Source organism: Schistocerca serialis, chromosome 3 (assembly GCF_023864345.2).
Source record: "Schistocerca serialis cubense isolate TAMUIC-IGC-003099 chromosome 3, iqSchSeri2.2, whole genome shotgun sequence".
NCBI lineage: Eukaryota > Metazoa > Arthropoda > Insecta > Orthoptera > Acrididae > Schistocerca > Schistocerca serialis.
In genome coordinates this window covers 207,563,592-207,707,770 of record NC_064640.1, presented here as the reverse complement: position 1 = coordinate 207,707,770, position 144,179 = coordinate 207,563,592, and the positions used below count along the sequence as shown (strand labels likewise).

Sequence of the window (144,179 nt, the reverse complement as noted above, 5' to 3'; positions counted from 1 at the left end):
CAAACTTTCAGGAAACATTCCTCACACACAAAGAAAGAAAATATGTTATGTGGACATGTGTCCGGAAACGCTTACTTTCCATGCTAGAGCTCATTTTATTACTTCTCTTCAAATCACATTAATCATGGAATAGAAACACACAACAACAGAACGTACCAGCGTGACCTCAAATACTTTGTTACAGGAAATGTTCAAAATGTCTTCCGTTAGTGAGGATACATGCATCCACCCTCCGTCGCATGGAATCCCTGATGCGCTGATGCAGCCCTCGAGAATGGCGTATTGTATCACAGCCGTCCACAATACGAGCACGAAGAGTCTCTACATTTGGTACCGGGGTTGCGTAGACAAGAGCTTTCAAATGCCAGCACAAGTCAAGAGGGTTGAGGTCAGGAGAGCGTGGAGGTCATCGAATTGGTCCGCCTCTACCAATCCATCGGTCACCTAATCTGTTGTTGAGAAGCGTACGAACACTTCGACTGAAATGTGCAGGAGCTCCATCGTGCATGAACCACATGTTGTGTCGTACTTGTAAAGGTAGAGTATCCCGTATGAAATCATGTTAACGTGCTCCATTGAGCGTAGGTGGAAGAACATGGGGCCCAATCAAGACATCGCCAACAATGCCTGCCCAAACGTTCACAGAAAATCTGTGTTGATGACGTGATTGCACAATTGCGTGCTGACTCTCGTCAGCCCACACATGTTGATTGTGCAAATTTACAATTTGATCACGTTGGAATGAAGCCTCATCCGTAAAGAGAACATTCGCACTGAAATGAGGATTGACACATTGTTGGATGAACCATTCGCAGAAGTGTACCCGTGGAGGCCAATCAGCTGCTGATATTGCCTGCACACGCCGTACATGGTACGGAAACAACTGGTTCTCCCGCAGCACTCTCCATACAGTGACGTGGTCAACGTTACCTTGTGCAGCAGCAACTTCCCTGACGCTGACATTAGGGTTATCGTCAACTGCAAGAAGAATTGCCTCGTCCATTGCTGGTTTCCTCGTCGTTCTAGGTCTTCCCCAGTCGCGAGTCATAGGCTGGAATGTTCCGTGCTCCCTAAGACGCCGATCAGTTGCTTCGAACGTCTTCCTGTCGGGACACCTTCGTTCTGGAAATCTGTCTCGATACAAACGTACCGCGCCACGGCTATTGCCCCGTGCTAATCCATACATCAAATGGGCATCTGCCAACTCCGCATTTGTAAACATTGCACTGACTGCAAAACCACGTTCGTGATGAACACTAACCTGTTGATGCTACAGCCGGCCGAAGTGGCCGTGCGGTTAAAGGCGCTGCAGTCTGGAACCGCAAGACCGCTACGGTCGCAGGTTCGAATCCTGCCTCGGGCATGGATGTTTGTGATGTCCTTAGGTTAGTTAGGTTTAACTAGTTCTAAGTTCTAGGGGACTAATGATCTCAGCAGTTGAGTCCCATAGTGCTCAGAGCCATTTGAACCATATTTTGTTGATGCTACGTACTGATGTGCTTGATGCTAGTACTGTAGAGCAATGAGTCGCATGTCAACACAAGCACCGAAGTCAACATTACCTTCCTTCAATTGGGCCAACTGGCGGTGAATCGAGGAAGTACAGTACATACTGCCGAAACTAAAATGAGTTCTTACATGGAAATTAAGCGTTTCCGGACACATGTCCACATAACATCTTTTCTTTATTTGTGTGTGAGGAATGTTTCCTGAAAGTTTGGCCGTACCTTTTTGTAACACCTGTATATGGGATCCCTATCAGGTAGAAATGATAGAGGAGATAGAGAAGATCCAACGAAGAGCGGCGCGTTTCTCACGGGATCTTTTAGCTGGCAAGAGAGCTTTGCGGAGATGATGAACAAACTCCACTGGCAGACGTTACAAGAAAACGTTGTGCATCATGGAGAGATTTACTATTGAAATTTCGGGACAGCACTTTTCCGGGGGAGTCAGACAACATATTACTTCCCCCCCACATACACCTCGCGCATTGACCACGAGGAGAAAATTCGAGAAATTAGAGAAATACAGAGGCTTACCGACAATCATTCTCCCCAAGCACTATTCACGAGTGGAACAGGGTTGGAGGAATCAGGTAGTGGTACCGAAGGTACTCTCCGCCACACACCATTAATTGGCTTGCGGAGTATGATGTAGACGTAGATGTAACCATTCCCAAGGAAAAGACGAGCAATCTGATGTTCTGGCATTACGTCAGTACGAAAACAAATAGCAATAAATGGTATGTTTTCTTAAGATGTTATTTCAAATTAATTATTTTCTCGTTTTCTCGTGTATCGCTGCTGCTACACCTCGTCTCGTGCAAACTATTTCAGTCCTAGGTCAACTGCAATGAACTTAATACGGTCAATAAATAGTTTTGGATAACTAAAACATGAGCCGTAATATGGCGTACTTGTCGATTGCATTAACTTATAAGCTTCTGTTTTGAACAGAACGAAGACTCCAGGTACCTGAGTACGTGAAATAAATTTCCACGCAATAAATGTAACAATTTGTTACTTTTCGTGTTTTCTCGTGTGACGTTGCTGCTACACCTCGTCTTGTGGCAAATGTTACCGTCCTACGTACGAGGTAACATCCCAAAGATGTTAGGGCTCACATGCAGTTCCTCTTCGTCGAAATGTCTTGTCTCAAAATCGTGTAGGGGTTGAGCCGTCGTGTCGCATTACACGCCCTAAATTAGAAACTTGTGACCCTTTGCTTAAATTGTCTGTCAGAAAAGAAATTTGCGAAATACAAAAGTTAATATAACATATAATAACAGTAACAATAATATTGGGAACTAAATGAACGACCTATAAATGATGTAGACCACACAGTTGCGATTTGCTTAGAATAATGTTTATCCAGAAAGAAAACTAATGGCGAAAGAGGTCGTATTTAGTATTACTATTACACTCAAGCGCATCTCAATTTGACACAGTTCCATCATTCACAATCTCATCGCGAAGCGTTAATACAATACTCCACCTCGAGATTTACAAGAAAAGTGAGTTCACACCAGGCGCGCGGCTGCTCAGCACTCAGAGACCAAGTCCCGCGATACCACACAACGCGAAATTATCTAAGTCGTTTCACTTACTAGCTACCTAAAGAACTACTTTCCATTTTCGCGTCTCAATCCGAACTGTACCCTTTCGTGTCCCCAGTCGAACTGTCCGCTTTCACGTCTGCGCCTGCACACTCCCTCTGTCCGTCCCCGCTCGCGTTTCCCGCACGCCGAATATCCTCGGTCAACTCACTAGGTTAGTTCCGTTCCTGAAGCCGTCCATTTGATTGGCTACAGCTTATTCTACATTTTAACATATTTAAATAATCGAAGCTTGACAACTTTCACATTCTAAATAAAGTAACAATAATATCCATTACATAATAACCGTTAAATTCTTTTACATAAAACCAATACAATTTCCTTCTTAGCTTTGAATGTAACGGCCAGTAGCCTAGCACCAATGTGCTTTCTGATAAATAAATAAATAAATAAAGAACAAAAGTAACTATCATGCACTAAACTTTACAACAAATATTCTATTACCTAATGATTCAATTAGGTGTCACGCTGTCATCGTTCAATGTGTTTTGTGTGGAGGAAATGGTGATCTGATGCTTAACTGAAAATACTGATAATTTAAATTTGCTATATCTTTTAAACAAATAAAGTTACAGAGTTGATATTTACAACGTTTGTCATTTTAATGATGTTCTTCTATATGAAATATCGATCGTTAAGATCGACCAAAACGTTCAGATTTTACCATTCAGATCTTTGTAAAAGAACTTGTTAATTTCACTTTAACAGTAAATCGTAAACTATTATAGACAGGAACAATGTTGAAGTTTTATTGGGATTACCATGAAAATTTATGAAGGATGGTAGATTAAAATTACTGTGGCTTCATTCCCTTTATTGCTACAGAATTAAATAGTTTTCATAAATGTTTCCGTTTATGGCCGATCATAGGTCCACCATATTCAACACTGCTACGTCTCCCTGGCCACAAACGCCTTCTACTAGTGTTTCCCTATGACGTACGTTCTCGTCTGTGTCGCTCGCACATAATAGCGCTCAGGCCTCAATAGACATTTGACGCCTGTGTGTTTCCCCATCTCATGGTAAATCTGCGCCCTTTGTGGGACACGGTCCTTGACCACAGGGTTCGTTTTACAATGCCTGTTGACTGACACTTTCGGCCATATTCTTAAATGAGAGCGTATAGCTCGTTAACTCACATAGGTCAACTGCAAGGCACTTAAACAGGTCAATGAGATTTCGTTAACAAAAACATAAGCCATAATATAGGGCACTAATCGATTGCATTAACTTAGAAGCTCCGATTGTGGACAGAACGAAGAGTTCGGATACCTTAGCAGGTGATCCGATTTCCACTCGATACCAATAACCATTCCCGAGAGAAAGGCGAGCAATGTGATGTTCTGGTTTTACGACAGGACAAAAACAAATGACAAAAACGGAAAGTTTTCTTAAGCTTTTATTACAAATTAATACTTTTCGTGTTTTCTTGTGTGACGTTGCTGCTACACCTCATCTCGTGCCAAATATTACCGTCCTACGTCAACCGCAAGGCACTTAAATCAGGCCATAAGTGAGTTTCCGATAACCAACACATGAGCCGTAATATGGCGTACATGTCGATTGCATTAACTTACAAGCTTCTGTTTTGTACAGAACGAAGACATGTCATAAGTTTCCTTCCGATAAATGTAACCATTCCCGCGAGGAATGTGAGCTATGTGATGATCTGGCATTACGACAGTAAGTTTGGACGGTTGGTTTAAAAGGAGTGAAAGGGACCAAACTATTTGGTCATCGGTCCCTTGTTCCTGTTATAATAAACATACAGCGGGAACAAGAAAAGAAAGGAGACATAGAGTGCAATACCGAAATGAAGGAAATACGACAAGAACGACACAAAGCAACAAACACTATAAAGAACAAAAGAGGACTAGAAGACCACAGGGAGACGCAAGAAAGAAGTAGAAAAGATTAAAAAAACAAGAAAACAGATTTCCATGGCTGGCTGACCATGAAAATAAAAAGGAGAAGCCACCCACTCTGGAACACTTTAAGACCTCCACCCTAGAAGCACTAGCGTGGAGGGCACAGAGGGACAAAGGATATGCGTGAAAACTTAGATCAAATGACAAAACACACCCTCACGTAAATCTAGACCTGCTGTTGATGCATTGTTGCCCATCACCGAAGGCAGGGTGCTGGGAAAGTTAGAAGACCGCCACAGAGCGGCTGAAAGTGAGCAGTCCAGCAAGAGGTGGACGACAGTCATTTGTGAGCCACAGCGACACTGAGTTGGGTCCTCGTGACGAAGGAAGTAACTATGTGTTATTCACGTATGGCCAATGCGAAGCCGAAAAAAGACAGCTGATTCCCTGCGAATAGACTTCCACACATTCGCAGTCACCTTAATGACACGCAGATTGTTGTGCATACTGTTATGCCACTCCATCTGCAAAAGCCGAAAAACCTTGAGGCGTAAGACAGAACGCAAGTCAGTTTCAGAGATGCTCATCTCCAGAAGTGGTTTCCGCATAGCCTTTTTGGCTAGGCTGTCAGCAAGTTCGTTGCCTGGGATTTCGACATGTCCTGGGGTCCACACAAACACCATTTAACAACTCGACCGTTCCAGGGCAAAGATGGACTCCTGAATGGTCTCTACCAAATGATGGCGAGGGTAGCACTGGTCGATGGCTTGGAAGCTGCTCAGGGAGTCAAAACAGGGAAGAAACGACTCACCAGAGCTGGAACGGATGTATTGAAGCGCACCAGATATGGCCACAAACTCTGCAGTGAATTCACTGCAGTCGGTGGGCAAGGAATGTTGTTCAATATGGCCTCTGTTGACATAGGCAAAGCCAACATTTCCATCGATCATCGAGCCGTCTGCGTAAACAACTTCAGAGCCCCAGAACGCGTCAAGAATCGAGAGAAAATGACAGCAGAGAGCGGTGGGGCTAACGGAGTTCTTAGGGCCATGCAAAAGATCCAAACAAAGCTTTTGCTGAGGTGTGCACCATGGAGGTGTACGTGAATGGACCTCAAGTAGAGGTGGTAAAGGGAAGGACTCCAGTTCAGACAGAAGGGATCGCATGCGACCCACAGTCGTTAGCCCTGACCCGGGCCGCCGATGCGGGAGATGAACCGCCGTGGTTGGGAAAAGGAGACAGTAATTCGGATGCTCAGGAGAACTACGAATGTATGCAACATAACTGACGAGCAGTTGTACATGCCTAACCTTCAATGAAGGGACTCCAACCTTCACCTAAAAACTTCATTTGCCAGTCGAACGCCACAGTGGTGCACTGGGTTGAGTAAAGATAACGCTGAGGGCGCCGCTGAACCATAAACCAGACTCTGGTTGTCAAGGCGGGATTGAACAAGGGCTCTGTAGTGCTGTAGCAGCGTAGAGCGATCCGCACCCCAGTAGGTGTTGCACAGTTAGCGGGGGGCATTGAGGTGCTGCCAGCACTTCCGCTTAGGCCGACAAATGTGAGGTAGCCAAGTCAATTGGGCGTCGAAAACCAGTCCTAAAAATCGATATGTCTCCACTGAAGTGACTGGATCGTCGTTAAGGTAAAGTACTGGTTCCGATTGAAGGGTACGACGCCAACAGAAGTGCATGACACACTGGAAGCTGTGGGCTAGAGCCCATGACTGCGCATTGAGAATGGCTCAGCAACAGCAGTACAAAATGCAGAAGTCATCCGCATACAGAGAAGGTGAGACCGAAGGCCCTACAGCTGCTGCTAGACCGTTAATAGCCATTAAAAACTGAGAGACACTCAATACAGAGCCCTGAAGAACGCCAATCTCCTGAATATGGGGGGAACTATGGGAGGCACCAACATGCGCAAAGAAACTACGGAATGACTTGAAGTTTTGGATAAAAATCGGAGCAGACCCGGAGACATCACTCAGACAATGTGGCAAGGATATGATGTTGCCAGGTCGCGTCGTATGTTCTAGTCAAAAAAGACTGCATCCAGGTGTTGGCATCTGGTAAAGGCTGTTCGGATAGCAGACTCCAGGACTCCAGGAGTGACTCCAGGACCGTGACTCCAGGACCGAACCCTACTGCTGACACACCATACGTTCCAGTAGGTTAGAAAGAACGTTGGTGAGGCTGATGGGCCGATAGCTATCCATATTAAGCAGGTTTTTACCGGGTTGGAGCACTGGAATGACGGTACTCTCCCGCCATTGCGATGGAAAGACGCCATCGCACCAGATCCGGTTGAAGATGACGAGGAGATGTCGCTTGTAGTCGGACGAAAGACGTTTAATAATCTGACTGTGGATCCGATCTGGCCCAGAAGCTGGGTCTGGCCAATCTGCAAGGGCGCTGAGGAGCTCCCACTCTCTAAATGGGGCGTTATAGGGTTCACCACCCATTTAAGGGTGCGAAAGGCTGGGAGGTACTTCTCTGACGCAGAGGGTCGAGCATACTGCTCACAAAGTGTTCGGCAATCGCGTTTGTGTCGGTAGAAAACACACCATTAATGTTAAATTCAGGGACACCTGTTGGGGTCTGGTATCGAAAAAGACGTCTGATCTTCGTCCAGACTTGGGAAGGTGACGTATGGCACCCAATAATCGACACATTCCTCTCCCAACACTCCTGTTTCTGTGTTTCTGTCGTTTTATAAGCTGGCGAACGCGGGTATGGGGCTGCTTAAAGGCAATTAAGTACTCTAGGGCAGGGTGCCGCTTATGTCGCTGTAGAGCTTGCCGACGCACTTTAATTGCCTCAGCGACTTCCGGCGACCACCAAGTGACTGTCTTCCGCCAGGGGCACCCTAAAGAACGAGGGATCGCGTTTTCCGCCGCAGAAACGACCGTTGCTGTTACCTGCTCCCACAACATCGATGGCACCATGTGGAGATTCAATGGTGACAGCAGAGGTGAATGCTTCCCAGTCTGCCTTGCTGGAAGCCCATCTGCAAGGCGTCCATGGGCATGACGCTGGGGAGTGACAGGAAGATAGGGAAGTGGTAGTACCACACAGGTCGTCATGCGCTCTCCAGTGGACAGATGGGAGAAGTGCTGGTCTTCAGAGGGATAAATCTGTGGCCGAGTAAGTGCCGTGAGCCACATTGAAGTGTGTGGCGGCCCCAGTGTTTAAGAGGCAGAGGTAGAACTGAGACAGTAAAGTTTCGACATCTCTGCCTCGGCCAGCAAGTATGGTGCCACCTCGTAAAGGGGTTATGAGTGTTAAAATCTCCCAAAAGTAGGAAAGGTTTAGGAAGTTGATCGATCAGTGCAGCCAATGTGTTCAAGGGTACCGCAACATCTGGAGGAAGATATACATTACAGACAGTTATTCCCAGTGTTGTCCTTATCCTGACAGCCACAGCTTCAAGAAGGGTTTAAAAGGGCACAGGTTCACTGCATAATGAGATCAGGACATAGACACAAACTCCACCTGACACTCTATTATAGTCACTACGGTTCTTGTAATATCCAATATAGCCGCAGAGGGCAGGGGTCCACATGGCTGGGAGCAAGGTTTCCTGGAGGGCAATGAAGAAACCACGTGTAAAGCTTAAGAATTGCAGTAGCTCAGCCAGTTGGTGGAAAAACCACAGCAATTCCATTGGAGGATGACGTTATCGTGAGGCTTGGAAGGTATGAAGCGCGCAAGGAGGCAGGTTATGCATCGGGGTCACCTGCTGCCACCGATTGGGTATTTGTATCCATTCCTATGGTGGATGAGGCATCAGTGAGATCCAGGGCCTCAGGGGGCGCTAAGATCTCCACATCCTCAGATGCAGAATTGGTAGGGAGTGGTAGTGATGGGGCCACCAGAGGGTCCTGTTTCTTAGCAGACTTTCTTAGTTTCCTTGCTCTCTCGTTTCTCTTTAGGGGCTTGCTGGGAAGATTTCTCCAAAGCAGCTTCAGGCATGGAGAAAGACTGTGAAGCTCTTCATCCAGCAGCTTTTGACACCTTTAGCCACTGGTGAGTGTCCGCCATGGCACTAGTGGAGACTTTGGGAGAGAGGGTCCCAAGGGACCCTTTCTGCACAAGAGGAGCCAGAGGAGGCTGTTGCTTCTCTGGTAGTGGGGAGGGGACCGATGTCCCTGCATTTGGGGGGCCTTGATCCCGAAGTAGGTACTTTGGGAGCAATGGAAGGAGATTTGCCCCCTACCACCAAGGCCGCAGATGTAGTCTGGCGGCCCGGAGGTCCAACTGTTCGTGGCACAGAGTGAGGAACCCTGGCACTTAGGACGGCGATGGTGAAGTTGCTGCAGCATATGTCGACATCAACCGAATGGGGTGTAATCTTTCAAATTTACGTTTAGGCTCTGTGTAAGTTAACCAGTCCAGGGTCTTGAACTCCATGATTTTCTGCACCTTTTGGAGTACTGTGCAGTCTGGCGAGCAGGGGGAGTGGTGCTCTCCACAGTTGATGCAAGTGGGAGGAGGCGCACATGGAGTATCTGGGTGCAGTGGACGTCCACAGTCTTGACATTCAGGAGATTCAGGAGATCGAATCTAAGGGCACTATGGATGACTCGTGCACCACGTAAGGCGTCTTTCCCCATATGGCCCACACTACTGTAGAATTTAGAAAGTGACAGGTCAAACCATAGAACAGGACCTGAACTCGTAGGGCAGAAAAGTGTGAGTCTATATTTTGTCGCCTCTTACAACCGGCAGGAATACATCGGGCCTATTCTAACCCCTGGACCCGCAGGGGAGTGGAACATTTTCTTAAGCTTTTCTTTCAGTTCTTTACTTTTCGAGCTTTCTCGTGTAATTTTGCTGCTACACCTCGTCTCGTGCCAGATATTATGGTCCTAGGTTAACTGCAATACACTTAAAACAGTGTTTGGCGATAGAAAAGAATTTTTGCAAATACGTTATACACCAACACTTCAAATAGTTCAAATGGCTTTGAGCACTATGGGACTTAACTTCTTTGGTCATCAGTCCCCTAGAACTTAGAGCTACTTAAACCTAACTAACCTAAGGACATCACACCCATCCATGCCCGAGGCAGGATTCGAACCTGCGACCGTAGCAGTCGCGCGGTTCCGGACTGAAGCGCCTAGAACCGCTCGGTCACACCGGCCGGCAACAAACACTTCACACCATTGTTTATATAACAAACTTCTTCACGAAGTATTAAAAAAAGGACGATATTTGCTTCGTGATACATTACCCATGTTAAAATGGACCGTTTATCAATTGCGGAAAAGGTAGATATCGTGTTGATGTGATCAAAATACCCTAGGGCGTGTGCTATGTATGCTGCTCGGTATCCTGGACGACATCATCCAAGTGTCCGGACCGTTTGCCGGATAGTTACGTTATTTAAGGAAACAGGAAGTGTTAAGCCACATGTGAAACGTCAACCACGACCTGCAACAAATGATGATGCCCAAGTAGGTGTTTTAGCTGCTGTCGCGGCTAATCCGCACATCAGTAGAAAACAAATTGCGCGAGAATCAGGGATCTCAAGAATGTCGGTGTTGAGAATGCTACATCAACATCTATTGCACCCGTACCATATTTCTATGCACTAGGAATTGCATGGCAACGACTTTGAACGTCGTGTACAGTTCTGCCACTGGGCACAAGAGAAATTACGGGACGATGACAGATTTTCCGCACGCGTTCTATTTAGCGACGAAGCGTCATTCACCAACAGCGGTATCGTAAACCGGCATAACATGCTCTACTGGGCAACGGAAAATCCACGATGGCTGCGACAAGTGGAACATCAGCGACCTTGGCGGGTTAATGTATGGTGCGGTATTTTGGGAGGAAGGATAATTGGCCCCGTTTTATCGATGGCAATCTAAATGTTGCAATGTATGCTGATTTCCTACGTAATGTTCTACAGATGTTACTACAAGATGTTTCACTGCATGACAGAATGGCGATGTACTTCCAGCACGATGGATGTCCGGCACAAGCTCGCGTGCCGTTGAAGCGGTATTTTTAATAGCATATTTCATGACAGGTGGATTGGTCGTCGAAGCACCATACCATGGCCCGCACGTTCACCGGATCTGACGTCCCCGGATTTCTGTGGGGTAAGTTAAGGGTATTTGCTATCGTGATCCACCGAAAACGCCTGATAACATGCGTCAGTGCATTGTCAATGCATGTGCCAACATTACGGAAGTCGAATTACTCGCTGTTGAGAGGAATGCCGTTACACGTATTGCCAAATGCATTGAGGTTGACGGACATCATTTTGAGCATTTATTTCATTAATGTGGTATTTACAGGTAATCACGCTGTAACAGCATGTGTTCTCAGAAATGATAAGTTCACAAAGGTACATGTATCACATTGGAACAACCGAAATAAAATGTTCAAACGTACCTACATTCTGTACTTTAATTTAAAAAACCTACCTGTTGCCAGCTGTTCGTTTAAAATTGTGAGCCATATGTTTGTGACTATTACAGCGCCTTCTGTCACAAAGCGAAAAAAGTGGTCCAACTAAAACATTCATATTTCTTTACGTACTACACGAATATGTAATAAAAATGGGGGCTACTATTTAAAAAAACGCAGTTAATATCAGTTTTACCTATGGCAGCGTCTGCTTTATATATTCACGCAGTTCATTAAGAAAAAACAATACTCTGTACACTATACAAACCTTTCACTCTTTGTCTACCTATAGACATATCTTGCAGTCCTCCTGATCATGCTGCAATATTCAATCGTTGAAGTCTTTATGTAAGTCATAGCGTGGAGTTTACATGTAATGTATATCCCATTACGTTATATGGAATCTGATACTTACAGACATGTATCAGTAGTCTCACAACTAAAACGTTTTTTCCAACATAAAAACCCTTGGCAACAGAACATCATGAACAGGAATATACAACCTTTGAAACTAAGACCAGAGCATCTGCCAACAAATCTGGGTACATCTGGTGTTAGAGCAACTATACTGACAGATTACTTCAAGCTTGAAACTCACACTGATTGCAGATTATTCCATTATGGGGTTGATTTTGCATCTGAAGAAGACAACACATTTTTGAGGTAAGCGCTGTTAAGAGTTCACGAGAAAAGACTTGAAGGTTTCATATTTGTTGGGACAATGATGTTCACATCAAGCAGATTATTTCCAGATTCAAATGCAGTTGCGGAGTTGATTTCGGAGAGGAACTCGCATGGAACCAAATACAAACTCATATCAAGTTTGTGGGGGACTTAGTCTTATGAGATTATCATTACCTCCAGTTTTTCAACATTGTAATTCCCAAATGTTTGGTGTTGCTCAAACTGCAATTAGTGGAAACGAACTATTTTGTTGCAGCTGCCAGAATAAGTGTCAAGGAGTATAAATTGGAACTTTGTCCCGGTTATATTACATCCATCCGACAGCATGAGAATAAAATTCTCATGAATTCAGAAATTAATTTCAAAGTTTTGAGCCAAGGTACGGTTCTCCATATTTACACACATATGTGACAAAGAAATGGATTACCGGGTAGCTTTCAAGAAAGCCATTGTTGGAGGCATCGTACTGACACCTCTTAACAACAGAACATACAGAGTAAAATACTATTTGATTAATTCCATATACAGTTTTTCGTTTTGCTCCGTATTACTCATTACTGTAGACATAAGGTTTTAAATCTACAATGTTACGAACACCCAACGGCTTCTTCAAATTAGGATAAACTAGATAATAGGCGTTAGTGTGCTGAGTTCCTTGCACTTCAAAGGGATCATTACAAATATATTTGAACTTAGAAATTTCCTGGTTTATTTCACTAGATTTTTCGTGAGTTTTTACGAGAGCAAAATCCCCAATTTTGAATTTGGTAACTTTAAGGCCCTTATCGTGCCTTTTAGATAGGGCTTCCGCTTTTTCTTGAATGCTTTTTCTTACTAAGTCTTTTTTCTCCCTCAGATCGAGTTCTACTTAGGGTGGATATTGTAGGGTTCCTTCAACTATACTTTTGCTCCTAAGTTTAAGTAGAAGATCCTCGAGTGTAAATCCTATAGTTTCATGGTGGGGGATATTCATTATAATTTCAAAATCTGGAATACACCTGCCGCATGCCTTATGATTATGGTGACAATAAGTTGTTTTTTTGTGACCAATCACGTATGTCTGGCGACTTCTTCAGTTTCCTGATTTCTACGTCTTTCACAACCCTTGTTAACTCTTCCCACCGTATCGTACTGTCAGGTGGCTCTTTCTTTTTCGGTTCGGTATTTACTGCCGGATTTTGTTTGGAGGAGACTTCACTTTGCTTTTCAGATACATCTTCCGTTATACTTTGTTCCCTTTCCTCTATTTCCACATTTTCTTCATCTGAATTATCACTTATTTCATATTCACTGTCTGATTCTAATATGAACGCTACTCTTAGACAATGAGCCAGCTCTTCTTTTGACCTATAGTTAGTTTTCTTATTTTCAAAATTTCGATTCTTTCCTAAAATTTCTACTTCATTTTCAGTCACAGGCATTTCTTCAATATCACTTTTGATGACGTCAACTTTAATTTCATATTTAGTATAATCGTCTTGGATTTCAGAGGTTCGCACATACTTCTCTGAATCTACATTATCATGGCTATCAACAACATCTAATTGTACGAGTCCTTCATCATTAGGGATCGCTTCATCCAAACTATCGAGGATTTCATCCTCCTCCTGATTCCTATTTATACCCACCATTTTTCTGTTTTTAGCACCAATTTCTTTAACATCGGCAGCTCGCGTGCTTTGCGCAGCGCCTTCTTTTCCCTTACCAACCACTTCCTCTGAAATCGCTGCTCGCGCACTTGAGCGGCACTAACTACTTTCATCTCCTTTTCATTTTCGGACAACGCCCTCTTTCCGACGTTTCCACTTTCGTTTCTCCCTTTTATTAAATCTCTGGCCGTATAATCCTTTTCAAAGTTTTCCCACTCTGTTTGCTTTAAACAGTAAAACATATCATCACGCCACTCTGCGATCCCTGAAGACTCCTTTCCGCACGAATTGTTTGACTTATCGCTTTTACTTAATAATGTGTCCGATTCCTTTTTCATTTCGGTGATATTTCCCACCGAACCAGATTCACTGAATTCCCTTGCGACGTCATCTCTTCCTACTGCCGCGCTCCGGACAACTGATCGCTCTGCCAAGTTCAACGCACGCGTTTGCTCGGTTCGCACGTTGTCGCCTGCAGCATTATCTGTTGCCCGTGACTCATTCATGCCCACACTGTTCTGGCATTACGACAGAACGAAAAAAAAAAGACCAAAACGGAACTTTTTCATAAGATTTTATTACAATTTATTACTTTTCGCTTTTATTCATGTAACGTTGCTGCTACACCTAATGTCGTGCCAAATATTATGGTCCTTGTGTAACACATATATCGATTAGAAGTAGGTTTATATTATGTAACTGTGTATCTGCAATTATGGAGTGTGTGTTCTGTGTTTGTTAAAGTCATTGACTTGAGACAGGAAATTTAGAGTTTTGTAACGTATATTTGAAAAAAGCAAAATGATTTCTCAAAATAATAATTTTAATAATATTTGTATGTTTATAAAAAAGACAAAGTTTATTGAAAGCTGGTTCATGGTTAGGGCACTTTTATTTGTTATATATAACAGATGTAGCGAAGTCCTTCCACAACGTAAGTGGCATGGTGCGACGTAAAAGGTAGTTTTGGCGGTCGCACTGGGCGGCTCCTTGGTGGGAACGGTACGCAGTATGTGACTAGCCGTAGCACAGTACACTTCGACGATGCCAAGAGAGGCAATTGGGAGCTGCTTTGCAAAGGATATTTGCCTTTGATGTTGATGTGGCTGTTATTTGGTATTTTCGGCAAAAAGGAATGGCTCTACTATGTTGAAAATCCGACGTCAAGAAGAAACTGCTATGTCGCTTGCCACTAAAACTTCGCCACTGCTTTAATAACTTCATACATCCAACTATGTATATGGTCATGGACCAGTTAATTTGTATGTGTGGTTTTAATAATAATCCAAATGCTATAAATCTGTGTCCAGAACCATATCTTCTATCCTGATAACGAACCTACACAGGGTCTTCACCAAAGTGCTACTAAAACCTAGTATCCTGTTTTAAATTAACTATTCTGGCATTCAAGACTTTCAAAGTGATTTTTTGTCAAATGTGAAAAGAGCAGTAAAAGTTGAAGTTAAAACCACAAAAGTAAAGTCAGATAGGATTTGGCTAAAGTACTCTCAGTTTGTTGCAAAATATAATTTTGCAAGAATGCAGTGCTAGATTGTGTAAATGTTATTGTCTAAAATACCTGCTTCATAGGTGATAAATAAAGGGCAAATAAGTTAAGCTAATTTTAAACATAGTGTGGTCCTAATTTATATCATGAATGGTGCCTTTTTCGAAGTTAATTAAGCTCAGTATGGAATTTTTTTCCTTGCGAAGTGAACTATGAACTACTCCAAGTGAAGTGGAGGATTAGCTTTGTTTGCATTAGTCTTTTCTACTGAGATAATCACACAGGTTGACTAGTGACACTATACTAGTTTATGGGTCCCCATCATATCCTCCACATATTAAAAAGATAATTGTACCATTACTGCTGCTAAGGAAAACTGATGTATGTAGAGGAGTATTAACAGTGTATTTATGATATTATTTGTCTATATTTGTGTTTTTCTTATCACATCAGTTAAGATAGTAGTCCCTCATGTCCAGATTTAGTTCCACACTTCGTGCAATAACATTTCAGTGTTGGTTTAAGTAGCGATTTCGAGTGTAGTTGTTATTAGTATGAGCTTGGTGCAAATTTTCTTCCATAATTACTGGTGTGTGCATTATTGGTAACTGCTGCTGCACACAGCGCAGAGTGTTCTGTGTCAGTTTGTACGCTGCGCGCTATTCAAAGGGAAATTATCAACAAAAGTAACTTTAATAACCAACGTTCAATTTTCTTAAACATATATTTCCAAATTAATGTGCCGTTCAATTTCTTTTCACAGACACATGATTTTTACCACTTTCATTAACTTTCAATATTAGAGCCCCTTTAGTTTTTCTGTTAATTTCACCATATTCCAGATTATAGTCCGATACCCCTGTCCATTAGATACACACACAGTCAAAAAGTTCGAAATCCTCTCAGAGGGTAACGTTAGCTTGTTTCACGGTAAGCTTGTGCAACGTATGCGGCAAGTATAGCGTTATACTAGGTCAACTGCGTGGCACTTAAGGGGACATTGTAAGTGAAATTCGTTGAAATTTGAGATTTTCTATTTTCTACTCCATAATGAACTTTGGACTTTCCTGAACATTTTGGTTTGTAATACATAAAATTAGCCAATTGTGAGACCTTCAAATAATATTTTGCATGTTGCCATGTGACTGTCAAATTTCGCGGCTGTGCATATACTGCCACAATTGAGCAGTCATATCTTGGGAACTACACAGTCTAGAAGGCTGTGAATTGCTTTGTTTTGTGCCTACAAGAGATGGGCAAACTGAAACACGTACCTGTTTCGAAACAAATGAAACAGTACAATGTAATGTTTCGATACGCTGTTTCGAAACAGTGAAACAGTTTGTGTTTTGTAATCTAATAAACCTAGACATTTTATCATCTTGAATGTCTTCTGTATAGGTATGTCCATATAAACACAAATGAGGTGCGAGAGCGCTAATCATATCGCAGAAAGTATGAAACTATCACTTAGGCGTCTTGGCAGTTTCGTATTTCATGAAGAAAATGCGCTGCTTTCGTGTCGTGTGACTTTCATACTTTTCAATTGGCTGAGGACAGCCATAGCTGAAGACAGATGAACCACCACGAACGGAACTGGAGGTGCGAGCGAACTGCAGAAACAACGGATATAGTACTGGGATTCTCACATTCCGCTAGTATGGGAATATACCCATCCTGCTAATTCCCATGCACACAAAGGGAATCATTGTGGATAATAGGCACAGTGACTATAGACTCACAAATAATGCCAAATAATTCGAATAAATAAAAAATATAACAGAAAAAATTTTGTCTTTCAAGGTGTTTCGAACCGTAACTATAAATTCACCATGCTTCCCAGCCCTTCCCGTTCACCATTACACTATCAGTGATATGTCAAACAGATTGCTTGCAATTATACCTACATTAAATTTATGTATATGTATAATAACTGTCACTCTACGCCTTTTTTTATTCAAAATGTTCTAGGCTTACTTGCGTTTCTTAATATGATTACTGTACTTGAACAGAGAACCGTATGTTATAAAAAAAAGCGTGATTTAACTGAATGATTTTCACATATTTATTATATTGAATGTGAATAGTATGCGTTGTTTTATTGCTTGGTTAATGTTTATAAAGCAAATGTTACGCCATTTCGGAATAGGACAGTCATCTGGAAACGAAGCTTTATTTTCGGATATCTTAAGCTTTATGCTATTGCTTGTCAAAACGATTTCGACACTCTTGAAAGTGTTTCACGAAGTGGTATGTTGTGTTTCAGTACCTGTGCCGAGCCCGAATCTCGTCCGACACAGAGCGGAATGAAACATCACTGTTTCGATACAATCAGTCCGTTCCAAGCACAGGTGGACTGAAACAGCCTTATTTTGAAACAACGATACAGTTTCTGTGTCTGGCTCGAGATCGAATCTGGTCCGGATATCCGAGACAGGGGCGCAATGAAACACCACTGTTTCGCAACAGTGAACCACAGCCTTTCCGAAACACTGAAACAGTTCCACGTATCGATATGCTGTATCGAAACATAGAAACAGTGGACAAGTCTAGTGGATAGTACAATGAAATAAAAACAGGTTTGATTTTACGATTTTGAAGCGTGCATGACCAAACAGCAGATCTGAATTGTGGTCCATTATCTGAAATGACCTTGTCAACGTGTCAAACTTCTAGTAAGAAGTTTTTAGCAAAGGATACAGAACGTCCAGAGGCTTTGCGTAACAGTGTAAAGCCGGCCGGAGTGGCCGTGCGGTTCTAGGCGCTACAGTCTGGAACCGAGCGACCGCTACAGTCGCAGGTTCGAATCTTGCCTCGGGCATGGATGTGTGTGATGTCCTTAGGTTAGTTAGGTTTAAGTACTTCTAAGTTCTAGGCGACTGATGACCTCAGAAGTCGCATAGTGCTCAGAGCCATTTGAACAATTTTTTTAACAGTGTAAAAGAAACAAATTTTGAAGTAAGTTCAACAGCAACGAAAACGTATGAAAATCCAATCCATGTTTTAACAATGGGTCCCAGAAGATCAACTGCAGCTAATTCCTTTAATCTAATAGGAATAATAGGGAATGATGGAGCACGATGTGAGATGGTAGATGGTTTAGCTTTTTGACAATGTTTGCAGATAGACAAAACTCTCCTAATTCTCTTTTCCATGTTGTTAAAATAACAAGTCGTCCGAAGTATATGATAACATTTTTGTGGACCAAAATGTGCGTAGCTGAAATGAATGTACCAGATGAGCTTATTAACAAAATCGTTAGGAATACAGAGTACCCATAGCTTGTCATCAACAGTGGAACGTTTGAAGAGTATGTTATTTCTAACCAGACAATAATGACGAATCTGCGTGTGTGTCTTTTCATGCCATTCACTTTTTATATCTTTGCAAATCGGATCCTTGTCTTGCTCATGTGCAATGTCCTTTAACGACGCAGTGAAAAAGTTTTCAAAAGATACGTTTTGAGTGTAAAGAATACTGGAATTTTTCTCAAGGTTAGCTTCTGCGTTGCTTTTCTTAAGGCCAGCTCGTGTACGTGAAAGTGCGCCCACAACAATGTTTTCTGTGCCAGGAATGTAGACTATTGTGAAGTGAAATTCTTGCAGAAATAATGCCCAACGTTTCAACCTGTTATGATTTAATTTTGAAGACATAAGAAATTGCAATGCTCGATTATCACCATAAACTTTTACATGTTCGCCACAAAGAAAGAAACGAAATTTGTCAAATGGCCAAACAATAGCTAAAGCTCCAAACTCAATGATGGAATAGTTTTTCTCAGATTTTATTGGCAAGTGTCTAGCAAAAGCAATGGTTTTCTGAACAGTAATGTGATTTTCTATAACTTCTTGAAATAAATGGACACCAAAAGCAACTTTAGAAGAGTCCATGCCAAGACAGAAATCCAGTGACAAATTCTTTCAAAGAATTAAATTGCAACTGCGTCTGCTCGTCCCAGTTCCAAATAGTGTTTTTGCCAGTGAGAGAACACTGGCTAAAAAAGGTGGGTTCTGGCTCAATAGTTCAGTTTCAGGCTTAACCTTGGGATTCACCAAAAATTGAGCTATTTACCCAGATCCCGCCACTTTTACCTACTATAATATATATTTTTGAGCTCAAATTCACTAATTTTTTAAAAGGTGAATGCAAGAAAATAAATTCATGTAATTTCATATAAAATGCGAATATAAGGAAATAAATAAATATAATTGGTTAATGAAATTTATTCACTAGCAGTCATAAGATTTTTGTGAAAAGCAGTTTGTTCCTGTCTTTTTAAATAAGGTCTGTTTGCAGTTTTACCACATTTACATGTAACTCTAATTCCTTGGTCATGATACACACATTCACTACACTTATTTAGATGTCCATCATTTTGATATATCGTCGGTGAAGAAACAATACCGCGTAAGTAGCAAAATAAGAATTTTACACAAGAGACAAAAAACTGCGTAAAATGCCTAATACACTTCACAGCTGCGCTAAATTTGCATGTTAGCACTACTAGGAAATATTGGATCCAATAAAAATGTGAAACAAAAAAAATACGCTTTAGAAAGATTAATTATGGCGCATATGCGGAATTGTCTCGGTATTTATGCCATGATCTGTTACTTACGTGGTATTTGTTTGCCGGTCAGTGTGGCCGAGAGGTTCTAGGCGCTTCAATCTGAAACTGCTCAGCCACGACGGTCGCAGGTTCGAATCCTGCCTCGGGCATGGATGTGTGTGATGTCCTTAGGTTAGTGAGGTTTAAGTAGTTCTAAGTTCTAGGGGACTGATGACCTCAGATGTTAAGTCCCATAGTGCTCAGAGCCATTTGAACCATTTTTGGTATTAGTTTGTGAGTCTCCAAGCACAACTTGACACATTTACGTTGGTATTTGGTGCTGAGAAAGCTAGTAATAACACGTTTTGGAGCATTAATCATTTTTATTGAAATATTTCATAGAAACATATTAAATAAATATACTGTTTACACAGTTCCGTTAATGTCTGCACATTTCTCCACGAAAAATCCTAAACGTCACTCAAAGCAGCAACAGAGAATTACACTGCACTGATACTCGTCACACAGTTACCTCCGTGATAATTTTCATTCATAAGAAATGTTGTCATAATAACTATGACAATCTTTAGGAAGAACAGATTTAAGTTGTTGTAAATCCCATATGGATTTCTTGATTTTCAGTCTTTCCTTGTATAGTTTCTGGAAGCAAACATCTCCAAGAATTTTCCACGGACGCCTCGGTAATTCTTGCCACACCTAGTTGAATGAACACTTGTAGTAAATAATACCATTTGGGCGGTACTGTGGCGCACTCAGATCGCTAACTGTAGGCTCAGTTTTTACAGCTCTTTCGATCCTAGTTGAGTCGTACAGCCACAAACTTTTCTCTGTGTAGTAGATGAAAAAGGAATAATCTAGGCGACGGGTTTCATATGGCTGTGGCTTTTTTCTCGCTTCTTTAGATACCATAGCGCATTGTCTAGGAAGTGTAACTTCATGTTCTTTAAGCTTGCACTCTATGCAACTGTGAACTGGGTCACATTCCATCTGAGGTATGGGCTTTCTCCAAAAACTTTTGTGTAATAAATACTCCAGTATCCAGTGCTAATCTTAAAAGAGCATTTGATAATATCACATTTCTGTTCTGATGTCAGCCGTCAGAATACAGAATGACTTGAAAGGGATTTTCCTTAATCGTTCTGGAAAGGGTGTCCACAATGCATGAGGCAAAACATGATGCAACCAAATCACCTTGCGTTTCATCGATCCAGTAACATACTGCATCACCACTTTCTAAATTATACATTGTAAAGTTATGAACAGCCAACTTTGTTTTATAATAAACTGCACTTGCACTTAAAAATGGAGCCACTTTCACGGCCTGTAAGTCCATGGTGTACACTGAGCAGAGCTTCTGCTGAGCTTCTTTCTTGTCAGCATCTTTTTGCATCCTTGTCTGCTCGTTCCGTTCTGTGTGTTGCTTCCACACGTCTTCACTCAAGTTACCAAGCCTGTAACTACAACACAAGTCGCACTGGTCTTTCTTTGGGGAAAATAAGCTAATATTACCATCTTCTAAAATCAAGTTAAAGGTAGCCCGATTTAGTGGCGAAACCTTCTCCGCATGACATTTTTCCACATAGAGCCCATACAGCTGTTGTTTGGATTGTAGAATAGGCTCAAGGTACAACTTCAAGAGGATTTCCTGCAGTAATGCGACGGAAGACAGTCCAGGAATTCTATAATGAAGGTTCTCTCATCTTTCATCTTCGTCTGTTTGATTCGCGGTCGTGACGATTCTGTATCAGGACTTATCCCATGTGTGAAATTACCCAGTCAATATCAGACAGTCCTTTCTTTAATCCCAAGAGTATTGAGAAACATGTTTTTGCATACTTCATGTTTCCGCAGCTCATTTTTCAAATGATAAATGAGCGTCCCTTTTCTCCTGGATTCACCAGTGTTCTTCCCTGGACGTTTGGTTGGAATTATGTCCACAAGGTTGATTATGTAAACCTTCCTCTGATCCCATGACATCATTTCCCAAAATGTGTTAAATACTGCCTGCCTATCATCAGCAGAAAACTGATGACACTTCCTTTGAACTGATTTCTGGCACATCTTCGAAGTACATGTTGGACCTACTTTTCCTGCCTCTCTTGGAGCATCATGAGTGATTTTACCAATTCGACTTCTTTTGTATCCAGTATACGCCTGTCCACGCATTCTCAGAATTTTATTGGTATTTTTCTTCCAATCTTCAGGATGTGGTTTAGACTTCCTTTTCCTGTCGCTGCTTACATCACCATATAATTCTTGGCCTTCACTGTGAGTATCATTATTGCTCCCATGATCTTCTGATAATTTATCCAGAGTGTTTGGCAAACAATGAGCACCATCGCATAGCAATGAGTGTGAAGTACTGTCGTCTCTAATGGAAACTGTGACTGTGGTTTCATTTTGAGCATTGTTGGATAAAGCCACTGAAGTTTCTAGATGGAAAAATATTTATAAATTAATTTAAGCAGACAAAGATGAAGCTCAAATTCATGTATTTATGAGAACGACGGCATCATTAATACTATTAACAATAATCCCAAGAAACTTTACCTGCATCATTAGATGTTGTAGGAACAGTACCGAGAACCCCATATACGAAATTAATTCATCTTCGGTAAATGTAACTTCAGCGTTACGACTTTTCTCGCCTGTTATTTGTTCTGCATTTATGGGAGATCCCACAAGAAAGTGGACAGTCTAGAAATCTTTGGCAGAAATGAATAAAGCACAGAACGAGTAAAGTGGGGGCGTTCTCATTTATATCACAATAAGAAACTTGTGGTGCTACTAACATTAAAAATGAAGCTACAAGCATGGAACCACTTTCGAGCACTGTTAAATACGTATTAAGGCAGTAACAATGTACTGTGGCTGCGCGCGCTTTTGTATTTAAGCGGTATTGCTTACAGTATCCATAGATTGTAGATGCGCGGTATTTAATTCTCTACAGTTTCGCGGTATTGCCATCTATTTATTTGCTGTGTCACATATGCGGTATTGTTTTAGATAATTTTTTCATAGTAAACAATTAAAAATTCGGCATTATGGCGTTAAGAGCAGATGCGCGTTTGGTCAACGACATCATCTGACTGAAAAATAAAAAATCGGCAATTTGTCAGTTACGTGGTATTGTTTCTTCATCGACGATATATCTTTATGAAATTCAGTAATATGTTTTTGCTGTATGGTAGTTTCCATTTAGAGATTATAAATTGAATAAGAATTTAAAACTTCACAACATCTCAATTTCATCTGTTCATTTCCAATAAATTCAAAATCCCAACTAGTAATTAATTTAGAAAATCTATCTGGTAAAGTAATCTTAAACTCATTAAGCTCCATACAAAATTTCTTCTCCGTATGTAGTGTTTAATTATTCACATCCAGTAACATTATATAAAACATTTATCTCTAACTCACTTATGTTTTTAATCTATTTTGAGACATTTGCATTGTTGAGCTTCTTGATTGGCGTCTCCATTTATTTAGAAAACATTTAAGAGAAAAACAATTATTTTATTTTTTACTATTAAATTTTATACCTTATAAGTGGACTCAGAATACAACAAAAATACAAGGGTTTATACTGTTGAAGAGATAGCAGAAATGATTTCTGTATTTTTTGAAGAAGAAGAAGATGATGATTATAGTGTGTAGATTATCCTGATTATTATGAAGATGGCAGTAATGAGTAACATCCATATGGTAATGTATCTATTTTATTTTCCAAAACATATCTTTCATTATAATGAGGGCTTGATGCTTTCTTGGTTATTGCAACTGTGTTTATTTTGTGGTTTTCACTTAAAATCACATTAATTCTTCTGTACTGTTCTCTATTGTTAAATACACAATCTTTACAATCTTCTAAACTTGTTCTATTTTAAGAACACATTTCTTAGCTCCTTTAGATTTTATTCTCTATTTTATCATCAACTTCATAAACATAAATTTTTGTTCTTAAAGCTCAGAATTCTTCCACTATTTTCCCATTACATTCATCTTTCATTTTTCCTAAAACTTTCTGTTTTACGGGTGCAATTCCATAAATATTATCTGTTGGATAATGACTGGTATCAAAGTAATTAATCATTGATTTCATGTCCTCATAAAAATTCTCAGTTTCAATACTGTAAATGTAACTGTCAGCATCTTGATAACACAATATTTTCTCCATATTTCGGTTTCATTATTCGATAGTGAAAATCGTACACCAATTCTTTAGATAAATCGAGTATGCCCATTCCAACATAGATAGGCTTATTAAATGTGATTTTTGCCTTATTCATATGCATGGCTACAAGATTTTCATTAAATATAGTTCTTCTTTTAAGTTTGCCTTTGCTATTAATTTATCACATTTTCTCCATCTGATACTAATTTTATATCAACTCTATTTCTAATATTTTCCATTGTCTTGCCAAACACAGAATTATTCATCAATTTATAGGAATCTTTCTGGAAGTCATTTGTAGCCTTGGTCCTCATTTCAGTATTCAAATGCACATATTTCTTCAAACAATCTGACAGATTAAATTTTAAAAATCTATATGTTTGTTAATTTCATTCCAAGAGATAAATATTGTTTAATATTTCTATAATGATCTACATATTTATGTTTGCAATTCACAGAAGTAAACAACTTGCTTTCTTTAGTTCCTGGCACAATATTATTTTCAGAAGTTAGTGGTAAACCTTATATATATATATATATATATATATATATATATATATATATATATTACACCATGTAACTCTTTCAGATAATCTAAATGTATTTAAAAAATATATCAAATTTTAACTGTAAATGATATTTCACTTATTTTTGTACAATTGCACTTCGCACTCAGGATTTCAGATCAATCAAAATTATTTTGTTCATCCCATTCAAATCCAGAATATGGCAAATACTGACTCATAGCATAAGCATATGAATTGTTTGCCTCTAAATATGCTAAATAATTCGATATTTTGTCGTCATCAAAATCTTTCAAGTATTTATTACTAGCTTTTACATATCTTGGACAACATTGGGACATTCTTCCTTTTTCAACCACAAGACTCATGATCATGTAATAAATCAAGTGGTTGTTTAGTCATTTTCAACATTGCATCAAAAGATAAACCAGGTGCAGTAAAATACCAAGATGAATCTAAATCATAAGCATTTATGCAAATTTTTTTTAAATTTTCATACATACCACACAACAACAGTACATCAGTTTTAAGATGTAAATCGTGATAGTCAACAAGACTTTTCACACTAAATTTTTCCCAAACTGTTTTTGAATGTTTATAATCTGCACCACTTATTCTGCAGTCTTCATTTTGTTGTACATTTCTTTTGTTGGTAATTGTGTTACTTCAAATTTTTCCCAGAAATCCATGTAATCATATGGATAAACACATTTTCTGATCACTAGATTGAATAACTCTTCTGAGTAAGATTTTCTAATGTTTTTCATTTGATCCTTTTTTAGATTTGATGAAAGTTTGTCAAGTGAAGGAGTCATAAATTTAAACGTGTTAATAAATCTCATCTTCATTGATTGTCTTCTTTCCAAAACTAAGCTATCTATCTTCTTTGTTTGGTATTAAATCTATGTCTTTATTATTATAACAAAACTCTTTCACAAACAAATGAGAATCATATCCAGATAAATTTTGTAAATAGATTGGTATAAAACTAGGATGTTTTAACTATAAATTACAATTACTATACAATGGACTGATATATTTTCCAGTCAAATGATCATGACAACATACCATATTTCTTGTATAATGCATCCATGCAGTATACAAACTTTAGATTTTTCTATGTCTCGATTGTTCTTCAGAAGTTAGAGTACTCATTTCTTCAACTTGCAAATAAATTCTTCGAATTTGTTCAATTTCTTTTTTAATATATTCAATAAATTTGTTATGGTAATTTGGTCCTCTATAAAGAACACATCTATGATGCTGATTTATACATTTAATATAATAACAAAATCCACTTGGTTCATGCTTTTGGTCTTTCATTGCACATAAACTTTATTGATTTTGTTTGCAGTTGTCGATCTTCTGCATGAACAACAAATTGAACTTCATGTGTATGCTGATAATTTTTAAAACTAACATCTGAACCTTTTTGTGTCCTATCTGCTTTTAATGGTTTGCTAATGAAGCAATTTTTCGTATGTCCATCTAATTTTTCCTAAGTATTGAAACGAAAGAAAATTAGTCACAAATTTTTCTTCTTTGTCTTTAGTAATTTGACTTGAAACAAGTTGGGGTAAACTTTTTCTGTAACAGTAGTGTGAATTATTTTCGTTTTTGAAATAAAGGAGAGGTACATGTTTCTTTTTTCATTTCTTAATTTGTAATTTTTCTTCAACGAATAAACATTAATAGATATATTAATTCTGTTCTCAATTTTTAGAATATGATCAACCACTACAGGAAATTCAAAATTATCAAGTTTCTGATTGAGACCAACATTTTTATATTTTGATACTCTTCCTGAATTTTTATCTACATGATATAATACAGATTTTTATTGGTCATAAAAAATTTTTATCTTTATATTTAACTTTAATACATGTTTTTTTTTACTTTTTATGTTATCTGGTAATTCAATGTGAGTTGATCCTCTCAATGGAACATAACTTAATTCCTAAATGAAGTTCAATAATTCTGTTTGATGTCCATCAAGCTCCAAGAGCTTGAAAATCATCTATTCTTGATAAAATATTTCGTTTACATGCCTTAATTTTTTTAATTATCTCCATTTTCACTTGTGTTCCTATAGGTCTGGGTCTGGAACAGAAATTCTGCAACATTTCTATTTGTCTGCATTTGGTACTCACAAGACAGTTTTAAAGCTATTTTCAGTCCACAGTATATTCTTAGATTATGTTTCACAATTTTTGGTTTTACGCAGTTAGGAACTGATTAGTTTCAGCTGAGTGTATATTGAAACTTCCTGGCAGATTAAAACTGTGTGCCCGACTGAGACTCGAAATCAGGACCTTTGCCTTTCGCGGGCAAGTGCTCTACCATCTGAGCTACCGAAGGATGACTCACGCCCGGTACCCATAGCTTTACTTCTGCCAGTATCTCGTCTCCTACCTTCCAAACTTTACAGAAGCTCTCCTGCAAACCTTGCAGAACTAGCACTCCTGAATGAAAGGATGTTGCGGAGACATGGCTTAGCCACAGCCTGGGGGATGTTTCCAGAATGAGATTTTCACTCTGCAGCAAAGTGTGCGCTGATATGCACACTCTGCTGCAGAGTGAAAATCTCATTCTGAGTGTATATTATTCCCAAAGTTTATAGCAGTGCAGCTGGGAGATTTCAAGAATTTTAAGCCTCATTCTGTTTATGTTTAGAAGACGTAGACAGATAGTGATTGGCTCATGGTGAGTGCATACACTTTTATTCATTTTGTAATGATTGACCCCTGACTTCAAGCTCATATTCTGGTCACGTTGCATTACGAACATCGTCATGCTATACCTTGCTGGAATCGTGGACATGTGTACTCTTATTTAGTGTACGAATATTACACCTCAGTCGAAATTGGGGTGACATATGTTGTAATATTTAAGAGACACCGTGCTTTTGCTAGCTCTTTCCAGGGAATGTTACTCAGGACGCATAAAAATCAGAGAAACATTTCCTTAGCACAGATTAAAGATACAATGTTGTCCCGTTTACAGGCGGATTTTCGTTATTTTCTGGTAACTCGTTTTATCACTATGTCAAATTTGTGATTCTGTGGTTGAGATTACTGTTGTACCTTTTGTGACAGAAGGTACTGATGTTAAGCGTGGACTTTTGTTTTTTTACGTCATATGTCTTTACTATGAATACTCCATGTGTTGGTTAGTTAAAGGGTTTGGAAGACAACTGTATTAGTAGCTGCTTTATATCAGAGGATGTGGTGGAGTGCAGTTCTCACACCAGCTCACCGCCACTGTTTTGATGCGTCATAAGCACCTGTTCAATGAAGAATGGCAACTTCTTAGTTATGTTCCAGTACAGCATTGCCACGTTCAGTTTTTGTTGCGAGTAGAGGGGAAATTACATAGAAAATTGCAAAAAATGATAGATATGCAAGCAGCTCACAATACATGGACATCAGTATATCCCTCTACCCCCATGAACCATGGACCTTGCCGTTGGTGGGGAGGCTTGCATGCCTCAGCGATACAGATGGCCGTACCGTAGGTGCAACCACAACGGAGGGGTATCTGTTGAGAAGCCAGACAAACGTGTGGTTCTTGAAAAGGGGCAGCAGCCTTTTCAGTAGTTGCAGGGGCAACAGTCTGGATGATTGACTGATCTGGCCTTGTAACACTAACCAAAACGGCCTTGCTGTGCTGGTACTGCGAACGGCTGAAAGCAAGGGGAAACTACAGCCGTAATTTTTCCCGAGGGCATGCAGCTTTACTGTATGGTAAAATTATGATGGCGTCCTCTTGGGTAAAACATTCCGGAGGTAAAATAGTCCCCCATTCGGATCTCCGGGCGGAGACTACTCAAGAGGACGTCAATATCAGGAGGAAGAAAACTGGCGTTCTACAGATCGGAGCGTAGAATGTCAAATCCCTTAATCAGGCAGGTAGGTTATAAAATTTAAAGAGGGAAATGGATGGGTTAAAGTTAGATATAGTGGGAATTAGTGAAGTTCAGTGGCAGGAGGAGCAAGACTTCTTGTCAGGTGACTATAGGGTTATAAACACAAAATCAAATAAGGGTAATGCAGGAGTAGGTTTAATAATGAATAGAAAAATAGGAATGCAGGTAAGCTACTACAAACAGCATAGTGAACACATTATTGTGGCCAAGATAGATACGAAGCCCACGCCTACCACAGTAGTACAAGTTTATATGCCAACTAGCTCTGCAGATGATGAAGAAATTGAAGAAATGTATGATGAAATAAAAGAAATTATTCACATAGTGAAGGGAGATGAAAATTTAATAGTTGTGGGTGACTGGAATTCGTCAGTAGGAAAAGGGAGAGAAGGAAACGTAGTAGGTGAATATGGATTGGGGGTAAGAAACGAAAGAGGAAACCGCCTGGTAGAATTTTGCACAGAGCACAACCTAATCATAGCTAACACTTTGTTCAAGAATCATAAAAGAAGATTGTATACATGGAAGAAGCCTGGAGATACTGACAGGTTTCAGATAGATTATATAATGGTAAGACAGAGATTTAGGAACCAAGTTTTAAATTGTAAGACATTTCCAGGGGCAGATGTGGACTCTGACCACAATCTATTGGTTATGAACTGTAGATTAAAACTGAAGAAACTGCAAATACTTGGGTATTTAAGGAGATGGGACCTGGATAAACTGAAAGAACCAGAGGTTGTACAGAGTTTCAGGGAGAGAATAAGGGAACAATTGACAGGAATGGGGGAAAGAAATACAGTAGAAGAAGAATGGGTAGCTTTGAGGGATGAAGTGGTGAAGGCAGCAGAGGAGCAAGTAGGTAAAAAGATGGGGGCTAGTAGAAATCCTTGGGTAACAGAAGAAATATTGAATTTAATTGATGAAAGGAGAAAATATAAAAATGCAGTAAATGAAGCAGGCGAAAGGGAATACAAACGTCTCGAAAATGAGATCGACAGGAAGTGCAAAATGGCTAAGCAGGGATGGCTAGAGGACAAATGTAAGGATGTAGAGGCTTATCTCACTAGGGGTAAGATAGATACTGCCTACAGGAAAATTAAAGAGACCTTTGGAGAAAAGAGAGCCACTTGTATAAATATCAAGAGCTCAGATGGAAACCCAGTTCTAAGCAAAGAAGGAAAAGCAGAAAGATGGAAGGAGTATATAGAGGGTCTATACAAGGGCGATGTTCTTGAGGACAATATTATGGAAATGGAAGAGGATGTAGATGAAGATGATATGGGAGATATGATACTGCGTGAGGAGTTTGACAGAGCACTGAAAGACCCGAGTCGCAAAAAAGCTCGGGGAGTAGACAACATTCCGTTAGAACTACTGACAGCATTGGGAGAGCCAGTCCTGACAAAACTCTACCATCTGGTGAGCAAGATGTATGAGACAGGCGAAATACCCTCAGACTTCAAGAAGAATATAATAATTCCAATCCCAAAGAAAGCAGGTGTTGACAGATGTGAAAATTACCGAACTATCAGTTTAATAAGTCACAGCTGCAAAATACTAACACGAATTCTTTACAGACGAATGGAAAAACTAGTAGAAGCCGACCTTAGGGAAGATCAGTTTGAATTCCATAGAAATATTGGAACACGTGAGGCAATACTGACCCTACGACTGATCTTAGAAGCTAGATTAAGGAAAGACAAACCTACGTTCCTAGCATTTGTAGACTTAGAGAAAGCTTTTGACAATGTTGACTGGAATACTCTCTTTCAAATTCTGAAGGTGGCAGGGGTAAAATACAGGGAGCGAAAAGCTATTTACAATTTGTACAGAAACCAGATGGCAGTTATAAGAGTCGAGGGGCATGAAAGGGAAGCAGCCGTTGGGAAGGGAGTGAGACAGGCTTGTAGCCTCTCCCCGATGTTGTTCAATCTGTATATTGAGCAAGCAGTAAAGGAAACAAAATAAAAATTCGGAATAGGTATTAAAATCCATGGAGAAGAAATAAAAACTTTGAGGTTCGCCGATGACATTGTAATTCTGTCAGAGACAGCAAAGGACTTGGAAGAGCAGTTGAATGGAATGGATAGTGTCTTGAAAGGAGGATATAAGATGAACATCAACAAAAGCAAAACAAGGATAATGGAGTGTAGTCGAATTAAGTTGGGTGACGCTGAGGGTATTAGATTAGGAAATGAGACGCTTAAAGTAGTCAAGGAGTTTTGCTACTTGGGGAGCAAAGTAACTGATGACGGTCGAAGTAGAGAGGATATACAATGTAGACTGGCAATGGCCAGGAAAGCGTTTCTGAAGAAGAGAAATTTGTTAACATCGAGTATTGATTTAAGTGTCAGGAAGTCGTTTCTGAGAGTATTTGTATGGAGTGTAGCCATGTATGCAAGTGAAAAATGGACGATAAATAGTTTGGACAAGCAGAGAATAGAAGCTTTCGAAATGTGGTGCTATAGATGAATGCTGAAGATTAGATGGGTAGATCACATAACTAATGAGGAAGTACTGAATATGATTGGGGAGAAGAGAAGGTTGTGGCACAACTTGACCAGAAGAAGGGATCGGTTTGTAGGACATGTTCTGAGGCATCAAGGGATCACCAATTTAGTATTGGAGGGCATCGTGGAGGGTAAAAATCGTAGAGGGAGACCAAGAGATGAATACACTAAACAGATACAGAAGGATGTAGGTTGCAGTAGGTACTGGGAGATGAAGAAGCTTGCACAGGATAGAGTAGCATGGAGAGCTGCATCAAACCAGTCTCTGGACTGAAGACCACCACCACCACCACCACCACCACCACCACCACCACCACAACAACAACAGTATATCCCATTTCAACAGTAAATGAGAAAGTCTATTAGCTTGAAAAAAAATTTGTAGTAAAGAATGATGACTCAAATCTAACTTCTACTTAATCCCGTACACTGTTGGCTGAGGTCTCACTGCTGCTATTGCAGTCGTCTACTTGGGTCAACAGTGGTTCTATTGCTATGTCAAGACAGTAGGCTCTTTATACAGAACTGTGAGTTCGTGCGCAAGACACACTGAATTCCTCCAGACACTTGGGGAAAATTTTCTAGAGGGGGAACGACAACTGTAAAGTATTACTGATTTTAAGATTTTTGTTCTCCCTTGCCACCTTGTTCTCGACAAATGTCCAAATACGTTCAATGGCGTCCAATTTGCAGTGCACCACAGGCAGTCACATAAATTTAATTTTCTTGTCCACTGATTGCAATATACTTTCCAAAAGCTATTCCTGCACCCTGAGGTCCGGTCACACGTGTTCCAACAGGCCAGCTTTAGTAAATTCCTCGTATGATGTGGTATTAGATGGAAGCTCTATATTATTGCTTTCCATCCGTTCAATAATAGACTCCTTTCTTAAGTTCGTACATGGATTTCGAAATACTGGATTTTTCGTCTGCGAAATGGAGCCTGATCTAAAACAATCGCACCTTTGTCTCGTAATTTTTCGAGAACACTCCTAAACCAATCTCAGTAGCCTCTGGCATTTATTTCAGAATGGTAATCTGCACCTCCTTTTCGTCCAATAAAACGTAAGCCAGCATTTTGCAGGAACCCATCTTCGTTCCCAACGTGGCACATTGTAGTCCTTTTTTCCAGAACAGGTCAGTGTTTTAATTACTCTTTTCCAGCCATTCCACTCTCTAACACTTCCTCTGTAACAATCCTATACGTTTTTTTATGCATAAGCCATTTTTTCTTCCTGCCAACTTCACTTGCTGAAATGATTTGCACCACATCACCCCTCTTCAGTGTAATAAATAGTCCGTCCAGTGTTGCGCAAGTGTTATTTCCACCCAAGAACTCTCTTTCCTGCTACCACTTGGTTGTTTGTCATCAGTATACGTTTCTTTAACTTTTTGTATCTGAAGCCCGATTTTCGAACAGCACGCCAAAGGGTTATTTCACTCATATCAGGAAACTCTTCCACTTCAATCTTCAACTTTTCCAACATGGCTGTCACTGTTGGAAACTGCTTTTCCCACACAGAAGTAATGGATTTTTGTTCCTATGACTCCTTGAGTACACTCGTCCATTGGATTTTTCTCCTTATGACTCATCGTGTAAACTTGTCCAATACAAACTTCTGTTGCACGCCAGAACTATTTCTGGTGATAATATATACTCTCGCGAACTTAGAGCAAAGAACTTAGCAAAGTCGTTCATCCTTGGGACCTAGTTCGCTGGTGATCGCTCTCTTTTGGGAACCGTTAATTTTATTCGTTCACCATTCATTGTGCGTGGTATATGGTTCTTGTCAAATACTGAAAATTAGTAGCATAGGTGACTGAAGATGGAAGGCGCCAAGAGGGGGCACTCCCCTCCCCTCCCCTGCAGTACAGAGTTTTTGTTCATAACAGAATTCTCACACACTTGCAATTTTCATAATTCTGCAAAACATCTCGTTTAGCTAACTATAGCGTTATGTGGCTGATCGCAGGGAAATAATATAAGGTGGTGCACGAAAAACCTGCTTCGAGTGCAGGTTGCTCGCCAATTACGCACGAGTTGTTGACCGCTGTGAGCAGATAGCATAGATACACATGTAATAATTAGGCAGTGGGGAAATAAATAAGCTAATACAAAACTACTTCGAAACAATAGATGACTATTGGTAAACGACAATGAGGAGTCTAATACTCGGGGCCGATTTCTCGTGTGCCAGCCTGTACCACTAAAAAAATATTGTAGGAGTTATATTTTCTTTATAAAATGTGACACCATACACTAGATTATGAAGTGCGGGCTTCATTCGGTTGTAAGTCGGTCTGCCTTCCATAGTAATGAACATGCTCTTTTACCTTGGACAAAAAAAAAAAAAGACGAAAATGGCCACTCGTGTGTGTGCTGTGTCGACGTCCTTTGCATGTGTAATAACAAAAAATCTTGCATTTTTACAAGTATTCTTCTGCTCTTTATCGAAATAGTGAAGTAAGCTGATACGCCGTTTTGTTACCTGAAAATATGTATTACATACCATGTAATTTTTATGTAACTTACGTAATTATAAAATACATTTTAATTACCAATCGTGGACGCTGAATAGAACAAAATAACCAGAAGTTCGGAGTTCCAGAAAGGTTTGAAACAGATCTAGAATGGGCGTGCAAAGCAAACCGAACTAACAACTCAATACTGAACTATGAGCAGTCAGGAGTGGAACTGTGACGAGTGGCCACGCGAAGGACGAGTCCGGCCGAGCGAGACCGAGACCGAGACAGACGGGAATAGGACCGAGGCTGGAACGAGACCCGCCGACGTACTGTTCGGGAACGAGACCGACCGTTTCCCTTTCGCAGGAACTGTAAGCCGCGACCAAAGTGAACTATGAAAGACCGTTCCTTAGAATTCTTTCCTTGCTCGTTCCGTTAATCTTGGTGAACCATTCCTTTGGACCCGTTAGTTTGCGAACGACCCATCTCTACTCGAAATTCCCTTCACAATAATACCCAGACATTCAGAAGTTCTCTTTACTGGCTGTAATACGTAACTGCTCGCGCCCTGTTCTTTTTCGTCCTCTGGGTAAGCAATCGCACTGATCACCACAGACTTTTCACAGCTCCGTAAATGATGTGTGGTTTCACCCAAGTACATGGCAACTAATTATATTATGAGCACTGTTTTACATGAACACACAAAAATGGATGCGACCACGATTGCTACCTATGTGATCGCTAGCCGCGAAGTAAACAGTGTAATATTAAAGTTGCATTACATTAATACTCGTTCCATACACCATGACTGGAACATTTCGTAACGAAGTGAGACGTATCAGATTAATATATTTTCTTCACACAACACTTTTTTTTCTTTTTACTGTGGTATTTCATGTCTTAAAATTCCTCTATTGAGTAGAAGGAGCCTTCATCAAATTCTTCTAATTTGTTTTTAAATGTTGGTTGGCAATCTGTCATACTTTTAATGCTATTTGACAAATGAGCATAGGTTTTTGTGCCAGCATAATTCACTCCTTTCTGTGCTAAACTCAGATTTAAGCGAGACAAGTGAAGATCATCCTTTCTTTTAGTGTTGTATCTATGCACCTTTCTACTATTTTTGAATAGGGATGGATTGCTAACAACAAATTTCGTAAGTGAATCTGTGTCTTGTAAAGGTACTGTGAATATCCCTAGTTCCTTAAATAAATGTCTACATCTAAATAAATGTCTACATCTACGTGATTACTCTTCCATCCACAATAAAGTGCTTGGCAGAGGGTTTAATGAACCATCTTCAAACTGTCTCTCTACCGTTCCACTCCCGAACGGCGCGCGGGGAACAACGAGCACTTAAATTTTTCTGTGCGAGCCCTGATTTGTTTTATCATGATGATCATGATGTAGGTCGGTGCCAATACAATGTTTTCGCAATCGGAGGAGAAAACTGGTGATTGAAATTTCATCAGAAGATCCCATCGCAACGAAAATCGCATTTGGCACTATCTCCCCTGTTGTTGTTGTGGTCTTCAGTCCTGAGAATGGTTTGATGCAGTTCTCCATGGGACTCTGTCCTGTGCAAGCTTCTTCATCTCCCAGTACCTACTGCAGCCTACATCCTTCTGAATCTGCTTAGTGTATTCATCTCTTGGTCTTCCTCTACGATTTTTACCCTCCACACTGCCCTCCAATACTAAATTGGTGATCCCTTGATGCCTCAGAACGTGCGCTACCAACCGATCCCTTCTTCTAGTCAAGTTGTGCCACAAACTCCTCTTCTCCCCAATTCAATTCAATACCTCATTCTTCTGTAGCACCACATTTCGAAAGCTTCTATTCTCTTCTTGTCCAAACTGGTTATCGTCCACGTTTCACTTCCATGCATGGCTACACTCCATACAAATACTTTCAGAAACGACTTCCTGACAAATCAATACTCGATGTTAACAAATTTCTTTTCTTCAGAAACGCTTTCCTTGCCATTGCCAGTCTACATTTCATATCCTCTCTACTTCGACCATCATCAGTTATTTTGCTCCCCAAATAGCAAAACTCCTTCACTACTTTAAGTGTCTCATTTCCTGATGTAATTCCCTCAGCATCACCCGACGTAATTCGACTACTTCCATTATCCTCGTTTTGTGCATCCGTTCAACTGCTCTTCCAAGTCTTTTGCCATCTCTGACAGAATAACAATATCATCGGGCAACCTCAAAGTTTTTATTTCTTCTCCATGGATTTTAATACCTACTCCGAACTTTTCTTTTGTTTCCTTTACTGCTTGCTCAATATACAGAATGAATAGCATCAGGGAGAGGCTACAACCCTGTCTCACTCCCTTCCCAACCACTGCTTCCCTTTTGTGCCCCTCGATTCTTATAACTGCCATCTGGTTTTTGTACAAATTGTAAATAGCCTTTCGCTCACTATTTTACCCCTGCCACCTTCAGAATTTGAAAGAGTATTCCAATCTTGCTTCTAAGATAAGTCATAGGGTCAGTATTGCCTCACATGTTCCAACATTTCCACGGAATCCAAACTGATCTTCCCCGAGGTCGGCTTTTACCAGTTTTTCCATTCATCTGTAAAGAATTCGCGTTAGTATTTTGCAGCTGTATTTCGCGATAATACAAAACGAGTTGCCCTTCTTTGTACTTTTTCGACGTCATCCGTCAATCCCACCACATGAGGCTCCCACACGGCACAGCACATGGTGTAAGCAGTCTCTTTAGTAGACCTGTTGCACTTTCTAAGTGTTCTGCCAGTTCTACTCACAACATTATCTGTGAGCTCGTTCCAATTCATGTTATTTTTAACTGTAATCCCGAAGTATTTAGTTGAATTTACAGCCTTCAGATTTGTGTGACTTATCGCATAATCGAAATTTAGATGTTTTAGTACTCATGTAAGTAACTTCACACTTACTTTATTCAGGGTAAATTGCCACTTTTAACACCATACAGATATCTAAATCATTTTGCAATTCGTTTTGTTCGTTTGATGACTTTACAAGACGGTAAATGACAGCATCATCTGCAAACAATCTAAGATGGCTACTCAGATTGTCTCCTATGTCGTTAATATAAATCAGGAACAGTAGAGGGCCTAAACACTTCCATGGGGAACGCCGGCTATTAATTTTGTTTTACTCGATGACGTTCCGTCTTTTACTACGAACTGTGACCTTTCTGACAGGAATTCACGAATCCGGTCGCACAACTGGGACGATAATCCATACGCACGCAGTTTGGTTAGAAGACGCTTGTGAGGAACAGTGTCGAAAGCCTTCCGGAAATCTAAAAATATGGAAACAATTTGACATCCCCTGTCCATAGCACTCATTACTTCATTACTTCACGAGTATAAAGAGCTAGCTGTGTTTCACAAGAACGATGTTTTCTGAATCGTGCAATACGTCAATAAATAGTTTTATTCGAGGTAATTTATAATGTTCGAATACAATATATGTTTCAAAATCCTGCTGCATATCAGCCTATTACTCGTACTCCTCTATTTGGGTATTGGTGTGACTTGAGCAATTTTCCCGTCTTTAGGTACGGTACTTTGTGAGCGAGCGGTTGTATATAATTACTAAATATGGAGCTATTGTATCAGCATACTCTGAAAGGAACCTGACTGCAATACGATCTGGACCAGAGGCCTTGGCTTTATTAAGAGATTTAAGCTGCTTTGCGACACCGAGGATATCTACTTCTATGTTTCTCATCTTGGCAGTTGTTCTTGATTGGAATTCAGGAATATGTACATCGTCTTCTTTGGTGAAGGAGTTTCGGAACCGTTGTTATTGCGCAGTGAAGGTATTGACTGCGCCTTGCCACAGGAGTGCTTTCTGTATGACCAGAATCTCTCTGGGTTTTCTGCCACATTCCGAGACAGTTTTGTTATGGAAATTATTAAAAGCATCTCGCATTGAAGTACGCGCTACATTTCCAACTTCTGCAAAACTTTGCGAGTCTTGGGGATTTTGCGTCCGTTTAAATTTGGTATGCTTTTCTCCCTGCTTCTGCAACAGCGATCTGACCCGTTTCTTACGGTCACTTATTAATTTATGTCGAATATTCTCTCAATTCCTGTCATACTCTTTTAAATCATTCCACAACTTTTCTACACTTACATGATCAGATCGGAAGGAGTGGAGACTGTCTCTTAAAACGGCGTTAAGAGCATCTTTATCAGATTTTTTCAAATAGATATACTTTGTGTTTCATTTTTATGGTTGTAGGTGTTAGAGTATTTAGCCAAGCACTAACTGCCTTGTGGTGTCTAATCCCTGTATTCGTAACGGTAAGTAACCACCGACTATAACTGTATGAGTCGGGTACCTATTTGAAATGACACTCCAGTTTTCTTTGAACTGCTCAGCAACTACATCCTCTTAGTCGGGGGGAGGGGGGTCGGTAAAACTATCAAATTAATAGTTTAGTCCGATTGTCAAGTATAACCTCTACCCATACTATTTCGCATGTACTATCTACTTCAATTTCACTACCAGCATAACTACTTCTGACAGCAATAAATATTCCACCACCAACTGTATTTAATCTATCCTTTCTGAACACTGTTAGATCGTTTGAAAAAATTATGGCTGAACTTATTTCCGGCTTTAGCTAGCTTTTTGTACGTATAATTATTTGGGCTTCAGTTCTTTCTATTATGGCTTGGAGCTCTGGCTCTTTACCAACACAGCTACGACAATTTATAACTACAATACCAATCGTTTCTGCAACTACCTTACTATGTTTTACCTGCCCCCTTTTAGGTGCACGCCCTTTCTGTCGTTCCTTGGGGCCCTCTAACCTAAAACACCGCACAGTCCCTTCTACACAGCCCCCGCCTCCTGTATGTAATGGACTCCTGACCTATTAAGCGGAACCCGGATACCCACCACTCGATGGCCCAAGTCAGGGGATCTGCAGCCTGCACGGTCACAGAACCACCTGAGCCTTTGATTCAGACCCTCCACTCGACTCTGCCGGCCGCGGTGGTCTCGCGGTTAAGGCGCTCAGTCCAGAACCGCGCGACTGCTACGGTCGCAGGTTCGAATCCTGCCTCGGGCATGGATGTGTGTGATGTCCTTAGGTTAGTTAGGTTTAAGTAGTTCTAAGTTCTAGGGGACTGATGACCACAGAAGTTAAGTCCCATAGTGCTCAGAGCCATTTTCCACTCGACTCTGCACCGAAGGACCACAGTTGGTTCTATTGACAATGCTGCAAATGGTGAGCTCCGCCTTCATCTCTGAAGTGAGACTGACAGTCTTTACCATTTCCACTAGCTGCCCAAAGCCAGAGAATCTCCTCCGATCCAAAGCGACACGCATCACCACCTGCAGTTCGCTGCACCCTGTACTCTTCATTGCATCCAGAAGCACCCTTTCACATCTGGAATGACGAGCCCCCAGTATGCACATGGAATGCACCCTGGCTTCCTTTACCTCCTTGGCAGCCATGTTCCTAAGTGGCCCCATTACACACCTAACGTTGGAGCTCCCAACTTCCAGCAAACCCACCCTCTGTGAATCCTCAGATCTTGTAGGCAGCCTCCCACAGTGATGCCCCTCGACAGCAGCTTCAAGCTGTGTGATGGAAGTCAACACAACCTCGAGCTGTGAGTGAAGGGTCGTCAACTCAGCTTGCATCTGTACACAGCAACGACAGTTCCTATCCATTACTGTAGATGCTCCTGTTTGAATCCTGTAAAAATATATAATGAACGAACGGTTTACTTGCCTTATTAGCAGCAGGAACACGAGGCGCTCTCTCTCTCTCTCTCTCTCTCTCTCTCTCTCTCTCTCTCTCTCTCTCTCTCTTGGGTGGGCCCAGCTTTGTGCTGATTACCCACTTTTGTGCAATGAGTAATTTTTCTCTTAATGATGAATTACCCCAAAATATGATGCCACATGAAAGCAGTGAATGAAAACAGCCATAGTAGGCTAATTTACCAATATGTTTTTCACCAAAACTTGCAATACCCCTCATAGCATAAGTAGCTGAACCTAACTGTTTCAGCAGATCATCAATGTGTTTCTTCCAATTCAATTTCTGATTGATGCACACAAGCAGAAATTTTGAATATTCTGCTTTAGCAACAAACTCCTGTTCAAATTCTATAGTTAGCAATGGTGTTATGTCATTTACTGTACAGAGTTTTACGTAACGTGCTTTCTCAAAATTTAGAGAGAGTCCATTTACAGAGAACCACTTCACTTATGAGAGATTACTTACCATTTCCTCAGCCAATCCTTGTTTGTTGGGTGTGATTACTATACTTGTAATCATCAACAAAGAGAACTAGCCTTGCATGTTCATGAATATAGTGCAAGTCATTAACACTTTAAGAACAATATGGGACCCAAGACTGAACCCTGTGGGACACTGTTCTCGATACCTCTCCACTTTGAGTACTCCACTGATTTTTGCGGACTATCTGTACTGTTAATTTCAAACTTTTGCATTCTTTCAGTTAATCATGACAAACCATTTGTGAATTGTCCCACTCAAACCAGAATACTTAAGCTTATCTAGAACAGTTTTATAGTTCACACGGGCAAAAGCCTTACGGATCACAATATATCCAAATGGGTTATATTCAGTTATTCAGAGCAATTAGTATTTGATCAGTGATTACATATTTACTGTTGAAAAGCCTTTCTGAAAATCAGACTAACATTTTGTTAGCATTTCATTTTTACAAATAAGTGATGCTACTCTTGAGTACATTACTTTTTCAAGAATTTTGGATAAAGCTGTCAGAAATGAGATTGGGTGGTGGTTGTTAGCATCAGACCTAGCCCCTTTTTTATGCAGTGGTTTAACAACAGCATATTTCAGTCTATCTGGAAAAATGCTATTTCCGTGAGCTTCTACATATGTGGCTGAGAATCCTACTTATCTATTGGGAATAAGCTTTTAGTACTCTGCTGGAAATGCCATCAATTTCATGTGAGCTTTACTTTTGGGTGAATTTATTGTTCTAATTTTGGTAGGAGAGGTGGGTACATTTTCAGTTTTATCAAATTGCGTAGGTATTGCCTCTTACATGTACTGCCTTACATTTTCTAATGAATAGCTGGATCCTATTTTCTCTACAACACTTAAAAAATGATAAAAGTATTTTCTACTTCTGACTTTTTGTTGCACTTTTTATTGAGTTTGATAGAAATAGTCTTCCCGTGCTCTTGGTTGCCCTGTTTCCCTTTCAACAATATTTCGAATTATTTTAATTTAATCATCACAGGTGCTGATCTCTGACATAATGCACATACTTCTGGACTTCTTAATAGTTGTTCTCTTAATACAGTGCAGAAGTTTTTATAATGTTCCACAGTTCCTGGATGATTACTACTCCTAACTATAGGATACACTTCCTTTTCTGTTTACAAGATATTTTTATCCCTTTAGTAAGCCATAGCTGTTGACACAGTTTCTTAGAATTGTGTTTCACTAGCCACAGGGCTAAATTCAAGCTTTCGCAACAAACTGTTGCCTCATCAGGAAAGAGGGAAGGAGAGGGAAAGACGAAAGGAAGTGGGTTTTAAGGGAGAGGGTAAGGAGTCATTCCAATCCTGGGAGCGGGAAGACTTACCTTAGGGGGGAAAAAAGGACAGGTATACACACACACGCGCGCGCGCGCGCCCACACACACACACACACACACACACACACACACACACACACACACACACACACACACAAGCAGACATATTTAAAGATAAAGAGTTTGGGCAGAGATGTCAGTCGAGGCGGAAGTGCAGAGGCAAAGATGATGATGAATGACATGTGAGGTGTGAGTGGCGGCAACTTGAAATTAGCGGAGATTGAGGCCTGGTGGGTAACGGGAAGAGAGGATATATTGAAGAGCAAGTTCCCATCTCCCGAGTTCGGATAGGTTGGTGTTGGTGGGAAGTATCCAGATAACCCGGCGAGTGTATACCCGTCCTTTTTTCCCCGTAAGGTAAGTCTTTCCGCTCCCGGGATTGGAATGACTCCTTACCCTCTCCCTTAAAACCCACTTCCTTTCGTCTTTCCCTCTTTCCTGATGAGGCAACAGTTTGTTGCGAAAGCTTGAATTTTGTGTGTATGTATGTGTCTGTCTGTTTCTATCAACCTGCCAGCACTTTCGTATGGTAAGTCACATCATCTTTGTTTTTAAATATATTTTTCCCGCGTGGAATGTTTCCCTCTATTATATTAGTGTTTTATGTAGATTTATGTGCATGAAAACGTGGCAGCTGTGAAAGGCAAGAACAGAGCTTGCATTTACACTTTTCATACTGCTAATATGGATCACCATTAAGTGGACTGCAGTAATCTACACCCACCATTATTAGGACAAAACGACTAACTGGAAACCAACAACAATTCTGCTGGAAGTTGAGTACGGTTGTATCTTTAAACTATGCGAAGGAAATTTTTCTCCTAATTGCAGTCTGACTTCTATGACTCCCCAAATTTTACACTCACCAAAAACTGTAAAAAAAGCATACGTTTCCCTAAATATTACCATATATGCCCCCTTTCCACGGTTTTGAACTGAAACACCAAATAAAAGTACGCGCACAAATGCACACGCGGCTTCGAATTTGTCTGCAGTGTTATTCGAATTTCAGGATAAAAAAGTTATTTTTTCCCCCATTTTATAGCCACACATCACAGCTTGACAATGAATTGGCTTTCCTTTTGATTATTGCCCATAGTTATTGTGATACTTCGAAGTAAAGTACAACACTGCACACGTTTTCAAAAGTTTGCAGTGAAAAATGTAATCGCTGTGCAATTTACATTGGGTGCATTTTACGGCATTCATTGATGTATAAAAACACAGCTAGCACATCTAAACTATTTTTAACAATGGAAGGAAAGCTGTACCTCTTTCCCATCTTGAGTAAAGATATGATATATTATGTCCAGTATTTGGTCTGATAGGGGCTCTCCACATCCATATATGTAATAATAATGAAGTGATATACATATATTTTTGTAATATTTATGTATGTGGAGAAATCCTAGCAGATCATTGCAATTACTGATTGTACAGGGTGACAATTACTGAACTATATGAAAGAACATAAATAGTTATTAACTACAGCATGCACACACTTTATTCAACAAGTAAATGTCATTACAGATATTTGGATTTAGGTTATGTGATGTTCGATATGCCTGCCATCATTGTTGACAATGTGGCACATACAAATACCGAAATTCTGCATGACCTGATGAAGTGTCTGAACATTGCTGCAGCCTATAACATCCTGAACGGCTGTTTTCAGCTCAGCAATGGTTGTGGGGTTATTGTTGTACACCTTGTCTTTAATATAGCCCCACAAAAAGCATTTGCGTGTGTTCAGATCCGGAAAATATGGCGGCCAATCGAGGCCCATGCCAATGGCCTTCTGGGTACTTCACAGCCACAATGCGGTCCCCGAAGTGCTCCTCCAGGACATCAAACACTCTTGTTCAAATCTGGGTCACTTTGGATAATGGGGATGAAATCATCTTCCAAAAACTTCACATACCATTCGGTAGTCACCATGTCATCAAGCAATATCACACCAATTATTCTGTGACTGGACATTGCACAACACACAGTCACCCGTTGAGAGTGAAGAGACTTCTTGATCGCGAAATGTGGATTCTCAGTCCCACAAATGCGCCTAATTTGCTTATTGATGAATCTGTCCAAATGAAAGTCGGCTTCGTCACTAAACCAAACAACAATACGCATAAAAATTCCCATCATGACCCCATGACCAATCATGCAGTGTTGAACATCCAAACACAAACCATTCAGAAGTTATAACTATTTTATTTCATATAGTTAACAAATTGTCACCCTGTATTTATTATACTTACAAGTAAGTGGTTAATTTGTCATTTTGCTTACCACTACACAAAATGTTCACCAATGTGTTTACTGTAAGGTACTAGTAACTGCTGCAGGACTCTTCCTTCCACTGTAACACTTACAGTTACCATTTTTGCAAAAACCCCTAACATCAGTCTCAACAAACTGGTCACTGGGACCTAAAAGGTTGAATAGCCATTTGCACAATGGCAATATGGTCAACAACTAGGGTTAATAATTTCCCCCAGCATTTACATGCCAATTAGACCACCACATACTTACATTGTTAAGTAAATTTTTGGTGTTATGTAACTCAGAACAATGAGAGATGGCAGGTACAGTAAAATAGTGCCAGTAGTTCATAGCAATGTGCATGAACAGGCCCTCACAGGTGTATGCAAGAGCATATCATAAGCACATTCACACTGAAGGCTCGGCACTCAATGTGAGAGTGGTAGACTGGACAAAAATTTGAGGGCTACTCAGAAAGCAGGGAATGTTTTGGTAAAAAAAAAGTACAAGAAATACATTTTATTATGTAGATCTGAAAGAGCGACTGACATACTACTTTACCACATAGTCACCAAACACACTGAGGCATTTATCATAGCAGTGGACAAGCTTTGAAAGACCTTTGTTGTAAAATTCTGCCACCTGAGATTTCAGCCAGTGAGTCACGTCCACCTGGAGTTCCGCGTCATCATCAAAGTGTTGTGGTGCAAGCCAGTTCTTCATCTTGGGAAACAAGTGGAAGTCTCTTGGCGCAAGATCAGGGCTGTAGGGCAGATGAGGGAAAATTTCCCATTTGAATGATTCAAGGAGTTCTTTAGTGCCATTTGCCGTGTGAGATCGGGCATTGTCATGCAAAAACAAAATTTTTGATGTCAGCTTTCCTCGGTATTTGTTTTGAACTGCTCTTCTATGGTTCAAATGGTTCTGAGCAGTATGGGACTTAAATTCTGAGGTCATCAGTCCCCTAGAACTTAGAACTACTTAAACCTAACTAACCTAAGGACATCACACACATCCATGCCCGAGGCAGGATTAGAACCTGCGACCGTAGCGGTCGCGCGGTTCCAGACTGAAGCCCCTAGAACCACTCTGCCAGTCCGGCCGGCACTCTTCTAAGGCTGTGCAAAGTTTGACAGTACCGGGCAGAATTTATGGTTGCTCCATGTCTATCCCAAAACACTGTTGCCGTCAGCTTCTTTACTGACAAGGTTTGCAAACATTTTCTTGGGGGGGGTAACTTGTGTGCCCCCACTCCATGGACTCTAATTTTGTCTCTCAATTGACTTGTTTCATCCAAATCTCGTCACCAGTTATGATTTCAATCCAGTAATGCATCACCATATTTGTGGCAGGCCTCCAGAAATGTCAACATTGCCCCTATTTGTAATTCTTTATGGTGCTCTGTAAGCATTTTGGGCACCAATCGTGCACAAAATTTGTGGTAGCCTAGCTTTTGAGTGACCAGGGTGTATACGTGGACAAAGAAAAAAATTCCCGGATTTTTCCTGGATTTCCCGGTTGAAAATACACTTTCTCCCGGATTAAAATACACTTTTTCCGTGTTAAATGACAGTATACTTTTCCTCGGCACTGTAAAACTTATCAATCCTTAGAATGTTTATGGTTTTCTATACAGACGTAGAATTTGCCGGCACTTTAGAACACGAAACCCAGGGGGGAAAAAACATGTTTTGGAAAGATCTTTGATGTGCAGCAACATGTACGCTGCATTTCTTCGTTCTACGGAGGCATAAATTCGAATTCCACAAAACACTGCATGTTACTTTCCGAAGCAATGAAATAGAGATTGCGACGCACGTTTGTAAGCCATAGCTCATGTCACATGATCTCGGCAGCTGATGAAAGCACAAGACACTTAGCGTAGTCAACCAATAGCAAGATCACCCTTAAGTAGTGCGAACACACAAAAAGAAAAGTTAATGGTTTAAATTAATATACATAATTTTACTAGAAGAAAAACAAAGCTTTCACAAATAATATTTTCTCGAAGATTATTAAGCTGCAAGAGAAGCTAAGCTTCCACATATAATGCTGATCATTTTGCGCTTGTTACACTTTAAGATACATCACACAAATGTGCCAGTAAAATTTTTAATAACGACGTAAATGTCTGATCTTCTGGGCTCGAAACTCTTCTAGATGGTCGTCCTCAAAGAGTTGATTTTTAAATGAGAGTCAAACGCTCCGTGATTTAAGAAATTCATCGTACATAGTTGATCTTGCGTAAAAGGAAATTTACTTTGAAAGTAACACTTTTCAAACAACCATTCACAATAATTTCCCATGATCTATTAGAAATTGGTTCATTTCTGCAGTTGCCAGAGAGCGCCAGATAACAGGCGTCACTGCGCCTGTGCAGCTACAATAATGCAGGAAGCCCACATGTTCGTAAGCGTAAAATATTAAAAGATCTTGCATTATGTCATAAAAGAACCAAGACAGCAAAGAATACTTCAGGAGCGTCTGAATTTCGGGAACTATATACTAAAATGCATAATTCGGCTTAAAATGCCCAATCGTATGTCCAGGTTCGGATGTAAATTTTCTCAAGTACCAGTACTGTATTATCTCCATGTTTGGTTCTTTATTATGGCATAATGCCATACGAGCTAGACAATGGAAAACGTGCACTTGAAATGCAGTGAACAGTTGAAACTAGCCAACAGTGCGAAATTAAACACTTCGTTTCAAATAAATTGACTGCCTCAGCGCAAAATATTAATAAAAGCCAAATCTCTTTAGCAAACCGACAAAAATAACTTCATTGTTCTGCAAGGCGATTAATGCTCGACTGTCAGAAAGGTGGAAATAAAACCTGAAACTAACAACATATTTGAGCCTTCCGTAATTATGCGAACGTATTTTAATTCATTTGGTAGCTCCCGTCCACAGAAATCTATTTTGTTTTCATTTAATGTGAGAGCAATAAACGAAGAGGAAACTGCAAAATCACTAAACGTAAACACAGGTCACGTGGAGACTACCCACCTCTCCACTACAACTCAGACTTCTCTGAGTATCAGCCATGGATATACGATATTTCCAAACTGGAGCAATTTAGATAGTGGCGCACAGCCACACATCTGTAGCCAGAAGCGGGAGAAGGTACTACTCAGACGCGACTCAACTGTGCATGCGCAAGAGCCCGCCCACAACTGCTCAAATGAATCAAATGTAAACAGCTGTCATGTCACGCTCATCAGAAGCAATTTGTTGTTAGGAAGCACTGTGTATTCTTCCTAAACCCTTTGACACACTTTGGTTGGCAGACGCTTGTATGGGCACTGTTTTGTTGTTGTATATGGTGCATTTCCTTTGCGACGTAAGTTTTCTTTTCTTTTTTTCTGTCGTTCATGTTTTTTTTTCTGCAGCATTATTCTGCAGAAGCGGGATACAGTAATATCCTTCGTTAGAGTATTGGTTCTTACCAGTCAAAATCACAAAAAAAATAACTGGTAACTAAAACAACAAAAAATTCTTGGGATTCTAAAAAAATTCCTGGGTTTTTCCCGGATCTCCTGGGTCGTATACACCCTGGTGACAATTTGAAACAACGAAGACTGTGAAACCTGTGGAAAAGAAAGTGAAAGCTCTGATATTGTGAAGCAACGCTTTTCACAAATCTTTTCAGCAACTTTAGCGACAAAATCGTCAGTCAAAATGCTCGGGCATCCACTCTTCTCTCTGTCATGAACATTGGTTTGGCCATTTTTAAGCCAAATGCACCATTTCCAGACAGAACATTCACTCATTACGTTGTTTCCGTACACTTCGCACGGTTCACGATAAATTTCTATAGGTTTATTGCCAACAAAAACCAAATCACAGACCACACCTCACAACTGGTGGGATTTTCGATTGCACCGCACATTTCAAGTTCGAATGTCGAAAAAACCAGACATGCAGTAATGTTCCCACTGTCACGGATGGATGCCGACTGAGCTGCCGAGCACACACATACCAAAATATAAGCGATCGGTGCACGCCTGGCTATGTCAGACGGAAATGTTCCGTACTTTCTGAATAGCCCTCATACTACTGGGATTTGTGGCACTGTGTCACATATTCCTACAACTTTATTGGCTAGACTCTAATAATGCTGTCAGATGACGTAACAGAAGGGATTATGAAGAAGCCTAACTTCAACGTTTCACAACCCTTACCGTCTGGATCTCCTTCCCATATCCAATCCAACACTAGCTCCCCTGAATGCCAAATGTGGGAGGGTCCACCTTCTGTCATGGAATTTCCCTGGCCTCATCACTGGTAGTTTGTGTCCCACACCCATCTCTACCCTGGGCCTCTGCTACACATTGCATGGTTATCTTTCCACATCTCATAACATAATTTGAAGGCAGAAAGTAAGACAACCCAACATATTTCTAACAGCTTATAAACATTGAGCTACAAATTAAATGCACACATGTTTAAAACATTAACATAATGATCTAGATAAATTATCAACAGATTTATATAGGGTGCTTATACACTATTGCTGTGAGCAACTACCATGTTAATACTGTTCTTTCTTCCAAGATATGAGAAACCATTAAAATTATCAGTTTATTTCCAACAGTTCAATACATGATAGACTACTAATGATTATATGTGAACACTAAATTTAAGAATTAATGTAATCTACAAGTTTTTGGACTATCTTATGTTTCAACTGCAGAGTAGTATCATATTACAGCATATTTCATTAACAGTTTCTAGTAAGGTAAATTTAAAAAGATGGTAAATACTGTAAATACATGTACAATTCAGCTGATCCTTTAAATGTTTACTAAAAAAAAAAAACAAGTACAACAAGGAAAAACAGTACTATAAGGAAATTCACCCAGTGGTATGTATGTCAACAGTCATAATGAAACCTACTAAAAATAGGAAAGTGGTAGTTACGTCATAAAGAACAAATGCTTCACGTCTATCAAAATATACTTTCACAAAAAAGAATCAATTTACACAAGCATTGTGCCAATCACACAAAATTTTTTGTAATATGTAAACCATGCATTCCGATTTGAGAAGCAACTTTTTCCTGTTCTTGGGTACTTATTACTATGTACAGACACTGTATGCAGAGTCCAACAAAATGTTTCAGCTCTATGAGAAATACTTTGAGTAATTTGGTACACAAGACCAGTAGTCTCCCAGCAGTTCATCATGAAGTATTTGCAATTTTTTATTTTGTACTTTTATCTTTGTATCTGCATTGAGCTCAAAAAAGTGTAACCCCGCTTTTACGTTCCCGGAATTAATGGTTTCCTGCTGTTTACAACAGTTTTGTATTGCTCCCATCAAATTTCGTAAGTCCACAATGTTAATTCGCACCCATTGTGTGTCAACACATTTATATTTTCCCCATGATTTACGCTTTATGAAAAACTTTCGTGGAGAAAAACCTGATGTAAAATGACATTGGCATCATGTTGCCAGTCAAGTAGTGTTCACAAACATTATGTGATTACCAGAATGAGATTTTCACTCTGCAGCGGAGATGTGCAACTTCCTGGCAGATTAAAACTGTGTACCGGACCGAGACTTGAACTCGGTACCTTTGCCTTTCGCAGGCAAGTGCTCTATCAACTGAGCTACCCAAGCACGACTCGCACCCCATCCTCACAGCTTTCCTTCCAACAGTACCTCGTCTCCTACCTTCCAAACTTTACAGAAGCTCTTCTGCTTGCAAAACTAGCGCTCCTGAAAGAAAGGATATTGCGGAGACATGGCTTAGCCACAGCCTAAGGGATGTTTCCAGAATGAGATTTTCATTCTGCAGTAAAGCTGTGAGGACGGGACGTGAGTTGTGCTCGGTTATCTCAGTTGGTAGAGCACCTGCCCGTGAAAGGCAAAGGTCCCGAGTTCGAGTCTCAGTCCAGCACACAGTTTTAATCTGCCAGGAAGTTTTTTCATTATGTTGTTACATTTCTTGACATCAGGATGCTCTACTAAGCAAATTTTAACTGGTAAGCATGTGCACGTTAGAACAATTTGTGCCATATCTCCTGCCGCTGCCAAACTCTACTCTGCGTGGTGGCTGATGGGACTAACTAGGTTAAGTAATGACAGCTGCAGGCATTCAGAAACATTGATTATGACGTATGAAATTGAATAAAATTTCTCTTCTTCCCAGTTATCAGTTCCTGTTATAACAGGAGTTTTTATTAGCTAACAAACCTTATTTATTATTAAATAAATTCCCTGACTAAAGTATTTTGATGCACATACATTAAGTGCACATACATTAAGTGCACATACATTAAGTGCACATACATTAAGTGCAAAATTGCAAGGGGTTATGCTATACGTAACTTTTACGGCTTAAAACATTATTTCCCCACATTTTACATTTTCCTGCATTTTAAACCATTTTTTAAGGTCCCTCGAAAAGGGCAAAAGTGGGGTTTCACTGTTCCCATAACAGCGTCAATGTCTGCTTATATGCTGTGTGCCTTGTTTTGAAAAAAAGCTTGTTCAATTTACTTACTTGTTGTTGTTAATAGCAGTACCCATTTAACTCTCTACCCTCATGCTTGCATTCCCCCCTCCCTCTCCCCCCCCCCCTCTATCACCCCTCCCCTCCCCACCAAACGGTAGTTTTACATTAACAGTGAGACACAGCAGCATGGATTCAGTGAAAGCACCAGCAACCCCATCACAGTACTTTTGTATCAGTACATAAGCACTTATGAGAAACTAGGTTGTTCCACTTAGGTGATTCCATATTACAAGTGCTTTTGTTGTGAAGCCATTTTCACAGAAGCCAAGGTAACTACGGTACCTATACAAATAAATGGTAATTAAATTTTTACTCTCAGATGAGCAACTGGATACTGTGGGTCCCTCATACCAAAAGACTCTGAAAATATCTCTGAACAACCTCCAAAATTGGTATCAGAGTTCAAGTTTATACCGTGCATAACTGCAGAACCCTACAAATATTTTTTTTTAATTGCATCGCTTTGGACAACTTGCGAGAAGAACTAAATCAATTTTTTAACAATCGTGTTGCCTCTCCTCACTAATTTAGCGGAAGTTCATTATTTCCACTGTGTGAATACTGAAAAATTATTATTTAACACAATATAGCTAAACAATCTGACAAAACGATGCTATATATTCAAATACAACATGTAACATAATACACACATACATACGACAACTTTCAACTATCAACACAAGATACAGGACACTATCACAAATAACTGATTCCTTGTGCTGCAGCCTATTACCAATTCTGATTCATTATGGTTTAGTCAAAGACTGCATATCAAATCAGTTTAGTCATGAAGTATCAATTTATTCTTTGTTTAATGACTGATCCCAATCTCTCTACTGGCACAACACTGCAATGCACAAAAATTTGTATTATCTGTCCTTAGGTTCTGCACATGATGTTCAGAGAACAGCTTTAACAAAACTGATACTTATTTAAGAGTTTGCGACAGCTGTGACTTAATGAGGAAACTGTTTGTCACGAGATTCTGCCCAGGCTTTGGCAATGGTTCTCTTCATCTCATCATCACCTTCTTGATACATCTGTTTCATCATATCCATCAGCCCAGCACTTGGGTCATCAGAATGGTTTAGTTTTGGAACCTTCGGCTCACTTGCTTTCTTCTCTACTGATGTCATATGTGACCAGTTTGCCCCTGGAGACTTTTTGGCCAAGAAAACAATCAAAGTATCTGAAAAAAAAAAGTGAACAGAAGTAAAGTAAGTGAACAAAATTTTATTTCTAATGAAACAGTATATAATAAAATACTTACCTCCCTTCTTTTTCCAGTAACACTTTGCAACAATTATCTTCTCTAGCAAGTTGCATATATTCAGTATATAATTTTTGCCATCAAGCCCATTGACCTTAAGACTGAAAGACCTATAAACAGAAAATATTTCATGACCTGTAAACAAATTTATGTAACACAATATCATTTTACACACAAAAATTATGTTTTATGGTCAATGTATGCAGACTGTCATTAGAAACCATTGAATATTGGTTTTACTACCACATGGGACAAGTATTACACAAAAATGAAACAACAAACAAATGGACTCCCCTATTTCCTACTCCCTCTAGACCTAATATGTAGTAATATAATGCGAAAAGAGATTCATGATCTTAATTTCATGACTTATCACTTACTTTATCCCCCTCCCCCCTTCTCTCTCTCTCTCTCTCTCTCTCTCTCTCTCTCTCTCTCTCTCTCTCTCTCTGTGTGTGTGTGTGTGTGTGTGTGTGTGTGTGTGTGTGTGTGTGTGTGTGTGTGTGTTTGTTTTGGCATGTGACATTTGTAGACAAGACAGTTCACATCTTTTGATGTAAGTAAATTATTACTTACATTTGTTAGAGGTTTTGGTGGGCATACGCATTTCCTCATCTGGTCACATGGTTGAGGTCTGAGTATAACCTCACTTATAAAAACACTTGCAAATTTTCACACTACGAACTTCTTTCTTCACAACTTTCATGTTCTTTGCACTAATTGCTGTGCAGCACTATTTATTCTTCTGTTATTAGGTTATGTATTTTATCGAAAACTGTAGAGCTCAAGAAACGTGACATTTTGCTTTTTATATCTCCGGTAGTAATTGTAGGATAAACCTGGAAACTTGCATGTTGTAAATTACCAATACAAAGTCTTTGAATACAAAATTTCGTTTTCCTAAATGCTGTGAAACACTATAGTGCTCTGCTTACAAAATTGACAATTTTGTGGAAAAAGAGGAAATAGAATTAAATTATTTCAAATCACAAACTTTTATTGTACTTAAATGTGTGTGCAATACAAGTTCTCGTATGTATATGGATACCGTGTACGTACATTTACGCTCCTATTTAAATAAAGGTAACAGTCATAGTAAAAAATCTTGTCCTTCAGAAACAGTGTACGATTCTGAACCAAAGTCAGTATATCATTTGGTCGAAAAACTGATGCTTTATGAAGTGTGTTGCACGTGAAAATTCAGAGCTGTTCATGTATTAGAATACTAGGGCGAAACATCTAAACCTACACAGATACTCTGCAAACCACATTCAAGTGCCTGGTAGAGGGTTCATCGAACCACCTTCACAGTTCTATATTATTGTAATCTCGTATAGCACGCAGAAAGAATGAACACCTGTATCTTCCCGTACAAGCTATTTCCCTCATTTTATCGTGGTGATCTTTTCTCCCTATGTAGGTTGGAGTCACAATATTTTCGTGTTCTGAGGACAAAGATGGTAATTGAAATTTCGTGAGAAGATTCCATCACAACGAAAAACGCCTTTCTTTTGATGATGTCCAGCCCAAATCCTGTATCATTTCTGTGACACTCTCCCCCATATTTTGTGGTAATACAAAACATGCTGCCGTTCATTGAACTTTTTCGATGTACTCCGTCAGTCCAATCTGGTAAGGACCCCACACCGAGCAGTATTCTAAAAGAGGATGGACAAGCATAGTGTAGACAGTCTCCTTCGTAGATCTGTTACATTTTCTAAGTGTCCTGCCAATAAAATGCAGTCTTTGGTTAGCTTTCCCACAACATTTTCTGTGTGTTCCTTCCAATTTAAGTTGTTCGTAATTGTAATATCTGGGTATTTAGTTGAATTTATGGCCTTTAGATTTGATTCATCGAGTAACCGAATTCCTTTTAGCACTCATGTGGATGACCTCACACTTTTTGTTATTTAGGGTCAATTGCCAATTTTCACACCAGTCAGATATCTTTTCTAAATCGTTTTGCAATTTGTTTTTATCTTCTGATGACTTTATTAGTTGATAAACAACAGCGTCATCTGCAAACAACCTAGGACGGCTGCTCAGATTGCCTCCCAAATCATTTGTATAGGTAAGGAACAGCAAAGGGCCTGTAACACAACTTGGGAAACGTCAGAAATCACTTCTGTTTTACTCCATGACTTTCCGTCAATTACTATGAACTGTGACCTCTATGACAGGAAATCACAAATCCACTCAAGTAACAGACGATATTCCATGAGCACGCAATTTCACCACAAGCCGCTAGCGTGGTATCTTGTCAAAAGCCCCATCCAGAAATATGGAATTGATCTGAAATCCGTTGTCAATAGCACTTAACATTTCACGTGAATAAGGAGCTAGTTGTGTTTCACAGTAACGATGATTTCTAAACCCATGTTGACTGTGTGTCAATAGACCGTTTTCTTCGAGGTAATTCATAATGTTTGAAAACAATGTGTGTTCCAAAATCCTGCTGCATATCGATGTTAACGATTTGGGCCAGTAATTTAGTGGATTACTCTTACTACCTTTCTTGAATATTGGTGCGGTCTGTGCAACTCTCCAGTCTTTGAGTATGGATCTTTCGTCGAGCGAACGGTTGTATATGACGTAAGTATGGAGCTAATGGATCCGCATTCTCCAAAAGGAACCTAATTAGTATACAGTCTGGACCAGAAGACTTGCTTTTATTAAGTGATTTAAGTTGCTTTACTACTCTGAGGATATTTACTTCTAAGTTACTCAATTCGAATTCTGGAATATTTACTTCGTCTTCTTTCATGAAGGTATTTTGGAAGGCTGTATTTAGTAAATCTGCTTTGGCAGCACTGTCTTCGATAGTATCTCCATTGCTATCATGATGAGAAGGAAATGATAGTTTCTTGCCGCTAACATACTGCCAGGTTATGAGACAGTTTCGTTGCGGCAACTGTTATAATCATTTCGCATTGAAGTCCACGCTAAATTTCGAGCTTCCGTAAAAGATCGCCAGTCTTTGGGATTTTGCGTCTGTTTAAGTTTGGCATATTTGTTTCATTGTTTCTGCAACACTGTCCTAACCCGTTTTGTGTACCAAGGAGGATCAGCTCCGTCATTTATTAATTTATTTGGTATAAATCTCTCAATTGCTGCCGATACTATTTCTTTGAATTCAAGAACATTTAGTCTACACTTATATTATTAATTTTGAATCAGTGGACATAGTCTCTCATGAACATGTCACAGTAATTTTTATCTGCTGTTTTGAATATGTATATTTTTTGTTTATTTTAGGAGGATTTGGGGGTTACAATATTCAATCTTGCTACAACAATCCTGTGTTCACTAATCCCTGTATCATTTTTAACGCTTGTTATTAACTCAGGATTATTTGTGGCTAAGATGTCAAGTGTGTTTTCACAACCGTTTACTATTCGCGTGGACTCATGAACTAACTGCTCGAAATAATTTTCAGAGAATGCATTTAGCTCAATTTCGGATGATCTTTTATGCATGCCTCTGGAATTAAACATGAATTTTCGCCAACATATCGAGGGTAAATTAAAGTCACCACCAACTCTTATTGTATGAGTCGGGTACATGTTTGAAATCAAACTAAAGTTTTCTTTGAGCCTTTCAGCAACTGTACCATCTGAATTGAGAGGTTGGTAAAATGATTCAATTATTATTTTATTCCGGTTGCCAACAATGACCTCTGCCCATACTAACTCACATACTATCTCCTTCAATTTTGCAACAAGATAAACTACTACTAACAGCAAAACACGCCACTGCCAACCGTGTTTAGCCTATCCCTTCGGAACACTGTTAGGTTCTTCACAAAAATTTCGGCTGATCTTGTATCCAGCTGTAGCCAGCTTTCAGTGGCTGTATCAATTTGAGCATCAGTGCTTTCTATTAGCACTTGGAGCTCTGGTACTTTCCCAACACAGCTACGACACTTTACAACTGTTATAGCAATGGTTGCTGTATCTACGTTCTTCCTGTGTTCGGCCTGCACCCTTTGTGGCTGAAGCCCTTCTTGTGTTTTCCAGAGACCCTCTAACCTAAAAAACCACCCAATCCACACCACATAGCGCCTGCTACCATTACCAGCTTTTAACCAGCTTTACAACAAAATGGTGACATCCACATGGAACGAGAAAGAAAATTAATCCAGAATTAAATGTCTAACTAATGAAACAAATCACATTAAACTGACTGCAACTGTTATAAGAATTATAATGGAAAGACATGTTGTGGAGATGGTACCAGCAGACAGCACTAGACCATGGGATGAGTGGAAGTTCAAGAATTGGACTGAATCATGTTGTTATGTTTTATTTACGTATTAGTTGCTGTTTTCACACATCAACATATTAAAAGACATAGCTATCCGTGTTTCACTGTTGCTCGAGCATAGCACAACAGAAAGCTTGGAATGGAACATTGACACAAGCGTAGTTGACACTGAGTGTTGGGAGGGGAGTAGTGAGCATGCGGCAAATTTTGTCTTGTTGCCAACCATGGGAATTTATACTCCATACTTTGCCTTTTTACAAACATCTACCGCGTTTAAACTGCAGTCTGCCTGAATCTATTTCAAAGTTGCCACAAGTTGAATTGCTTGGTATTTCCAGAGAAGTTTTAGCATTTTCCCTGACAAACTGTGATATCTCGAAGGGTAAGTAAAAAAGTAAGGACTTCCATATTTCTCCCCCAACTTTGTTTTATGGTGCAAAACTAACGAGGGTCATACGAACCCATGTCAAAAGTGTGAAACATGAAGAAAAAGAGAGGAGTTAAAAATGACTACATGTCAATCCCCAATGATGAAAGATACGACAGGTACAAACAGGGATGTGGAGAATGGTCTATAAAATATGCAAAAGAGAAGTGGAGGTAAAGAACTAAAAATTAAATGGTCTTCACCACATTGCTACAATGGATAAAAGTAAAATGTGGTCCACAGCGTATGCGTCATTCACTGAAACTGCCAATAACTCAGACGGCAAATGCAAACGGGAACATCAACGGTATAAAAAAAAAGGGGGGGCGAGTCTAGCAGCTAGTGCGCGTGAGAATAATTTTTCTTGTTAGCATCTGATTGCCTGCTGCTACTGCCAATATCTACACTTCAAGTAGCGGGAAGCGGGAGAAGGTACTGCTCATATGCGAGTCAACCGCACTTGAGTCCGGTGGTGAACCTAAGAACCTGTGTAAACAGTTGTTACATCACGCTCATAGAAAGCAGTTTATTGTTACGAAGTATTACATAGTTTCGCCCTAAGGCCTTAGACATATTTTTGCTGTTTGCAGACGCTTGTGCGTGCATGGTGTTTTGTTATTGTAAATGGCGAATTTCCTTTGCCACCAAAGCTTTATTTTTTCCCTCTCATTTATATTTTATTGCTGCAGTATCACTCTCCAGTAGCAGGATACAGTAAGATTCTTTGCTGGAGGATCAGTTCTTACCAGTCAAAATTACAAAAATTTAACTTAAAGCTAAAACAATGAAAAGTTCCCGGAATTCCGAAAAATTCCGGGGCTTTCCCTGCCTTTCTCCCGGATGAAAAAATTCCAGAATTTTTCCCGAATTTCCCTGTTGTCCCAGGTCGTATACAGCCTGACAATTGAGAACACTGCGTTGCTGGACGTACTCTGTGGCTTGATACAGGGCGAAGAACTCTGCTGTAAATACTGAGTAGTGTGCCGGAAGCCAATACCGAAAAATACTGACTCCAGTGATGAAGGCACAGCCGACACCATAGTCAGTCTGAGAGCCATCAGTGTACACAAAGCTACTATCATGCAGTTCCATGTGAAGGTCATGAAACTGAACACTACATAGTAAGTCTGGTGTAGCGTCGAAGCAAATGTAGGCCTAGGCCAGCATGGACTGCCACATGAAGCAAAGGTGATGAAAGGTTCATACCCACCGGGAAAGCTGCAGGGAGCGTGAAGTTAATCTGCCAGAGCAAGAGCCAAAACCGAACTCCAGGAGGTAACAGAATAGGGATGTGCCCATACTGACAAAGGAGTCATCGAAGGCAGCATGGGATGGATGGCCACATATGGCAGACAAATGGCACGCATATCTGCCGAGGAGAAAGTCAGGGCGGTAGGAAAGTGGTAGTTCGGCAGCTCTTGCATACAGACACTCAACCAAGCTAGTAGTGTAATAGGCGTCAGTGGCCAAACAGATGCCACAATGGTGGATAGTACTGAGACGGATGTGCAGATGCATCAACAATGCAGTCTAGGTTCGAACGGACAAGGAAACAGTACAAACTAAGGAGAATGGTTCGATCTGTACCCCAGGAAGTACCATTGAGGACGCATTGGACATTGAGAGACAGCGTACAGCAGGCTGCCAAGAAAGACATGTAGGATGACCAAGATAATTTCCTCGGGCTCTTGCTTGACAGGAATTTCATAGTTTGAATGAATGGAAGAGCAACGGGCCCGAGATGTAAATATGGTGGGAGAAACCAACTGGACCACCAGAAATTCATACAAATGATTTTGTCAGCGGAAAAACGAAAGCCTTTGTTGACGCTCCACGAGTGCAGACGATTGAGACATCACTAAAGACGCCACTCAATTAGACATGTCCATGAAGAACTGCAATAGATTGAAAAATTGTCAACAAAAAGGGAGCCAAAGATGCCAAGTAAAAGACAGGCCATTATAAGGTTAGTGGCAATAGCAAAGAGGATCACGCTCAGGACAGAACCCTGAGGTACGCTGTTTTCCTGGATAAAGGTGTCCGACACGGCAGTACCCACACGCACCTTGAAAACTCAGCCCTTTTAAAATACCTCAATGAAACAGAGCAGGTGGCCAAGGAAGCCCCACATGTAGAGAGTACGGAGGATACTAGTCCTCCAGCAGGTGTCATAGACTTTCTCCAAATCGAAAAACAAGGTCACAGCCTGGGATTTCGGCAGAAAAACATTCATGACATAGGTGGACAGTGACAAAATAGTGAATTGCAGAATAGTGTGCTCGAAATCCACACTGTGCAGTGGTTATTAAATTGCGAAACTCTAGCCACCATACCAACTGGGCATGAATTATATGTTCCAACACCCTGCAAACACAGCTGGTGAGAGAGAGGGGGCAGTAGCTAGAATGAAAGTGTTTGTCCTTATCGGGCTTAGGTATGGGTATGACAGTGGCTTCACCCCAGTGTCTGGGAAATGGGCCCTCTGCCCAGATGCAGATGAATGTATAAAGGAGAAAGTGCTTGCACACAAGAGAAAGGTGCTGCAACATCTGAATGTTAACATTGTCTGGCCCCGGGGCAGAGGATCAGGGTGAAGTGAGAGCATGATTTAGCTCCCCAATAGTAAAGGCAGCATTCTAACACTCATGATTCTGAGAAGGGAAGGGTATCGCCTGAGCTGTCTTCGTTCGTTTATAGTGGAGGAAGGGCAGGATGATGATGGGAGGAGCTCAAAATTTCCGCAAAATGGCAGCCCAAGGTGTTCAATGTAGCAATAGGGTCTACGATAACATCGTCTCCTACTGTCAGGCTGGAAATTCGGGAATGGATCTTGGTCCCACAGAGCTGTCTGAGGTTGGCCCACATGATGAAAGAGGGGGTGGATACTATTAAAGTACTAGTGGATGAAATTCAGTTAGCTTTTTGCTATCCCAAAGAACGCGACGGCACTGTGTACCAATCTGTTTATAATGAATGTAGTTTGCCATCGTAGGCTAACGTCTCTGCACGCAAATTGCATCGCGGCATGCCTCAGTCCACCAACTGACCCGTACATTGTGTGGTATAGACAAAGTGTGAGGAATGGAACATTCTATGGCGCTAAGGATAACGTTTGTAAGATATTACAACTGGGGAAATCGTGTTTGTCAAAGGTCGTCAGGGAGGAGTGAAGCCTCCAGTCGGGCTTAGTAAGCTGCCATTTGAGTGTGCACGTAGGTGGGGTAGGTGTCAGCAAACAGATAGCACACGGGAAATGGTCACTCGAGTAGGTATCAGATAGAACGGACCACTCGAGATAATGGGCAAGATGGGTAGTGGAGAAGGTTAGGTCCACATGGGACTAGGTGTGCAAGCAGTCACACAGGAATGTGGGTGCTCCTGTGTTAAGGCAGAAAAGGTTAAGTTGATTAAGAAGGTCAGCCAAGAAGGCAACTCTGACAGGTTCTGGGTGAACTCCAAATGGGATGGTGCGCATTAAAGTCACTGAGCAGCGGAAAAGGGGCGATATATCTGCCCAGTAAGCTGGAGGAAGTTGGCCCTGGTGACAATGAATGAGGAGGGAAATAAATGGTACACAAGGAAAAGGTCGAGTGAGGAAGGAGGAAATGCGAACTGCAACAGCTTGAAGATGGGTGGTCAGGGAGATGGGTTGACTATGATCATCATCCCATATGAGCAGCATTACTCCCCCATGAGACGGAATGCCGACCTGGTGGATGGTCAAAACGGACAACGAAAAACTGTTAAAGCTCAAAGCAGTCGTGAGGACGCAATTTTGTTTCTTGAAGGCAGAGTAAATGTGGACGCTGATATTCTAAAAGCGGCTGAAAATCCTCTGTCTGATCAAACGCTACAAAAATTCCATTGGAGGAGAGTCATGATGAGGAAAAAATGAAGGGGTGTCACCTCGGTGGCTGCCGAGTGCCAGCCTGCAAAGACTCGCTGCTACAAGGCACATAAGGAGGAGGATCCTGTTCCATGAGGTCCACAGAAGCATTGGCTTTCTTCTGCATTGGACTCCTCAGGCCGACAGCAGAAAAACCAGAGACACAGGACTGGTCGGGCAAAGATATCACATGGTGACACCTTCAAAGAGGATCTTCGAGTCTGAAGGAGAAGACCATTTGCCTTTGTACAACTTCGAGCCTTTCTGGTTAGCAGAGGAAGACTCAAGTGTTGGTTGGCTGGAGGGACATAGGAAGTTTTAACGGGAGTATTCCTTCTGTTCTTTCTGGCCTGCTGGTTGTGTAGCTGGTGATTTCGCCCCGTGAGGTTAGAGTTTGATGATTTGTTGCACAGCTGGACAAGGTGACTGCAATGCTACCATGACACTGGGCGATTTCACAATCTCAGAGCTGAATCTGAGGTAGCATATCTACATAGCCATGTCCTTCATGGAGGGAGATGTAGCAATAACAGTACTGTAAGTGCCAGAAGGTCAAATGCAGGGTTTGCGACTAGCCAATAACTTGCGAGCAACCAGGTAAGGAACCTTTTCCTTTACCCAGATGTCCTGGACAGCCTGCTCATCGAAATACATGGGACAATCTTGAGAGGAGGCAGCATGGTTGCCATTGCAGTTGATACAGCAGGGAGGAGGAGGCGGACAATCACCCTCATGTCCATCCCTACTCATTGGGCCTGGTGTCAACAAGACATTCTAGTATGGTTGAAACAATGACACTGGTAGCAGCGCATTGTGTTCAGAATGTACGGTTGGACTGAGAAAACTTCATAGCCTGCTTTGATCTTGGACCAAAGCACCACTCTATCAAAGATGATAAAAAGGGTGCATGTGGGCACTAAGGAGGCATATACCTTTTTCATCTCCCAATGGATGGAATGACACCCCGATCAGAGAGGTAGGTTTGGATTTCACCCTCTATCAGCCTAGTGTAAATAACCACAGGAATAATTCAGAGTAGTATAGGCCTCGACATGAACAGGATAGTCTTGGAGATGCAAAGCAGCTAGCAGTAGTTGTGCTTCAGAATCAGAAGTAGTCTCCAAAAGCAAAGTGCCATTACGTAAATGAGAGCAGGATTTCACAGGGCCAGCAATTGCATCAACACCTTTCTGAATAAGAAACAGGTTAACTATTGCAAAGGATTGACTGCCTTCAGTACATGAAACCATGAGGAACCATGGTGCAGCGAGGAAGGTCTGATTCGTTAGCCTCATTCCGTTTACATTCTGCAGATGTTGATTGTGAAGATGATTGGCTCATTGTGAGGAGAACCTCCAGCAACTGTCAGAACATTCTTCTTATCGCCCATACTTCCTGATATACAAATTATTTTCGAAGCGCCAAAATATATTAGAATAAATAAAAGTCTATAAAATGCTGCAATGTACAATGTACTTGCAGTGAGACACTTTTACTTCGTGAAATCCATCACTTGTTGCCTCTGGTCTGCCGAGGAGCACTGGAGTCCTGGATCCTTGGATCAAACATGAATATCCCTTGCATTATGTATGCACAAACAGACCCAGACTGCAGGCAGATTGGTGAGACTACATCTGATGGGCAGGGCTTGTACATTGGTGGCAAATGGGCTTCAGATCAGCAGGCCCGATCTGTTACAGATACCCACAGAATTGGCCTGTCATGGAAGTCCACTTGTGTGGCCCATTATTTACATGTCACAGACAACATGTTGATGTAATGAGATCGCACTGATCAATCCATGCAACATTTAACTTGCACAAATGCTCTGAGAATCGATACTAATGAGGATAGGTAGCAACTCCTCAAAGATGATTGCTGAGTTGCAGACAGACACATAAAAAGACAATCACACTCTCACAACTAAATTTTCAGCCAAAGCCTTTGTTAGAAAACGAGAGCATACGCACATTCACACGGTCCCTCAGACAACTCATGCATACATGACCACAATCTCTGGCTGCTGAGTCAACAACCTCTGAGAATCAGATCCAAACAAACCACTCCCCCCACCTCCCTGCTCTCATTGGCAGCTGCTAGGCTAGTGGCAAGAAGTGGTGGCAGCACCGACTGCAAGCTGAGGAGAGTGGTAGGAAGGGGAGAAGCAATAAGAATGAGGGAGTAGAGAAGTGATGCACATACTCAACTGCGCCCAGCCAGTGACGACGCATGACAACTCAGTAAACAAACCATTTCATCTACTGACACAAAAATAAGATATTTCCAGTGTTTTTCAAATTTTTTCAAATTTCCCCGATTTCCAGAACTTGTGGCAACCCTGTATTTGTACTCTGAATCAAACTAACTTTAAAATTGGACAAATCCTCGACAGTACCATACATTTCTGTAAGAGGTGCTAAAAAATGTGGACTGAGGCATGTGACGTACTTACACATTTTGTGCAGCAATGTTGTCGACATTCACCATGAGGTATGACACAGATGACCCCGGGGGAGGGGGTGCAGCAGCTGCTGGTTCTACATAGCCAATGAGAGAGTGGCAGGCAGACTACATGTTTTTTAAGTAAAAGATATCATTGTAACATTCTCACATCAGTACAGAAATGAAATCAGCTCCATGTTAAAAAAACCAGAACATATTTGGAAGAAATGGCCAAATATTTGTGACAGCAGAGATAGAAGAAGATGTAACTTTCAAAGCTACCTTGTTGGGATGATTAAAAATAGTGGTTCCACAGATGACAGGCTAAACAGAAGAGGCAGTGAAGATAAAAACTAATGTAAACAATTTCTATTTGTTTATTTTATTTCTTCTTAGATTATCAAAATGTAGACAAGCCAACAAATGACATATGGATAGAATAGGTGTAATGGTAACTTTTTAGGCAGATACATTAAGTCAATAAAGGTTTAGAATTCTCATCAGTCAGAGTACGTTAAAAAATCAATTTTCCTTTAGCAGCCTTAAAAAAGAGAAAGAGAGAGAGAGAGAGAGAGAGAGAGAGAGAGAGAGAGAGAGAGAGAGAGAGAGAGAGAAGAGGGGGGGGGGGGGGAGGAGGTGTGTCACACTCGGGTAAATACGGTAAAATACTGGTCTGGTACCAACCGCTACATAGATGACATCCTGCTACACACACTGGCCCAAACAATGTTTATGATATGTTTGTCAATCAGCTAAAGTTACATACTACAATTCAGTTTATGATTCAACACAGTACTCATGGTTCACTCCCTTATCTAGATCTACCGATTACCCTGAGAGGCTGAGATGAAGTTTGACATTAGCAGATAACCATCTGCCACAGACATTCTGATTCATCCACTGTCCAACCACTCTCTCAGCTATACAGAGACCAGTGTCAAGTCCCTCCTTTACAGAATTGATACTCTTCCACTCCTACATGAAGCCTTTAACCAAGAATTGAACACTATCAGCGACATTGCTTATACTAGCAGCTACAACTCTGATTTTAACAAAGACATCCAAAAGAAAATCAATCCTGTTCTCTCCTGCCCAGTGACAAATTACTCTCCCACCAGCAAAACTAATAGAAAATCATCTTTCCGTAGGATATCTTACTACGAGACTATTTCCGAAAAAAAAAAATATGTGAACAGTTAAAAGCAAAAAGCATTCCCCTAGCCTTTTTATTCTGAGGGGTATTGGTTTCTAATTCCGTCATAATGAGCAGTCGAATTTTAATAATTTTTGCTCTACAGGTCTACTCCATTTTTTGTAATGACGGTCCTGCCCACTAATTTTGGGAAATGGGATGTTTCCAAAATCTGCACTTACCACTGACCCATGTATAACTGGACATACTATTTCTGATTCGACCACTAATTTAAGGATTTTACGTAATGGTAATGAAGGTAATATCCATAACGTTCTGACAGAGGTATTTTGCACTCCTTAAAACTGTTTCCCAACCATATCCTGAATGGCCAATTGGGACTCATAGTGGCTTCCTCTCAAATTTTGACTGTCTGTGCACTCCCCTCTTCCTCAGTTTCCCACCGTAATCTTTCATCAGGTATCATTTTTCTTCTTCTTTTTGCATACTTGTCCTTGCAGTTTGGATTCCTTTGTCAGCTCACCACTGTACATTTTTGCACTAACTACGTTTGGTAACAATTTACGACTATGGAGCAGTCACTTGGCTCCATTTAATATGATCCCATAATGGGTTTTATCGCAATTTTAACCACTTTTATTGGTCACACTGTAATCTCTCTATATTATGTTTTATCACAGGAAGTTTCTGTGCAGTACTTCCATCATAGCGGTTCTTACTGCGTGCACTGTAATTCCTCTCTACATATTTGTTATACTGCTGTCTTTTTCCTCTCATTTTGTAACTGTTCCCAGGCTTCGGTTGGTGTGAATCTTGCTTCTTCCTTCTCCATCATTGCTCCCTCTAGTGGTGCATTTCCACACTACCTGTTGGCCACTTCTCTCTGGCAAACTATATGCCGGCAGTTTCAACAACACTATGTCAGCTGGGTTGTTTGATGGCCTGACCTTCCTACTGCATGCATAGTCATGTTTCCATGATGCGGTTTTTGTGGTTCTCTTGAAATCTCTACATCTACATTTATACTCCGTAAGCCACCCAACGGTGTGTGGCGGAGGGCACTTTACGTGTCACTGTCATTATCTCCCTTTTTTGTTCCAGTCGCGTATGGTTCGCGGGAAGAATGACTGTCTGAAAGCCTCCATGCGCGCTCAAATGTCTCTAATTTTACATTCGTGATAACTAGTGATTATATTTTTCTATCCAAATGCAGGTTCATCATGTATATCTTTTTCCAGGATCTTATTTGAACTCCTCTTTAGTTTTATAGTCACAGCTCCCAGGGCTCATGTACAATGGCTGCACCTGATACCCATTAGTATTTTGGATGTTTTATTTTTATCCACCTCAAGCGGTTCTGAAAATTTTGAACACAATCTAAACATTGGAAGACCGTGTTTCTTTCAATGTTAAATTAGTTACTATATGTGAGCACTTCTTTCCCTATCTTTCTGATTTAACTGCCTTGTTTTTTACCATCATTGTACTTTGTAATGCTCATTATATTTTCTGTAAATGTATACACCTGAAAATGGGATTAAATCATCACAAAACCGTTTGTGTATGATCCTGTACTACAAGAACTATTAGCAGCTAATGCGAATATTAGATTTTTTAGAACAAAATATTATCTTTGAACTGACTGATCTAGCACTCATTTCAATGAACAAGTGTGTCAAAAAACATGGGTAGCAGGCATATTCTTAGAGTAGTTTGGCAATGTATTTAAAATTTAATGTTCAATTTGAGTAACAATGCAACCTGAAAACCAAATCAGGCCACACCGCCCTCACATGCATATAGGCGTAACACCTGTGCCATTTTCTTTTACAGGATCAGAAGACCTACAGGCAGCAAGCCATCTGATAAACCTTCCAATGCAGCCAGCAATTACCACTGGCAGAACCTTGAACAGAGGGGCCCAGCTACATCCAGTCAGCAGCAAATTGATGGAACTGGACATTGTGCCTCACACCTGAGACCAGCTCCCAGGCAGCAACATGCTTAACTCTTAACCTGCCACCTGTTCACCATTGTTTCATGTAGGATTCCCATAGTGCCGAGGCCAAGTGTCATGTGGTGCAACATACATACATGCACGCATACACCAAATACCCAGATCAGCAAGCAAGGCTGTAAGACATTAACCAAGCCAGCTGGCTTCACAACCCCTCCCCCACCCTTCCTACCAGTGCAGGGATGTTGTTGTGACATGGCTTACGAAGTGCACAACATGTGTCACGATGATCACCACCACACAGATCCAACCACTCGCCTGGCACCCTCCCGATGGCACTCACACATCTGGACTACATTCTGTTTCTGTGCCACGTCCAACAGCACATTGTTCTTACCCATCAGTTGTATTGCCAGACACCAAACAGTGTTGTCAATGGGAGCACTGCTTCATTTCCAGCTAGTACTACCAGGTATGGATATCCTTCAACAGGCAGAAAAGATAATGTGCCACAGACACACAGACAGTTCCTACCCTGCAGTCTGAGGACGAAATTCATTGTCTGCAGCCAGCTCAATATAGTTCCTGCAACTATGCTGTGGAGTACAGTTTAACAATTTCTGTTCTGAGGACTACACTACAATTCAGCAGCCACTATTTAAGGGAAACATTGACAGTTAATCGAGTGTCTGCATAATTACTTTTAGTTGTAGTGCATAGTGACCACTTCACAGACTGAAGTTTGTCCTCCTCCCCAAAATGCATAACTAAATGCTAAGTCAAACTGTAATATTTGCTGTTTTTAGTGATTTCTTCTGTCATATTCCATAATTGTTTTAGATTTTTCAGTTAAATTTGACCGAAAAATTTTGGTTTTGGTAGCAGATGTGACTAATCACAACAGACATATTCAATATTTTCAGGTTTAGAACTAGACTTACATATCTTTAGCTCTCTAAAAATTATCTTGTGAATAAAAAGTCAACAACAATTAACAAAATTTGTTTTTGTGGTGGTCATAATGTAGCCCCCCTCCCCCCCCTCCTCCAACTGGCAGTACACGTTATAAAAAAATACATTGCTACTGCTAAGGTTAATGAGCCACAGAAGTTAAATAGTCCCTTGATTTACTTATTTTATACTAGTCACCCTGGATCACTAGAGTTTATTAAAAACTTAAAAATCACATCAAAACAATAACCAGTATCGATTTTATAAAAAATCAGTCTCAGTCAAAGTTCCTGAAATGCTAAACATTAATATTCTTTAGAGGGGAACAGGTGTCAAAATTACGCACTTCATCTACATAATAAATATGAAGTTTTTATACCATCATGTGGTAAGCAGAGACAATGGCAGAGCATTCATAAGTGATTAAGAAAGCACTTGTAATTGCTAAATAGCAGCAAAAACCCACACATTATAAAGAAGTAGTTCCACCCTTCACCTGCTGCGTGACATCATTGGAAACCAATAGGGCTTAACGTATGATGGCACCATAGAGAAAACATGAAACATCTATATAGATGTAGATAAAATACAACATTAAAGATTACATGAAATTAATAAGATGCAGTGGTAAGTATTTTACATTGAGAAGAACAGTTAGGAACATATGTAAACAACCCACAGAAATAGTAGTAAGAATGATAAACTGTCACCTAAAGGTGTTGCATGTAAGTTTGAACTCAAATATTGAAGCAAAGGTTAGTGTAGAGATGCCAACCTTTGTGTGGAGATGGCAGCTTGGAACTTCTTCATGCTTAGTGTCGCTGGCAAAGAATATGGCGTGCCAAAGATTTAATGGTAGAATGGTGCCTTCAGTCACCATGTAGATAAGGATCAATGAATGAGGATCGGAATCTAATTGTGATAAGTATAAAACCTAAAACTCTATAGCCACACGAGTGGTAAAAGAATGTCTGAATATGTGGAGAATAGTTAAAATCAAAACAATAAAAGAAAATTTTGAATTTTTTGTTAAATTATTGCTTTAAAGTACACTTTTTCATTATTTCCAGGCAAATTTGGCAAGTTTTTTTCTATGGCAAAGAAATCTACACTAATAAATGTACAATTAAGTGCACTAACATTCTGGTAAATTATTTCTATTATTTGCTATGATATTTTGGATTTGAACACTTTTTAAAGAAAAAATTTTCCCTATGACGATAAAATGTCTAGATTAAAATTTTGTTCCACTTAATTATTTCATCAAAGGTCTTCCAGTACTTCCTGATTGTGTTCCTGGAAGGAGAAAACCTCAAGTTGCAGAAAAATCATTTTAAAATTTGAGTGAAATATTTAAAAAAATTTTGATCATACCTTAGCAAAAACTGCCCATACCCATATTCCAGGTCTTCACCACCACCACCACCACCACCACAGCTCTTTTAGCTTCTCTGGTCCTTTGCCTAGCACACCTTCGCAATTCGTTGTTCATTGATGATTGGTAATATCTGCTCTGTGAAGACTTCAAGTATGAAGCCCAACTTGCTGAGGATATGAAGTCTTTCCACATTCCCATCATTAAACACTGCTTCAGCTTCAAAAGCAGGAATCTTCACTACCAAATTGGAAACACAGTCTTTGGGACATCTCTTCCAAATACGAGCATTAAAACTTTCATTTGGGTTCTGCATTTTGCCATGCAGACATTTTTCTACCAGTTCTGGTGAAGCCAGTGCTCGAAAAGTTGGTTTAATGGTCATTGCAACCTCATATGGGAGGTTATTTTTATGTCTGTAAGCTTCCCCACTTTCCTTGCTTTTCATAAATTTGCACCATTCATTAGAACATAGGCCATGTTGAGGTATAGTGTGTCTACAAATAATGAAACCAAATAGCCCATACTGTCTTCCTCATAGTATCCAAATCTGTGAGGCTATTTCTAATTGCAGCGCTATAACAGACTTGCAGGTTGCAAATTCTCTTCTTTGTTAGTCTGTTTTTACCTCCCAGTGGCTTCCCATCCTTTAGTAACTTGCCTTTATTGTCTGCAACAAGCCTTCTGAATCGTCCACACACCCTCTTCTGAATAAGGCCTAAGCACCCCAGTTTTTCAATAGTGCAGTCATTTCCATAGGGCTGACTTTCAACTGCATTCTTGAAATAATGAGTCTCCATCTCCTCAACACTGTGTGTATATCTTACTCCATACTTTCGCGAAGACCTATGGAAAATGAGTTCCATACCAGCAGCTACCATCCCACCACTGCAGCCTACATAATTCCTGATACCAACAGCTTTGCAAGTTCTTACCATTCTGTTTCTTAATCTACATCATTATATTCCTCATTCAAAGAACACGCAGAACAAAGTTTAGACAACACCTGTAAGTTTACTATTTTTCCAGTGTCAACACTAACGACTGTCGAAACTTCGTGCAGTGAAGTATACCTCTGCTTATGCAGGAACTGTCACAATGCAACTGCTATATCTTTGATATTAGATGCATCACAATTTCCTTGAATTGCTCCCTGGACTGCCATTTTCATGCTCTACATATCTGCTTCTGCAACTGCACTGAGTTGAGTAGTGTTCACTGCAGTAAATTTTAGGAGAGGACTAGGCATGTTCACAATACCACTTAAAAGGCTTTATACATTCTATTACTGGCCTTCAATGCCTTGAATAGTGTGTCAGCACCACAGTTTTCACATAAAATGCACAATGTGCAAACAAACTTACCTTCTGTCGTCCACCAAATTCCCATTTCCTCCTTAAAACAAGCACTTGCAGGCTTTTCTAAGTGCCTCTGAAAGCAATTCGAGATCCACAATTCTTGAACTTTTGTTTCTTCTGACAATACCTTTCCCAAGTTTTAGTTTAGATGCACTTGGAGACAAGCTAATGTTTGCAGCTACAGGCCCAACCCTAACCTCAACATTTGTCTTAGTATATTTTTTACAATACTTTACCTGGTCTAGGTGCTGAAAAACAATCAATATTTTCAACCTTGCACAAAAAATGACAATAAATCCAACTTTACTCAAATTCCACTAAACAGCAAAAAAACTTGTTTACAAAGCTCCACAGCCTCCTATACCACACTGCAAGGCTGTATAAAAAAATCAGCCTTCTAAAGCTATATTTTCCAGGTTCACAGGCAAAATTTAGCAACAAAATTTTTCCTCCACTGGGTAATTGGAAAGTGAGTATGGCACATTACACTTCTTACAATGTGAATTTTTTTATATCATTTGTAGATCGAGTTTCAAAGAAAAAATTTAGGATGATCTCCATTATATTTACTTTCAAATAAGAGAATTAAAAACACTGATTTTTTAAATGATTTCTGTCCCCTTTTAAGAGCCCTTAGAGACACTGTAGGACTTTCTAGTTTCTTCTGGATAAGCCCTCCTGAATGAATTATATATGAGATACTGCTTGAACACTGATTTAGTACAGACTATGTCAGTTGTGTGCTCTCTGAAGCAAGCTAGAAAATCATGACTCGTTTGTCCTATATAATGTTTATTACAATCATTACAAAAAATCTTTTAAACCCCCAAGTTATCTCCACTTCCAATGTTATGTCCTAGCTTATTTTGGAGTAGGTGGTCTGTAGTAGATGCCAGGGTTGTATCCATATTTCTAAAATACCTATTTACGCTATCAGGCACATTACCTATATAGGTCATGTTAAATTTGTAGGTAATAGTGACAGGAGCATCTGAGCATTTCCATTTCAACTTATTCAATATGTCAACCTCATATGCATTGAAATCATTAGTTGTAGCTATTTGTTTCAATATTGCAATTTATGAACTACTACTGTAGATAGTTTAATAATCTGCAGATCACTGAAAAAAACGAAAGCTCTCTTATATTTCATTGGATGACAGGAAGCAGAGTTGATAATGCTCTCAGTTGGCATAGGTTTTCTGTAAATGGCAAAGTGATACTTACCATTGTAATTGGGAACAGTAAGATCAAGAAAACTGATACTTCTGTTCTTTTTGTCTTCTATGGTAAAAGATGATTTTGGATGAATGCTGTCTGGAACTGTAGCTAAATGATCAATTTCTTTTTCTGAACCTCTTTAAAGCAGGAACACATCATCCATATGTTTATTATAAATTTTTATATTAGGAATTTCTGGATTCCTTCTGAAAAATTTTGTCTCAATATAATTAATGAATACGTCTGCTATTGTTCCTTCATCAATTCTATTGACCTTATTATCTGAAATAACAATGGAAAACTTCACTTTGCCCTTTACAGAAAATGTACAGAAACTGATACCAATCTCAATGTTGCTTCCTGTCATCCAATGAAATATAAAAGAGCCTTCTTTTCCAATGATCCAAAGAGTATTAAAGTATCCACTAGCTGCAGATGAAATCCTCAGATGCTCCTGCCACCACTACCTACAAATTCGTTAAAAAATCTATATAGGTAACCTGTCTGATGGAATAAATAGTTTTTGATACACATACCACCATGGCATTAACTACCAGTAACATACTCCAAAATAAGCAGAGACTTAAGGTTGGAAGTCGAGATTTTTAACTCGGGGGTGGACAAGATTTTATTGTAATGATTGCAACAGTCATTATAAAAAGTACAAACTTATCACTATTTTCTTCCTCATTTCTAAGAGCACACAACTAGCAAAGCCTGTACTAAATCAGTGTTCTGGCAGCATGTCATATATAGTAAAAGTCCAGGACAGCTTATCCAGGAGAACTTTAAAATCTTAGATAATGCCCCCAAAAAGGCTCCTATTAGACACCTTGGAAGAGACTTATACCATACCTATTACAAAAGACTGTCATCTACCATTATGAATGAGCAACTAGACTTTTGGAGAAACTTTTCTTTGATCTGTTTGATGATCTGCTGTAATGCAGGTCTGCCCTTGCTTCTCTCACTTTAAACCATTGGTAATTTCCATCAACCCCCTCTTTTTATAAAATATATGTTTTTCTTTTCTTTTTGTTATACTTTTTATGGCAGATTTTAATCTATAAAGGTGGTAATTATGACACGAATTCTGTCACGGAATTAGGTCATAAGCCCATCACTGTACCTACGGTGTTTTTCGACTAATTGTCAGTGCATTTTCTTTTACAGTTTCAAGTTTAACCATTCTGACGTGTTCAGTATTTCACCACTCGTACTGTTTTAGTACCCAGTTTTAGGTTTTATGCGTTTTATTATTCAATTTTCATCATCATTAATCAATTCTTGTCTCCATGGTGACCAATGGCAACATTCTGATGTTGCATCTATGATGCACCATATTCCTTACCATCGACACTGCATCGTTAAGTTCCAAGCTACTGTCTCCACGGCAATGGTTGGCGTCGCAACACTCGTCTTTGCTTCAATATTCGAGTTTGAACTTTTATCCAACACCCGTAGATGGCAGTTCAGTGTTCTTTCTTCTATTTGTGTTGGTTGTTTATGTATGTTTTAAGTTATTTTTGCTGAAGTAAAATAATTACTTTTGCATCTTACTTTATGTAATTGTTAATGTTTTATTTTATCCATGTCTACCACCCAACATTTTACATTTCTCATACATTCCCATCATGTTAAGCCCTATCGGCTCTCAACGTTGTCATGCAGCTGGCGAGGGGCAGAGCAGCTTCTTTATAATGTATAAAGTTTTGCTGCTATTTAGCAGTTACCAGCGGTGTCCTTCAACACTTACCAATGCTCACCATCTGATGGTAAAAGACCTTTTTATTTTGTTAAGCCTGTCTATCCATATTTATTACAAAGTTGAAATGTGTAATTGTGACACCTGTTTCCCTCTGAAGAATATTAATGTTTAATGTTTTAGAGACATAGTCTGAAAATGATTTTTTATGAAGTCAACCAGTTACCATTTTGACATGTAATTTTTAGTTTTTAATAAATCCTTGCAATCGAGACTGATAAGTATTTTAATTATGTATGAGATCACTGTTAGTTTCCTATAATATTTACAATAGTTCCTTCTCAGCGTGCTTGTCAGGAATAACATTAGTCAACTCACCAGTTTCCATGAAACGCAGACAAGAAGTAATGAAGTATGCTTAGAGTGAATCAGTCTCTCTAAAAGATTAGATAAACTATGTCACAAGTTCCAGACAATTTTCCACCATAATATGTAATTAAAATAAATAAATAAATAAATAAATAAATAAATAAATAAATAAATAAACTACTTACATTTAGCACATTCACTGCCATGGTCTACAGACTAAAACACATGGACATAACTATATTTGAATTTGTATTTACTCACCTTTCTGTGAAAACACATTCAATATTTGTTTCATTGAGTGCTTCAAGATTTTTTAAAGTAACATAAATTTTAACATATTTGTCTGACTGGTCCCATGCTGAAACAAACAACCACACATTAGATACCAATTATATGAAACCTGTTTATTGCCATAATGATATGGAAAATTTTATAAGCAGTTCATATTTCATACATTAGTAAAAAAATTCAGAGCAGGATGACAAAGTAGAAAGGGAGGTTGTTCATTACAATGAATGTTTGTAGTTTGCATTGCAATATGAAAGACTGAATTTACTTCTAGTGACGTAAGTGGGAAGAGAAAGAAGTAAAATAGAATTTATTTTTAAAAATGAATAAATACTAATAACAGTTAGAAACTTTAACCCACTGCAGTCTAATGTGGCAGAACAGATATTTCTTCTTAATCTTCCATAGAGGTCTTAATACTACAATATTACTAATGGACTTGATACAAACCATAATTAGTTAAGCGCACATCATAGCATCGAGCAGGTGCATTTCGGGCACCACCTGAAGATGATTCTGCTATTTCTGCTCCGCTCTGTTCTCTCAATAATGAAATTTCAGTCTCAATTTTCCTGGCTTCAACTAGCAAAATGTCCTTCACTTTCTGTCGTTCTGTCAAATTACTAAGTCTCTTAAGTTCTTCAACTGTCGCTTGGAGCTGAAAAAAAGTATGTATGTATTTGAAACATAAGTAGAGATATTGAGAAACCTCACATCAATGCAGCATCCCCCATCTTTGAGACTAACAAAGCCTAATGACACATCATGAAATCCAGTGTGTTGACAATGTTAACAACATGCAGTTGCCATAACCACAAAGAAAATTTATTAAATTAGTGCAGTCCCCACAACACAATTTATAGGTATACTAAATCCATGATTCTTTTTCTTAAATGTAAATTACCTATACGTATTTCTTATGTAAATAAAACTGACATGTAGATCAAGTGACTATAGTTTACCCTTATCTCCTGTGCAAGCACAAGATGTCTGTAGACAGACTGGAAACAAAACTTCTTAAATAGGGACCTTTCTCAAGAAGTTTACAGCAACACATGCTGACAAGTTCGGTGAATATGAGATGTCCTTGTATGGCTCTACAGTTGTCACCATATAGTATCTCTAGTGACAAAGGGATTTCAATGTGCAGAAAATGGGGTACTGTTGAGCAATTTTTTATATTATAGAATAAAGTTGAAGTCACACAGCTTTTCACTTTTTTATTTTATTTCCAAATACAAGAAGGCCAAAAACGGACACACTAACTCCTCACTATGCAATGCAGCACTGTACTTCAAAACAAAAATACTCTTTTTTTAGAAAAAAAGATAAATTACATTTTGTGGCTGTAGTGCTGGATGGGGAGCTATGTCTAGTGACAGCAAAAGATACTAAAACACAGCCAAAGCCTCAAACAGAGGCAGCATCTGACAGTACACCTCTCTTCTACTGTGTGTAGATCAGCAAAGCTGTTTGTATAAGATGTGACAGGACAGTTTTAGCTAGTCAATGAAAGAATCAAAACAATATATTTATTATCAATTTCAAGGTTGCTTCCCGATTTTTGTATTCCTTTGGTGACTGGAAAAACCAAGTGCGTCAACAGACTGGCCTGTCTTGTATCCTGGGGCTTACAGTAGGTTGGAGAGTGAGTTTAGGTTTGAACTGACAGAGCCATTGTGTGTGTGTGTGTGTGTGTGTGTGTGTGTGTGTGTGTGTGTGTGTGTGTGTGTGTGTGTGTGTGTAGGGGGGGGGGGGCGGTTTGTTGCAATGACAAAACTGTCTGTAGCTTAACCTGAGGTCTAGATTATGTTGGACTGTGATAATTGATTGTGAGTTGGTGAATTCAATGAATCTCAACACATTAATAAGACTGCCATTATAGATTGATGTGAAACATAGCAAAGATACGCATTCAGCACTGCAGTAACTTACTTTGATGTCTTCTTTCCAGTTTCAAAATTCTGATAATGTGGTGAAATTCTAACCCTGTACAATAAAAACCTGCTAATTTCACTTGTGAATTATACAAAATTACAAATGAGACTCATTGGCTACCTACACATCAGTCATGATTTGTCCTGTCGACTTCCTGTGATTCATTGCTCAAACCTTTACAAACAGAAGCAAAAGCACCAGCACAGTACAGTACGTGCACTTGTACCGAGTTAGTCTAGAACCTCGGTTTGAAGAAGACCACAATGGACTGACTAATCAAGGAATAACTGACATTTTTGCTATCAGACAAATACTAGAAAAAAGTCAGGAGAAAGAAAAATCTGATAATCATGTCTACATTTCTTGAAGGCAAATGACACAGCTGAGGTATTCAGAGAAAATATAAAAATGCAGCAAATGAGACAGGCAGAAGGGAATACACACCCATAAAAAATGAAAATTTCAATAAGTGCCAAACTGGCAGAGCATGAATGGGTAGGCAAGAAATTCAACACTGCAGAATCATATATGGCTTTGGGGGAAGACAGATGCAACATACTCATATAGGAAAACTAAAGACACTGCTGGAGAAAAAAGAAGCATTTGTACGGATATCAACAGCTCAGATGATAAGCCCATACTATGCAAAGAAGGCAGAACTGAAATGTGAAAGGAATATATAGTGTCAATATAGAGGAAACAAACTCTAAAGCAATATTACAGAAAGAGCAACAGAAGCAAGTGAAGATATGATGAGAGAAAAATTATTGCAAGAAGACTTTGACAGAGCACTGAAAGACCTATGCTGAAACAAGTCCTATTAACTATTCCCCTCGATATGTGCGATATATGTGACAGGTGATATCCCAGATTTCAAGAAGAATGATGTTATTTCTATTGCAAAGAGGGCTGGTGCTAATAGATTTAAATATTATTGAACCATCATTTTAACAAGGCATGCATGCAAAAATACTGGTAAGAGACATTTACAGAAAAATGGAAAACTCGTGTCAGTCAATCAAATCACTGAGAACATCAATTTGGCTTCCAGAGAAATATGAGATCATACCGATCCTATGATTTGGCTTAGAACTGGTAGACTGCAGAAAGGTAGACTACATTTACATCATTTGTAGGTTTAAAGAAAGCTTTTGACAACATTAACTTTAAATTCTGAAGGTAGAGATGGTAAATTATGGAGAGTGACAATTTACTTGCAATTTGTACATAAAACAGACTGCAGTTTTAACAGTCTAAGGGCTTGAAAAGGGAAGTAGTGTTCAAAATGGGAATGAGACAGGGTTGAACCTCTCCCCAATATTACTTAATCTGTGAAATGAGCAAGCAGTAAAGAAAACCAAGAAAAAAATCAGGAAAGGGAATTAAGTTCAGAGAGAATAAATTAAAACTTTGTGGTTTGCCTGTGATAGTAATTCTGTTGGAGATGGCAAAGAGCTTGGAAGAGCAGTTGAACAAAATGCACAGTGTCGTGAGAAGAGGCTACAAGATGAAAATCAACAGAAGTAAAACATGGATAATGGAATTTAGTCTCTTAAATCAGGCAATTGTGAGTGAATTAAAATAAGAAATTTTCAAGCATAAGCCTGTTCCCTTAATATATTCTAGAACTACCTAAAAGTAAATTAACTAAAATTTCTGTTACCAAAACTTAATTATTGGAATTTTGGGTGAGAGCATGATATTGGACCCATGTTGAAATCTTGGTTGTGAATGACAGATCTACAGTGCAATACAAGCATTTGGTTGGGTTCAAAGGTGATAATTTTGTTATGAGTTGGTAAAGCCAATGAGTCAAGGGTCATGGTAACTGCCTGTTGTTTACATTATATTTAATGCCCTTTTCACTGTAAAAACAAATTCAGAAGGAAATGTCTCCAATGAGCATTTAGTGCCTATTATGCAAACGTATTTTACATGAACTACAAAAAATGCAAGTGGGTTCCACCACATAACTTTTATTGAATTGTGAAAACACTATTTTTACAATTAACATTAGGGTTTTCTTACATGGTACAATCATCTTACTTTGAGGTTTACAGTTTATTCAAATTATTCAATGTGAAAGTAAGCATTATTCTTAACAATAGGTCATTTGCAATCATTTTCTCTCAACTCACTATCAGTAACTCACTTATTATCTAGTTATCATTATTAAACACTTTTCTCGCCTGCTTTTTCATTTACCCCTATTCACTAGCATCCAAAGTTCTCAAAAAATCCTACAGCTAAGTTTCACCTTATGTATCTTTCAAAGTTGAAACACATTCTGATAACAGCCGTTTATCTCCTGTTTGTCCTCTCTTCAAGAATAATCGTGTATCATTAGGACTTAATATTTATTTAAACTACGTGTAACAATTATCTTCTCCCTCCAAAGTGGCACTAATGACTATTTCTTGAAGTCTTAAGTCCCATGCCAAATTTATCTCTCATTATTACTTGAATTTTATATGTGCCACTCAATTTCACACACTTTGCTCTACTTTGTTATATTGTCTTTATTAAACTTCCTGGCAGATTACAACTATGTGCTGCACCGAGACTAACTCGTGACCTTTGCTTTTTGCGGCCAAGTGCACTACCATCTGAGCTACACAAGCACGACTCATGTCCCGTCACAGCTTTACATCTGGCAGTACCTCGTCTCCTACCTTCCAGACTTCACCGAAGCTCTCCTGCGAACCTTGCAGGAAGGAAGAATATTGTGGAGATGTGGCTTAGCCACAGCCTGGGGGATGTTTCCAGAATGAGATTTTCACTCTGCAGTGGAGTGTGTGCCGATATGAAACTTGCTGTGAGGACGGGATGTGAGTCGTACTTGTTTAGCTCAGATGGTAGAGCACTTGCCTGCAAAATGCAAAGTTCGAGTCTCGGTCCAGCACACAGTTTTAATCTTAATCTGCCAAGAAGTTTCATATCAGCACACACTCCACTGTAAGGTGCAAATCTCATTCTGGGAACATCCCCAGGCTGTGGTTAAGCCATGTCTCTGCAATATCCCTTCTTCCAGGAGTGCTAGTTCTGCAAGGTTAGCAGGAGAGCTTCTGTGAAGTTACGTCATAGCCTTTCAGCATATTTGAAACTGATCGTATTTACGGAGTGTATGTTTGCGAATGTCATGGTGCTCTGTAGGGTGGTATGCCTATGCTTCTAAACTGAATGATGTTAGTGGTTTGTAAGACTCCCCAAGTGCTATTTGAGGGAAAAATATTGTAAGTGTTTGTGGCAGTTTCTTAGTTATTCAGATGTTGGAGTCATGGGCAAGATATCTTTTTTCTGTTTGGAAGTAATAGTGCAGTGTGTTGTTTATGGTTGGAGATTTAATTTTGTCTCATATTTTGTTAATTATGAATACAACAATGATGTTTACGAGTAGGTCCCTGCTTGCAACAATGGGAGCCAACATGTTGGCCACAATTAACTCCTACAGTCATTCAATTAATGGCAAAGTATTTTACTTGTTGTATTTGTGGAGAAGATATGAGACTGACCAAAGTTGCCACATCTTTTGGACCAGTATATATGGCGGTTAGCAGGACAAAGTATGGTGTTCTATCCAGATGGGTTTGTGGCTTGAGAAGTTTATGCTGGCCATTCAAGAGATTTTGTGTGTGTGTGTGTGTGTGTGTGTGTGTGTGTGTGTGTGTGTGTGTGTGTGTGTGTGTGTGTGTTTGCTATCATTACAATGCTAAATATGTGTGCCATCTGACTTTGCTCAATAAGTATGTTTTTATGGTGGCACATATGGTATGTGTAGAAGTATGCGACATATATCAACACTTGTGTTAAAGCAATTTTTTATGAACTTCCGAGTTGTGTTGTTACATGTTGTATTGCAATTGGTGCGTATTGTGGAGTTTACTCTACTGCATAATCCGTATCACTTCAGGCAGGGGGATACCTTCATAGTCTCGGATGACATTGAACTTAGAAAAAGTTGAAATTCCTGGAGTAAGTATGAAACACTTTTTTTTTTTTTCTCCCTCTCTCCAAAAATTTCCCGCCCCGAAGATACAGGCCTCCAAAGATGACACTGCAAAAACTTCTGAAGATGTGAATTTCAGAGCCATTTTTAAAATGCTGTATTTTTGTTACAGTTCTAGAGTTTTGTTAGAGTTGTTTTTACTTGAAAGATAACTGCTCTATGATTACAATGGTATCCTCTGTTTGGGCATTTCTGTCAAAATTCTTTTACTGTCGCATTTTGAATTTTTTTTTTTTAATTTACAGAACTTTTTTTCCCAAAAATGCCAATCCAGAAAAGTCAGATTTTTTTCTGTTGAGTAGTACCATGTACTACTGTATTCTCTGTAAAGGAGAGCTTCCATTTAAGTTGGGCAGGTTTTATTTTCAATCATATTTTTTTTTCTTTTTTTAACTTTCAAGTGTAACTTATGTCATAACTGAAGTTGTTTCTCACTAAGTTCTTTGTTACAATACTTATTTCTATTGTCTTTGTTACAGTTATTTCTTATCACTTTCTTAGTTGCAGTTATTTCTTACACTTTGTTGTAGTTTGTCAGTTTCTTTGTCGTGGTTGTTCATTGCAGGTTTCTGTATTGCAGTTATCCAGAGCTAATTTGAAACTTCCTGGCAGATTAAAACTGTGTGCCCGACCGAGACTCGAACTCCGGACCTTTGCCTTTCGCGGGCAAGTGCTCTACCAATTGAGCTACCGAAGCACGACTCACGCCCGGTACTCACAGCTTTAGTTCTGCCAGAACCTCGTCTCCTACCTTCCAAACTTTACAGAAGCTCTCCTCATTCTGGAAACATCCCCCAGGCTGTGGCTAAGCCATGTCTCCGCAATATCCTTTCTTTCAGGAGTGCTAGTTCTGCAAGGTTCGCAGGAGAGCTTCTGTAAAGTTTGGAAGGTAAGAGACGAGGTACTGGCAGAAGTAAAGCTGTGAGTACTGGGCGTGAGTCGTGCTTCGGTAGCTCAGTTGGTAGAGTACTTGCCCGCGAAAGGCAAAGGTCCTGAGTTCGAGTCTCGGTCGGGCACACAGTTTTAATCTGCCAGGAAGTTTCATATCAGCGCACAGAGTGAAAATCTCATTCCAGAGCTAATTTGTTTACCGAAGATGCTTCTAAGAAATCTGAGACCATCCAGTGAGTTTTGTGTTTTCATGAGGAATTTGTCAGTTGACACAGCTGCATTGTGTTTTGTGAAAACGACTGTTTGAAATGTCTTCTGTCTGAGGCCACAGGAGAGTGAAGTGTGCTGACTATTTGCATATCCATAAAAGAGAGATATATAAGACAAACAAACAAAAAATAAACTTTGTTCAGGGTGGGAATAAGTGTTCTCATTTAAAGACTATTTCAAAGTGAAGATGTTTCTAGTGATGATTTTGTGTGTTCTAAATGTTGTGACAGAATAACGACAAAGACAGTACCTGAACAGGGTGAAGCCTCCCATGGTGCAGATGATGCAGATTTTGCGTCAATTGAGGAAGAATTCAATACCCTGAATCAGTCAACTACAGAGGTCGGTGTTACTTCTGTTAAGAAACCATTGTCAGTGAAGTCCAGTCATAAGCTCTATGCATCAAGAAAGCACAGAGAAATTGCTAAAGCTATGGATGAATACACTACAGCAAAACTGACCACACTCTTCAAAGCAGAAATTCCATCTTCAGAAGAAAATGGACCAAAGCACTCTTTCACCGCTTGCCAGGAATTTTTCACAAATATCAATTCAGCTGTGCATCCTACAGTGAAAACGTGCAAGTTTTAACTATTATTCCAGAAACATTTTCAAAGAAAACAATTTTGGACTATGTTCCATCAGTATCAAAGTGCATGGTAGATAAATCAAGAAATGTGAGGTCTGTAAAAGGAGTCTTTGGAAGACCAGATACCTATTATGGTCATCCTGCAGAAGCGACTCATGTTCAAATCAAATAGTGCAGTCATTTTATCTATAAGATAAATGGGACTGTTCTCACCAGATGTTTTTTTTTTAATGGTTTTAGGGAGCAAAACTGCTATGGTCATAAGCACCCATTTTGTGGCTTAGGGAAGGGTAAAAACCAAATGTTAAATCAGAAGCAATGGGAGGGAAACTAAAGAAGGGAAACTAAAGAAGGGAAACTAAAGAAGGGAAACTAAAGAAGGGAAACTAAAGAAGGGAAACTAAAGAAGGGAAACTAAAGAAGGGAAACTAAAGAAGGGAAACTAAAGAAGGGAAACTAAAGAAGGGAAACTAAAGAAGGGAAACTAAAGAAGGGAAACTAAAGAAGGGAAACTAAAGAAGGGAAACTAAAGAAGGGAAACTAAAGAAGGGAAACTAAAGAAGGGAAGGTAAGCTTAGAAAACTACTATTAAAAGGAAGGGGGGGGGGGGGGGGGGGGAGGGTGTATTCCCCAAAAAAGAGTTTAAAATTACTAATGTCATCTCACTGACACTGATAAACTCAAGGACGCGATTGGCTGAGCACGTATCATATGCTAAAAGGGAAGATACATCAGGCGAGAGCTGTACATGAGTGCATCGTGGATTAAAATAGGGGCACTGAAGTAAAAGGTGTCTCACTGTCCACAGTTGAGAGCAGTGAGGACAAAGCGAGGGAGTATCGCCAGTTAAAAGATGTTGATGGCTAAAAAAGACAGTGCCATATCCGGAGTCTAGTTAAAATTACCTCTTCTCGACGACAAGGCCGGAAGGAAGAGGTCTAAGCACAGGAAGAAGTTTTACGTTGCATAATTTATTATCAGGAAGTGTAGACCACTGTATATGCCATAAAAGAGCAACACGACGAAATAAAACGCTCTGTAGAACAGCAAAGGGAACCATGCGAACAGTGGGCCGAGGAAGAGAGCCTGCAACCTTGGCCGCTACATCGGCTGCCTCGTTTCCATGGGTAACAATGTGCCCGGGGCTCCAGAGGAATGCCGCAGCGACATCCCCCAACTGAAGCAAGTGGAGGCTCTCCTGAATCTGGTGGACCGGAAGGTGGACGGAATAAAGAGCTTTAAGGTTGAGAAGAGATCTGAGCGAATCTGAGCATATAATATACTGTAGTCGCTTATGGCGATGAATGTATTGGACAGCCCAGAGAACAGCATAAATCTCCACAGTAAAAACCAAACACTGGTCAGGAAGCCGAAATCTAATAGGCGGTCCCAACACCAAATGAGGTCTTTGAGCTGTAAGTGTAAATAAATGTGGCACCATCCATTTGTGTGCATAGAGCAGCAAATGCCTGATAATAAACTATAGGGGTGGTACGGTACTGCTCTTGGGAAGCTGACAAAGGTAACAGAGAAGGCAGGTCCAGGGACGAAGCCAAGGTGGTGCCGTATCCCCATTTGTCAAGAAAGTTTTAGGAAAGTCGAAGGAAAGAGAAGGTAGCAGTTGACGGAAGCGGATTCCTGGTATTAGTAGATAGGAAGGGCAGGCTGCATACCCTAAATCCAAGGAGGCATAAAAATAAAAAAGGGGGGGGGGGGGGCATGGGTCAGATGAGCAGGCATGGAAGACATGACTAGCGCGACAACTCAGTAGGACAGCTCACCAAATGGACAGTGGAGGTTCAGCAGTCTCAGCGTAAAGGCTCTCCACGGGGCTGGTGTAAGGAGCTCCAGATGCTGAACGCAATCCACGGGGGTGACCAGAGTCGAGACACCAAAGAATAGACGGCCATGCAGAGGAGTAAACTATGCTTCCATAGTCCAATTTCGAGCGCACTAAGGTGCGATATAGATGGAGGAGAACCACTCTGTCCGCTCCCCAGGAGGTACCACCAGAACACGGAGGGTGTTGAGGCATCGTCGACAGCAAGCCAAAAGAAATGAAACATGGGAAGACCAGCACAGTTTTTTGTCAAACGCAAGTCCCAAGAATTTGGCAATGTCTGCGAATGGAAGGTCAGCAGGTCCTAGGTGTAGGGAAGGAGGAGGAAACTCCGTACGGCATCAAAAACTTACACAGACAGTCTTACTGGGAAAAAATCTGAAGCTGGTTTCGATGATCCACGAGTGGAAGCGATCGAGACAGCCTTGAAGACGTCGTTCAAGAAGGCTGGTCAGTTGAGAGCTGTCAGATTGTAAAATCATCAACAAAGAGGGAGCGCGAGGCATCGGGAAGGACACAATCCATAATTGGATTTATGGCAATGGCAAACAGTACAACACTAAGCATGGAGCCCTGGAGCACCCTGTTTTCGTGGGAGGAAATATGGGATAGAGTACTGTTCACCCGCACCTTAAATGTGGGCACTCTGTCATAAATTCATGGATAAAAAGGGGTAGCCGACCTCAAAAGCCCCAAGAGAACAGTGGGTGGAGGATGCCTGTCCTTTGACAGGTATCATATGCTTTCTCCAGATCAAAAAATATTGCTACCGTTTGGCGTTTCCTGAGAAAGTTCTTCACGATATAAGTGGAGAGAGCAACAAGATGGTCAACTGCAGAACGATGCTTTCGGAATACGCATTGGGCAGGTGTTACAAAGTTTCAGGATTCCAGCCACCAGCCTAAACAGTGATTCACCATATGCTCAAAAACCTTACATACACTACTCTTGAGAGATATGGGGCGATAGCTAAGGGGGACATGTTTGTCCTTTCCAGGTTTCGGAACAGGAATGACAACAGCTACCCGCCATCTTCTGGGAAAGGTACTGTCAGTCCAAATTTGATTATAAAGGCAAAGGAGGTAACACAGACTACGGTATAATAAATGCAATAACATTTGGATGCAGATGCCATCTGCTCCTGGGGCAGAAGAGCGAGAGGAAGAGAGTGCATGTTGGAGTTCCCACATAGAGAAAACAGTATTATAGCTTTCGAGATTTTGAGAGGAAGAAACAAGAGGTCGCTCTTCCACTGCCCGTTTCTTCAAGGGGAAGAATGGCAGGTAATTTGAGAGCTCGAAATCTCAGCGAAGTGTCGACCCAATGAGTTCGAGATTGCGAATGGGTCCACTATGGTATCCTGCGCGACAGTGAGCCCAAAGATTAGAGGGGAGAAAAAGAAGACCCAGCTTGCCTTCTTGCTACTGCAGATGATGCGACAGCATCGCACATGTAATTGCTTGTAGCAGATACAGTTGGCCAGTCTAAGATGATGGTGGAAAATGTGAAGAGCACATCTCCACTCGCTTATTGTGTCATGGCATGTCTCATTCCACCAAGGAACTGGGGGGGGGCAATGGGGGAAAGGGGAGGTACAAGGTATTTACCGTTCCGCAGCTGTAAGAATAACTTCCGTAACATGAGTGACCTGATCGTCAGTGCTAGGAAACTGATGGTCATCAAATGTTGCTAGAGAGGAGAAAAGTGTTGAATCGGCTTGGGAAAACTTTCAGCATCTTGGGCACATAGATAGCAGTTGCAGCTGTAATCTAAAGACACAAGGAAAATGGTCACTCAAGTGTTTATCAGCAAAAGTAAACCATTCAAAGCACCGAGCTAGCTGAACAATACTGAGGGAAAGGTCCAAATGAGATAAGCTTGATGTGGAGGCGGACAAAATGTAGATTCCCCAGTGTTGAGGCAAACAAGATCTGCTTGGTGGAAGAGGTTAATTAATAGGGATCCTTGTGGACTAGGACGTGGAGATCTCCAAAGCGGGTGGTGGGCACTAAAGCCCCAAACAGCTAATTGGGGGGGGGGGGGGGGGGGGCTGACCAAGGAGATGAAGATATCGGCAGTTGCCATTGGTGTGGACGATGGAATGTATACGGAACAAAGAGAGAAGGTTTATTCAGAAAGGGAAAGATGTACAGCAACAGCTTGGAAGCAACTGTTTAAGGAAATTGTGTGATAATGGACAGCATCATGGAGAAAAATCTTAAGTCCCCCATGTGCCGGAGTGCCATCAACAGAAAGGAGATCAAACCAGACCGATTGGAAATGAGGGAAGAAAAAGCAATCATGGGGATGTAGCTTTGTTTCCTGAAGACAGAAGACGACCGAGGGGTAGGATCTTTAGAGGATCAACAATTTATCATGACTGGAGCGAATTCCACAGATATTCCAATGGATAATTGACATAGGGAAGACAGAAAAGGGAAAAATCTCACCACCGTCGACATTAACTCAACGACCGCTGAGAGCCGGCAGCTGATGGTGTGGAACAGCATTCAGCCAAAGGCAGAATATCCTGATCCATAAGTTACTTGGAGGCAGCTCCTACCGCCAGGGATCAGTTGGTTGATCGGCCACCAGTGTTGCATCTCGGCGACACGGAAGATGGCTGAGGGTGGCTCAGTGGATGGTGCTGTAGATGAAACACACTGTGAAGGAGTAGAGGAACTTTGTTTCTTTTGAGCCTTCTTGGAAGCAGGATGTTGAGAGGGAGAAATCTATGGTTGGGAGGTTGGGGTACGTAAAAAAAACTTCATGAGTAGGCTCTTTTTGGGAATCCGGGCGTCCAATTTTGGGACCCATGATTTAGTAGGAAACGATGAAGTGTGAGCCTTAGAGTGAGCAGGTGATAGCGGGGAGGTTGAACGGATGATCTTTGGGCTGGCCGTTCTGACGACTGTGGTGCTAAAGATGAGATCCCAAGTCTGTGTGGCTATCTCCTTAATAGGCACAGGATGTGCAAGGACAGTGCTATATTTATTCGCTGGGAGCACAGTGGGCTTTCTACTGGCAAATAACTTATGAGCAGCAAATGTAGACACCTTTTCCTACACTCGGATTTACTGAGAATTTGTTCATCTTTGAAAATAGGGTAATCTCTAGAGGAAGCAGCATGGCCGCCCATACAGTTGGTGCAACGAGGGGATGGAGGTGGACAATCACCCTCATGGGCATCCCTGCCATGTGAATGCATTTGGCCAGATTGGAGCACGACTGGCTGGTATGATGAAACAGCTGACACTGATGGCAACGCATAGGATAGGGGATGTAAGAGAACTGAAATGATGTCATATCCCACTTTAATGTTCGATGGAAGTTTAATTCTGTCAAACGTCAAGAAGAGTGTACAGGTCTGTATCAAGTCCTTGTCAACCCTTTTCATGATTCAACGTATGGCCGTTACACCCTGGTCAGACAGGTAATTTTGAATGTCCTCACTGGATAATCCGTTGAGTGAGCGTGTATAAACCACCCTGCGTGACGAATTTAAAGTACAGGGCACTTCCACCTCGACAAGGAAGGTTTGTAGCAGTGTAGTTCGCAGCAATTTTTGTGCCTGGAGGGCACCGACTGTTTCTAACAACAAGGTGCCATTTCATGACTGGGAGAAAGACTTGACATGACTTGCAATTGCGTCGACACCTTTCTGAATAAAGAAAGGTTTGACTGTAGAGATGTCTTGACCCTCATCAGACCGAGAAACAACCAGGAACTTTGGCACTGGTGGAAGAATTGTCTGTGGCTGAGACTCAGCTAGCTTTCTCTTGTGGGCAGAAGTTACAGAATAAGAGGAAACCATTGCAAAAGTATCCCCCATGATTACAGGTGTCTCCAATGGCACACTCCTTCCTCGTCCGGCCCCCCTCTGAGGGCACTCCCCCCTTAGGTGATTGTCCACACCTCAGGTCACATCCACCGAGAAACAGACGGAAGGACCAATTGGCACGTTCGGAAGGTACCAGCTCAGGTAATCACCCCCCCCCCCCCCCCCTGGGCCAGGCCTTTACCAGGGGGGTACGTACATGTCCTACTTGTCTACCTAGGTGGAGAATTACAAGTTACCCCATCACCAGCTGTGCGTGGGAACATGCGGGTTGGCCTTCAGACACACACAGAGGGGAAAGAAAAAGAAAGGGAGGAACAAAGGAAAGAAAAGAGGTCTCAAACACTGCAGGGGAGAACAGAGTAAAGAGAAGAGGCAAGGAAAAGAGAAGGACAAAAGAGGACAGAGATTTTCCAGCATAGAGAGCAAAGAAGAGAAACTACGTCTTACAGTCACAAGCATCAGTCTCCGGACATAGGCACAAGACATACTCCCACAGAGAGGGAGAAGGGGCAGGGGAGGGGAGAGGGGTTAAGGATTGAGGACGAGGAGGGATGTGGAGAAGAAAGGTATGCAGCTCGGAAAGGAAAGAGAGTTGCACTAGCTCGGGGTCCTGTGCTTGCCACGCACATATCCGCAAGAGTTGGGGACCCCCCTCGGGGGTCTTGCCAGAGTGCCAACAAAAGAGACTAACTGTAACAGTTGAAGGTAAAAAGTTGTGAAAGTTAACAGGTACACGACTTGCAGTATTAAAGAAACTTTTGCTATTTATAAGAGCAACTATACAACTTCACACATTGGAAGAGCAAAATTTTATGCATTATGACTTAAGTGGGTAGTTCCACATCAGCAAGTGACATATGACAACTCGGTCGGGCATGTGAAGTCATTAGTAGCCTGTGACAAAGCAATAGACTTGTTTGTTTCATGAATGTGGTGACTGCCCTGGTAAGGGAGAACTGCCTTTAGGCACTTGGCCTGGGAGATGTAGCAGATAACTCTGTAGAAATTACATATGCGACATGGGAGGAAAATAAACTAATTAAGAAAATTGTTGCCTTTGACAGTTTCATTGATGAACATGGTATATGTCAGTGAAGGCAGTAACACACTAGCATCTGAAGAAATTGCAACACCACCACATTGAAGTAATGAAAGGGTGTGTACAGGCTGAAGAACCGTGTTTAGTGCGTCACTGTTATTTTGCTGAGAACTGGTCTGTAATTCTCCCACAAGAAGTACAAGTGTATCATTGGAGTAATGACCAAGTTTCAATTTTTACAGGAGTGACATTTTCAAAACAAGACCACAAGTGTTGCAGTTGCAAGTGATGACACAAAACATGACTCAGCACATGCTTTGCTAGCAATGCGCAAAATTCTTCAACTGCAAACAGGGGCAGAGATTGGTTGGTTGTTTTAAAGGAGGGGGAGGAGGAGATAGAAGGGACCAAACTGCGAGGTCATCGGTCCCTTGTTCCCAGTAAAAGAATTACACAAAGGAAAAAAAGACGTACAGCACAATAACAAGAGAATGGAAGAACCATAAGAATGATAGGAGGACAGCCAACACTACTATGGACAAAACAGGAAAAGAAAATCACAGAGAGCAGCAAAAACACAGGTAGAAGGGATAAAAATAAGAGCAGATGACCGTGGCTGGCCAACCACGAGAATAAAAAGGAAAGGCCAGCCACTCTGCAACATTAAAACATCCAACCTAAAAGCATTAGATTGGAGAACACAAAGCAACCAAGGACATGTGTGAAAACTTATGTAGAATGATAAAATCCACCGTCACATATAAAACATAAAACTAACTAAGCCGATGAACTGTTGTCAGCTAATATTAATGACAACGAGTCTGATAACTGAAGAGTCTGTCGCAGGGCAGCCAAAGAAGGAAAGCTCACCAACATATGGACCACTGTCAGGCAGGCACTGCACTGACACTAAGGTGGGCCATCAAAGCACAAGAGGTAGCTGTGTGTCACCCAAGCGTGGCCAATGCAGAGCCAACAGAGAATCACAGAGACCCCGTGAGAGCCCTGCATGGAGGTCTTCTACACATTCGTAAACTCCATAATGGCACACAGTTTGTTGTGCGTACTGAGGTTATGCCATTCTGTCTCCAAAAGCTGCAGAACCTTGTGGCGTAGTACTGAACCCAGGTCAGTTGCAGAGAAGCCGATCACCATAAGGGGTTTCCGCATAGCCTGTTTGGCCAGACTGCCGGCAAGTTCGTTGCCTGGGATTCCCACGTGACCTGGGGTCCAGACAAACACCACTGAACGACTCAACCGTTCCAAGGTATAGATGGACTCCTGGATGGTCGCTACCAAAGGATGACGAGGCGAGCACTGGTCGATAGCTTGTAGGCTGCTCAAGGAGTCAGTACACAGAAACGACTCTCCAGGGCCTGAACAGATGTGCTCAAGGACACGAAATATAGCCACCAGCCCAGCAGTGAAAAAACTGCAGCCATCGGGCAAGGAATGCTTTTCAGTATTTCCTCCATGGACATACGCAAAGCCGACGTGTTCATCAGCCATTGAGCCATTGCTGTAAACCACTTCAGAGCCCCAGAACACATCAAGAATTGAGAGGAAGTGACAGCGGAAAGTGGCAGGAGTAACTGAGTCCTTAGGGTCATGCGAAAGGTCCAGACGAATCTGCAGCCTAGGTGTACACGATGGAGGTGTATGCGGATCTACCTGGATGGGAGGTGGTAATGGGAAGGACTCCAGTTCAGACAGAAGGGATCGCACTTTAACCGCAACCGTTAGCCCTGACCTGGGCCACCGAAGTGGGAGATGAACTGCCGTGGGTGGAAAAAGCTGACTGTAATTCGGATGCTCAGGAGAACTATGAATGTCTGCAACATAACTGGCGAGCAGTTGTGCACGTCGGATCTGCAATGGAGGGACTCCGGCCTCCACCAGGACAGTAGTCACCGGACTCATTCTAAAAGCTCAAATCGCTAGGCGAATGCCACAGTGGTGCACTGAGTCGAGTACACGCAACGCTGAGGGTGCCGCCGAACCACAAACCACACTCCCATGGTCAAGGTGGGATTGAACAAGGGCTTTGTAGTGCTGCAGCAGAGTAGAGCGATCTGCACCCCAGTTGGTGTTGCTCAGGCAGCAGAGGGCATTGAGGTGCTGCCAGCACTTCCGCTTAAGCTGACAAAGGTGAGGAAGTCAAGTAAATCGGGAATCGAAAACCAGTCCTAAGAATCGATGTCTCCACTACAGTGAGGGGATCATCATGAAGGTAAAGTTCTGGTTCCGGATGAACGGTACGACGCCAACAGAATTGCATAACATGACTTAGTGGACGAAAACTGGAGGCTGTGGGCGAGAGCCCATGACCGCCTTGTGGATGGCTCCCAGGTGGCGCCACTCAGCAGCACCAGTGCTGGTGGAGCAGTAAAAACACCAAAGTCGTCTGCATACAGAGAGGGTGAGACAAGCGGCCCTACAGCTGTCACTAGACTTAACGGCCACTAAAAATACTGACACACTCAATACAGAGCCCTGCAGGAACCCATTCTCCAGGATATAGGGGGTGGGGGGAGTGGAAATTTGAGAGGCACCAACTTGGACACAGAAAGTGCGGAGTGACAGGAAATTCTGGATAAAAATCGAGAGCAGGCCTCAGAGACCCCATCAGCATAATGTGGCAAGGATATGATGTCGCCAGGTAGTGTCATACGCTTTGCATGGATCAAAACTGATGGCAACTGTGTGTTTGTGTCTGGAAAAGGCTGTTTGGAAGGCAGACTCTAGGGACACAAGATTATCAGTGGTACAGTGCCCATGGCAGAAGCGGCCCTGACATGGAGCCAGTAGGCCACGTGACTCCAGGACCCGACCCAACCCAACCGCCGACACACTATACTTTTCAGCAGCTTACAAACACAGTTGGTGAGGCTGATGGGCCGATAGCTATCCACATCAAGTGGGTTTTTGCCGGGTTTGAGCACTGTAATGATGGTGCTCTCCCGCCATTGTGATGGAAAGACTCCATTGCACCATGTCCAGTTGAAGATGACGAGGAGACGGCACTTGTAGTCAGATGAGAGATGTTTAATCATCTGACTGTGGATCAGATACGGCACAGGAGACGTGTCGAGGCAACGTGCAAGGGCAGTGAGGAGCTCCCACACTGTAAATGGGGTGTAATAGGATTCACTGTGGCATGTAGTAAACGAGACGACTTCTCCTTCCAGCCCTATTTGAGAGTGCGAAAGGCTGGGGAGGAGGGTGGGGGGTGTAATTCTCCGATGCAGAGGCTCGAGCATAGTGCTCAGCAATCATCACTGCGTCAGTAGATATCATGTCTTTTACGTTAACACCTGTTGGCGTCTGGTACCCGAAAACACGTTTGATCCTTGCTGAGACTTGGGAAGGCGACGTACAGCACCCAATGGTCGAGACGTATCTCGACCAACACTCCTGTTTCCGTTGTTTGTCAAGTTGGCAAACGTGGGCACTGAACCATTTAAAGGCTGTGAGGTGCTCCAGGGAAGGGTACCACTTATGCTGCTGTAGAGCTCGCTGACGCTCCTTCATTGCTTCAGGAACTTCCGGCGACCACCAAGGGACTGCCTCTTGCTGGGGGTGACCTAAAAAGCGAGAGATCCCGTTTTCTGTCGCAGAAAGGATTGTTGTCACCTGCTCAACCATCACATTAATGTCCCCGTGTGGGGGAGATTCAACAGTGACAGCAGAGGTGAAAGTTTCACAGTCCGCCTTGTTTAAAGCCCATATGGACAGGCATCCGTGGACTTGACGCTGGGGCAGTGACAGGAAGATGGGGAAGTGGTCACTACCACACAGGTTGTCATGTGCTCTCCAGTGGATAGGTGGGAGAAAGTCTGGGCTGCAAATTGATAAATCAATGGTCAAGTAACTACCATGAACCACACTAGAATGTGTGGCAGCCCTAGTATTTAAGAGGCAGAGATCGAACTGAGACAGTAGTTTCGACATGTCTGCCTCTGCCAGTAAGCATGGTGCCACCCCATGAGGGGTTACGGGCATTAAAATTTCTTATTAGGGAGTTGATCAATCAGTGCAGCTAGTACATTAAGGACACTGCACCATCTGGAGGAAGATATACATTGCAGACAGTGATTTCATGAGTCGTCCTTATTCTGACAGCCACAGCTTCAAGAGGGGTTTGAAGGGGCACAGTTTCACTACAGACTGAGTTTAGTACATAAATGCAAACTCCACCCGACACCTGGTTGTAGTCGCTACAGTTCCTTTAATATACCTTATAGCCGCTGAGGGCAAGGGTCTGCATTGCCGGGAACCAGGTTTCCTGGAGGGCAATGCAGAAAGCAGGTGTAAAGCTTAACAGTTGCCGTAGTTCAGCCAGACAGTGGAAAAAAACGCAGCAATTCCACTGGAGGATGATGTCATTGTCAGACTGGGAAGGTATGGAACATTCAACGAGGCAGTTTACTCCTGAAGGTCACCTGCTGCCACCAACTTACTGCCTGAGCAGTCTATATCCAATGTGTCTGAGGGTCCGGCAAGATCCAGGTCCTCAGATGGTGCCAGAACCGCCAACTCATCCGCAGATTCAGAGCTTCTAAGTAGCAGTGGTGTGGGTGCCACCACAATTCCATTGGTCTTGGGGATCTTTTTGGATTTCTGTCACTACTCCTTGGGTTTCCCTGGCTGGGAGAACTTCACTGATTCAGTCTCCAGGATTGAGGGAGGATGCGCGTGAAGCCCTACGACCAGCTGCTTCTGGGCTTCTCAGTCACTGGCGGGTGTCATCTTTTCCACTAGCAGAAACCTGGGAAGGGAGCAACCCAAGGGACCCCTTCCTAGCGAGAGGAGTCAAAGAAGACTTAAGGAGCAACAGGGAGGGAAGTGCCCCCCACCATCAAGGGGGCTAGTGAAGTCTTCTGGCTCTGAGAGGTGACTGGGGTTGGTGGAGCTGATAGGGCTATAACTGTTGGAGTGGCACTGTAAGATGATGTCATACGTACAAGATGTAGGCCAGTTGGTCCAGGGTCATGTATGCCATGATTTTCCTTTCTTTTTGGAGAATCCTGCAATCAGGCGAGCAGGGCGAATGGTGCTCTCCACAGCTGACACAGAAGGGAGACGAGGCACATGGAGTATTGGGATGTGATGGGCATCTGCAATCTCTACATGCAACACTAGAAGTACAGCGGGAAGACATATGGCCGAAAATCCAACACTTAAAGCACCGCATTGGGGGAGGGATATAGAGCTTTACATCACAGCGGTAAACCATCTACTTGACCTTCTCGGGTCATGTATCATCCTCGAAGGCCAAGATAAAGGCACCGGTGGAAACCTGATTATCCCTCGGGGCTCCTGTGGGCACGCCGAATGAAGTGTACACCTCGCCGCTCTAAATTGACGCGCAGCTCATCGTCAGACTGCAAAAGAAGGTCCCTGGACCATATCTAAGCTCTTGTTACAGAAACATCTCCCAGCTTGTCATAAGCAAGTAACTCCCGTGACTGGGTAGAGGATGCTGTTTTGATCAAGACTGATCCAGATCTCAATTTAGACAAGCCCTCCACCTCCCCAAACTTGCCCTCTAAATGCTAAATAAAAAACTGAGGCTTCATCGTCATGAAAGATTCCCAATCAGCTCTCGTACAAGGTACCAGGGCGAATAAGAGTTGCTGCGATCCTTAACCTGACGTTCCTCCCATGGTGTGGCCAGGGAGGGGAACGAGTTGGGGTCATACTTCTGTGCACTGAATTGAGCCTGTGAACACTTAGACACTGCTGGTGTTTGACCACCAGCAAGAGATGATGTACTACACTTCATCACGTGTCATCCGCCCTGATGCCACCCACTCCGACCAGGGGCCCTTCCCACAGACGCCACCCAGCCGCAGCAAAGGCCACTCAGCACAATTGCCATTGTCGGGAGTCCCGATGCCCCAGGGTAACGGGCATCTACTTCTCGGTATATGTGGAGAGTTAACAGTGCAGGCATCAACAGAGCGATCCCTGTGTGCTCAGGGGGATACAACCAACAGGGTACACGGTGGCCCCACCACAACGGACTGGCTACTGTGATGGATATCAGGTGCAACCAAGCAAACAAATGCATGATCATTGTCAGTGTAGAAAACGATACTGCAGTTGATAGAAAAATACGCACCCAGGAGGGTGACCTCGCCCAAGAGTTGGAGAATGAGGGGAAGTGCAAATCCACGTCAACGAAGGATGCAATAGGTCTCAGCACATGGACATGATGCACCATGTAAAGTGCCCTTCCCAATTGGCTCGCTCTTCAGGAAAATTTTGAAAAATGGAGGTCAAACCCTACAGGGGACCATCACATAAAGGCCAATATGTGTGAGACTTCTTTTAGTCGCCTCTTGCAACAGACAGGAATACCTCAGGCCTATTCTAGCCCCCAGACCCACAGGGGGTAGGGGCAGAGGGGATCATCGTCATTTCTGATGGTGCTCCTAGTCCTATTAAAAACTGTTACCAGCTGTTTGAACTGAGTAAGTCACTTGTGCCAACTGACTGGGTATACAGTGTTACTGGTCATGGGAAGGGGCCTTGTGATGGTGTAGGAGGCCTGCTGAAGCAGCATGCTACAAAATAATCTTTCCAGACCAAACAGAGCTGTGATTCAGAATGCTGAGGATTGTACAAGTGAAATCTTACACATTCACAGCCTTCATTCTTTTGTCCAAAAAGGAAATTGAGGTATTCTGTGAGCAGAAAAAAGAAGACTGGTCCAAATAAACTACTCCTGTGAAAGGAATTCAGAAGACATTTTCAGACTCAAAGTGATGGGCGAACTCATATTGCATGCACTTTAAGGAGCAAGAAAGAAGAAATTTCGTTCATTTGCCAAACACCTCAGAAACAGCAGGATAATATTCAGATTCACAACCTGACATGGGGGGACGTATGTAGAGAGAGAGAGAGAGAGAGAGAGAGAGAGAGTGTGTGTGTGTGTGTTGGATTGCAGTGATTATAGACATCAGTTACGAGTTAAGCGAAATTGTAATGAACTTTATACTACCACATGGACCAGCTGCTGAATATAGGATTCCAGCTGAAGAACAGGAACAACGTCATCAGTGCACACTTCCTGTTCACGATATTTTGATAATTTTAAGTGCTCCAGTTCCTGTTTGTTCAACAGGAAGGCATCACTACATATCAAAGGAAGATAATGAAGCAGTGGAACACATTTTTAGTTCATTGACTGGCTAGTATCAGTACAAAACAGAGTGCACAGAAGTTGTATAAATTGAAACCTTTAAGTCTTTGGACCTTTCACATACATTTGGAACTGTTTAAAATGCTTGAAAATGTGAGTGTCTTACTCATATTTCAAAAGTAAAATTATGTTAAATAAGGCTAGGTTTTGATTTATAGGAGCCCGTTGTGTGATAATGTGGTAATAAAACAGATTTTATTTATGGCAAAAATTTCAATTGTTTATAAAGCCCATTCAAACTAAAAGTGGAAGCTCTCCTTTTCAGGGAATGTAGAACTATATGGTAGTAATCAACAGAATATGGATTGGCATTTTTGGAAAAAATTCCATGAATTGTAAAACAACATCTGAATGCTACAGTAAAAGAACTTCGACAGGTAAGTCCAAATGGAGTATTTCTTTGTAATCATAAAGCAATTATCATTAAAATAAAAAAAGTATCTACAACTGTTGCAGAGATACAGCGTTTTAAAATTTTTTCCAAAATTCACAACTTCAAAATGGTTTGCACAGTGTCATCTTTGGACGGCTGTATCTCGTAGTAGACATTTTTTTGGAGAAAACAAAAAATTACGTATTCATCACTCAGCCCTTCATTTTAACATATGCTAAATTCACTAACATCAACGACTATGAAGGTAAGATTTTTTCCTAGCCTGCCTGAATTGGTATGGATTATGCCCCACATTGGTGACGTTAGGACTTAGGTGTTAGTTACACGAGAAAGTCTAGGTTGTGTGTTACCATGGATTTTGTTTTAAATTTATAGCTCAAGTGAAATTTCTGATAGTAGCATTTCAGTTTTTTTTTTTTTATTATTATTGTGGTTTTGTTGATTTCTGATGATTTTGCTGGACTGATTTCTGTGCTAGTATTCATTTTGGTAAGTCTTCATTATTAGGATTCTCATAAATTTAGTTAGTCCCCACCCACAATCCCTTAGTCCCCATAATGCTACCATTAGTTTCATGTTATTTACATAATTAAATATTTTTCATGTTATTTGTCTCTCTCTGTGTGTGTGTAGTGAGTGACATTGTATTTTCCATATTATGTAAGCTGGAAACATGGGTGTCCCTCAACTCTGTGACATGGGTCAAAGCCGATGCACGGTACTACAATCTTGCCGTACCCCCCCCCCCCCTTCATCCACACTACGGTATTCTGGCAATGTATTCATTATCCCCACAAACCCACACTAAGCTTATTAAATGCAGCAATTTGCCATTTGTAAAACAATGGGGAAGATTGAGCAAAGTTCAGCCACATTTTCATTTTAATTATTTTTATTTTTGCTATGTACTTAGACACAAATGAAACTGGGTCATTCCATGTCAATTCAACCAATTTGAGAAAATGTTCCAGCCGATAGTCTCAGATTTTGCTGAAATTTAGCACACCAATGCTACCAAGTGTGGAACACTCACGTACAAAATTTTAAGTTCCCCTGCCAATTAATCCCAGAATTGTGGCTTGTGAAAGAAGGTGGCGTGACCCGGAAATTGCAACTCGCATCTGGCAATCTATCTTCAGACCCAACTTCAGGTCTTAATAACTTTGGAACTATTCCACACAGTCCAGTGAAATTTTTACAGTAACATCCATTTAGAGAACACACTCCATGAATCAAAACACCAGCATATTTCTGAGGGAAAATAAAGAATTCCAAAATGTGATTAAAAAATGTAATATGTTAAAAGGTACATATCCAAGCCAAATTTCAAACACTGCATAAGTAGACCATAATATAATATGTGGCAAAATTTCTACTTGTTATTGCAAGACATTTGTGTACAATAAAAGTTGACAGACGTATTTGGTTATGTTTCTTTTAACATGATTTGGCAAGTAATAGTGATGATGCTGACAGCTTGTTTCAGGTAAAGCTGCAGCAATTGTTGGGAACCATTAGGCAACAAAGTTAAACAATGGTAGTTTTCAGGGACAGAATGAGTCATTGTTAGGCAGGAACAACAAGCAACAATTACAGGTTACTCATGTTTTTAAGATTCTAGTTCAGACTGGTCAGAACTGTTGTGGAAAGTCAGTATGGAGGCAGAAGAGTGTACTAGTGGTGCTTTTGTTCAAAAAAGTTGTAGTATTGGTAGAGCACAAGCATATGAATGTCATAAAAACAACATATGGAACAAAATGTGGAATTCGCTGTGTACTGTATGATCTGGATGAATCGGACCAAGATTTGTTGCTATGGAGATCCGGGATACAGATCCAGGATACACCCTGTGGGCACAAGAAGTACAGTTCCAGGAAACTTTAGTGTTTGTTATCATATGAAAGTGTTTCTGGATATGTATTCTTTCTTACAAAGAAGTTGTTTTGATCCATTTTGAATTAATAGGAAGACAGTGAAGTGTAGCCTCAGAGAAATTGATATAAAATCAGTATTGAAAGTGAATCAGTGCATGTGACTTAACATGAAACAAAGTTATGTTCCAGGTGTGTTACACTGCTAAAAAATGAAGAATATTCTGATAATTTACATGACAGTGACGAAGAGTATCAGCCACCTACAACCACAGCAGATGAGCAATTAAATTCTTCAGTGACTGCTCTTGGTTTGTCTCCCATGAAGAGAGACAAAGTTGGGAAAAGATACAGGCCCAGCTATGGTAGAAGAAAACTACAAGAAGCTCAAATGGAATTGAAACACAAAATAGCTGACTCACTAATGGTGGAAGAGGAAGAACTATCTACTCCAAAGGAACAGAAATCATGCCAGAAATGCTTTGACTTTGACAAAATTGTGCACGATTTGAAAGAAAAATGTGCCATATCCACATGCCAGAAAAAAGTAGCTATTCTTACCCTTGCACCTTCCAGCTGGTCTATTGACTACACTACAAAGGAATTCAATGTTTCTACATATATGGTAAAGCAAGCTGGGAAAATAAAAACAACCCAAGGAGTGCTTCCACAACTTCAGCTGGCTCAGGGTAAGCAATTGAGTTCAGAAATAAAGGTGCCAGTGTCGGAGTTTTATGAAAATAATGACTACAGGCGAATAACTCCTGGAAAAATGAGTATGTAATGGTGAAAATGGGAAATGTATGTGTACAGATGCAAAAAAGATTGTTGCTATGCAACATATCAGAACTATATGTAGAATTCAAGGAAAAGTATCCCAATACCAAAGTAGGTTTATCATCTTTTTTTCAATCTTCGGCCAAAATGGGTTGTGCCTGTAAGTGCAAGGGGCACACACATGAGAGACCCATCAAAATGCTAAGCTGATGTTTGCTGCTATAAAGGATTCTGGTCTGGATTACAAAGGTGCAATGAAGCTGCTAGTGTGTGACACCAGTTCCTACCAGTGCACGATACACAGGAGTGAAGAGTGTCCTGGCAAGGCAAATCTTGCAGAACACATGAATAACAGACTGTATGGTGAACTTGTTTCTTATAAACAATGGACACACATGGATTGCACAAGTCTTGAAACAAAGCAAAGTACAGTGGAAGATTTTGTTGAAATGTGTTGTCAAAAAATGGACAAACTGACCACACACAGCTTCACCGCAACAGCACAATCGGCTTATTTCCAGTTTTGTAAGGATAATTTAAAACAAGATGAAATTATAGTAATACTAGACTTTTCTGAAAAATATGCATTTATAGTTCAAGATACCATCCAAGGATATCATTGGGACAACAGTCACGCAACTCTCCATCCATTTGCAATTTACTATAGAGGTGAATCAGGTGATGTGTCTGTCATGAACCTGTGCGTTTTTAGTGACTGTTTAATTCATGATGACATTGCAGTTCATGCCCACATTTGGACTGTCATGGCATATGTGAGAAACAAGCTGCCTCACATACATTTTGCGAAATACTTCAGTGATGGGGCAGTTAGTCAGTAAAAAAACTGTATAAATCTCAAAAATTTATGCATGCATTACCATGCTTTTCAGATTAACGCAGAATGGAATTTTTTTGCAACAAGTCATGGTAAAAATGTATGTGATAGTATTGGTGCTACCATTAAGCGCAGGGCATCACGAGCTAGTCTGCAGCACCCTACAGAAGGTCACATTCTGACACTTCAATTATTTACCTGGGCACAGAAAAATATCTCTGGCATAGAATCATTCTGTTTCGAAAGATGAGGTGAAATCGGTAGAAGAGTTGCTAAAAAGCACACTAGAACACGTTAAAACTGTTGCAGGCACAAGGAGCCATCATAGCTTCTCTCCAGCGGAGTCTGACAATGTGCAGATGAGCAGACTGACTGGTTATAACTATAGGTTCATGCACAACGTGTGTCTTTACAGTGTGTCTGACTCAGGCTTCAGAAGCAAAAGCAGCAACATATAACCAGGTTGCTATGTTATTGCTGTTTATGATGACAAATAGTACTTAGGATGTGTTGCAGAGTGCTGTGAAGCAGAAGGTGATGTATTTGTGAACTTCATGGCACCAGCAGGACCACCAAGATCATTTCATTGGCCACATTTGGCAGACAGGTGTTGGATTCCTTTTGAACATATTCTTATGACAGTTCCAGTTCCTACCACAGTATCAGGAAGACAATACAACTTGCCACTCAATATACAGAGTACAGTAGCTAAACAGTTGAAGTGCAGTAAACGTTAATGATAGATTGTGTTAATCTGTCTATATGTTGTTGCTTAGTGATTAAACAGTTGTGGGAAAGGATAAGTAGAGGCAGAACAGTTTACGATATGTTTTTACAAAATTGTGTTGTGGAACAATGGCCACATCATCAAATACATCTGTCATCTTCCATTGTACACAAATGTCTTGCAATAACATGCTGAAATTTTGAGATATATATCATTATGGTCTACTTATGCAGAGTGTGAAATTTGGCTTGGATACCACTAGTCCCTTTTGTGCTGCCACACATCAAAAATCCATGTTTTTCAGGTAATTTTTCAAATTTTTGTATTTTCGTGTGCATGTAACTCAGTTTTTGTGACTGATTGGGCATGATGAGTTCTGTGTGTGTTTAGGCCACATTAAGCTTACCACAAAAAAATTTATACCCTTTTTCCCTTTTTGAGTGAATTATAGTTGGCATAGAGGGCACCTACAATATGTACCTTGTAACATATTACAATTTTTAATCACATTTTAGAATTTTTTATTTTCCCTCAGAAATATGTTGTTGGTGTTTTGATTCATGGAGTGTGTTCTGTAAATGGATGTTACTGTAAAAATTTCACTGGACTGTGTGGAATAGTTCCAAAGTTATTAAGACCTGAAGTTGGGTCTGAAGATAGATTGCCAGCTGCGAGTTGCAGTTTCGGGGTCACGCCACCTTCTTTCACAAGTCATAATTCTGGAACTAACTGGCAGGGGTACCTGATACTTTGTACATTAGTGTTCCACACATGGTAGAATTAGTTTACTGAATTTCAGTCAAATCTGAGCCTATGAGCTGGAGCCCCTGGTTGAACTGACATGGAATGACCCAACTGTCATGATAAGCCTTACACATTCCCCCATAAGATATTCATTTAAAAACAAATTCTAAAATATGCAGCAATGAAGAAATTGTTTGCAAAGTTGTTTTACATGATGGCTGAAGGATACCTATGGTGGGGATGCTTGATCCATGTTATTGGGATACTTGAGGTGGAAAATAACAGACTTAAATCATGATTTCATTCTCAAAACATGTTTAAGGATTTCAAATCTCATGTTAAAAACAAACAAACTTTACAAAATACTAAGTTCTTCAAAACCAGCTATGATAGTAAAAGTACTCACACAGTAATTTTTTTAGCATTGATGATGGGAGGCTGAAGACTAATTGATCACCAACAAAAGTGGTGTCTTCAGGTAGAGGCAATTTAAACTTACAAGGAGAACACAGCACGTACCATAGCCAGATTGTCCAGAAATGTTACTCAGTGGAAGAGAAGCCCAAATAAGCTAACACGTCTGAAGGAAAATGTTGGCCAAAGTTTTCGAGAGTAATTTACATGTGTTTTTCTTTTGCAAGTAAACAGTCCAACCAAAGCAGTGGCTCAGTGGCTAAGGTTGCAGCATCACACTTTTGTGTCCCATGTCTGAAGTTTGATTATTACTTTTATTTCTGTTTTTTATTTACTTACTATCTACCTATGCCCATAGAATATTACTTTACAAATGTATATTGAAATGTTGTCCTTATTTGGCTACTAGTTTTGTATCTGGTGTATGAATTAAAAAACAAATGATACAAGACTGGAAAAAATAATATGAAATTGTTATGCATGAAATCCCTGTGGTTTGTTTTGTTTTAGGGCACAAAAACAACAACTGGGGTCATACGCGCCCAAGTCCAAACTACAAAACACAAAGACAGAGGAGTTAAAAACGACTATACGTCAATCCCAACTGATGTAAGAGAAGATAGCTAAAAAACAGGGGCATGGAGAAAGGGCTACAAAAGACACCATACAGAAACAGAGGCCCAAAGGAAAAAAATAGCCTTCACCATATTGCTTTGATGGACAAAATGTAAAATGCAGTCGACAGCCCGCGCTTCATTTGCTAAACTGATCGGTAACTCAGACGGCAAACCCAAGCGGGAATGTAAACGGTTTTTTTTAAAAAAAAAAAAAAAAAAAAAAAAAAAAAAAAAAAAAAAAAAAAAAATGCGCATTCCGTCAGGAAGTGGCAGACAGTTAAAACTTGGGCGCCATGTGTACAACGTGAATTCCTGTGGTGTATCTTTATTCATTATCAATTGCAGGCATTAGTTTTCATAGAAGTGATCTGTCAGATATAGTTTGCTGCAAAATTATTGCCAACAGGTGAAATCTTCAGCAATGTTTATTTCCCAACTTAGATTCAAATGAAGAAATGTCACTGTAGTGAAACCTGCCTTTGCACAATGCTCACTGTCACCTTACGGGCTTCAAATCCATCCATGACTTGTGGACCTGCCAGCAGCGTACGACACCGTCAACCAGCAGTTACCATTAAACAAGATCTACAACCTAACCATGGATTTCAGCCTCTCCAAGCTTGTCACCAATCTTCTGCAGAACCAAAGATTCTTCGTTGACCTAGAAGGACTGTAACATAGCCGATTGAGGCTGCAGAAAAATGGCCTTCCCCAGGCAAGTGTGTTCGCTCCACTTCTCTTCAATATATACTCTAACAACCAAACAATAGTCACCAACTGCAGGAGTTTTTTGTATGCTGATCTCGCTCTGGCAACTCAACTCTCAAACTTCTATAGAATACAAATCACCCATAAGAGTGCTCTTTAAGATATGTCAAAATACTACAGAATAAACCAGCTTAAACCAAACCCATCAAAGACACACACATGTGCTTTCCATTTGAATTATAGGGAAACAACCTGCAAGTTAAAGATAGAATGGTCAGGGGTTAAACTGGAACACTGTGACACTCAAAAGTACCTTGGAACAACACTTGACAGACCTCTAACATTCAAAAAACACTGCATGAATTTCAAATCAAAGGTCTACTCCAGGGACAACCTACTGAGAAAACTGGCCAGATTACAGTGGGGCAGTCAAGCTGGAACCATCCGAAATTCTGCTATGGCATTATGCTACTCCACTGCAGAGTATGCCTGTCTTGTTTGCTGTAAGTCAACAAATGCCAAACAGGTGGAAATTGCCCTAAACAACACATGCAGAATTATAACAGGCTGCTTGAAGTCAACTCTAGTTGGTTGGCTCTACAACTGCAGGAATTGCACCACCTTCTGTTCGAAGAGAAATAGCAGCAAACGGGGAAACAACAAAACTGGAGCACCAATGCATGCATGAGTAACAATCGCACCCACAATGACTAAGGCCAAGGAAAAGTTTCCTCAGAACACTGGAGAAACTAATAACCACTTGCAGCGCCGAGACATACAGCACTCCTGGTTGGAGAAGATTTTCAGAATTTTTACCCCCTGGTCATGATGAGAATTGGAAAATCTCTATGTCCTTGAACAGGCTGAGGTAGGTACAGGCAAATCATGGGCTAACCTGGTAAAATGGAGATACACTGAAGAAAAGAAAACCCAGTGTGACTGTGGGGAAGAACAGACTGTTCAACATATGCTTCAGTGTCAACTGTGTCTAGCCACCTGTACAGAAGACAACTGTCACCAGCCAACAGAAAATGCACTGAAGAGGCTAAATTTTGGCCAAATATTATGCCAACTATGTTTATCTGTCAACAATCGTATAAATATTGTTTTATGTATGTTTCTAATAATAATAGTAATAATAATAATAATAATAATAATAATAATACTCATTGCGTTCAGAATTTCTCCGTTTCCAAGTGTTTCTATGATCGATTTCATCCGAGGAAATACACCAAATTTTCCTGAAGAGTAAATGTAAGAATGGATGCAAGAATGAGAATTTACAATGATTGTAAACCCTGAAAGTCTCTCTCTCTCTCTCTCTCTCTCTCTCACACACACACACACACACACACACACACACACACACACACACACACTGAATAAAAACAATAATAGGTTTTGAACATGGGACACTAGAGTGAGGGCGACAATGCTAGCCACCACGGCAACAGCTGGACTGACATTACCACACACTAGAAAGCAACTAAATCATGTCACTAACTTCAACAGTCATTTACTCCATGGATAACCTGGCACACATGTATGTTTGTTCTCACTCCTCTTCCATTGAATCAAGTTTCTATTTTGTTTTTTGTTTTTGGAAAATTAACTTTCAGTCCTTCCTTTTCTATATTAATAACTTTCCCAACAAATTGCATAGCACATTTTCCCTCTCTTATTATACCAACAAGCAATCACTTATGCTTGGGTTCCTGTCCACAACTACATCTTCAGTGTCCCTCTTATTACTCTTGGCCCTGAGGGAGCTTGTGCTTTTTGTTGAATAACTGTCAGATTCTGTTAGATGATTCCGATTAAGCCTATTCTGAATTTCCATGGTAGACGCATTGCTTTGACTGTTTTTGTGCTGGTCAAAGTTTTCCCATTACCCGTTTTTATCTTTTTCTGCTCTACCCAGAAGCGATTTCTCAATTTATAGCTTTTCAGGAGCAGAAATTAAAACTGCCAATTTAGCTTTTTCGTACTGCCTTTCATAAAATTAGGCATGGCTTTGTAGAAAAGTCTCACAGTTCTGGTGAAACAATGGGTCCCACTTGCTGAGGGCTCAACGCGAAAGTAGACGAAAGCCCACCCACACGTCTTTCAATGTGCTTGGCATCATTTGCATTATTTGAATGAAGCCCAAGCACTTTCCAGAAGGACATGGGACTGTCGGTTACGGAAACTCATAATTAGTGAAAATTCACATTCCGGGCAAAAACACCACTAACTTTAAGGCCTTTGCAAACATTTACATTTGTGGAAGCTAGTGGACAAGCTTTACCTACTAACAAATTACACTATTTAATGATGTGTAATTGTCTAAAGGCTTTTGCACACACTTTTTTTGTAACAATTTTGTAACACTTGTTCACACAAAGCTTCTTTTCAACAAAATGCACCTATAAATGTATTTTTAGCATAGGGGAAGTTAAGCTATAGCTCAACTAGCCCATCTCACGAGTCAGAAGCATCCGTATCTTCAACATTTTTGTTCAACTAGCTATTTCTATGTTGTGTAATCAACTATTCTAACTGTTATAGAACAAAAATAATGTTCAAACTACAAAGGTTTCAGTCACTAGGTTTCTTTTGGTCAAACATAAAAATCAGCCAAACAAAAATTGGAAACCATTTAGCTATTTACTGCAAGGGTGTCGAAAACTGTAAACAGACAACACAACTATCTTGCTCTAAGACAGTAGATGCCTTTTCCCTTGTAAAATACTGACAAACTTAACAGTTTGGTTGGGTTGTTTGGGGAAGGAGACCAGACAGTGAGGTCATCGGTCTCATCAGATTAGGGAAGGAAGTCGGCTGTGCCCTTTCAAAGGAACCACCCCGGCATTTGCCTGGAGCGATTTAGGGAAATCACCGAAAACCTAAATCAGGACAGCCGGACGCGGTATTGAAACGTCATCCTCCCGAATGCGAGTCCAGTGTCTAACCACTGCGCCACCTCGCTCGGTCAAACTTAACAGTGATACCACCTATGTAAAAATAAATTAACCTGATGAGACAACATCAGTGGCTGAAGTATTCCACATGCTCAAGTATCCACACACTTCCTGCTCATGGCCACCACTGTCACACCTTTTGCAACCAGTTTATACATGAAATAATCATGTAACATTCAACAAAATGCTCTTAGCATTTCTCAACTATGTAATAGAATTCCTAGTGACATTTACATCCATGTCTACACTCAGTAACTCATGGTGACGTGTGTGGCAGAAAATACATTTTATTGTTCCACATTTTTTTGTTTCTTACAGTTCCAGCCCTGTATGTAGCACAAGAAGAGCAACTGCTTTGATGCCCCCTCAGAAGCTGTTATCTGTCTAATTTTATCTGCACAATTTCGAAGGGATAAACACCTATGAGACTGAAGAATATTCTTAGCTCTTGCCCTGAAAGCGGGTTCTTGCTGTTCTCTAAATAGGTCATCATGAGATGCAGGGCATTTTTCTTGGAATGTCTGGACAGTGAAGACTCCAATTAAATAAGCCTGTCGCCACCCTTATTTTCTGTATAGTTGATATCTCCTCTTAGTATGCCCTTATCTGGGTCCCATTAAATTCAGAAGTTTTCAACTGTAGGATCCAATATCACTTGCAAACTCACGACCCAACTGAGGTAAGCTTTCACAGCTATTATTTGGATTCACCAACCCTCAACCGTACTGTCACATTCCAACCCAACCTAGAACTCTGGTTACACTACAGATTACTCTGTCATCACAACTTAATTCTAAAACTAAGAGAGATGCAAAAGAAACAGTGTCAGTATTCTGGTCTCCTCCTAATTGCACATTATGACATCACATGTAACATTGGGAGAACATTATGGAACAAAACTGGCACATCCAGTATCAATACATGCAGTTGCTCCCAACTGTGGACTGTACAAGTTTTTTTTGTATGAAACCTCCACCTGTACACAGACTGCTATTTACCAGTTACCAATGTATCACTTTAGCTGATCTTACTTTGTAAACACAAAACATTTGCACTATTGTTCTGTTACTTTCGGTTTGTCTCATCCGTAAGTGAATGGCTACTCATTTTTGTTTTTATGTCTGACATTGTGGAGAAAGTGGATATGAAATGACATCACTTCAGCACTGGACTGGACAAATACCTGAAGTAATTGCAAATCTATCTTCATATTCCTGTAGATCTGATATGGATAAACAAGTTCTCACAAACAATTTTGATTATGTATTTAGTCTCACAAAATTTTTGTAATATGTCTTTTTTAATAGCTCTATGCTAAGCAGTAATGGTAAAAACTTTATCAATAAATACTGTAAGATACTTAAAACTTAGCATTTGACGTTTTTCCTCCATGTGCTAATGAAGCCAGGAATACCATAACACAATCATTTGTACAGCACATACATATGCCATTGATACATACACTGTCATATCACAAACTATACCCAACTGCAATAAATAATCGGATTACATTCAACAATCAGAAACTTTCAAGGGTAGGGGGAGATTACATTCACAATTATGGCAATGTTAACAATAAACTCGGTTGAATTGTAAAGTTTGTGTTTATTTTTGAAAAGCAGTCCCAGATAGTTTCACTTCTTTCTCAACACTTTCACCACAGGCAGAGTCTATGTTCAAACTGTTGGTGGCCAAGCAAGTTCTTGGGTTAGAGTAAAGGAACTGTTCAGCACATTCAACAGAACACGGTTCAATGAAAATAAACATGTTTATGACAGCATTACTTTGTATTAAAAAAAAAATCATTTTGAACTGTATCCAAATCACGGAAGAAGAAACAAATTAACAACAACCAGCAAACCACATTTGTATCATAAATTTTGCGATACATTCCTTCAGAGAAACTAGCATTGGCATAGGCAGAAAAAATTTGAACAGACTGGTAAGTGTAGAAGACAAAGTTAATTTTGCGCAAATATATTCTTGATATAGGTAACATTTCAGTCTCACAAGAAACTCTTACGTTCAGACTGTTGTGTTTCTTTTGTAATTTGAAGACTTTTCAGAAGAGTGAAGCGGTGAGAATGAAACATAACAGTAACTGGCATGAAGTCGACATATAGAAAGCATTAAAATGATACAGGCTTTTATTGTGGAGGTTCAGATACCTGTAGCTGAAATGAATACAGAGTGAACTACTGAAATTAATGACTGTCTGACCTTATTAAACCTACACGTCGAATAACATTGGAAGAACACAATTCTACGTGCAAGTGGTTTAAAAAGAAATAGCGCAATACAAATTCAAAATAGGAAAGCATTTTATACGGCACCATCACTAAGGGAGGCATGTGGCACTAGACAGAGTATGACAACCAACAATGGTTACTGACTGCATATACACGGCGAACTACACTATTTCCAGCACCCAGCGTACTTATGAATGGTGCACTGCCATGCCAGTACATTAGAGTAACTGCATGATAATACCAGCACAAAATGTTAATTTTAACTAATAACTGGCAATGAATACTGAGTGAAGGACGGGGTCTGTTAAGCACTCACACGGCCTTCCCCTTGGACACTTCGATAAACCATTGAAAGAAAGAAATCAGCTTGCTGAGACTATGAAACAACAGCACGCCAACAAGTACATTGTTCACTAAACGCAATTCACTCTCTGGAAAACTGCGACTAATTTCCAACTTTATTCCAATTCTCTATCGGTCGTTTTGAAACAATTAGGAAGTTTTAACTGTAATATGAAAATTAAGCCGCTATCGCCCACTTTCCAGAACATTCTAAGCGTTTCGCAAAACGATTTCTACGGCGCTAGATCATAAAATAACAAATTTTAGGAGTAACGCACCTACATACAAAGCCGGCAGCGATCTATTTAGTTAGGCTACTGACTTCAAAAATTTACTCGGCGATCAACCAAGAAACGTCGACGTCTACACCACCCTTTTGTTGATATGAATTTTTTTTGTTAGCGGCGCAAGGCATGCAGTAATAGTTTTAGACTTTTTATTCCATTACCTGCTCCATTCTTGAATTAACAGACATTCTGGATAAAACTCAAACTGAGACGCACTCTTACTTCGACTATATAGTACACACAATCTCAAACTTTCCTGCCTAATCACAAAGAACTTACATTCAAACTTTGTAGTCACAGATCACTGTTTGTTGTCATGCCTAGCAAAGCTCTCTCTCTCACGGCGGGTCGGACACAGTCTGTCAACGGGCCCATACACTAAGGTTTCTCGGGAAGAAAGTTTTGACAGTTCCGTCGGCTTCTAACGTTGGAAGTTAACCTATTTTTGCTGCGCTAACTCATATCTTATTAGTGGATTTTATCCTTCTTCGTTTTCTTAAGGCCAAAACACATTATATCTTTGTTAGCGTGATTATCTTCCGCAGCAGTTGATAAAATCAGTTATTACTGGTTTTTCCGTCTTAAGCTTACTACAATTTAATTAAAGAGAATTTTACACCAATCGCATTTCGTTTTTATTTACAAAGCATCTTCCGCAGTTATTCTACAAATTGGATACGTATGTTTGTACACTATTGGTTGTTCCAGATTAAACTCAGAGTTTTGTTTCTAAAGTTGAAGTGCAAATTACATACGGAGTTTTCATCTTGTTTACATATTCTCCAAACCACGGATTGTTCCCTCCTTGTTAGCATATTAATGAACCATGTGTGATAAGTTATACAGGGTGAGTCACTAACTATTGCCACCAAGAGTAACTCCGAAATTATTACAGGAGCTGAAAAGTTTGTGGGACAGAAGTTGCATGGGACATCGGGGGTCATGATATGACGTCAGTTTTTTGTTGCTAGGTGGGCTCGCTTCAGAGATATAAAGGTCAACTTTTTTTTTTTTTTTTTTTTTTTAATGGGATGCTATAGTTTGGTGCTTATTTTCTGATAGCGGCTATCGAGACGAGTCCAATGACGTGTAACAGCAAGGTTAATGAAGCTCACAAAGGTGGCATGAACAACCATTTACAGAAGGTGTTCGAAGTGATGACCATTGGTATCAACGCAGTGCTGTAATCTTCTTGTCATGGATTGAGTGGTATTCCTTATCACATCGACACTTATCGAAGCACATGCTCTGACAATTCTGTCTCTTATATCTTCAGGTGTAGTTGGAACATCTTCATAAACAATCTCTCTTACGAATCCCCACAAGAAAAAATCTAGAGGCGTTAGGTGTGGCGAACGAGCCGCCCACGAAAAATCTCCTCCGCGTCCAGTCCAACGATTTGGGAACTGTCTCTGCAACTCATTTCTAGCCATCATCGAAAAATGTGCCTGACAACCATCTTGTTGATCAACATTCTGTTCCTTGTCCCTAAAGGTATTTCTTCCAATAACAGACCTAATGTTTCTTGCATGAATGTGGTGTATTTCGTACCATAAAGATTTGCTTCGATGAAATAGGAGCCTATAATTCTGTCCTCCAGAATCCCACACCATATATTCACCGACCACGATTTTTGGTGTGCAACTTGCCGCAGCCAACATGGATTTTCAGTTGCCCAATAATGCATGTTATGCAAATTAACATTTTCATGGTTCGTGAATGTAGCCCCGTCAGCAAATAAAATCAAATTAATAAATGTGTCATCCCTCTGAATCTGAAGTTAAGCCCATTGCAGAATTCAATGCGATGCATATAATCCGTAACAGTTAATTCTTGATGGAGACTGATATGGTAAGGATGATATTTATGGCGATGCTGAACACGAACAACGCTACTCTGGCTCATGCCAGATTCCCTTGCAATTTGACATGGTTAACACAAAGATCTTGAACCACAGTGGCTAGAGTACCAATTTCCGTTTCCTTGTTAGTAATTTTCCTTTGCCGGATATGTTTCCAATGTGTTAATGATCCAGTTGTCCTCAATTTATCATACACATATTCAAATGTATGACGTGTAGGGCGAGTAAGTTGAGGATATCTTTCAACGTGCAGGTCTCTAGCTCTCACTGAATTTCGTTGCCATTCTCTGTAAACGAGAAGCATATCGACTTGTTCTTTGAAAGAATACATCATCCACATTCGCTTGATTCGACGATACTAGCCTTACCATTCCTATTAGTGTTGTATTGCGAAACCGTCGACTGGTGTTCACATGTCAATGTCACTTGGAGAATATTTACTATTTGCACGATATATGGGAGAGAATTGTCAGAGCATGTGTTTTGATAAGTGTCGAAGTGATAAGGAATCCCACTCAATCCATGATTGCAGCACTGCATTGATACCAATGGCTATCACTTCGAACACCTTCTGTAAATGGAAATTTATGCCACCTTTTAGACTTTCATTGACCAAAGACCTTATTGTTACACATCATTGCATTCGTCTTGCTATCAGAAAATAAGTACCAACTATAGCATCCCATTAAAAAAACAAAGTTGACCTTCATATTTCCGAAGTGACCCCACCTAGCAACAAAAAACCAAAGTCCTATTATGGCCCCTGTTGTCCCATGCAAATTTTGTCCCACTAACTTTTCAGCTACTATCATACTTTTGCAGTTATTCTAGGTGCAATAGTTAATAACTCACCTTGTATTTAACAAAGTAGTGCAATACAGGTGCAACATCCTATATTAGATTAGATATATTGATAACATTTTGTGCCTGATAAATGAATCTAACAATAAAATTGACCAGCTACTCAAACACAAAAATTCAGTTCGTTAAAAGATACTTTTACAATAGAAAAAGAGGAAAACAGGCAGTTAAATTTCTTGGACATCACCATAAAGATTCAAAACGACCAACACACATTTGACATATACTGAAAACCAACAACACATCCAGCTATACATGGTACATCACAATACCCTGGTTCTTAAAAGCAGGTAACACTTAGGTACATGCTCCACAGACCAAACACAGTGCCGTTAGATACAGAAATTGTCAAAAACAACTGAATATCATAATACAAATAGCAGCAAACAATGGATACAAAGAAAACTCAGTAACAAACAAACAGTAAAAATCCAGAAACAGAAAAGAACAAGCAACCAGCCTTCATCAACACAAGGACAGAATCCTGCACCAACAAACACACAAAATACGACAATAGGGACCACACAGTATGAGCAAGAAACAGAAAACAAAAGATGGTACACTCTGACTTACAACCACAAATACATATACAGAATATCCAATATTTTCAAAAAACAAAGCATGAGAACAGCCAACAATTCAATTCAAAAATACTTCCCAAAAATAATAGAAGAAACTGTTCTATAACAGAAATCAGGAATGTATCAAATGAAATGCAATACATGTGATGGAAGATACATAGGTCAAACCAGAAGGACACCAGAGACAAAGAACATGTAAGAGCATGGAAGTACAGGACATAACATTCAAATTTTGCAGAACACTTACACCAGCATCAGCATAAACGTACCACCAGAGCCACAAACATGGAAATCATAAGGATAAACAACAACAGAAACCACTTCCTCACCATATAAGAAAAGTACCACATTCAAAAAGGCATAACAAAAAAGAAACAACTAATAAATGATCAGAATAGTCCGGCCAACCACACACTCTTTAAATTGTTTGGCCATTTAATATAACGTTAAGTATCACATATAACCACAGACTACATTTACCACTACCATCTACTCCATACAAAACATTTTCACTAATTTACACAACTCAAACACACACTTCACATACATTCAACCTGCACCCTCCCACAGCTTCTAATCTCTCTCTCTCTCTCTCTCTCTCTCTCTCTCTCTCTCTCCCCTTCCTCTCCCTCCCCTCCCCTCCTTACACACACACACACACACACACACACACACACACACACACACACACACACACACACACACACACAAAGCTGCTGCCACTGAAGATCAAAAGTAGGTTCCTGTTCTTGTACTTCCAGAAGCTACGGCAATGTACTGACCGACCAGTATTTTCACTTTTTTCACTAACAAAAATGAAAACACACTGAAGTCTAATGGAGCACAGCAGCAATTACTCCATGAGAAAAGCGACAGAATGCTCATGTTTCGAAATACTGCAACCATGGGGCAGCGGTGGAACTAAAGTGGCTCAACAAAGTACAGCCAAGTTGAACTTTTCGTGGTGTGACAGAAGTTCTGTCTCTTAAGTTGCACCACTAAAAACTGGGAGTTCACACATGCAACTGCATTGGAATTACGGTATGCTACTAGCTGTGGCGACACTTTCGTTGAGTGTGTCAGCCCAGCTTCATATTGTGCTGAGTGAGAACACAGGTAACTTCAATTCGATGTACAAAAACGAGATAAAGTGCGAATAATGTAAATTCAGAGCAAAAAATACTGCAAAAGGCAAAAACTGCTGACTGGATATGTGAAATTGAGTTTTTCGATACCTGTCACACATGGTTCATAAATATGTTTGCTATGGTCCCAGAACTATCCCCATTATCCATGGACCATGCTGTTGGTGGGGAGGCTTGCGTGCTTCAGCGATACAGATGGCCGTACCGTAGGTGCAACCACAACGGAGGGGTATCTGTTGAGAGGCCAGACAAATGTGTGGTTCCTGAAGAGGGGCAGCAGCCTTTTCAGTAGCTGCAGGGGCAACAGTCTGGATGATTGACTGATCCGGCCTTGCAACAATAACCAAAATGGCCTTGCTGTGCTGGTACTGCGAACGGCTGAAAGCAAGGGGAAACTACAGCCATAATTTTTCCCAAGGGCATGCAGCTTAACTGTATGGTTAAAGGATGATGGCGTCCTCTTGGGTAAAATATTCCGGAGGTAAAATAGTCCTCCATTCGGATCTCCGGGCAGGGACTACTCAAGAGGACGACGTTATCAGGAGAAAGAAAACTGGCGTTCTACGGATCGGAGCGTTGAATGTCAGATCCCTTAATCGGGCAGGTAGGTTAGAAAATTTAAAAAGGGAAATGTATAGGTTGAAGTTAGATATAGTGGGAATTTGTGAAGTTCGGTGGCAGGAGGAACAAGACTTTTGGTCAGGTGAATACAGGGTTATAAATACAAAATCAAATAGGGGTTATGCAGGAGTAGGTTTAATAATGAATAAAAAAATAGGAGTGCAGTAAGCTACTACCAACGGCATAGTGAACGCATTATTGTGGCCAAGATAGACGCGAAGCCCATGCGTACTACAGTAGTTCAAGTTTATATGCCAACTAGCTCTGCAGATGATGAAGAAATTGATGAAATGTATGATGAGATAAAAGAAATTATTAAGGTAGTGAAGGGAGACGAAAATTTAATAGTCATGGGTGACTGGAATTCGAGAGTAGGAAAAGGGATAAAAGAAACATAGTGGTTGAATATGGATTGGGGGAGAGAAATGAAAGGGGAAGCTGTCTGGTAGAATTTTGCACAGAGCATAACTTAATCACAGCTAACACTTGATTCAAGAATCATGATAGAAGGCTGTATATATGGAAGGATCCTGGAGATACTAGAAGGTATCAGATAGATTATATAGCGGTAAGAAAGAGATTTAGGAACCAGGTTTTAAACTGTAAGACATTTCCAGGGGCAGATGTGGACTCTGACCACAATCTATTGGATATGAACTGTAGATTAAAACTGAAGAAACTGCAAAAAGGAGGGAATTTAAGGAGATGGGACCTGGATAAACTGACTAAACCAGAGGTTGTACAGAGTTTCAGGGAGAGCATAAGGGAACAATTGACAGGAATGGGGGAAAGAAATACAGTAGAAGAAGAATGGGTAGCTCTGAGGGATGAAGTAGTGAAGGCAGCAGAGGAGCAAGTAGGTAAAAAGACGAGGGCTAGTAGAAATCCTTGGGTAACAGAAGAAATATTGAATTTAATTGATGAAAGGAGAAAATATAAAAATGCAGTAAATGAAGCAGGCAAAAGGGAATACAAACGTCTCGAAAATGAGTTCGACAGGAAGTGCAAAATGGCTAAGCAGGGATGGCCAGAGGACAAATGTAAGGATGTAGAGGCTTATCTCACTAGGGGTAAGATGGATACTGCCTACAGGAAAATTAAAGAGACCTCTGGAGAAAAGAGAGCCACTTGTATGAATATGAAGAGCTCAAATGGAAACCCAGTTGTAAGCAAAGAAGGGAAAGCAGAAAGGTGGAAGGAGTATATAGAGGGTCTATACAAAGGCGATGTACTTGAGGGCAATATTATGGAAATGGAAAAGGAGGTAGATGAAGATGAACTGGGAGATACGATACTGTGTGAAGAGTTTGACAGAGCACTGAAAGACCTGAGTCGAAACAAGGCCCCGGGAGTAGACAACATTCCATTTGAACTACTGCCGGCCTTGGGAGAGCCAGTCCTGACAAAACTCTACCATCTGGTGAGGAAGATGTATGAGACAGGCGAAATACCCTCATACTTCAAGAAGAGTATAATAATTCCAATCCCAAAGAAAGCAGGTGTTGACAGATGTGAAAATTACCGAACTATCAGTTTAATAAGTCACAGCTGCAAAATACTAACGTGAATTCTTTACAGACGAATGGAAAAACTGGTAGAAGCCGACCTCGGCGAAGATCAGTTTGGATTCCGCAGAAATGTTGGAACACATGAGGCTGACCCTATGATTCAGCTTTGAAAATAGATTAAGGAAAGGCAAACCTACATTTCTAGCATTTGTTGACTTAGAGAAAGCTTTTGACAATGTTAACTGGTATACTCTCTTTCAAATTCTAAAGGTGGCAGGGGTAAAATACAGGGAGCGAAAGGCTATTTACAATTTGTACAGAAACCAGATGGCAGTTATAAGAGTCGAGGGGCATGAAAGGGAAGAAGAGTTTGGGAAGGGAGTGAAGCGGGGTTGTAGCCTGTCCCCGATGTTATTCAATCTGTATTTTGAGCAAGCAGTAAAGGAAACAAAAGAAAAATTCGGAGTAGGTATTAAAGTCCACGGAGAAGAAATAAAAACCTTGAGGTTCACCGATGACATTGCAATTCTGTCAGAGACAACAAAGGACTTGGAAGAGCAGTTGAACGGAATGGACAATGTCTTGAAAGGAGGATATAAGATGAACATCAACAAAAGCAAATCAAGGATAACGGAATGTAGTCGAATTAAGTCGGTTGATGCTGAGGGAATTAGATTAGGAAATGAGACACGTAAAGTAGTAAAGGAGTTTTGCTATTTGGGGGGCAAAATAACTGATGATGGCTGAAGTAGAGAGGATATAAAATGTAGACTGGCAATGGCAAGGAAAACGTTTCTGAAGAAGAGAAATTTGTTAACATCGAGTATAGATTTAAGTGTCAGGAAGTCATTTTTGAAAGTATTTGTATGGAGTGTAGCCAAGTATGGAAGTGAAACGTTGACGATAAGTAGTTTGGCCAAGAAGAGAATAGAAGCTTTCGAAACGTGGTGCTACAGAAGAATGCTGAAGATTAGATGGGTAGATCACATAACTAATGAGGAGGTATTGAATAGAATTGGGGAGAAGAGAGGTTTGTGGCACAACTTGACAAGAAGAAGGGACCGGTTGGTAGGACATGTTCTTAGGCATCAAGGGATCACAAATTTAGCATTGGGGGGCAGAGCATTGAGGGTAAAAATCGTAGAGGGAGACCAAGAGATGAATACACTAAGCAGATTCAGAAGGATGTAGGTTGCAGTAAGTGCTGAGAGATGAAGAAGCTTGCACAGGATAGAGTAGCATGGAGAGCTGCATCAAACCAGTCTCAGGACTGAAGACAACAACAACAACAACAACATGGTCCCAGACACTGGAGATCCCATTGTTAATCCTTCACTTCATAAACAGAATTTATTATTGAACTGGAAATACTTCTGTTCTGTTATTAGCTCTAGCAGCTTGACTATTTTTTATAGATATTCATGTGTATGTGTACTGTGTGTCTTAATATTTTGTTCAATCATGTTTACTTTTTCAGTTGTTAGTATATTGCCATGCATACTGTCTATACAAAATAAAGGGAGTGTGGCTGTGTCTGGAACCAGAATGTCTTTTATGTAATGTATGAATTGTGTGGTGTACCTTATAATTCTATCCTCTGGTAATTTGTAGTTCTCTGATGAGATTTGCGATATGTACCTGGCAGGTGGATAAGTGGGACCATTTCTCCAAATCACAATGGCTGTGACAGGGAGGTTTTTCTTGCGTAGCTTTGGTTGGAATCAGAGGGAAAGTGCAGTGTAATTTGCCCGTAGCAGATTTCTTTTTTTCACTGTTTTCTACAGTATGTTCAATGTCTTTCACGGTGTTTTCCAACTTCGTTTGGCGTCTCTTAGTTGGATCTGATTTTGGATCTGATTTTAATTTTGTATGTTAGTTATGAGAGTATAATATTTTTCTATTATGATATGAGATGGCTGCATGTGCGTATTCCCTCAGGGGCTTGGAACTTTCCAGTATTCAAAGGAAAGCATCTGTTTTAGTTGTTCGGCACACCATGTCTCTCATGCATCTACACATTCACATCTCGGTTATTTTATTTTCTGTGTTCAGGCAGTCTTGATCTGCCTGTTGATGTCGGTCAACTGAATTTCCAGTTAACACTTGTCCATGAAATGTATACTGCTGTCAGTTATTTGGGGGTTCATATTCTATAGAGAGAGCAACTCACTACCACATTTTTGTTAATGTGTCGGATGGGGCAAGGACATAGCGAAATGGGGGCTCTGGGGGGTCTGTCATCTAAATGGAGTTACACACGACATAGTTGACATGCAAAGATATTTTGATTTTCAGCCATATGACGAAAAAGGGATAAGCATTAGCGATAGTTATCAAGGCCATAGATACATTTCAGTCATGTACATTGATAGCATTACTGGCTATCTCCCAACCCTAATTTAGCCAAGATCAACTAGTTTACATCGCTAGCCTTACTTACTTCAGTTGTTGTTTTGTTAATCATTTCAGTTCTTGCTTGCAGTTGAATTTAATTTAAGTGCTGCTGTTTACTGTTTTTGTGCTGTGTGCTGTTATGATAGTTTCTATTTACAGATAAGTTTGTAACAAGAACGGAGAGGAAAACCGATTTTCATTCGTCCACTTGCATTACAATAAGTTAGAAATATGCACACACTGCTATGATAGCCTAATTACCTATCTACACCTGTTTAACATTAGCGCTGGAGCCATTATTTGGAGACTAGTAGAATTTCACAATTGCAATAAATCAGTATTTCACAAGTCAGTGGAGATCTAAATAACATTACAAATAATGTTATATTAAAATCAGTGCACAAAAATACACTTGGGTTTGCCTGTATTTCCCAAATATCGCGTTAATCAGCAAAAATACCGACTAGGTATCGATGGTTGCATTCCTTTAAAAAATTTGCTCAAAAATCTATCATTAGTAAGCCAAATGGCAAAAAGTCACCCGGTCTGTTCCAAACCAGTTTCGATACGGAACGATGGGGAAGGGTTTGTGGAGAGTGGAGGAGGTATATCATGACAGCACATTCAATAGTTTGTTTATTTCTAAGAGATTTTTTCAGCAGGCTGTTTGAATTCGTCCTAACCGACTACACCCTGCATCTTACCCCCCCCCCCCCCCCCACCTCTTTCGTTCAAAATCTGTTTACGCTCTTGTTATGCTATAACTGAAGCCAAGAATTCCATTACATTAAAACTTAAAAAATGCATGTCTTTGTGTACTATCAAATGACTAGACATGCACATTTAAAGAAAAAAAATGCAATATCTGAATTCCATATTTTGTTATGATTAATTTTGTTTTATTGGAAAACAATGTATGACATCTAGTTTTCCGAAATTCTTCACCGACTGGGGAGGCCCTGCTCCTTGAGGCACTGAGGTGGCAATCCCTGGATTTAGGAAGCGAGGTGGTTAGCGTCCATCCGCCAGTAACCTTGAAAATTGGGTTTCTGTGGCTTCCCATTTTCGATTTAGGTGAATGCCGATGTTGACCTCTTACTATGGGCCACAGCCAATTCCTTCTGAATTCCATTCTTTCCTGACAGATTCCAATTCTCTTAAAGATGTAGCCTCCCTGCTAAAATGGATAGATCTGCATGAAAGACGAGAAGAATACCACTTCAGATACTCCCAGCACTAAAATGTACACAGTAAATCAGTACGCATGCAACAGCATGTACTACCTAATGTGTTCTAAAACTCAGGATTCTTCTGTGGCTCATACCTTGGGTGCTATTGGTGATAGAATGGTAGGATCAACTGTTTTGGGTAGCCCTTGAGCTAGAAGCCATTTGCATACACAACAGATGGATCGTGTTAGTGTTTCTATCATACAGTACAGAGTTAAAACATGCATATTGCACACTTACTCCTGCTTATGCAAATGGAGCACATTGGTTGGTCGTTTTTGTATTTCATATGTCTTACTGTAGTCCTTAAGGGGTTTATGGGGGCACCATTGGTTCGTGGACGGTTCCTTAGGAATTCCCAAAAAAGGGTTTTCTACCATTTTTTCGTACCAAAACAGAGCCGCGGATTCGAAAACGGATATTCACGGAAAATGGCTGAAATTTTGACGATAAATTCCCAAGATTCCGCTTTCGAACTACCTTGAAAATTTTGCTGATATCATTATCCGTTTTGAGATACAGAGGTTCAAAATTATCTTCCATGTACACGTAAAATCCGGTGTGAGAAGAACTCTGAATAATAAATAACTGCTTCAAGTTGCTCAGATAACGTTATATTCTACAGGCATTTATCTAGAAGTGTCACCTTACTGTTTTCAAAAGTCTTTACCCTTTATCGAGAAATGCCTCAAAATATGTTTTTTCGGTAGGAAAACAGACCTGCAGAGTCCAAGACAATTATGCACACCAAATGGGTGTAATTTTTACTATATGTTTCTATGATCCCCATGTCAAACAACGTTGAAAATTTTCTTGATAGCTTTACCAGTTTTACATATACAAAAGTTCAAAGTTACCATACTTGAAGATGTAAAATACACACGTAAAATCCCGTGTCAGGCGAAAACGTAGATTATAAAGTGACGTAACACGAAGAAATATGGTGTAAAGTGTTTCTGTAGTCATCAGAATGGTGCTGGGAACCCAATTTTGTAGCACTTAAGCAGAAGCAAAATTTTTGTGCACGTAAATTCCGGGATGAGCTGTAAAATGAGTTTTATGTTATTTCATTTTCACATAAGTAAACTAACAAAATTTTACTTACCCATATACACTCCTGGAAATGGAAAAAAGAACACATTGACACCGGTGTGTCAGACCCACCATACTTGCTCCGGACACTGCGAGAGGGCTGTACAAGCAATGATCACACGCACGGCACAGCGGACACACCAGGAACCGCGGTGTTGGCCGTCGAATGGCGCTAGCTGCGCAGCATTTGTGCACCGCCGCCGTCAGTGTCAGCCAGTTTGCCGTGGCATACGGAGCTCCATCGCAGTCTTTAACACTGGTAGCATGCCGCGACAGCGTGGACGTGAACCGTATGTGCAGTTGACGGACTCTGAGCGAGGGCGTATAGTGGGCATGCGGGAGGCCGGGTGGACGTACCGCCGAATTGCTCAACACGTGGGGCGTGAGGTCTCCACAGTACATCGATGTTGTCGCCAGTGGTCGGCGGAAGGTGCACGTGCCCGTCGACCTGGGACCGGACCGCAGCGACGCACGGATGCACGCCAAGACCGTAGGATCCTACGCAGTGCCGTAGGGGACCGCACCACCACTTTCCAGCAAATTAGGGACACTGTTGCTCCTGGGGTATCGGCGAGGACCATTCGCAACCGTCTCCATGAAGCTGGGCTACGGTCCCGCACACGGTTAGGCCGTCTTCCGCTCACGCCCCAACATCGTGCAGCCCGCCTCCAGTGGTGTCGCGACAGGCGTGAATGGAGGGACGAATGGAGACGTGTCGTCTTCAGCGATGAGAGTCGCTTCTGCCTTGGTGCCAATGATGGTCGTATGCGTGTTTGGCGCCGTGCAGGTGAGCGCCACAATCAGGACTGCATACGACCGAGGCACACAGGGCCAACACCCTTCATCATGGTGTGGGGAGCGATCTCCTACACTGGCCGTACACCACTGGTGATCGTCGAGGGGACACTGAATAGTGAACGGTACATCCAAACCGTCATCGAACTCATCGTTCTACCATTCCTAGACCGGCAAGGGAACTTGCTGTTCCAACAGGACAATGCACGTCCGCATGTATCCCGTGCCACCCAACGTGCTCTAGAAAGTGTAAGTCAACTACCCTGGCCAGCAAGATCTCCGGATCTGTCCCCCATTGAGCATGTTTGGGACTGGATGAAGCGTCGTCTCACGCGGTCTGCACGTCCAGCACGAACGCTGGTCCAACTGAGGCGCCAGGTGGAAATGGCATGGCAAGCCGTTCCACAGGACTACATCCAGCATCTCTACGATCGTCTCCATGGGAGAATAGCAGCCTGCATTGCTGCGAAAGGTGGATATACACCGTACTAGTGCCGACATTGTGCATGCTCTGTTGCCTGTGTCTATGTGCCTGTGGTTCTGTCAGTGTGATCATGTGATGTATCTGACCCCAGGAATGTGTCAATAAAGTTTCCCCTTCCTGGGACAATGAATTCAAGGTGTTCTTATTTCAATTTCCAGGAGTGTAGTTGTCTTCATATGAGCGACATACCCTGCTGTAGTAGAGAAAAAAAGGAAACCAGTGTAAAAATGCTCCTATCAGAGCAGAAAAAAGGCGAATATTCTCATGTTTAAAAGACTGACTGAAAACTTGGGGTACCAGCTGCCTCGTTCTACCTTACTCAACACCTTCAAAAAATTTTCCCAAAAGTTTGGTATGGGAATATAATCGCCCTTTTTTGTGCTGAGAGAGAAGGAAACAGGGGCAGTGGCAGATAAATACTGGACTATAGTAGATGGTGGTTGTGGTGTAGAAAGAGCGAAGGAGACGATGGTAGCGTGAGAGAAAGAGAGAGACAGTAGGATTGGAAACATAGTTCACACTGAGAGAACAGTGCTATGACGAATGAAGCAGACAGTGTCAGTGGGTGAGAGACAGCGGTAATGAGAGAAAAAGTGTATGACAGTGGCAACAAGGAAGAGGGAGATTATGACTGTGGAAGGGACAGCAGGAGTGGGAATGGATAAATGAGATAGTAAGGGTGAGAAATGTGGGAGCTGTTATAGGGTAGTGAGTAGAGGGAATTGTTGCCAATCTTCCAATCTTGTATGAAATATTTTCAATGGGGGGGAGGGGGGGGGGTGCAGTGGGGAGAACTTTGGGAGAACAGAAGCGGCTCTCTCCTGGAACTGCAGAGTATGCAGTAGGAAGATTTTGATTTGGGAACAGGAAAGGAAAATCTGTGCCCTTCAGGCACAGTTGGAGGAATCAAGGAAGGAACTGATAAGGATCAAGGGCGATAGGGGGGAGGAGGGTGGTTGGGAACTGGCGGCTGGTAGGAGGCTAGGAAGAAAGAGAACGCGATCTGACAGCTTTATCATCAACTCCAAAAACAGGTATCTACCACTGCCAGAGTTAAGTGGAGAAGAGCCTAAGGTAGAATGAGGAGCAGGAAATGTGCAGCACACTTCAACCGATGCCAAGAAGCTTAGGAATGTACAAAGTGTTAGGAAGGAGAAAGTGCTGCTGCTAGGTAGTAGCAATGGGCGAGGTGTAGGCCCTCAGTTACAGGAAAGTTTAGGAGCAGCGTACCAGGCCACCAGTATCTTCAAGCCAAATGCAGAGCTGGATAGAGGACTTAGGGTCTTTATGTAAAGACTTTACAAAAGAAGACCATGTAGTGATAGTGTGTGGGTCGGTAAACAGTTTGGATAGGGAGGGGCATATGACACAGGTGGTGACCTGGACAAGATAGCTTCCTTGACTCATGGTACCAATGTACACTTTGTTGAGCTGTTCCGGCGCCATGATCGACCACACCTTGATGGAGCTGTGAGGTCAATCAATGTGGGGTTGGGTTGGCTCTGAGGACAGCTAATTTGCTCATGTTTCTCTGGTTCCTGTCGGGACTATCAAGAGATAGGGTTTCACTAGGCATGGCCTACACCTAAACAAGACTGGGAAGGGAAGAGTGGTACAGCTGATTCAAGAAAGTATAGGCTGCAGATCTCGGGCCACACATGGTCAAATACCTGTTGTCATGGGTAGGAGAAGTAGGTCTTCTCTAGGATAAATCCAGACAATAGGTTCCCCTGCCTAAAGACTATCTCCAGCACTTTAAAAAATACTGAAACAATCGGTCACAAGTCAGATTTTAGCACTTCAAATAAGACACATACCAGATGTAACAAAGAAAAACAAACCATTGGAAAGAGTAATAAGGGCTATTTCACAGAGTTAACAATTCTCCATCAAAACATGCAGTCAATAAAAAATAAAATACAACTATTAGAAGTTGAGCTCCAATCCTTGAACTGCACAGTAGTTTGAGTTACTGAGCACTGGTGTAGAGGCACAGAAATCCAACATGTAGTATTATCATTGTGTGAAAGGGCAAACTCTAACTGCAGAACTGCTTCAAGGGGTGGAGGATCATGCATTTACATCAGAAAAGGTACACAGTTCAAATAAAGACATGACCTCAGTACAGTAAGTGAAGACAAACACTTTGAAATATCAGCTATTGAATTAACAGAGCTTGATATCACCAAGAAACTAATCCTTTTGTGTGTGTATAGATCTCCCAGTGGCAGTGTGGACACTACCACAAAGTTTTGGCATGTCCCTATTGGTCAATAGTGCAACAAGGGTTACTACAATGACTGCATCAGTAACTGACAATGTGGCCACAAATATGGACAGGGAAAAATGTGATTTAGCTGTAGAAGAACTTGGACTATCAGACCACCTCTGTCAAATAACAACAGTAAAATCAGGCATTGAACCATTCCCTAAACTACAAGCCTACAAACGACATCTATCAGAAATCAAAATAAAAGATTTTTTCAAAAGAACTATCAAAACAAAGCTGGGGTGAAGTGTATAGGGAAACTAATGTTAATATGGAATTCTCCAAATTCTCCACTTATTTAAATTGAACTTTGAAAAGGCATTTCAAAAGTATGCATTTCTGTATCAACATCTCACAAAAACAGATGGCTAACAGCAGGTATTACGAAGTTCTTCCAAACGCTTACATACCTCAGTTCCATGAAAAAGAGTCGCAATGATCCAGAATCCTTAAATTTCTGTCATAGATACAAAAAGATCTATAGGAAGGTGCTGATTGCTGCAAGAAAGTCATTTAATGAAAAAAATAATATATAATGCAGAGAATAAAAGCAAAGCAGTCTGGGATCTTATAAAAAAGGAAACAGGGAGAGGCAAACAAATGCAGAATAAGATACTGCTAAGGGAGGGGGATAAGGTAATAAACGATCCACAACACTTAGCAAACTATGTAAACGAGCTTTTTTCAAGTATCACAGAGAAATTACAGCAAAAGTTCCACAAAACAAATATAACACCTGCAAATAATGTTGCACTAAATACAATGACATTGTTTCCAACCACAGAAAATGAAGTCAATAAAACTGTTCCAAAACTAAACAATAAAAAGTCAGTTGGCTTAGATGAAGTACCAATGTGTGTACTTGAAACAATGCATAGAGATTATACAAGGCCCCTTAACAAGTATAGTAAATAAATCCTTCACATCAGGGAAATTTCCAGATCAGTTAAAACAGGCAAGAGTTGTGCCTTTGCTTAAGAAAGTTAATGCAGAAGACATAGAAAATTACCAGGTAATTTCCCTGCTTTCACAATTCTCAAAAATAATAGAATCAATTACGAAAGACAGATTAATGAATTATCTGAATAAATACAATCTTTTAAGCGAATCAGAGTTTGGTTTCCGAAGTGGCAAAAATACAGAGTCAGCCATAGTAGAATTCACAAAAGTTGTACTTGATGCTCTTGATAAAGATGTGTGTGTCACAGTCATACTTTTGATCTTTTTAAGTCTTTTGATACAGTCAACCACTAGATTTTGTTAAATAAATTACAAGTATTAGGAATAAGAGGGGTAGCTAATGACTGGTTCCGATCATACTTATCAAATAGTGTACAAATAGTAGAGATAATACATACTTAAAGTACATCTAAACATTTAGTAAAACACTTACCAGAACCACTTACATTAATACAGGGGTTCCAGAAGGTAACATATTAGGACCAATACTATTCCTAATGTACATCAATGACTTTCCCAGTAGTGTTATTCATGGTAAAAAAATTCTCTTTACTGATGACAGCAATATTATAGTCACTGAGAAAACAAGAGATCTCCTTGTAGAGAAATAAAATGAAACTCTCAAGGAAGTTTATGATTGGTCAATAAGCAACAAATGTGACTCTGAATGTAAAGAAACATGAGTTTCAGTTTCAATACGAAAAATGGCAATGTTAAATTAAATGTAGGTGGCACCTCTATAGACTGTGTAAGAAATGCAAAATTTCTAGGAATGAATATTGATTCTCAGTTGAAGTGGCGTGAACACACAAAGGTACTTGGAAACAGAATGTCATCGCCGTGTTATGCCCTTAGAATCCTATCATCAGTGTGTAACATGCAGTGTCTTTTGGTTATATACTATTCATATGTACACTCAATTCTTAACTATGGCATTCTTTTTTGGGGAACAATTGCACAAAATATGAACACAATTTTCCAACTCCAGAAAAGAGTCATAAGAATCATAACTAAAAATGGTAGTCAAGCTCATTGTAAAGATCTGTTCAAAAAATGGGATTTTAATTGCTCCGTGTGAATACATCTACCAGTCAGTTGTACACATCAAAAATAACATTGGTAATTACTGCACAAACAGTTCTGTCCATGACCATAGAACAGGAGCTAGCTTCATCTTACATTTGCCAAGAAAAAATAAACATAAAACTCAAAACATCATTTTCTACCAAGGAATAAAACTGTACAATAAATTACCAAAAGAGAGAAAAGAAATTGCGAAAATACACTTATTTAAAAAGGCAGCAAAAAATTACCTGTTAAGCAATACATTTTATACATTGAAAGATTATTTAGATAACACAGGGTAGGGGTTTTGTAAAAAAAAATGTTATACAAGTAAATAATAATAATGATTATAAAACGTCCAAGATTCCACACAACACCTTCAAACTATGATTTTTTCCTTCTTTTTTTCCTTTTCTAGAAATACTTACCCCCAAGCTATGCATAGCACAGTACTAATACCTCTTCCTGTTTCTGAGCTCAACGTCTCACTCATTATAGAGGGATGCTGACTCGGTTTTTCAGGATAGCGAAGGGGAAGTTGCGGTACAGAAAATGGCCCAGAGGTCACCAGTGTGTGTGTGATGGTGTGTGTAATCAGTGAAGTGTTATGAAACAATGTGTGTACAGTGTGTGCAGTGACAGATAGTAAGATATGAGTGAAAAGTGTGGCATTACATTATTTAATAAGTTATTTGTAAAAAAAAAATTGTATACCTAGAGTAAATCTAATGATTGTCTCTAACTAGAAGTCTGTAAATGTATGTGTATACGAATTCGCTTATTTTAAATTGCTCTAAACTTGTAAATACTTTGACATGTCCTATATCCTTGTAAAAAGAGATCTCTACAGATGAATAAAGCTACTGCTACTACTACTACTACTACTACTACTACTACTACTAAGAGAGAACATAAGGGAGACAGTGGCTGCGTGAGGAGACAACAGTAGTATAACAAAACCAAGGAGACTGTGGATGTGAGAAGGGAGATAGTGACAGAGAGACACAGAGGTATCATGATGAAGAGATGCCCAGAATGAATCTATGAGAATGGCAATTGGAACTGGATGAGTATGAGCGGCGTTGAACAGTGAATTAGTGGGTGTGAGCGACTTACAGTTGCAGTAGAGTGTGAGAGTGAGAGATGAGTTTCATGTTGAAAAGATCGCGAATATGTTAGCATGCCAAAATGTTCAGGAAAATTTTTAAAGCTTCTGAGAAAGATAGAGTGAAGGCAATTGGTGCCCCATTTTTCAGTTAGACTCTTTTAAACGGAACATATTTGCCTTTTTAGTGTTCCAATAGGAGGGTTTTCCTCTGGTAAATAATAATTCAAATGCTCGTCATTTAGGCTGATGGGTTTATCTGCAGAAAATGATCTTTCTCCATTGCAAGAAGTGACAGATGAATACTTACATGAGGAAATTTTGGAATGTGTGGGCTTGAATAATTCCTGATCCTTTCGATTTTCGCCACCAGATATTCTTTTAGCTTGTCTGTCTAACACAACGATATACTTCTGTTTACTCCAACAGTCCTGTCGGTAATGATCATGGTATCCGAAAAAAATCAGGTTTGTTGATTCCTGTTCACTTCCTCAACTCAAATCGAGACTGAAAGAAGAAGAGCGAGAAATAACCTTTGATGGTGAAGAGAGATCAGAACATCACCATATCTCAGCTGTTTGCCAAATTACAACACTCCTAAGGAATGAGATTATATCTCTGCTTACTGAAAACTCTGAGATAATTGTCGAAGAAAATGATATATAGTTCTTTATTGAAAATCCATATTTTATGCGGCCAAACTGTGTAATATTATGCACTAAAGACATAGAAAAGTGGCTAATATGCAATATTAAAAAGTAAAATGTATCATATTAAGTATAAAAAATCAAAGTATGCAATACGCATGTGGTTACTTCGTGTAAAGTCTAAATTCGCAAATATGCACGAGAAAACCCAGCGGCTGCCTTTTACAATGATATGGCAGAAATGGTAATAATTTGTTTAAAAGGACTGGAATTTTATTTGACCTACATGGGTAGCCATATCTGTTAGAACACCGCTTACAGGATTTGAGGATGTGATAGTAAACATTATATTAGAATACTGAGATGAGTTTTGATAACAAAGAGGCCAAACAGATAATACTTTATAATCCTTTTGATAAAGAAGTTTTAAATTGTACATTTGGGTATTTTTACGTACTATTGACAGTATATATTACACTTTTTAAGAAAAGCTTTAGTGGCTTAATTTTATATACGAAATACTACTTCTATGAAGGCCTCCCGGAAGCTGATTATCTACGAAAAATTAAAAAGTAAATAAACATGTTTTCAAAATAAATGAAAAACATGAGCTCTTTTAAGGTCCTCTTTAACAAATCCCACCCACCTTATTCCCCCCCCCCCCCCCCATTTGGCACAATCCTGGCTACATCCTTGGTTGGGGAACTGACTGTACGGTGCCTGTTGAACAGGCATCGCCGCTAACTTCTGGAGATGTTATGGTTTCATGTTAGCCTTACTGTTCTGTCAATGACAGAGGTGTCCTCGTGGTATCAAATGGCACACAAATTGTTATCCACCAATGAGTACCTATTTTTCATTGGACATAGTGTCACAGATAAATGTAGTCACTGTCCTGCTGTAGAGACTCTGCAACATAGATTTACCTGTCATAATCACGAAGTGATCTGGCACTTGCTTAGGGTTGCTAACTCCTACTTTCCCTGGGCAAAGTCAAATACAACTGCTTGGCTGTTGGGCAACTATGTCATTATATTGTAGATGGAGGGGCGATATGGACCCACTCGCCTTCAACAAGTATGTGGCCATTGCGTATAGGAAGTGTTTAAGCCTGGACCAGTATACTGACTTATTCAGTATTACTCTGAACCTCATATTTGGTCGTCAAGTGATCAGTTGAGTTAGTCAGTCCTTTTGGCATTTCGGTTATTGCCCCGGTTCAGATATATTGTTTCACAGTTTATTTCATTTTTGTGGCCTTGTTGATCTTGTCTTTTTTCAAAAAATTTAAGAAAACGAAACAAAGGTGGTAACGTTGATGAAGAACGTGATGTGTAAGGGTCATCTGGGTAACAGGGCTCGCACACATCATAGTATATTTAGGCGCTTCGAGGTGGATGGAGGAACTTTGACAATTCAAACAAATTAGTGATACACAAATATACACTTTACTGCAGTGTGACCCTTAAGATGAAAAACAACTCGTTCAGTGTGCTTGTGGACAGATACAACTAAATAGTGGCCTGTCAAGGGGTGTGTTACTCAATACAATGTTAACAAGACTTTGTCCATCCTGGTCATCACACCACATTGTCAGTCACTGTAGTAAACACTTGTCCCTATATGAAGGCTGTAGGCGACTCCACTTGTAGACTAAGTCTCACAGGCTGATCTACACTACGAACTGTAGCTACGAACTGCAACCCTGGAACTCCATACTAGAACAGTTGTACACCCACGCCGAACATGAACCGTTCATTCCTACCTGTTGCAGCCACTTATCTCAATGCGGATGTCCATCTTATTGACGGCAAGAAGGAGGTTGCTGATCGGGCCGCGTTTGTGAATGGCGGCGAACTTAAAAGCGCTACCCGTGGTGCCAGTGAAACTGTTTTAGTGCACCAACCCCAGTTGCGTCTATTGGCGAGGACACAATACTCCTCCCTCTCGAACCCCCTCAGTGTCGTCGTGTAGTGTCAGTTGCTGGTACAACGCCGGGAGGGGGGGGGGGGCAGAGTGTGAATGAAGCAAGCGATGAATGAGAGAACATGAACCAAGTCTGTAGATGGTGCCAAGACCCTGCTAGTGCCCCAGCATTCGCCTTGCGAACGCCCCGGAAAGCCAGCCAAAAATCCAGGCAGAGGACACACTTCATGTCACTGGATGGAGTGCGGACTGCATCATCCAGGCAGGCAACGAATTTGTAAAGAAAGACTCGGGCACAGGATTATGCAAATGAGAAGGATGAAGTTGGTTCTAGTGCCGCTGCTGCAAACCTCCTGGACCCCTGTACAAGAAACATGGACCTGCCTAAGGATTTTACAATACTGCAGCGCTCCCAGGCCTTCTATCTGCTATAAAATCTGAAAAAAATGTTGATTAGCTTTATGCATTCGCCAAGTGAATAGAGTAGGTGCTGGCCACTCCGCTGGTGAAGAGCTGTTGTGGGTCTGGTAGCGCTAAGACAAGAGGAATAGCAGCAAAGATTTGCAGGCTTCCAAAAAAAAAAATATTGGTGGCCCTCACCTACGTACCCTCAGACACAGAGTTGAAACATTAAAAGTTTTGGTTGGTTTCGTTGTCTAAGGGCTGGGATACGTAGTTGGCGCATTACATTTCAAATACTGCTGAGTCTACAGTATACAATATGAATACACACATGACTCAAATGGTCGAAGGTTCCTATCACTTGGCAATTGCGAATTTTGAATGTAACATAGAAATTTATAAATGAAAGATTGTACTTAAATAAAATCTGCAGGTGTTATTTTAACGACTTTAAATGATGAGTACGATAGCAGAAGTACCTTTAAGAATGCCGTTTATTAGTGCAAAACGCTTATTGGTGTCAATAGTCCATCAATTAAGTAAATATTGCTACGGCTGGACCATAAACACGCTCTAACACACATTATTAAATACATAAATAGATTAAATAAACAAATATCAAAGGAATAGAAACAAAGGTAGGCCAGCAGCCTAATGCCTCTGTGATTTCTAAAACAGAGTAAATATTTGACCAATTTCTTCATGAATAGTATATACTGAATATAAACAAAGACATAGACGAATAAATATAATTATAAGCATGCTGCTACCGTTTTTTCGTGTAACTGTGGAATACTTATGGCTTGACGCGATCAATAGTAATCGGCCACTTTGACCTCCAATAAGTCATGTACTATTCAAGTTACGTGCCTGTAATGCATACCAATTTAGGTTTACACTAATAGCTTTCTAAAGAGACGTCGATCGACAAAATCGGATGAACCGTTTAGATTTTAGAAATTCGTTGCTGGGTGTTACTTATATAATTTACAGTCAGATACTAAACTTTAAACTAATAAAGATATTGAAAATCTGATTACACCATCAGAATCGTCGTGCAAATAATGGTAATGTACATGTTTCGTTTTAAGGTATCGTGATTCCTCTGGCTATTATTAATTGCTACACGATCTGTGAAATGTCTGCCATTATGGTTTCACAAAGTCCGCCATCTTTGGCACTCACAGCATACAAATCTCCTTCATTGACACAAAGCACAGTCCTCGACACAGCATCAACATGGAATTCCCAGCCATGCAGTCAGCCTGGAGCACGTGCTGAGGCAACCCCTCTTGCTCTGGCTAATATTCCGCACCATGTGGTTGCTGACGAGCCCCGGCTTGCTGAGCGGCCAGTGCGCCCACGCCAACTTCGAACTTAGAATATTTTCAGGGTGCCACAACTCGCCCATTACTTCACAACTTGTTCCCTCATGAGATGGCTGCGTAGCTTGTCCATCTCTTGTTGGAAAGTGCACATGAAGTGCTCCACTTTTCCATTTGATTGAGGGTGAAAAGGCGCACTGGTGATGTGACGAATGATGTTGGTTGCACAAAAGTCCTCAAACTCTGCAGACACAAATTGAGATCCATTGTCAGTTACGAGCAACTGTGGAAGACCCTCAGGGAAAAATATGGACTGTAGAAACTGGTGTGTGCAGTGTTTCGATGTTGAATTCATAGGCATTACAAAAGGAAACTTGCTATATGCATCGATGACAATCAACCAACGAATGTTAAAGTAGGATCCGGCAAAGTCCAAGTGAATGCACTGCCAAGCCACTTTTGTTTTTGGCCAGTCAGTGATACATTGAAGAGAGGCTGCCTGGTGCTCCACACAGTTGTGACCCTGTGCCATCATTCGTTGTATTTGGGCATCCATGCCAAAGCAAGTGCCATGTCTCTGAACTAATTATTTTGTGTGGATCATGCTCCAGTTATCCTGGTGGAGCAAGCTGGGTACGTTTCTCTGCAGAGCCTTTGGGATTACCACACGCGATTGTTCTGATACAGTGCGTAGCAACGTAATACCTTGAAGCACTGACAAGTCATGCCGATGTGCTAAGTGTTGGCGGATCACCAGGCTAATGATTTGTTTCACTGAGCGAGGCCAGCTTGTGCGATCGTAACGCAAAATAAAATTTGCACATCCGGGTCTGCTGCCATTGCCTGGGCGACCTTACGGTGATCCAGAGCATCTAACTCTTGTGCATCAGTATGTCAACATGATGCTTCTGATGTGTCGAAGTCTGCATTCAGTCCCACAGGAAGATGGGAGGGCGTGTCTGCATTGGCGTGTTTGCATTTGGGCCTGTAAATTGTCTCATACTTATAGTGCGAGAGAATAAGAGCCCATCGATGGCATTCTTGTGCAGTGCGGTTTGGAACAGACTTAGCTAGTTTGGAAAGTGACTGGTGTGGTTTATGGTCAGTGACTAAGTAGAATTTCCTTCCATACAGGTATTGTTGAAATTTGATCACTCGAGAAATGATTACAAGAGCCTTCTCCTCTATCTGGACATACAAGGTGCATTCAAGATCTAAGGCCTCCGATTTTTTTTCTAATTAACTGCTCACCCGAAATCGATGAAACTGGCGTTACTTCTCGACGTAATCGCCCTGCAGACGTACACATTTTTCACAATGCTGACGCCACGATTCCATGGCAGCGACGAAGGCTTCTTTAGAAGTCTGTTTTGACCACTGGAAAATCGCTGAGGCAATAGCAGCACGGCTGGTGAATGTGCGGCCACGGAGAGTGTCTTTCATTGTTGGAAAAATCCAAAAGTCACTAGGAGCCAGGTCAGGTGAGTAGGGAGCATGAGGAATCACTTCAAAGTTGTTATCACAAGGAAACTGTTGCGTAACGTTAGCTCGATGTGCGGGTCCATTGTCTTGGTGAAACAGTACACGTGCAGCCCTTCCCGGACGTTTTTGTTGCAGTGCAGGAAGGAATTTGTTCTTCAAAACATTTTCGTAGGATGCACTTGTTACCGTAGTGCCCTTGGAACGCAATGGGTAAGGATTACGCCCTCGCTGTCCCAGAACATGGACACCATCATTTTTTCAGCACTGGCGGTTACCCAAAATTTTTTTGGTGGCGCTGAATCTGTGTGCTTTCATTGAGCTGACTGGCGCTTTGTTTCTGGATTGAAAAATGGCATCCACGTCTCATCCATTGTCACAACTGACGAAAAGAAAGTCCCATTCATGCTGTCGTTGCGCGTCAACATTGCTTGGCAACATGCCACACGGGCAGCCATGTGGTCGTCCGTCAGCATTTGTGGCACCCACCTGGATGACACTTTTCGCATTTTCAGGTTGTCATGCAGGATTGTGTGCACAGACCCCACAGAAATGCCAACTCTGGAGGCGATCTGTTCAACAATCATTCGGCGATCCCCCAAAACAATTCTCTCCACTTTCTCGATCATGTCGTCAGACCGACTTGTGCGAGCCTGAGGTTGTTTCGGTTTGTTGTCACACGATGTTCTGCCTTCATTAAACTATCGCACCCACGAACGCACTTTCGACACATCCATAACTCCATCACCACATGTCTCCTTCGACTGTGATGAATTTCAATTGGTTTCACACCACGAAAATTCAGAAAACGAATGATTGCACGCTGTTCAAGTAAGGAAAACGTCGCCATTTAAAGTATTTAAAACAGTTGTCATTCTCGCCGCTGGCGGTAAAATTCCATCTGCCATATGGTGCTGCCATCTCTGCGACGTATTGACAATGAATACGCCCTCATTTTAAAACAATGCGCGTGTTTCTATCTCTTTCCAGTTCGGAGAAAAAAAATCGGGGCCTTAGAACTTGAATGCACCTCGTAATAGGTCTGAGCCTTGTTGAGAAGTTTGGAGGCGAAAGCTACTGGCCTGTCTGCAGAACCAATTCTGTGCGAAAGTACCATGCCAGTGCCATACGAGGATGTGTCTGGCGAAGACAGGGCGTTTGCCAGAATCAAAATGGACCAGACAATGATCGTTGAGCAAAGGGTCTTTCAATTTGTGAAATGCAATGTCATATTTGTGGAACCACACATAAGATGCGATCTAGCGCCAAAGACAATGAAAGGGTGCCGCAATTTGAGCTGCATGAGGAATGAAGAGGATATAGTAGGTCAGCTACCCTAGTACTGATTGCGATTCAGAAATTTTTCTTGGAGGTTTGAAGTCACTGGTAACCTGTAAGTACGACTGCAACGGTGAACACCTTGGGAATTGACCACATTTCAGTCTGGAAGAACACACAGTTATCTTTGTTACATTTGAGACCTGCTCTTGACAACACTTTGAACAGGGTAGACAAATTGCTCAGGTGCTCTTCTGGCGTGGGGCCTGATACTAGAAAGTCATCCAAGTAATTTGTACATGAAGACACAGATGCAGTTAATTTTTCCTGATAACGTTGAAAGATCGCTGGTGCAAATGCGCTATCAAAAGACATGTGAAGAAATTTGAAGAGTCCCATGTGTGTATCAATCACAAACACTTCCAGTGATACTTAATTTAATGTAATCTGTAGGTAGGCATCGCGAAAATCCATCTTGGAGAAGTAGCGACTCGCTCCTAAGCGGTCCATATGTTCTTCAGGTCAGGGCAGTGGGCATGAATCAATTACTGGCTCAGTATTCACTGTCGTCTTAAAGTCTGCACAGATTCTTAACTTTCCTGAAGCTTTATTCACGAAAGCTAATGGGAATGCCCACAAACTGGCTGTGATGTAACAATGACACTGAAGCTCTGATGTCTAACTGAAACTGAACATTTTAGCCAGCAATAACAAGGTACACAAGAAGTTTGTTGGAGTAGCGTTGCACTGAAGAAACTACTGATTCCTTGTATTGCACAGTTTCACTGTAATGTTCTACATTAGCATCACAGCTCGACTCAGCATGAACAACATGCACTTGAAAGTTCCAGTTACGTGGGCGTTTGTTCTGAGTTGAACGTCTGTGAAATTTGAAACAGCGTGGGCAAGATTTCACACCAGTAGATTTCTAGCCAGGTTGTTTAAGTGGTGAGCTGTGGCATGCTCTAGTGGGCCACTGCGTGTTTGCCATCGAAGTGGTTACTTACGTTGCAGCACAGTGCTTTCTCTTGAGGTTACGGTACAACGGCTCTCTGCTTGAAAACTATAAACTGCACAGTCACATGAACCTTGAATGTCAGTTATCAGCAAAACCTGTTGCTACATGTGGTCACGGTATTTTAAGATTTGTTCACATTTTCTACTGACTTCCACGTTTTGAGTAATAGCGTTATGAATCATCAAGCCACTATAATACTTTCCACATTTACATTTAAATATGCATGGTCTTGCGGGCCCCTGCAAATCTGTCAACCATTGCCTTTATGTTTGGCGTAGTTGTTTCTTGATTCTAAGGAATTTTAATCTGGCAGCCGTCACATTATATTATCTGTTGGCTAGTCAGTAGTGTTAAATTTATCATTCATTGATTTCATTTCGCCATAGAACTCTTCAGGCTGTATGTTGCAAATGTAACTATCTGTATCTAGATGACATAACTCAATTTTCTCATCATATTTTGGTTTCATAACTCTATAGTGAAAATTATACATCAGTTCTTCAGATGACTCAAGTATACTCATTCCAACATAAACTGGATTATTAAACATAATTTTGATTTTATTCATCTGGATAGCAGCTACATTTTCATTAATTGCTGTTCTCCCTTTGTGGCTGTGTTACAGGTTTATCACAGTTTTGTTCATCTGAAACTACTCGTAATTTTATATCTACTCTGTTTCTTATATTGTTTCTCCAAGTAATGAAATATTCATCATTTTGTAGAAATCTTCTTCAAAATCATTCTTTTGCTTCAGTTCATCTACATCTACATCTGCATCATCATGGATACTCTGCAAATCACATTTTAGTGCCATTATAGTGCATTTTAGTGCAGAGGGTTCATTGAACCATCTTCACAATTCTCTATTATTCCAATCTCGTATAGCGCGCGGAATGAATGTACAAAAATATCTTTCTGTATGAGCTCTGATTTACCTTATTTTATCGTGGTGATCGTTCCGCCCTATTTAGGTCGGTGTCAACAAAATATTTTCGCATTTGGAGGAGAAAGTTGGTGATTGGAATTTCGTGAGAAGATTCAGTCGCAACGAAAAACGCCTTTCTCTTAATGATTTCCAACCCAAATCCTGTATCATTTCTGTGCCACTCTCTCCCATATTTCGCGATAATACAAAACGCGCTACCATTCTTTGAACTTTTTCGACGTACTCCGTCAGTCCTATCTGGTAAGGACCCCACACCGTGCAGCAGTATTCTAAAAGAGGATGGACAAGTGTAGTGTAGACAGTCTCCTTAGTCGGTCTGTTACATTTTGTAAGTGTTCTGTCAATAAAACGCAGTCTTTGGTTAGCCTTCCCCACAATACTTTCTATGTGATCTTTCCGATTTAAGTTTTTTGTAATTTTAATACCTAGGTATTTAGTTGAATTTACGGCTTTCGGGACTGAAGACCACAACGACACAACAACAGCTTTTAGATTAGACTGATTTATCATGTAACTGAAAATTAACGAATTCCTTTTAGCACTTATGTGGATGTGGATGACCTCACACTTTTGGTTATTTAGGGTCAACTACCACTTTTCGCACCATTCAGATATTTTTTCTAAATCGTTTTGCAGTTTGTTTTGATCTTCTGATGACTTTATTAGTCGATAAACGACAGCGTCATCTCCAAACAATCGAAGATTACTGCTCTGATTGTATCCCAAATCGTTTATATACACTCCTGGAAATTGAAATAAGAACACCGTGAATTCATTGTCCCAGGGAGGGGAAACTTTATTGACACATTCCTGGGGTCAGATACATCACATGATCACACTGACAGAACCACAGGCACATAGACACAGGCAACAGAGCATGCACAATGTCGGCACTAGTACAGTGTATATCCACCTTTCGCAGCAATGCAGGCTGCTATTCTCCCATGGAGACGATCGTAGAGATGCTGGATGTAGTCCTGTGGAACGGCTTGCCATGCCATTTCCCCCTGGCGCCTCAGTTGGACCAGCGTTCGTGCTGGACGTGCAGACCGCGTGAGACGACGCTTCATCCAGTCCCAAACATGCTCAATGGGGGACCGATCCGGAGATCTTGCTGGCCAGGGTAGTTGACTTACACCTTCTAGAGCACGTTGGTATGGCACGGGATACATGTGGACGTGCATTGTCCCGTTGGAACAGCAAGTTCCCTCGCCGGTCTAGGAATGGTAGAACGGTGGGTTCGATGACGGTTTGGATGTACCGTGCACTATTCAGTGTCCCCTCGACGATCACCAGTGGTGTACGGCCAGTGTAGGAGATCGCTCCCCACACCATGATGCCGGGTGTTGGCCCTGTGTGCCTCGGTCGTATGCAGTCCTGATTGTGGCGCTCACCTGCACGGCGCCAAACACGCATACGACCATCATTGGCATCAAGGCAGAAGCGACTCTCATCGCTGAAGACGACACGTCTCCATTCGTCCCTCCATTCACGCCTGTCGCGACACCACTGGAGGCGGGCTGCACGATGTTGGGGCGTGAGCGGAAGACGGTCTAACGGTGTGCGGGACCATAGCCCAGCTTCATGGAGACGGTTGCGAATGGTCCTCGCCGATACCCCAGGAGCAACAGTGTCCCTAATTTGCTGGGAAGTGGCGGTGCGGTCCCCTACGGCACTGCGTAGGATCCTACGGTCTTGGCATGCATCCGTGCGTCGCTGCGGTCCGGTCCCAGGTCGACGGGCACGTGCACCTTCCGCCGACCACTGGCGACAACATCGATGTACTGTGGAGACCTCACGTCCCACGTGTTGAGCAATTCGGCGGTACGTCCACCCGGCCTCCCGCGTGCCCACTATAGGCCCTCGCTCAAAGTCCGTCAACTGCACATACGGTTCACGTCCACGCTGTCGCGGCATGCTACCAGTGTTAAAGACTGCGATGGAGTTCCGTATGCCACGGCAAACTGGCTGACACTGACGGCGGCGGTGCACAAATGCTGCGCAGCTAGCGCCATTCGACGGCCAACACCGCGGTTCCTGGTGTGTCCGCTGTGCCGTGCGTGTGATCATTGCTTGTACAGCCCTCTCGCAGTGTCCGGAGCAAGTATGGTGGGTCTGACACACCGGTGTCAATGTGTTCTTTTTTCCATTTCCAGGAGTGTAGATAAGGAACAGCAAAGGGCCTATAACATTACCTTGGGGAACGCCTGAAATCACTTCTGTTTTACTCGCTGACTTTCCATCTTTTACTATGAACTGTGACCTCTCTGACAAGAAATCACAAATCCAGTCACATAACTGAGACGATATTCCATAAGCACACAATGCACTAGGAGCCGCTTGTGTGGTGCAGTGTCAAAGGCCTTCCGGAAATCCAGGAATATGGATTCGATCTGAAATCCCTTGTCAATAGTAGTCAGCACTTCATGTGAATAAAGTGCTAGTTGTGTTTCACAGGAACGATGTTTTCTAAACCCATGTTGACTGTGTGTCGATAGACCGTTTCCTTCGAGGTTCGAACACAATATATATTCTAAAATGCTGCTGCATGTGGGCCTGTAATTTAGTGGATTACTCCTACTACCTTTCTTGAATATTGGTGTGATCTGTGCAACTTTCCAGTCTTTGGGTATGGATCTTTCGTCGAGTGAACGGTTGTATATGATTGTTAAGTATGGAGCTAATGCATCACCATACTCCGAAAGGGACCTAATAGGTATACAGTCTGGACCTGAAGACTTGCTTTTATTAAGTGATTTAAGTTGCTTCAGTACTCCGAGGATATTTACTTCTACGTTACTCATGTTGGCAGCTGATCTCGATTCGAATTCTGGAATATTTACTTCGTCTTCTTTTGTGAAGGCATTTTGGTTAGCTGTATTTAGTAAATCTGCTTTGGCAGCACTGTTTTCGATAGTATCTCCATTGTTATCGCGCAGAGAAGGCATTGATTGTATCTTGCCGCTAACATACTTCACATACGGACATAATCTCGTTGGATTTTCTGCCAGGTTTCGAGACAAAGTTTCGTTGTGGAAACTGTTATAGGCGTCTCGCATTATACTCCGCGCTACGTTTCGAGCTTCTGTAAAGGATCGCCAATGTTGGGGATTTTGCATCTGTTTAAATTTGGCATGTTTGTTTCGTTGTTTCTGCAACAGTGTTCGAACCCGTTTTGTGTACCAAGGAGGATCAACTCCTTCGTTTGTTAGTTTATTTGGTATAAACCTCTCAATTGTTGCAAATACTAATTCTTTGAATCCAAGCCACATCTGGTCTACATGTATATTATTAATTTGGAATGAGTGGAGATTGTCTCTCAGGAAGGCATCAAGTGAATTTTTATCTGCTTTTTTGAATAGGTATATTTTTCGCTTATTTTTCGAGGAGTTGGGAATTACAATATTCAATCTCACTACGACAACCCTTTATTCACTAATCCCTATATCAGTTTTGATACTGGTTATTAACTCAGGATTATGTGTTGGTAAGAGGTCAAGTGTGTTTTCACAACTGTTTACTATTCGCGTGGGCTCATGTACTAACTGCTTGAAAAAATTTACTGAGAATGCGCTTAGCACAATTTTGGATGATATTTTATGCGTACCTCCAGAATTAAACATATATTTTCGCCAATATATAGAGGGTAAATTAAAGTCTCTACCAACTATTATTCTATGAGTCGGATATGTGTTTGAAATCAATCATTTTTTAAGACTTTGTGTATTTTCGTTATCTTTATTCCTAGAGGCTGATACTCTTTAAGATTTCTATAGTGAGCTACATAAACATGCTTCTCTCTGAGAGTAGTCAATAACTTACTTTCTATGTTTCCAGGTAAATCTTTATACAAATGATGCAAATTTTTTGGGTGTTTTAGATCTGACCTAAATATGTTTCCACACGATGATGGGTTAGAAACTTCACTCGTTTTTTCAGAATTTAATGTATTTATATTATCCCATTCAAACCCTCCAGATGGCAAATACTGACTCATAGCCCAACCACATAAATTATTTGCATCCAAATATGTTAAATAATTAGGTATATTTTTTACATCATAATCTTTTGCATTATTTGCTTTCACATAAATTTTACAGCACTGGGATTACCACCGTCTATTCCTTTTTCAATCATTAAAATTATATTATAATCATGTAATAATTCAAGTGGTTCTCCAGTCATTTTTAGTATATTGCTAAAAGATAAACCAGGTACTGTAGAACATCTAGATGGTTCTAAATTATAAACTTTTATACAAGTTTTTCAAAAATTTTCAAATTCAACAGCCATTAACAAAGCATAATTTGTAAGAGACAAATCATGATATTCACCAAAATTTTTTATATTAAATTTTTCCAAATGTTTACAATTTTCGTCACTTGTTTCACAGTCATTCTGTTTATTCTATAATTCTTGTCTCAATGGTAGCTATGTTTCACTAAATTTCTTAAAGCTATCCATATAAACATGGGGATAGACACCTTTCTTATTACTAGATTTACTAGAGCTCCTGAAAAAACGTATTAATGCTTTTCATTTGACATGTCTTCAAATATGGTAAAAGTTCATGAAGACTTGATGCCATAAATCTCAGTGTGTCAATAAACATCATCTTTAAATTTTCAATCTTCTTGCCAAAACTAATATATCTATCTTCATTATTTGGTATTAAATCTATGGCCTTTCTATTATAACTAAGTTCTTTTATAAACAAATGTGAATTATATCCAGATAAAGTGTGTAGATAAACAGGTACAAAATGTGGGTGTTTCAATTATAAATTAAAACAATTATGTAGTGGATTTATATATTTTTCAGTCAAAAGATAGTGATGAATTATTTGTTTGTTTGTGAATAATGACATCACATAATGAATACATTTTTGATCTTGCATGTGTTGATTGTTCTTCAGATGTTAATGGTCTCATTACATATTTTCAGAATAATTTATTCCAATTACTGCAACCTCTTCTTCGATACATTCGATTATTTTTTGTGACTATTTTGTCCATGATAAACAAAAGGATCTTTATAGTGTCCATTTATGTATTCAATATAATAACATCAACCAGTCTGGCTCCTGATTTTGATATTTCATTGGATATGAAGTCTTTGGACGAGGTTGTGACTTATCTATCTTCAACAGCAAACTCTCAAAATCGGCATAAATAACGATTGGAACTTTCTGTGTATACTGATAATTTTTAAACTGTAAGTATTCACCTAACTCTGGAAATTCAAATCTTAATAGTTTGTTAACTATGCAGTTTGGTGTCTGACACTCTAAGTCTTCTTTACTGCTGAAGTGGAGTAAACACATATCAAAAATAAAATTTACTTTTTCATGGTTTGTAATTTGACTTGAAACAAACGTTGATAATATTATTTATATAACAGTAATGTCAATTACTTCCATTATTAAGAGAAAGGAAATTTACATGACTTTCTCTTTTAGATTTTGTTATAATATAAAAAAAAATTGACAGAGCCTTCAAATATTTCAATGATCAAGATGCTACTATAGTAGAAAAGTTAGAAGCCCTTAATTTGGTGGTACTGAAAGGAAACGAAAATCCAACTATTTTCCTCACTAAAGGAGACCTCTATTCTTTAATTTTAAAATGACCTACTGCATTTAATAAAAGTAATTTTTATTAGAAATATGTGTTTTTCAATTGTCTAACATGTTAAGTCTATATAGGTGCTACTAAAAGGTATTACAAATAACAATGTCTGCACTTCATTTATGGTAATAGTATATTGACATCCAGTTTCATTAATATGACACTAAACCTGACATGAAAACTCGACATATGAATTGTAAATAAAAGAGGAGTACATAGCTAAGAAATATATGGTCCCCATCGTCCAAAGGATCTATGACTAGATGGAAATGGTAATATGCTATGTCATGCATTTTTTCCAAATGTGAATAGAATCCTGCGAAAACACATATGGGTGACGAAAACTTGTGGTATTTGGAGACTGATGGGAACACACCAAAAGATATGACAAATCTACTTGCAATTTTGGTTCCTGAATTTGGTCATACATTAGGTTTAGAACACTTAGATAGTGATGGACTTATAATGTATCCGTACTACACTCCTGGAAATTGAAATAAGAACACCGTGAATTCATTGTCCCAGGAAGGGGAAACTTTATTGACACATTCCTGGGGTCAGATACATCACATGATCACACTGACAGAACCACAGGCACATAGACACAGGCAACAGAGCATGCACAATGTCGGCACTAGTACAGTGTATATCCACCTTTCGCAGCAATGCAGGCTGCTATTCTCCCATGGAGACGATCGTAGAGATGCTGGATGTAGTCCTGTGGAACGGCTTGCCATGCCATTTCCACCTGGCGCCTCAGTTGGACCAGCGTTCGTGCTGGACGTGCAGACCGCGTGAGACGACGCTTCATCCAGTCCCAAACATGCTCAATGGGGGACAGATCCGGAGATCTTGCTGGCCAGGGTAGTTGACTTACACCTTCCAGAGCACGTTGGGTGGCACGGGATACATGCGGACGTGCATTGTCCTGTTGGAACAGCAAGTTCCCTTGCCGGTCTAGGAATGGTAGAACGATGGGTTCGATGACGGTTTGGATGTACCGTGCACTATTCAGTGTCCCCTCGACGATCACCAGTGGTGTACGGCCAGTGTAGGAGATCGCTCCCCACACCATGATGCCGGGTGTTGGCCCTGTGTGCCTCGGTCGTATGCAGTCCTGATTGTGGCGCTCACCTGCACGGCGCCAAACACGCATACGACCATCATTGGCACCAAGGCAGAAGCGACTCTCATCGCTGAAGACGACACGTCTCCATTCGTCCCTCCATTCACGCCTGTCGCGACACCACTGGAGGCAGGCTGCACGATGTTGGGGCGTGAGCTGAAGACGGCCTAACGGTGTGCGGGACCGTAGCCCAGCTTCATGGAGACGGTTGCGAATGGTCCTCGCCGATAACCCAGGAGCAACAGTGTCCCTAATTTGTTGGGAAGTGGCGGTGCGGTCCCCTACGGCACTGCGTAGGATCCTACGGTCTTGGCATGCATCCGTGCGTCGCTGCGGTCCGGTCCCAGGTCGACGGGCACGTGCACCTTCCGCCGACCACTGGCGACAACATCGATGTACTGTGGAGACCTCACGCCCCACGTGTTGAGCAATTCGGCGGTACGTCCACCCGGCCTCCCGCATGCCCACTATACGCCCTCGCTCAAAGTCCGTCAACTGCACATACGGTTCACGTCCACGCTGTCGCGGCATGCTACCAGTGTTAAAGACTGCGATGGAGTTCCGTATGCCACGGCAAACTGGCTGACACTGACGGCGGCGGTGCACAAATGCTGCGCAGCTAGCGCCATTCGACGGCCAACACCGCGGTTCCTGGTGTGTCCGCTGTGCCGTGCGTGTGATCATTGCTTGTACAGCCCTCTCGCAGTGTCCAGAGCAAGTATGGTGGGTCTGACGCACCGGTGTCAATGTGTTCTTTTTTCCATTTCCAGGAGTGTATAATGGTTCATATTTAGAATTATCTCAAGGTGATATTGATGCTTGTATGGTAAAATAATAATGATAACAACACAGCCATATAAACCAAATGAATTCCAGTTGTTTCATCTGAACCAATTGAATACTTATGTCAAATTATGAAGTTCGACCACTTATCATAAGTGAATGAAATTTTACATATTTTTAGTCGCAGGTGTGTATAAATAGGTAATGGCATGGAATCAAAATCAACTAGTCAGTTAATATCTTTACCACAGGATTTACAAAAAAATTCATAGAATATACAAAGAGCAAGTGTTGAAGTTGTTTTATTTGTTAACAATATGATATATATCATATTATATACACTCCCGGAAATGGAAAAAAGAACACATTGACACCGGTGTGTCAGACCCACCATACTTGCTCCGGACACTGCGAGAGGGCTGTACAAGCAATGATGACACGCACGGCACAGCGGACACACCAGGAACCGCGGTGTTGGCCGTCGAATGGCGCTAGCTGCGCAGCATTTGTGCACCGCCGCCGTCAGTGTCAGCCAGTTTGCCGTGGCATACGGAGCTCCATCGCAGTCTTTAACACTGGTAGCATGCCGCGACAGCGTGGATGTGAACCGTATGTGCAGTTGACGGACTTTGAGCGAGGGCGTATAGTGGGCATGCGGGAGGCCGGGTGGACGTACCGCCGAATTGCTCAACACGTGGGGCGTGAGGTCTCCACAGTACATCGATGTTGTCGCCAGTGGTCGGCGGAAGGTGTACGTGCCCGTCGACCTGGGACCGGACCGCAGCGACGCACGGATGCACGCCAAGACCGTAGGATCCTACGCAGTGCCGTAGGGGACCGCACCGCCACTTCCCAGCAAATTAGGGACACTGTTGCTCCTGGGGAATCGGTGACGACCATTCGCAACCGTCTGCATGAAGCTGGGCTATGGTCCCGCACACCGTTAGGCCGTCTTCCGCTCACGCCCCAACATCGTGCAGCCCGCCTCCAGTGGTGTCGCGACAGGCGTGAATGGAGGGACGAATGGAGACGTGTCGTCTTCAGCGATGAGAGTCGCTTCTGCCTTGGTGCCAATGATGGTCGTATGGGTGTTTGGCGCCGTGCAGGTGAGCGCCACAATCAGGACTGCATACGACCGAGGCACACAGGGCCAACACCCGGCATCATGGTGTGGGGAGCAATCTCCTACACTGGCCGTACACCACTGGTGATCGTCGAGGGGACACTGAATAGTGCACGGTACATCCAAACCGTCATCGAACCCATCGTTCTACCATTCCTAGACCGGCAAGGGAACTTGCTGTTCCAACAGGACAATGCACGTCCGCATGTATCCCGTGCCACCCAACGTGCTCTAGAAGGTGTAAGTCAACTACCCTGGCCAGCAAGATCTTCGGATGTGTCCCCCATTGAGCATGTTTGGGACTGGATGAAGCGTCGTCTCACGCGGTCTGCACGTCCAGCACGAACGCTGGTCCAACTGAGGCGCCAGGTGGAAATGGCATGGCAAGCCGTTCCACAGGACTACATCCAGCATGGGAGAATAGCAGCCTGCATTGCTGCGTAAGGTGGATATACACTGTACTAGTGCCGACATTGTGCATGCTCTGTTGCCTGTGTCTATGTGCCTGTGGTTCTGTCAGTGTGATCATGTGATGTATCTGACCCCAGGAATGTGTCAATAAAGTTTCCCCTTCCTGGGACAATGAATTCACGGTGTTCTTATTTCAATTTCCAGGAGTGTATATATATATATATATATATATGTATATAGGATAAATTTACATTCTTCATCACTTATTTCACAGTCATTCAGTTTATTGTGAAATTATTTTCTCAACAGAAGACACATTTCTTCAAATTTCTTCCAGCTACCCCTGTAATCTTAGGGTAGACACATTTCTTGATTACCTGATTTACTAGATCTTCCTGAAAAAACTTTTAATATTTTAATGTGACACTTTTTTAAATTTCATAAAAGTTTATCGAGACTTGATCACATAAATCTGAATGTGTCAGTAAAATTCATCTTTGATTTTGTCTTCTTGCCAGAACTACTATATCTACTTTCATTATTTGGTATTAAATCTGATTCCTTCTATCATAATCAAGTTCCTTTACAAACAAGTATGAATCATGTTCTGATAAAGTATATAGAAATAGGAATGAAATGTGTGTGTGTTTTAATTGTAAATTTCAACACTTACACAGTGGATTTATATATTTTCCAGTCAAATGATTGTGATGACGAATTATTTGTTTGTTTGTGATCAGTGACACCTATCTAATGAATAAATTCTTGGTCTTACATATCTTGGTTGTTCTTCAGATGTTAAGGGTCACATTTCTTCGATTTCAGAATAACTTCTTCCAACACTTCAACCTCTTCTTCCATACAGTCAATAAAGTTTTTATCAAAATTTGGCTGATGATAAACAACTGTATTTTTATAGTGTCCATTTATATATTTAATATAATAACAACAACCAATTTGGCTCATGATTTTGATATTTCATAGTATATGAATTTTTTGGATCAGGCTGTACAATAGCAATCTTCAACAACAAACTCACAAAATAAGCATATGTAACAAATATAACTTTGTTTGTGTGCTGA

At 40.8% G+C, this 144,179-nt stretch overlaps 1 protein-coding gene and 1 long non-coding RNA gene across 2 annotated transcripts; one reads left to right on the top strand and one right to left on the bottom strand.

Moving 5' to 3' along the window:
- Positions 1–50,598: 50,598 nt before the first annotated feature.
- Positions 50,599–107,352, bottom strand: LOC126469925 (calcyclin-binding protein). Its single transcript, XM_050097323.1, has 5 exons — positions 107,195–107,352; positions 72,938–73,145; positions 72,461–72,557; positions 51,093–51,202; positions 50,599–51,011 (listed from the first exon to the last, which is right to left on the bottom strand). The coding sequence occupies exons 1-5, from the start codon at positions 107,219–107,221 to the stop codon at positions 50,779–50,781; spliced, it is 675 nt and encodes a 224-aa protein (XP_049953280.1). The 5' UTR covers positions 107,222–107,352; the 3' UTR covers positions 50,599–50,778.
- Positions 94,091–100,602, top strand: LOC126469926 (uncharacterized). Its single transcript, XR_007586094.1, has 3 exons — positions 94,091–94,201; positions 94,374–94,485; positions 100,381–100,602. It is a non-coding gene; the product is annotated as an uncharacterized LOC126469926 (long non-coding RNA).
- Positions 107,353–144,179: the final 36,827 nt, after the last annotated feature.

Coding starts and splice junctions, on each gene's coding strand:
- LOC126469925 (XM_050097323.1), bottom strand. CDS start 107,221: ATGTCTGTTAATTCAAGAATGGAGCAG. Junction 73,146..107,194: donor TTAATTCAAGAATGGAGCAG/GTAATGGAATAA, acceptor ACTTTTTTTCAG/CTCCAAGCGACAGTTGAAGA. Junction 51,203..72,460: donor GAATGTGTTTTCACAGAAAG/GTGAGTAAATAC, acceptor TTCTGTTTATAG/GTCTTTCAGTCTTAAGGTCA.